A 144179-nucleotide genomic window follows, 5' to 3' on the forward strand; every position below is an offset into this window, starting at 1 on the left:
TAAGGCCTTCATAGGGGTCAAGGGTCCTTTCTTCCTAGGGTCATTCTTTTCTTGAAACCCTTGAATGGGATTCCCAATGAGACATATGCTTTGACCTAGTTTGACATTTTTGTCCTTCTTAAGCTTAGGGGAATTCCTTTTGTAGTGTTCATATTCTTGGCATCCAAAGCATTGGATCTTGGACATGTCTTTGAAGGTTTTCCCTTACTCAGGAAGAGCATTGAGTACTACAGTGTTCATTTCTTTGTCAAACATGACTTCCCCAAGCTCTTGAAGTTGATCTCTCTTCCTTGGATCTTGATGTTCTTCAAGTTGCCTTCTCCAAGTGGATTTGCTTGATGAGTGTTCTCGAGTTGCCCTTTCCTTGATGTGTCACCTTAGTTCTGATACCATGTTGAAGAATCTAGGGCAAAGTAGTGTAAAATGATTCTTCGTTACTAGATAACAATAACAATTTGTGATGCACTTTGAAAATTTATCTTTTCTTCTTGTTAATGTGTGTGTTTCATCAACCTCTACCAAAACAAAATAACAAGAACACAAAGTCCTCTCCACTCTTAAGAGGAAAACCCTTTTGTAAGTTTTCTCTTATTGACGCTTTTTATTTGAACAACTGCCAAACCCTAGACCCTTGACACTAATTTCAGAGCTCAATGATGCGTTGTATGAGGACTGAGCAGCATCTATAAATATAAATATAAATATAAATAGAGGTTTGTCTCCTTTTATAGATGTTTGTCTCCTCTTTAGGCCGACTTGACAGTGATCATATTTCATCTTTTCTTCATTATTTGGCTGCTAGTAGACTTCATCATATTTCATCTTTTATTCATTATTTAGCTGCTAGGGGGCTTCGTTATATTCATTATTTAGCTGCTAGGGGGCTTCGTTGAGGGTAGGAGAGGATTTGACTTGTGTTGGAAGTGTTTCCATGACCTTGTATGATGAACCTGTTGTGTCACCTTACATTTTGACTTTGACTCTTTAGAAACACTTCAAAGAGTCCAAGTCAAAATAATAATAGGAAGAGACATGGCAGCCAAGGATAATAGGAATGTTTTATGGTTTGATAAATTACTTTAAAGACTTCACATCGAGTCAAAACTCTTAATTCAATTTCTTATATAGTTTTGTAACTTCTTTCGACAACTCTCTATTCAATTTCTTATATAGTTTTGTAACCTCTTGTAACTCTTTATTCAATTTCTTGTAATTTCTTATATATAGTTTTGTAACCTCCTGTGTAATACTCTATTCAATTTCTTATTTGTAACCTCTTGTAACTCTATTCAATTTCTTATATAGTTTTGTAACCTCCTGTGTAATACTATTCCGGTTAGATATTCTCCCTAAAATATATATTCCTATCACAGTGGAGTAATATTCCGGTTAGATATTCTCCCTAAAATATATATTCCTATCACAGTGGAGTAATTTGGTAATCAAATGCACACGGATATTTCGTGAGCTTTTGTAGTTTACAGCGTTAAAAGATACATAAAAATTTGTCCACTGAAATATACGGAGAATTAACGCTGAAAGCTGACAAAGAATATCTATTTCTTTCTGTGAAGCGTTAACCATATTAAAAAGCGCAGACAGATACGACGCATGAGCACTGATCGAAATCTCTGGGTGTGTGGGCATAACCATCGCTGTCTGTCTTCACTTATCCAGCCGCTTTATCAGGGGTTCCACGTGTTGCCAAGTGGTGCCCATCAAGGCCTGTTTGGTTCCAGTATTGGAGCCATGGTTCCGTTGAAACCATAAATTCCGCTTCCTGTTGGCTCAGCAGCAAAACCAGCGAATACACAGGCATAGGTTGAAGCAGATGTGTAGCTGTTTGATCCGATGGTCCAGCGTTGCCACGTGGTGCCCATCGCGCCCATCCAACGGCCTGATCTGTGGTCCGCGGGCTGCCAAGTGGTGACCATCCAACGCCCTGATCTGAGGGTCCACGGGCTGCCAAGTGGCGACCATCCAACGCCTTGATCTGAGGGTCCACGGGCTGCCAAGTGGTGCCCAACAAACGGCCTGATCTGAGGGTCCACGTGGTGCCAAGTGGTGCCCATCAAACGGCCTGATCTGAGGGTCCACGTGGTGCCAAGTGGCGCCCATCCAACGGCCTGATCTGAGGGTCCACGTGGTGCCAAGTGGCGCCCATCCAACGGCCTGATCTGAGGGTCCACGTGGTGCCAAGTGGCGCCCATCCAACGGCCTGATGTGAGGGTCCACGTGCTGCCAAGTGGCGCCCATCCAACGGCCTGATCTGAGGGTCCACGGGCCGCCAAGTGGCGCCCATCCAATGGCTTGATCTGAGGGTCCACGGGCTGCCAAGTGGTGCCCATCCCACGGTCTGATCTGAGGGTCCACGTGGTGCCAAGTGGCGCCCATCCAACGGCTCTATCTGAGGGTCCACGGGCTGCCAAGTGGCGCCCATCCACTGGCCTGATCTGAGGGTCCACGGGCTGCCAAGTGGCGCCCATCCACTGGCCTGATCTGAGGGTCCACGGGCTGCCAAGTGGCGCCCATCCACTGGCCTGATTTGAGGGTCCACGTGCTGCCAAGTGGTGCCCATCCAATGGCCTGATCTGAGGGTCCACGTGCTGCCAAGTGGCGCCCATCCAACGGCTTGATCTGAGGGTCCACGGGCTGCCAAGTGGCGCCCATCCCACGGCCTGATCTGAGGGTCCAAGTGCTGCGAAGTGGCGCCCATCCCACGGCCTGATCTGAGGGTCCAAGTGCTGCGAAGTGGCGCCCATCCTACGGCTTGATCTGAGGGTCCACGTGCTGCCAAGTGGCGCCCATTCGACGGGTCTATCTGAGGGTCCACGTGGTGCCAAGTGGCGCCCATTCGACGGGTCTATCTGAGGGTCCACGTGGTGCCAAGTGGCGCCCATCCAACGGCCTGATCTGAGGGTCGAGGGGCTGCCAAGTGGCGCCCATCCAACGGCCTGATCTGAGGGTCCACGGGCTGCCAAGTGGCGCCCATCCAACAGCCTGATCTGAGAGTCCACTGGCTGCCAAGTGGCGCCCAGCCACTGGCCTGATCTGAGGGGGCTGACAAGTACCGCCCATCCACTGGCCTGATCTGAGCGTCCACGGGCTGCCAAGTGGTGTCCATCCAACGGCCTGATCTGAGGGTCCACGGGCTGCCAAGTGGCGCCCATCCCACGGCCTGATCTGAGGGTCCAAGTGCTGCCAAGTGGCGCCCATCCCACGGCCTGATCTGAGGGTCCACGGGCTGCCAAGTGGCGCCCATCCGACGGCTCTATCTGAGGGTCCACGGGCTGCCAAGTGGCGCCCATCCAACGGCTCGATCTGAGGGTCCACGTGCTGCCAAGTGGCGCCCATCCAACGGCCTGATCTGAGGGTCCACGGGCTGCCAAGTGGCGCCCATCCAACGGCCTGATCTGAGGGTCCACTGGCTGCCAAGTGGCGCCCATCCAACGGCCTGATCTGAGGGTCCACTGGCTGCCAAGTGGCGCCCATCCACTGGCCTGATCTGAGGGGGCTGCCAAGTGGCGCCCATCCACTGGCCTGATCTGAGGGGGCTGCCAAGTGGCGCCCATCCACTGGCCTGATCTGAGCGTCCACGGGCTGCCAAGTGGCGTCCATCCAACGGCCTGATTTGAGGGTCCACGGGCTGCCAAGTGGCGCCCATCCCACGGCCTGATCTGAGGGTCCAAGTGCTGCCAAGTGGCGCCCATCCCACGGCCTGATCTGAGGGTCCACGTGCTGCCAAGTGGCGCCGATCCGACGGCTCTATCCGAGGGTCCACGTGCTGCCAAGTGGCGCCGATCCGACGGCTCTATCCGAGGGTCCACGTGCTGCCAAGTGGCGCCCATCCAACGGCTCTATCTGAGGGTACACGGGCTGCCAAGTGGCGCCCATCCAACGGCCTGATCTGAGGGTCCACGGGCTGCCAAGTGGCGCCCATCTAACGGCCTGATCTGAGGGTCCACGGGCTGCCAAGTGGCGCCTATCCAATGGCCTGATCTGAGGGTCCACTGGCTGCCAAGTGGCGCCCATCCACTGGCCTGATCTGAGGGGGCTGCCAAGTGGCGCCCATCCACTGGCCTGATCTGAGGGTCCACGTGCTGCCAAGTGGCGATTATCCACTGGCTCGATCTGACGGTCGACGGGCTGCCAAGTGGCGCTCATCCAACGGCCTGATCTGAGGGTCCACGTGCTGCCAAGTGGCGCCCATCGTGTGGCCTTATCTGAGGGTCCACGGGCTGCCAAGTGGCGCCCATTGTGTGGCCTGATCTGAGGGTCCACGTGCTGCCAAGTGGCGCACATCCTACGGCATGATCTGAGGGTCCACGGGCTGCCATGTGGCGCCCATCCAATGGCGTGATCTGAGGGTCCATGGGCTGCCAAGTGGCGCCCATCCACTGGCCTGATCTGAGGGTCCACGGACTGCCAAGTGGCGGCCATCCAACGGCATGATCTGAGGGACCACGGGCTGCCAAGTGGCGGCCATCCACTGGCCTGATCTGAGGGTCCACCGGCTGCCAAGTGGCGGCCATCCACTGGTCTCGATCTGAGGGTCCACGTGATGCCAGGTGGCGCCCATCCAAGGGCCTGATCTGAGGGTCCACCGGCTGCCAAGTGGCGCCTATCCAACGGCATGATCTGAGGGTCCAGGGCTGCCAAGTGGCGACCATCCAATGGCCTGATCTGAGGGTCCATATTGTGCATAACGTACGGTCCAGAGCCCCCTGATCGGACGGTTGAGAGAAAAGTGATCTAACGGCTGACATCGCCCGGATTGGACGGTCTAGATCGAGCCCACTCACAGCCCAGATTGGACGGTCCAGATCGCACAAATCTGATGGTCCAGATTATTCAGAGCTAACGTTGATCGGACGGTCCATATTGTGCATATCGTACGGTCCAGAGCCGGCTTATCGGACGGTTGAGAGAAAAATGATCTAACGGCGGACATCGCCGGGATTGGACGGTCTAGATCGATCAGACTCACAGCCCAGATTGGACCGTCCAGATCGCACAGATCTGATGGTCTAGATTGAGAAGATCTAACGGTTAAAATCGAACAGATCTGACGGTTGAGATAGTTGAGATCCAATGGTCCAGATCGGGTTGATCGGACGGTTCATATTGTGCATATCGTACGGTCCATAGCCCCCTGATCCAACGGATGAGATCAAAATTGTCTAACGGCTGACATCGAGCAGACTCACAGCCCAGATTGGACGGTCCAGATCACACAATCTGATGGTCCAGATTATTCAGGACCGTCCGATGTGTTTGATCTGATGTTCGACAACTTAAATCCCAAGAACTTATCTATTGATAACTACTGATAATAAGTTGCCCCTGTTTATCTACGGATAACTGATCAGAACATAAGTTATAGTAAGAGAACTTATACAATAATAGCTTAAATACGAATACTAATAGCTTCATAAGTTATCGGTCGATAACTTCTTGATAGATAATTATCACCAATAAGTTATATTTGATAACTTATGGGCAGATAGGTTATCCAATCGCTTATTAGTAGATAACTTATCATACATAGTTATCAGTAGATAAGTTATCATACTTAAAAACTTGATACGTTATCAAAATTACTTATCAGTAATAACTTATCATATATAACTTGATAAGTTATCGTAAATAGCTTGATAAGTTATCAAAATATACTTATCAGCAGATAAGTTATTGTAAATAGCTTGATAAGTTATGAAAATGGACTTATCAGCAGATAAGTTATTGCAAATAGCTTGATAAGTTATCAAAGTTATCGTAAATAGCTTGATAAGTTATCAAAATAGACTTATCAGCAGATAAGTTATTGCAAATAGCTTGATAAGTAATCAAAATGGACTTATCAATAGATAAGTTATCAAAGATACGTAGATAAGTTACCATAGGTATAAGTTATCACCAATATCATTAAGTTATCAAAAATAACGAATGAAAACTTATCGGTGAAGAACTGTTTCTTCCGATAAATTATCTGTTGGAGAACATGAAGGGGTTGAAGAGCTTCCCGCTTGCGCAGAGATCCGGTGACCCTGAATTTATTGGCTGAAACATCAAGCTGTTTGAGCTTACGGTTTTTGTTGAGGGTCGGAGGCAGAATTCCGCTCAAAGAATTCTTTCAAATCTGGGTAATCTCCAGGTTAGGGAAATCGCCGATTTTATTGGTTTACTTATGTAGGGTGGTTTGTTTTGTTTTTTATTTTATTCTTTTAATCAAATTTTTATTATATTATTTTTAAGAATGTTTATTATCTATTTTTTTAAAAGCATATTTTCCTTTTAATTTTTACATCTTATTTTTCATTATCAAAGTTTTTAATTCAAAGTTTTTAATATAATAATATTGAGATTAATATAAGTAAAAACATTTGCAAAATTCTCCAAACAAATAAATGACACGGGCATTCTAGTGAGGTTTAGATTTGGATTGCGAGATCTTCTAAGTAAAGAACATGCTTTACTTAGAAGATCAATCAAAATAAACATGAAAGCCATGCTTTTAAAATTAATAAAGTGTTCCATATACTCTCTCCATCCATGAGCCAAGCTTACAAAACTACAGTGCAATTAATTATTACTTAAAAGCCAGGATTATAAAGCTAAAAAAAATTACAAGACCCCTAGACACTAATAAAGTGTTCCATATACTCTTTCTATCAATGAGCTAAGCTTACAAAACTACAAAGCAATGAATTATCACTTAAAAGCGAGCTAAGCTTACAAAACTACAAAGCAATGAATTATCACTTAGAAGCTAAGCTTACAAAGTAGAAAAAAAATTGCCAAGATGATTGCACATTAATTAAGTGTTCCATATCACATTAATTAAGTGTTCCATATACTCTATAATTATAATTTTTTATACAAAAATTGAATTTGCAAATCTGCGAACTTTATTTTATAAATTGAATATTTGGACAAGCTGTAATAAGTTTTGGATAGGTGGTAAAAATTTTATTCTAATCAAACAAATATTTTTTATTTTGTAAAAACTATTCATTGCACCATATAAAATTTTAAAAAATTTTATTTATATATCTATATAATTTGTTTTCTTCTTTAAATCACGAAAAATAATATTATAAATATAAGATGATTTGTTTTATTATGTAAAGTATGAAAAGAAATATTATTAATAATTATAATGTTTCAAACCTATATTTAGATTTTTAAAATTATATGAACTTATTATATATTTATTTTTATAAATATCCACTAAAACATCCACTTATGTATCTAGAGGTGGAGACATCCCCTCAAGGGTGATTAGGGCATCTTTTCATCTTTTCTCTACTATATTGGAGAAACATTAACCCACAAATATATTCATTCATACCAAGTTGAGTAGTTTTGACACTAACATAGGTGATCTAATAGGTTCCCTCGAGGTTTTATCTAGAGGTGGAGACATCCACTCAAGGGTGATTAGGGCATCTTTTCATCTTTTCTCTACTATATTGGAGAAGCATTAACCCACAAGTATATTCATTCATACCAAGTTGAGTAGTTTTGACACTAACATAGGTGATCTAATAGGTTCCCTCGAGGTTTTATCTAGAGGTGGAGACATCCACTCAAGGGTGATTAGGGCATCTTTTCATCTTTTCTCTACTATATTGGAGAAGCATTAACCCACAAGTATATTCATTCATACCAAGTTGAGTAGTTTTGACACTAGCATAGGTGATCTAATAGGTTCCCTCTAGGTTTTTTTAATCTTTTATTTAAGGTTTTTCATTCCGATGTATCGTATTACCTAAAGGGTTTTTTAATCTTGAGGTTGACCTAATAGGTTCCCTCTAGGTTTTTTTAAATAAAATTAATCTTTTATTTAAGGTTTTTCTTTCCGATGTATTGTATTACCTAAAGGGTTTTTTAATCTTTTATTCAACCTCAAGGTTATTCTTTTGGATGTAACCCTTTAATCTTTTATTCAACCTCAAGGTTATTCTTTTGGATGTATCGTATTTACATTTAGAGTTAGAGTTAACTCAACCTATGGCATATTTTATCTTATAACCATATTTTATCTTTTATTCCACCACAACTTTTGAGCCATACACTTTTCACACAAAGTCTTATTTATTTATGCACAACGTTTCAAACACAAACACAACACAAAGTCTTATTTATTTATGCACAACGTTCCAAACACAAACACAAGGTCTTATTTATGCACAATGATCCAAACATTTTTATTCCACCACAACTTTTGAGCCATACACTTTTCACACAAAGTCTTATTTATTTATGCATAACGTTCCAAACACAAACACAAGGTCTTATTTATGCACAATGATCCAAACACAAAACAAAGTCTTATTTATTTATGCACAACGTTCCAAACACAAACACAAGGTCTTATTTATGCACAATGATCCAAACACAAAACAAGATAGGACATGACTAACATGACACACATGATTGACATTGATGAAAAAGAAAAGAAGAAAAGGACAAATTGTATAAGAAGCACAACTTGTAGATATTGTAAGTCGAGGAGATACAGGTTTGGGGCAAGATAGTGTACAGTGTGTTAGTGTCCTATATTTCATAAGAGTGAGGAGTTGTGAGTTGTTTTTTCCTGATTGTGTTTTTATCATATATTGTGTTTTTTTTTTTTTTTTTTAAATCTTATATGGTGTTTTTTATCCTATATTTCATAGGAGTGAGGAAAATCATTAAAAATATACTAATGCAGCGTGGAATGGTTTTGAACCTTACTCTTCCTATTAATACAAACCAACAAACCAAATCTTATTACATTGTCGATAAACTCTCCGAAAGTCATAACCTCAACCTTGAAAACCCTAGCCTATAAATGAGTGTTTATCTATGTATATTTATCTCTTCCGCAAGTCCATAAAAGCAAAACACATCTCTTCCCTTGGCAGGTCCATAAAAGCAAACCACATCTCTTCCCTTAGAGAATCCATAAAAACAAAACACAATAGTCACAACAATGAAATATGACCTTGGCAGGTCCATAAAAGCAAACCACATCTCTTCCCTTAGAGAATCCATAAAAACAAAACACAATAGTCACAACAATGAAATATGAGGAATATAAACATTATCCCATAGCAAGTCCATAAAAACAAAAAAATCTCTTCCATTAGAAAATCCATAAAAACAAAACACAATAGCTACATCAATGAAATATGAACATTACGGAAATATATGAACATTTCTCATAAAAAAACAAAACACAATAGCTACATCAATGAAATATGAACATTACGGAAATATATGAACATTTCTCATTAAAAAAACAAAACACAATAACTACAACAATGAAATAATGAAATATGAACATTACCGAAATATACATTACGGAAATATGAACCTTATCTCATAGCAAATCTATAAAAACATATGACCATTATCTATGAAATCTATAAAAACATATGAACATTATGGGATAATGAACATTATGGGAATATAAACATTATCCCATAGCAAGTCTCCATAAAACAAAACACATATCCATTATCCCATAGCAAGTCTCCATAAAACAAAACACATATCCATAACAAAAAGAAAAAAACATTACAAATTCCACTCACCCTTTCACTCTTGAAATTACCACTTAAAGGCCACGTTCGCAATGGGGGAATGAACCAGCTACTCGAGATAAGGCCAGGTTCGTAATGTCAATATTCCAGACATAAGGCAAGCTCTATAAAGTGAAATCTTCTACACGTTAGGCTAGGTTCACAGGTTTCAATTTACCAGTCGTTGACCTTGATCTCCTGTAGTCAATCGAGCGGCTCCGCTGGTGTAGATAATATCTCCGCTTAGACCTCACAGACCACGGACGAAACAGACTTCACTAACAAGGATATAGGGCTCCCCATACATAACAAAAAGAAAAAAACATTACAAATTCCATAAAACAATGATATTCATAAAAAGACATCACAAATTCCTTAACAATGATATTCATAAAAAGACATTACAAATTCCAAATTCCAAAGGAGAGAGAAAAATATGAACATCCTTATTAACTGAAACTTTTTGGCATTACAAATTCCAAAGGAGAGAAAAACATGAACATTGTCTTATTAACTGAAACTTTTTGGCTTTCCATAAGAAGCATTATCTTTAACTGAAATTTTTTGCTTTCCGTTTGAACATTATCCCATATGCCTCTTGTTACCCTGATATCCATCAGAAAGGCACGCACATTACAAATTGCAAAGGAAGAGAAACGTATGAACATTATTTCATTAACTGGAATTTTCGCTTCAGTATGAACATTATACAATAAACAATATGAAGCCTCTTCTTACACTGATATCCATCAAATATGAACGAACATTATTTCATTAACTGGAATTTTTGCTTCAGTATGAACATTATCCCATAAAGGCCTCTTGTTACACTGATATCCATCAAATATGAACGTCATGTCATTAATTGAAAGATGATTTTTATTTGATCGTCATGTCATTAATTGAAAGATGATTTTTGCTTTACGTATGAACATATCCCATTAAAAATATGAGGCCTAATATGAGGTCTCTTGTTACACTGATATCCATCAAATATATGAGGCCTCTTGTTACACTGATATCCATCAAATATGAACGTCATGTCATTAATTGAAAGATGATTTTTGCTTTTGCCTCTTGTTACACTGATATCCATCAAATATGAACGTCATGTCATTAATTGAAATTGATGAACGTCATGTCATTAATTGAAAGATGATTTTTGCTTTACGTATGAACATATCCCATTAAAAATATGAGGCCTCTTGTTAGAGTGATATCCATAAAAAGACACATTACAAACTGAAAGGTTATCTCATTAATTGAAAAGATTTATTTTTGCTTTACGTATGAACAATTTTTAATATAACATATCCCATTAAAAATATGAGGCCTCTTGTTAGAGTGATATCCATAAAAAGACACATTACAAAATGAAGGATTATCTCATTAACTGAAAGATTTTTGCTTTCAGTAGATATATCTCGATATGTTCAAAAAAAAAGTCTCAATATGTTTAAACAATACGAGGCCTCCTGTTAAAATGATATCCAAAATGTAAGATATTACACGACACATTACAACTTCCAAAGGAATGATCTCCCCTTCAAAAAGGGAACACGAAACACATGCTGAGCAACGAAAAGTGCTCCAATGACCAATTTTCAATTTTTACGCGACCCAGAAAAAGTGTCTAGGATTGCACAGAGGTGCTCATTTATAGCTATCATTTAGCGTGCTGAACGATATCCGATGAAAATTACAATCTTGATAGAATGCCTCAAAAATAGACACTGAAACCTGCTGAACAATATCTGATGAAAATTCTTGATAGAATGCCTCAAAAATAGACACTGAAACCTGCTGAACAATATCCGATGAAAATTACAATCTTGATAGAATGCCTCAAAATAGACACTGAAACCGCTGAACAATATCTGATGAAAATTACAATTACAATCTTGATAGAATGCCTCAAAAATAGAGGCTGAAACCTGCTGAACAATCCGATGAAAATTACAATGCCTCAAAAACAGAGGCTGAAACCCTCGGAAAGAACATTCATGAATTATGCTCCAATGACAAACTTTCAATTTTTACACGACCCAGAAAGAATATAGTGACTGGGATTGCACCGAGATACTCATTTAGGTATCATTTACAGTTGCTTAACCTCCATCTACAGTGCTGAACAATATCTGATGAAAATTACTATCTTGATAGAATGCCCTCGACAACTGGAACCAAGTGAGGCATTTCACTCACTCACAAAACGCTACCATTATTCATGGTATTCTTGAATAATGGTATTCTTGTAAATAAAGAGTCGGTTGATACAAAGTAAGCTCCTCCATCTCTTATTTTAAGAGAGAATTGAAAATCCAAATCTAAAAAATAGATGTATCAACTATACGGAATCATGAGAAGAACAGTGCAATGACAGTTCCATTATCTGGGGTGGTCCAACACCCCATTTCCCTTCTACACTGGAGGCTCAATAACGTGAGCTCCTCCATCTCTTATTTTAAGAGAGAATTGAAAATCCAAATCTAAAAAATAGATGTACCAACTATACGGAATCATGAGAAGAACACTGCAATGCAACCATGTAACATGGTCATCCAATCACTCCAACTGCACCATCACAGAAGCTCGCATAAACTAGGACGTTGTCCCATGAGTATATAGCACTTGAAATAGGAGCAGATATGGAATCATGAGGAGGCCACTTGAGAAAGTAAGTGACATTACATAACTGTCTGTGTTTGACTTCAACACTTATTTACGTAGAGCAAACGCTCTAACTTGGAAGCATCATATATAGTAAGCTGGCTCTCATACACAACCAAGGTCATCAAATCAGATACAGAACTTCAACACTTATTTACGTAGAGCAAACGCTCTAACTTGGAAGCATCATATATAGCAAGCTGGCTCTCATACACAACCAAGGTCATCAAATCAGATACAGAAAGTGTCATTACATAACTGTCTATGTTTGAATTGATCATTATGAAACTGTATTCTTGTATCCCCACTGGTGGTGATGATGTGCTGTACCGGTACAACTTTTTACTTTCGCTCGTCCCACCTATCTATGCCCCAGAGACAACTGCCAAAAAAACGTGGAAAGCCAGAAATGCGGCTTCAGGAAGTTGTATGAAAGTTGTCACTAATGAACATTAATTGGGAGCCTTTGAATTCTTAGCCTATAGTGAGGAACATTACACAGAACCTAGAGTGATCCTGAAGTGAACCCCATTACGCTCATAATTTGAAAATTGAAGATGAGACGTTACAGAATAAACCCTAAGCAGACACATTAAAATGAAACTGGTCTTATGGTAAAAGGCTTCTCTTACCTTAAATGTCATCATATTGAATAAGGAGACCTTGCCACGGGACGCAGACGTCACATAGGAATCATTCTCAGTAAGCTATACGAGCAGCGGCTTCTTCTGGATTTGTATCACCAATGTCATTATTCATAATAATCCCACTAGCTGGCTGCCACATCTGTGGTGGAATACTCGCTATAGATGGTGGAACAAAATACTAATTCTTAGTTACTCGTCAATCATTACTAAAATAAAAAGGAAACAAACAACTACTACTAAAGAACCCCACCTTTACGGATGGATTCCTGGCCTTTGAACTTTATTTTTACCTGTAAAACCTGTATAAATTGCAGCAAGTTCAGAGCATGCCACAATGAAGGAAAAAGATATATTCGCATGCAGCACTTTATGAACTCGAGAGCATTGTATTTTTGAATTGATGAATCCTCCATCCCAATTGCTATCAACTCGAACATTGTATTTTTGAATTGATGAATCCTCCATCCCAATTGTTATCAACTCGAACATTGTATTTTTGAATTGATGAATCCTCCATGCCAATTGTAATGATGTTATTGCCCTGAGGGTGGAAAGCCAGAAATGTGGCTGTACGAAGTGGCATGAAAGTTGCCATGCCTTTGAATTCTTAGCCTATAGTGAGGAACATTAGGCAAGAACCTAGGGTGATCCTGAAATGAACCCACTACGCTCATAATTTGAAAGTTGAAGGTGAGACAGTACAGAATAAACCCTAAGCAGAACAATGTACTAAAAACTGAAATTATATAATCATCGGAAACATCAAAATGAAACAGGTCTTTAGGTAAAAGGCTCTGTTACCTCAAATGTCATCATATTGAATAAGGAGACCTTGCCACCTGATGTCATCATGCAAGCAGCGTCGTCTTCTGGATTTGTATCACCAATGTCATTATTCATAACAGTCCCACTAGCTGGCTGCCACATCGTGGAATACTCGCTGTAGACAATAAACAAAACACTAACTCTTAGTTACTTATCAATCATTATTACATAAAATACGGCTGCAAATTATATATCCAAAATTATAACTATCAAAAAATAAATAAAACAAGCTAAAAAAAACAAACCACTACTACTAAAGAACCCCACCTTTCCGGATGGATTCGGGTCACTCCCCGGCCATTCCATAGCTTATGGAGAGCATTGGATGTCAGTGCTAAAACAACAACACCGGAATTGGTGTATATCAGTTTTACCACCTTCAAGGAGCACATAAAATTGTAATGTCAGCCTTTAGTGTTTTTTTTGTAATAGAAGGACGATTGCATACGTTGCTCGCATGCATTGTGTTAGGCAACCTGAAAGACCTACGCTCACCCGAATCGGTGATCTCAGTCAATTTCCAATTCTTACTCTTGTCTGTGACCTCGTCTAAAAGCATTGGTTTGCTGCTGTCTATACTCTACTCTGCACACATGTTGTCTCCAGTGTCAGACAATCATATCATCCTATTCCTATAAAATATATGCCAAAATAATGGCTAACAGAGCATTTGAAAAGAGCCTAATAAAAATTGCAAATGATTATATACTTCGAAAAGGAAGTAGTCTTGACAAAAATCAGATCAGATCCACATGAAGAGACTTTACAAACTAAACACCATTAACATTTTACATTGTTCCATCAGTACAACACCATTAACATTTTACATTGTTCCACCAGTACTATAAGTTATTGTAGTGCACCAGAACCCTGGAGCATTATAGTCCACCCTAGATCCCCCAAGATCATACAACCAGGCTTTGATATTTCCATCAGTAGGTGTACAAAACATAAATTGCTTTCAAACAAAGAATCATAATCCATCTATCTTTAGTGCAATAAAGTATTTGTCATGTGGCCAAAGATTCACATGAAGCCAAATATCAAACAAAAATGGAATATGCAATGTAGCTTCAAAACAACTAGAATTAATACATAAAATTTTCAGGTTTCAATGAAAAAAGCACCTGAAAATTTTCTTCCTGGTGAGGTTTAACCGAACATATGGCTGCTTCATGACCTTCCCAATGGAATATGCAATGTAACTTCAAAACAACTAGAATTAATACATAAAATTTTCAGGTTTCAATGAACAAAGTACCTGAATATTTTCTTACTGGTGAGGCATATGGCTGCTTCATGACGTTCCCAATGGAATATGCAATGTAACTTCAAAACAACTAGAATTAATACATAAAATTTTCAGGTTTCAATGAACAAAGTACCTGAATATTTTCTTACTGGTGAGGTTTAATCGAACATATGGCTGCTTCATGACCTTCAAATGTGTACTGCACAGACAAAAAAATTCTTTCTTTTTTAAATTTTCATATACAGATAAATAAGCGACAACTATTAGAATGAGTCTTGACACATGATAAAGCGGATTACCTTGATGGTTTTATCATCTCCGCATGTAATTATGAAGCGCTGGTAGGTAGGGTGTGAAAAAACAATATCATTCACACCACCAACATGCGTCAATCTGTTTAAATTATATCAATATTAATAAATATACTTTCAATACAAATTTAATTTTACAGACCTACAAGAATATATAGGTTGGCCTTTAAGCATGCAAGCAAACCTTTAGATGTTGTCTCAAATCTCCTACCACAGAATAAGAATATATGTGAACTATATGCTTGGAAAACGCAACTCCTATAACACAAAAGCAGCCATGTCAATATCTGAATACAGTGGTGCGCAACCAAGAAAAAATAAAAAATAAACACTAGAGGAATTCGTAGATGGCATTATTACAAATCACTCACGGTGTTGTATAAAGAAGGAAATGATATCAAAACATCTTATTAGTGAATAGAGTATATATTAAGTTACCAAGGCCTGCCCCATATATAGCTAGATTTTTCACGAGAGCAATCTAAGAAAACATAATAAAACATTTATAAGAGTTTACACAAGGCCGAAGCGAATGATCAACCCAGTAAGGAACCCTAAAATCTTTTCAAAATCAATTCATACATGTACATTTTTCTAATTTAAATTAGATAAGTATTATATAAAAAATTCTACGTGGATGGGAATCGAACGGGCAGAAATTTCCCAAATCTTAAAGTTCCTGCAAGCTCATTTTTGTCGAGATGCCACTTCCCAAATTGCAATATTTCCCAAATCTTAAAGGTCCTGCAAGCTAATTTTTGTCGAGATGCCACACTCCAAATTGCAATGTCACCAACATTTGTTCCAACCGATCGAACCACTGGCCAGTGTTGTTCCAACTGATTGAACCACTAGCCAGTGTGAACACATTTATAAAGATAAAAAAACACATCTTCCGAATTAACTTAAGGAATTTATCTAAATGAAGAATTGTATTGAATGGAATTTGAAATCACATCACCTAGCAGAATTGTTTGCTGCAGAGGATGGAAATCCATGCTCATAACATTTGAACCCTGATTAAGAGTTCTTGCCTCGTTCGAAAATGAAAAGAGCAATATGTAACAATGCCAACTAATAATAATACTACACCTAAAAACATTAAACATTCCCAGCTACTCGAAGGTACGGCCTGTTGATTTTCTTTGATCATATAATATTTACTCAAGTGGCCCAAGGTTATAATGTTGACGTCAATTAGCAAATTACTTTGTATCATTATGAGATGGAAAAGTATCAATTACTAATTATGATGGGCGTTCAATGCTAGATGATCAAACTTAATTGCTTAGGGCATCTGAGCACCAACAATGCCTTTATCAACATTTTCTAGGTCGGCTTTGATTTTGGCACATTTTTGCTTGGTCTTTGAAAATTTTTCTTTCCACTTCAACACTTATGCCTCCAAAAAGACTATCAGCGCATTCAGCCCTCCTTTGGGAGGATGTCCAAGACCTGAGAGACACTTATGCCTCCAAAAAGACTATCAGCACATTCAACCCTCCATTGGGAGGATGTCCAATACCTCAAGACTTGAGAGTTGTGGAAGATTTATGGGTCTACTTGGATGCTAACATAGCGAGTAGAAGGGAAATTGAATAACACTATTAAAGAAACTCGACATTGAACATGTCTTGGGGGTTGTAGAAGATTTATGGGTCCACTTGGATGCTAACATAGAGAGTACTAGAAGGGTATTTAATAAATTGAATAACACTACTAAAGAAAATCGACATTGAACATGATCGACTTCGCTAAAACTAAAAAATTGAAGAAAATACAATTTCTAGCAGCATCCACCACACCACGAAAATGCAATTTTTAGCAGCATCCACCACAATCGTGGACCGAGTAAATCAAGCATAAAATAGATGGACAAAGAGATGGAAAGGGTGAAGCAAAATGTATTTCTAGCAGCATCCACCACCAATCGTTGACCGAGTAAATCAAGCATAAAATAGATGGACAAATTGATGGAAAGGGTGAAGCAAAATGTTGAAAGAGACTTGGGAAAACTAAAAAATTGAGGAAAATGCAACTGCAACATCCACCACGAAATGTAACTGCTAGCACCAATCCACCACCGATCGCTGACCGAGTAAATCAAGCAAGACAAAATGATGGAAAGGGTGAAACAAAATGTTGAAAGAGAATTGGGATCCTCCCAAGACTGGCTAGAAGTTTCCCAACATTTTAGTTTCATTTTTGCATGAAGCTATAATTGTGGAAGCTCTCAAGGAGGGGTTGCCAAAAAGAATTCATTTCTGTTTCAAGTTCGTAGCATTAAGTATGTCCAATATGTATGTTAGACTTGATATGTTGTAACACAAATTGCAAGGGGAAATTTTGTCCAAAGATGGAATTTACTCTTGTCATGGTTATGCGCAAAATGACCCTCATAAGCTCTGGTCGATCGAGCGCCGAAGGATACAGTAGGCACCATAGAGGGATTCTCACAATCTGATCCATCTGAAGGAAAGGCCCTAAACATTCAAGGCTCTAGATGGACTTGGTCTTGAAATTGCAGGTCGGTTGAGCACCGAAGGATACAATAGGCACCATAGAGAGATTCTCACAATCTATCCATCTGAAGGGAGGGCCCTAAACATTCAAGGCTCTAGATGGACTTGGTCTTGATGTTAATTAAGCAATCATAAGCTACTCAATGGATTTGCACGAGGTGTATTTTGAGTTACAAGGGACGATGTTACAACCAAAGAAATGAAACCATTGTTGCTTCAAATGGAAGACAATCAAGATGGATTGTCACCATAGAGAGATTCTCACAATCTGATCAGAACACATTGAATTCAACAAATGCCCTTAAATAATTTTAGTCAGAATTTAAACCATAACACATTGAAATAGAAAATCAAGCAGACTTACTCTAGGAACTTGTGACAAGACTTACTCTAGGAACTTGTGACAAGGGTTAGCTGAGATAGCCTTGAAGCTATCCACATATCAAATTGTTTAGAGTAATTCAATATAGTCATGTCATAGTAATTTGAATGAATAATCTTTTGTGTACTCATGTGAAGACCAACATTTTGGTAGTTTGTTTCAGAGATTCAAAGTGAGAAGACAATTCGTTATTGCAGTGCCTGCCAAACCCAATTCAATACCTTCTAGGTGATCTCAGGGCTTCTTCAATTGCCTATCATATGTCAAGGGGAAAGGGTTCAAAGTGAGGAGACAATTTGTTATTGCAGTGCCTGCCAAACCCAATTCAATACCTTCTTCAATTGCCTATCATATGTCAAGGGGAAAGGGTTCAAAGTGAGGAGACAATTTGTTATTGCAGTGCCTGCCAAACCCAATTCAATACCTTCTAGGTGATCTCAGGGCTTCTTCAATTGCCTATCATATGTCAAGGGGAAAGGGTTCAAAGTGAGGAGACAATTTGTTATTGCAGTGAAAGGGTTCAAAGTGAGGAGACAATTTGTTATTGCAGTGCCTGCCAAACCCAATTCAATACCTTCTAGGTGATCTCAGGGCTTCTTCAATTGCCTATCACATGTCAAGGGGAAAGGTTACTGGTTTCAAGCTAGAACTTCTGGGGGAAAGAGTTACTGGTTTCAAACTAGAACTTTTGAGAGAGACAACGGTTCAACAACTTCTTATGTAGATAGAAGATTTGTGTACATAAGGTCGAGCTATGGAGATTTATAACTTATTAAATTGCTGCATCAACAACTATTTGTTTCAAGCTCACATGTAGAAGTTTTGGAAAGATATGTAAATATCGATCTTATAACAAACTAAAATATTTGAGATCAAAGTCAAGCATAAGGTCAAATTGTTCCCTGTTTTGGAACATTTAAAGAGGGTTTTCATTTATAATCCGTAGTTGTGAGCACGCATCAACAAAGCTACAGGACAAAAAAGAGATTTGGAAAAAGAGATTTGGTAATATTCGATAATACCGGTTGGGTTTTCTATAATTGTAATCACAATGTTTTTAAAGTTCTTTTGGCCACTAAAGGGGTAATATTGTTCTTCAAGTTCTTTTGGCCACTAAGGGGGTAATATTGTCTATCTGGTTGGGTTTTCTATAATTGTAATCACAATGTTTTTAAAGTTCTTTTGGCCACTAAAGGGGTAATATTGTTCTTCAAGTTCTTTTGGCCACTAAGGGGGTAATATTGTCTATCTGAAAATTGGAGAAACATTTGGTCCTTGAGTTTGATATAAATCTCATGGGTGATGATCCTATGTGGATCGGATGGGCATATATATAACTTTATATTTAATATGAGCAGAGTAGGGAAATTATCTGATAAGAAAAAGATTATGTTGGGTATGAAAGCTATCAGTTGGATGGGCATATATATAACTTTATATTTAATATGAGCAGAGTAGGGAAATTATCTGATAAGAAAGAGATTATGTTGGGTATGAAAGCTATCAGTGTTCACACTTTTCGATCTAGGAATTCAACACATATTTCTGTAGTGTCACAGGAGTGACAAGCTGACAATTATATACAATAGCCAATCATGGCAGCGTACGATTTGTTGTGTTTGATGAAAACAAAAAGGCCATGGAGCAGTGCGCAGGCTAGGTGGTGATATCAACAATGTTTGGAGCCTACATATTAGGCCACCCATGTATGTGACGAGAATCCCTGCAAGAAATGTTGGTTTCTTTACGTTTGTGGGCAATATAACTCTTGTACACCTTGCTAACCTTGCTAGTTACCAAATCAAACAAAATGAATCTCATAAAATAGGACTTTGGCGGTTTTTGTCAGCTGTTATCTTCTTCACAAGTTTTTCCCGACGCTGATGTCACTCCAATACAACAGTGGTCTTCTCATACCTATTGTGACTTCTTTCTTTGTTCATTCCACGACTATAAAAATCATTTTGTTTTATATTTGTATGCAAACATTGACCTCCCATATCTTCCATTCTACTAGAAAGCATAAGCGATTGAAAGACCCAACGATGTATAAAGTCGCACAATTGTTTGGCCACAACATCATGTTTACGTCTGCACAACACAAAATTAAAGGTGTTGCGCTTATATAGAAAAATGTTTGGGATTTAAATGATTTCAGTGTAGACATCAGAGACAATCTCAAAGAGTTCTTTAGCAGAAAGATATCATTGAAACTTCTCAGCATATCTCAGATCGATTCCAACTGATTTCACTCCAATACAACAGTGGTCTTCTCATATTTATCGTGACTTCTTTCTTTGTTCGTTCCACGACTATAAAAATCATTTTGTTTTATATTTGTATGCAAACATTGACCTCCCATATCTTCCATTCCACTAGAAAGCATAAGCGATTGAAAGACCCAACGATGTATAAAGTCACACAATTGTTTGGCCACAACATCATGTTTACGTCTGCACAACACAAAATTAAAGGGGTTGCGCTTATATAGAAAAATGTTTGGGATTTAAATGATTTCAGTGTAGACATCAGAGACAATCTCAGAGAGTTCTTTGGCAGAAAAATATCATTGAAACTTCTCAGCGTATCTCAAATCGATTCCAACTTATGTCACTCCAATACAACAGTGGTCTTCCCATACCTATTGTGACTTCTTTCTTTGTTCGTTCCACGACTATAAAAATCATTTTGTTTTATATTTGTATGCAAACATTGACCTCCCATATCTTCCATTCTACTAGCAAGCATAAGTGATTGAAAGACCCAACGATGTATAAAGTCGCACAATTGTTTGGCCACAACAAAATCATTTTGTTTTATATTTGTATGCAAACATTGACCTCCCATATCTTCCATTCTACTAGAAAGCATAAGCGATTGAAAGACCCAACGATGTATAAAGTCACACAATTGTTTGGCCACAACATCATGATGTTGTTTACGTCTGCACAACACAAAATTAAAGGGGTTGTGCTTATATAGAAAAATGTTTGGGCTTTAAATGACTTCAGTGTAGACATCAGATACAATCTCAGAGAGTTCTTTGGCAGAAAAATATCATTGAAACTTCTCAGCATATCTCAGATCGATTCCAACTTATGTCACTCCAATACAACAGTGGTCTTCTCATACCTATCGTGACTTCTTTCTTTGTTTGTTCCACGACTATAAAAATCATTTTGTTTTATATTTGTATGCAAACATTGACCTCCCATATCTTCCATTCTACTAGCAAGCATAAGTGATTGAAAGACTCAACGATGGATAAAGTCGCACAATTGTTTTGCCACAACATCATGTTTACATCTGCACAACACAAAATTAAAGCGGTTGCGCTTATATAGAAAAATGTTTGGGATTTAAATGATTTTAGTGTAGACATCAGAGACAATCTCAGAGAGTTCTTTAGCAGAAAAATATCCTTGAAACTTCTCAGCATATCTCAGATCGATTCCAACAATGGAAGTGCAAAGTTAAGTGAAATGCGCTTCTACAGGACTAGATTTCTACTAATGAAGGAGTCATCACTGTCATACCACCTATGCTATCAAATTTCATTGTGACTTCAACTTTGGAACCCCTGAGTATGCCGAGAAAGGTGCATATTGTTTGAAGTTTAGCTTTGTTATATTGTGTAGCTTGGGAGGTACTCCACAGCGTTTGGCACTAGGTTTGTGTGAGTTTGCACCGCAAAAGGGTTTTCCCTTTTGCGAGCGAAGAACCCAAAAAATTGTGGTTTTCTACCCAAGGTGTGGGTGTGAAATCAAGCATAGGAATTATTATTTATTCATTGTTGCAAGTGGAGAACCCTTAAAGGAGCAAGGGTCTTGATCAAATGAAGAAATTAAATTTCCTTAAGTTAGTTGGGGTTTGTCTAAAACTTCAAGTCAACCTAGGATTGAAAATACACCCTTTGAGGGCAATGTCTACCCTCATGAGAAAAATATAAGAAGGAAAGTTGTGAGACTCATTTGATTATCCAACAAGTGCAATTCTTCTGAAGTGAGAACTGATCCTAGGAGGTTGAATACCTAAGGAAGACAAGCTAGATAAGAAGCAAAAATAAGGGTTTTGTGTTTGTCTTTTTGTCTCATGTTCTAGTTCAAGTTCAAGGAGGATGTTGGTCGATTTTGGTGAGGGTTTCAGTGGGCAAGTCTATGCATCCAAGTAGTGGAAGAGACCTATGGAAAAGGGTCGAAAGTTGTTGACTAATAGCAATGGTACTTTTGTGATCTAGCCGCAGACTCTTGTACCTTATTGGAGGGTCGAAACACCTAGAATAAGGTTGTTTTGGTATGTTGTGAGGATTAGAGGAAAGTTGAAGTAACGACACATGCCTTAGAGGATCAGCAAAGCAAGTATAGGGCTACAAGTGTAGGTCTGAGGTAACCCTAGATTTGAGGCCACAAAGATTTGTAGCAAGGCCTAGGATATCAGTCAAGAAAATACCTAGAACCATGGTTGCTTGGAGGTTAAGTGGCAACATCCTCAAGGAGATAGATTGCTAAGGTTGGAGGGTTGTCCATGAGGTTTTGGACAACAATTTTGATGCCATAGTTAGGGCTTCTTCCTATGTAGAAATCCATCCTATGGTCTTTCGAAATCTTAGTGAAAGAATAGTTGAGATTTGTGATGAATGACGAGGGTTGAGACCCTGGAAAGGGAGGCATATGACTCTTTGTTGTGGGTAGCAGTTTGAGATGAAAGGACAACGAGAAGGGTGACGTAGTAAAGGAAGAGAGGGTTTGTTCAAAGGTTTGAACAACAGTTGTAATCAACCCTATGAAAGGATATAAAAGGCACCTTATCATTGTTGGTGGGTTGTTTAGAATAGCCCTAGATATGGACAGTTTAAGACAATATGCAAAAGAAAGGGCAACCTTGGAAGCTCTAGATTAGTCATGGTGTTGACTGTGTATGGGAAATTTTGGAAGCCCTAAGGGTAGACCTTTGAAGGATGAAAGGGCGAGCAACCAAGAGGGCTAGATCTTGTGTGCCCTATGTTGAAAATTGGCAGCTAGGGGATGAATTTCCTTGAATAAAATTTCATTTCCAACTATTCTAGAGTGACTTTCTAAAAATAGAAAGCCATGTCTATCCTTGCAACAATGGCTTTCCAAAATTAGTAAGACACCATGTTTCAATTAGTAATCACTTAACTTACCATTAATCAATCTCGATTGTTTAATTTTAATTTTAATCATCAATATATATATATAATATTATTTTTATCCTTGTGACACTATAATATTATTATTAAAATGAAATTCCATGTCACCCTCTCCTACTTGGCACTTAATCATGCCAACTCCACATCTCTCTCTCTCTCTCCTTGATAGAGAATCGAACTCTCTCATTCAATGATATGTTACTCTCTTCCTCTCTCTCTTTAATGCTCTTACGCACCTCTTACTCTCTTACACACTTTAATGACACGTCATAAAAAATTCCTTACACCTCTTTAATGCATATGTTACACTTCTCCTTAATGGCTCAAATTACTAAGGCATGCATACTCCCTCTTTATGGCCTGAGTTACTAATGCAAACGTACCTCCTTTTATGGCATAAGTTACACTCTTATTTTGTCATATGTATGTAACTCTTCCTCAAGGCATGGGAGTTACTCCATGAATTCAACCTCCTTGCTCTTCCTATATATTTGTGCCTCTCATCCTCTCTATTACTCACTTATGCATTGTGAAAAGAGAGTACGACCCTGAGAAAAAGAGAATTAGAGAGACTAGAGAAGAATTGTGTGTTAGAGAGAGAGAGAGACTTGAAGAGTAAGAGCGAAGAGTAGATATTGATGAACCATAGTAATTTAGTGTTTGCATCAACTACAACTATCAAATATCTTTAGATTTGGGTGAACTTCTTCTTTCTCTCATTGTATTTTGTATCTTTGTTGAACATTTGATTTCTAATAGAAGAAGAATCTAGTTGGGTTTTCCCCTTATGGGTTTTGCCTCGGTCATTGGAACTAAATTCTCTGTGTTTCATTGTGTTCTTGGATGTGTGTTTCATTGTGTTCTTGGATGTCTTCTATTTTGCATATGGTTTATATGGTGTATGTTCTATCTACAGTTATTTAACAACTAATGTTGCAGAAAATAGATGTTTTGGAATAAATAATTGTTGCAGCATAGAACTTCAGAATTTCAACATGGTATCAGAGCTTTGGTGAAGACAAGCTCTATTTACAACTCGTTTTTTGCTGAAATATCTCTTGTTGTGCAGCTCCATTCCCAGCTCTCTTTCTGCGAAAATATCTCTTGTTGTCCACTCTATTTGCAACTCTCTTTCTACTGAAATATCTCTCGTTGTCCACTCCATTTGCAACTCTCTTTCTGCTGAAATATCTCTTCTTGTTCTTTCTACTTGCTGCTCATTTTACGCTGAAATTGTTGTTGAAATATCTCATTTACTACTAAAATATTTTTTGTTGTTGACATATCTCATTTATTGCTTAAATATCTCTGGTTGTCTCTTTCTATTTGCTGCTGAAATTTTTTAGCAGATCAAAATGTCTTCTTCTTATTTTAAGACTGAAGCGAAGTTGGTTGATGCTTCAAACTTCTTCCCTTGGAAAACCAGATTGGATATTACTCTTGAGGAACATGATCTTCTGGAGTATGTTGAAGGAGAGGTCGTTGAACGAGCTGAAAATTCCAATGTTGCTATCAAGGCCATATACAAGAAAGGAGAAGTCAAAGCTAAAAAGATTATCCTTATGTCTCCAATTTGAAGAAAGCCAAAGAAATGTATGACAAGATGATTGGAATGTACTAAGTGAACAACTTGAGTCAAATTCTTGCTCTAAAAAATTAGCTCAAGGATATTAAGATGAACAAAGGAAAAACTATTCAAGTATATTTCATAAGGATATCAAAAATCAAAGATCAGTTGTCAACTACAACTTCTTCTTGTGATGTTGTTTCTAATAAAGAGTTGGTGCTGATTACGCTTGGAGGTCTTCCTTCTTCTTAAGAAACTTTTATTACTACCATTAGTAATAAAGACAAGTTTCCTACATTTGATGAGCTTTTGGGAAAGTGTAGTCAGGAATAGGCCAAAATGATTTCCGAAGGAAGAATTCCCAAGCATGAGGAGAGATAACCTACTATGCTTAGAGGTCTTCCTTCTTAAGAAACTTCTATTACTGCCATCAGTAATAATGACATGTTTCTTACAAGTTTCTCGCATTTGATGAGATTCTGGGAAAGTGCAGTCAAGAAGAGCACAGAATGATTTTTGGAGGAAGAATTCCCAAGCATGAGGAGTCTAGGAGTCTTTGTGCAAACAACAAATATTTTAGGATATTAAAGCACAACAGTGTTTTGTACAAGATAAGTACGACTCACCCATTCTCTATGCCACATTTGTAGAATGTCTAATGCATATTCACCAATTCACCTTCGTAGACTGTACAATTGTAGTTCTTCAATACATAAAGAAGATCAATACCAATTCACCTTCGTAGACTGTACAATTGTACTTATTCGATACATAAAGAACATCAATATAGTTGATTATGAGCATAGATAACACATAATAAATTGAATAACAAACAAATGGAGCCACAAATTAGCAAAAAATACTTTTAAGTGAAATGCATTGCTTTAGGTATGTTAACTTACCTTCATTCACGAAGAATAACCTTCCATTCTTCTTCCTTCATTTCCTTTTCCACACCCAAAAAATTGAAACCAAGACCAAACTACAAAAAACATTAAAAAAAAATAAAATAAAAGGAAAACAAGTACAACACACCCAACAAATGAAGGCAAGTCCAACCACAAAAAAAGATCACCAAAAAAAAAAACCGAAAGAAAAAGAGTACAACGCCAAGCATGGCCATGCTCAAACTCAGAAAACAAAACATGCAGACAAGAACAAAGAAAAATTGCAAATATCCCCGTTATACATCATCTCTCCTACAATGTGCTCTCCTCTGCAGGAAGGAAAAAAAAAAGTGGGTTGAATAAGGTTAAAATATACACACAATTAGTAATGGTAAGAATATTTCAAAACCAATAATTATTCATAATAGGAAACAAACCTCCCCTAGAGTTTGATTTATAACGTTGAACCTCTTGCTTGTGCTCATCAAAACCATCTACAACAAATACAAAATAAGATATTAGAACGGTTATATAAGTTAAACTAAAAAGTCGAACACAATAATTAAGCATAGTAAGAAACACACGTGTTTAAGATTATTATATAGAACGAAAGAGTCCATTTTCTGTTTCATGTATTCATGTTCAATGCAACAAGCCATTTGCACTATTAAGTGTTATATCTAAAAAATATATAAATTTTCTAAACTAGATGTACTTCTACTACGAGTAATAGAAACAATGTTTTCATAAGTTGTAACTTTTTCAAAAATAAAACTAAGCATATCTAAACATATTGAACACCCAAAATCCTAGGGTCCACAAGGCAATAGTGTTGTAAATTAACACGATCGTTGATTGGTTGATTGGGTCAGTATGCTTGTCTACTCAACCTTACCCACCTCCTCTACAAGCCACAATGTGTGGGGGTGTCCATGTGAAGTGGAGCAATTAAACATGCACTGCACCATCCCAGACACTGCAACTATAGTAACTCACTGCACAAAGTAATATTACATATGAGACCACAAATAAACCACGAGAGAAAATGAATAACAAATATACAAAGCAACAAATTAATCATTAACACACCTATTCACCCTTAGCTAATGTTATAGCAGCACCCTCCATGTAAAATAAGCCCTGAAAATGTCAACCTCAATATCACATTTCCCTTTATTTCGTATAAAAGTTCTTGGAAAATCTCAATTCTCACACCCATTAACAAGATCATAGTATCTTGAAGCCATGACAAAAAGATAAAATGATTCGCAAAGAACAAATATTTCAAATGATTAAAAGACAACATTCTTATGTAAGAAAAAATATGGCTCACTAATCGCCCAAGTTGTGTTGCTAGAATGTCTATGGTATCTTCACCTTGACCTTCATAAGCTATACGATTGTGGTTGCTCACGACACAACGTAGATCAATATAGTTGAGTGTGAAACCATATATAAAACATATAATAAACTGAAAAGTAAGCAGAAAGATTAATAAATAAGCAAAAAGTAATTGTGAGTGAAATGCATTGCATATAGGTAAGGTGATTCACCTTCATTTATGAATGATAACCTCAAACTTATCTCTTTCAGTTTCTCTCCTTGCTGCATTCCTTTCCTATATCACATCCAATAAACAAAACCAAGACCAAACTACAAGAAATGAGAAAATGGTGTAAAACAAAGCGAAACGAGTACAACAACAAACATGACTATGCTCAAACTCAACAAAAACAAAACATGTAGACAACAACAAACAGAAAATTGCAAAGTCCCCCTTTGCACATTATTGCTACTACAGTTTCTTCTCCTCAGCTGAAAGGAAAAGAGTGGGGTAAATAAGATTAGAATACAAACACAAATAGTAATGGTAATGGTAAGCGTATTTCAAAACCAATAATTATTCATAATAGCAAACATACCTCCTCTAGAGTTTGTTATATAACGATAGACACTCCATTTTGTATTTCACTTACTCACGCTCGCTGGAATAAGGCATCTACAATAGATATATAATCAGATATTAGAATAAAAAATGTTGAACTCGAGAATTGAATGTAAAAATTTATCATAATATGAAACATACTTGTCTTTGAGTTTTAATATAAAGAGGGATGATCCATTTTGCATTTCATGTATACATCTTCTAGAGTACAAAAAAAAATATTAAAATTCTAAAAAAAAAAAAACTAAAGAGTTGAAGGCATGAACTTGTCATGCAACTTGATTCCAGAACATTTATATTCCATGCTACATCCAAAAATATATAAATTTTTGAAACTACATGTTACTCTTCTAGGAATAATGCAACCAATGTTATCATAAGAGAAAAAATTAGTTTTCTAAGAGAGATCTAAGCATATTTTAAATTTATTGAACACCCAAAATCATAGGGTCCACAAGGCAATAGTGTTGTCCATTAACAATGTGGCCATTAACAATGTGGTCGATTAGTTGAAGGGTCGTGTGGGGATGTGTGTGTGATGTGGGACAAGAAAGCACATAAATTTAAACATACCATTTGATGTATATGTCAAACCACTAATTGAGTGGTACTACTCGAGAACCATGCTAGAAGGAGAAAACGTCAAGCAAACAAATAATAATAACACTAATTTGTTCGAAAACAACATGACTCACCCATCTTTTGTGTGGCATCTACATTGCCCAAAGTATATTCTCCACTCGACCCTCCCACACTACAGATTACGAATAAACCATGAGAGCTCAAATAACAAATACACAGAGCAATGAATCAACTATACACATACCTACCCTCCCTTAGCTAATATTATAGAAATGGCAATCATGAACAATAAACCCTGAACATGGGAACCCCAGTATAAGTTTTCCATTTATTTCATATCAAAGTTCTAGGAAAAATCTTGAATCTCGCACCCATGAACCATATAATACTACCTCAAAACTAGGACAAAATGATAAAACTTTGTGCAAACAACAAACATTTCAGGATATTAAAGCACAACAGTGTTTTGTAGAAGATAGGTACAACTCACCCATCCTCTATGCCACATTTGTAGAATGTCTAATGCATATTCACCAATTCACCTTTGTACACTATACAATTGTAGTTCTTCAATACATAAAAAAGATCAATATAGTTGATTATGAGCATAGATAACACATAATATTCCATTTATTTCATATCAAAGTTCTAGGAAAAATCTTGAATCTCGCACCCATGAACCATATAATACTACCTCAAAACTAGGACAAAATGATAAAACTTTGTGCAAACAACAAACGTTTCAGGATATTAAAGCACAACAGTGTTTTGTAGAAGATAGGTACGACTCACCCATCCTCTATGCCACATTTGTAGAATGTCTAATGCATATTCACCAATTCACCTTCGTAAACTGTACAATTGTAGTTCTTCAATACATAAAAAAGATCAATATAGTTGATTATGAGCATAGATAACACATAATAAATTGAATAACAAACAAATAGAGCCACAAATTAGCCAAAAATACTTTTGATTAGCAAAAATTACTTTTAAGTGAAATGCATTGCTTTAGGTATGTTGACTTACCTTCATTTATGAAGAATAACCTTCCATTCTTCTTCCTTCATTTCCTTTTCCACACACAACTAATGTAACCAAGACCAAACTACAAAAAACATTAAAAATAAAAAATAAAAGGAAAACAAGTACAACACACCCAACAAATGAAGCCAAGTCCAACCACACAAAATGATCACCAAAAAAAACCAAAAGAAAAAGAGTACAATGCAAAGCATGGCCATGCTCAAACTCAGAAAACAAAACATACAGACAAGAACAAAGAAAAATTGCAAATATCCCAGTTACACATCATCTCTCCTGCAATGTGCTCTCCTCTCCTGAAAGAAAAAAAAATTGGGTTGAATAAGGTTAAAATATACACACAATTAGTAATGGTAAGCCTATTTCAAAACCAATAATTATTCGTAATAGGAAACGAACCTACGAAACGAACCTCCCCTAGAGTTTGATTTATAACGTTGAACACTTTATTGTCTATTCCTCTTGCTTGTGCTAATCAAAACAAACCATCTAAAACAAATACAAAATAAGATATTAGAATGGTTATATAAGTTAAACTAAACAGTCGAACACAATAATTAAGCATAATAAGAAACACACATTTGTTTAAGATAATTATATAAAACGAAAGAGTCCAAATTCTGTTTCATGTATTCATGTTCAATGCAACAAGCCATTTGCACTAGATACACAATAAAACATTGGATTTCTAAGAAAATTTGAACTAGAGTGTTTGAACGTATGAACTTGTCATGCAACTTAGTTCGAGTCCAATTATATTAAGTGTTATATCTAAAAAATATATAAATTTTCAAAACTAGATGTACTTCTACTACGAGTAATAGAAACAATGTTTTCATAAGCTGTAACTTTTTCATAAAATAAAACTAAGCATATCTAAAAATATTGAACATCCAAAATCCTAGGGTCCACAAGGCAATAGTGTTGTAATTTAGCACGATCGTTGATTGGTTGATTGGGTCAGTATGCTTCTCTACTCAACCTTACCCACCTCCTCTACAAGCCACAATGTGTGGGGGTGTCCATGTGATGTGGAGCAGGTAAACATGCACTGCACCATCCCAAACACTGCAACAAAGTAATATTATATATGAAACCACAAATAAACCACTAGAGAAAATGAATAACAAATATAAAGAGCAACAAATTAATCATTAACACACCTATTCACCCTTGGCTAATGTTATAGCAGCACCCTCCATGTACAATAAGCCCTGAAAATGTCAACCTCAATATAACATTTCCCTTTCTTTCGTATAAAAGTTCTTGGAAAATCTCAATTCTCACACCTATTAACAAGATCATACTATCTTGAAGCCATGACAAAAAGATAAAATGATTCGCAAAGAACAAATATTTTAGTCAATTATAAGAACAATATTCTTATTAGGAAAAAATACGGCTCACCAATCGCCCAAGTTGTGTTGCTAAAATGTCTATGGTATCTTCACCTTGACCTTCATAAGCTATGCGATTCTGGTTGCTCACGACACAACGTAGATCAATATAGTTGAGTGCGAAACCACATATAAAACATATAATAAATTGAAAATCAAGTTGAAATGCATTGCATATACTTAAGGTGATTCACCTTCATTTATGAATGATAACCTCAAACTTATCTCTTTCAGTTTCTCTCCTTGCTGCCTTCCTTTCCTATATCACATCCAATAAACAAAACCAAGACCAAACTAGAAGAAATGAGAAAATGGTGTAAAACAAAGCGAAATGAGTACAACAACAAACATGACTATGCTCAAACTCGACAAAAACAAAACATGTAGACAACAACAAACAGAAAATTGCAAACTCCCCCTTTGCACATTATCGCTACTACAGTTTCTTCTCCTCGACTAAAAAGAAAAGAGTGGGGTGAATAAGATTAAAATACAAACACAGATAGTAATGGTAATGGTAAGCGTATTTCAAAACCAATAATTATTCATAATAGCAAACATACCTCCTCTAGAGTTTGTTATCTAACGATAGACACTCCATTTTGTATTTCACTTACTCATGCTTGCTGGAACAAGGCATCTACAATAGATATATAATCAGATATTAGAATAAAAAATGTTGAACTGGAGAATTGAATGTAAAAATTTATCATAATATGAAACATACTTGTCTTTGAGTTTTAATATAAAGAGGGATGATCCATTTTACATTTCATGTATCCATCTTTTAGAGTACAAAACAAAATATTAAAATTCTAACAAAAAATAAACTAAAGAGTTGAAGGCATGAACTTGTCATCCAACTTGATTCCAGACCATTTATATTCCATGCTACATCCAAAAATATATAAATTTCGAAACTACATGTTACTCTTCTAAGAATAATGCAACCAATGTTATCATAAGAAAAATAATTAGTTTTGTAAGAGAGATCTACGCATATTTTAAATTTATTGAACACCCAAAATCATAGGGACCACAAGGCAATAGTGTTGTCCATTAACAATGTGGTCGATTAGTTGAAGGGTCGTGTGAGGATGTGTGTGTGATGTGGGACAAGAAAGCATATAAATTTAAACATACCATTTGGTGTATATGTCAAACCACTAATTGAGTGGTACTACTCGAGAACCATGCTAGAAGGAGAAAATGTCAAGCAAACAAATAATAATAACACTATTTTGTTGGAAAACAACATGACTCACCCATCATTTGTGTGGCATCTACATTGCCTAAAGTATCTTCTCCACTCGACCCTCCCACACCACAGATGTAGTCACTCCCACACCACAGATGTAGTCACTGCACAAAGTAAAATTTATATATTAGATCACGAATAAACCATGAGAGCTCAAATAACAAATACACAGAGCGATGAATCAAATATACACATACCTACCCTCCCTTAGCTAATATTATAGCAATGGCAATCATGAACAATAAACCCTGAACATGGGAACCCCAGTATAAGTTTTCCATTTATTTCATATCAAAGTTCTAGGAAAAATCTTGAATCTCGCACTCATGAACCATATAATACTACCTCAAAACTAGGACAAAATGATAAAACTTTCTGCAAACAACAAATATTTCAGGATATTAAACCACAACAGTGTTTTGTAGAAGATATGTACGACTCACCCATCCGCTATGCCACATTTGTAGAATGTCTAATGCATATTCACCAATTCACCTTCGTAGACTATACAATTGTAGTTCTTCAATACATAAAGAAGATCAATATAGTTCATTATGAGCATAGATAACACATAATAAATTGCATAACAAACAAATGGAGCCACAAATTAGCAAAAAATACTTTTAAGTGAAACGCATTGCTTTAGGTATGTTGACTTACCTTCATTTATGAAGAATAACCTTCCATTCTTCTTCCTTCATTTCCTTTTCCACACCCAACAAATGAAACCAAGACCAAACTACAAAAAACATAAAAAATAAAATAAAACGAAAACAAGTACAACACACCCAACAAATGAAGCCAAGTCCAACCACAAAAAATGATCACAAAAAAAAAAAAAAACCGAAAGAAAAAGAGTACAACGCAAAGCATGGCCATGCTCAAACTCAGAAAACAAAACATGCGGACAAGAACAAATAAAAATTGCAAATATCCCCGTTACACATCATCTCTCCTACAATGTGCTCTCCTCTCCTGAAAGGAAAAAAAAATTGGTTAAATAATGTTAAAATATACACACAATTAGTAATGGTAAGCATATTTAAAAACCAATAATTATTCATAATAGGAAACAAACCTCCCCTAGAGTTGATTTATAACGTTGAACACTCTATTGTCTATTCCTCTTGCTTGTGCTCATCAAAACAAACCATCTACAACAAATACAAAATAATTAGAATGGTTATATAAGTTAAACTAAACAGTCGAACACAATAATTAAGCATAGTAAGAAACACACATTTGTTTAAGATCATTATATAAAACGAAAGAGACCGAGACCATTTTCTGTTTCATGTATTCATGTTCAATGCAACAAGCCATTTGCACTAGATACACAATAAAACATTAGATTTCTAAGAAAATTTGAACTAGAGTGTTTGAAGGTATGAACTTGTCATGCAACTTAGTTCGAGTCCAATTATATGAAGTGTTATATCTAAAAAAATATATAAATTTTCTAAACTAGATGTACTTCTACTAAGAGTAATAAAAACAATGTTTTAATAAGCTGGAACTTTTTCAGAAAATAAAACTAAGCATATCTAAACATATTGAACACACAAAATCCTAGGGTCCACAAGGCAATAGTGTTGTAAATTAGCACGATCGTTGATTGGTTGATTGGGTCAGTATGCTTGTCTACTCAACCTTACCCACCTCCTCTACAAGCCACAATGTGTGGGGGTGTCCATATGATGTGGAGCAAGTAAACATGCACTGCACCATCCCAGACACTGCAACTATAGTAACTCACTGCACAAAGTAATATTATATATGAGACCACAAATAAACCACGAGAGAAAATGAATAACAAATATACAAAGCAACAAATTAATCATTAACACACCTATTCACCCTTGGCTAATGTTATAGCAGCACCCTCCATGTAAAATAAGCCCTGAAAATGTCAACCTCAATATAACATTTCCCTTTATTTCGTATAAAAGTTCTTGGAAAATCTCAATTCTCACACCCATTAACAAGATCATACTATCTTAAGCCATGACAAAAAGATAAAATGATTCGCAAAGAACAAATATTTCAGTCGATTAAAGGACAATATTCTTATGTAGGAAAAAATATGGCTCACCAATCGCCCAAGTTGTGTTGCTAGAATGTCTATGGTATCTTCACCTTGACCTTCATAAGCTATAAGATTGTGGTTGCTCACGACACAACGTAGATCAATATAGTTGAGTGTGAAACCATATATAAAACATATAATAAATTGGAAAGCAAGCAGAAAGATTCACAAATAAGCGCAAAGTAATTGTGAGTGAAATGCATTGCATATAGTTAAGGTGATTCAACTTCATTTATGAATGATAACCTTAAACTTATCTCTTCAGTTTCTCTCCTTGCTGCCTTCCTTTCCTATATCACATCCAATAAAAAAAACCAAGACCAAACTACAAGAAATGAGAAAATGGCGTAAAACATATCAAAACGAGTACAACAACAAACATGACTATGCTCAAACTCAACAAAAACAAAACATGTACACAACAACAAACAGAAAATTGCAAACTCCCCCTTTGCACATTATCGCTACTACAGTTTCTTCTCCTCAACTGAAAGGAAAAGAGTGGGGTGAATAAGATTAAAATACAAACACAGATAGTAATGGTAATAGTAAGCGTATTTCAAAAACAATAATTATTAATAATAGCAAACATACCTCCTCTAGAGTTTGTTATATAACGATAGACACTCCATTTTGCATTTCACTTACTCATGCTCGCTGGAACAAGACATCTACAATAGATATATAGTCAGATATTAGAATAAAAAATGTTGAACTGGATGAATTGAATGTAAAAATTTATCATAATATGAAACATACTTGTCTTTGAGTTTTAATATAAAGAGAGATGATCCATTTTTCATTTCATGTATCCATCTTTTAGAGTACAAAATAAAATATTAAAATTCTAAAAAAAAAAAACCTAAAGAGTTGAAGGCATGAACTTGTCATCCAACTTGAGTTTGTTATATAACGATAGACACTCCATTTTGCATTTCACTTACTCATGCTCGCTGGAACAAGACATCTACAATAGATATATATCATATATTAGAATAAAAAATGTTGAACTGGATGAACTGAATGTAAAAATTTATCATAATATGAAACATACTTGTCTTTGAGTTTTAATATAAAGAGAGATGATCCATTTTTCATTTCATGTATCCATCTTTTAGAGTACAAAATAAAATATTAAAATTCTAAAAAAAAACTAAAGAGTTGAAGGCATGAACTTGTCATCCAACTTGATTCCAAACCATTTATATTCCATGCTACATCAAAAAATATATAAATTTTCGAAACTACATGTTACTCTTCTAGGAATAATGCAACCAATGTTATCATAAGAGAAAAATTAGTTTTCTAAGAGAGATCTAAGCATATTTTAAATTTATTGAACACCCAAATTCATAGGGGCCACAAGGCAATAGTGTTGTCCATTAACAATGTGGTCGATTAGTTGAAGGGTCGTGTGGGGATGTGTGTGTGATGTGGGACAAGAAAGCACATAAATTTAAACATACCATTTGATGTATATGTCAAACCACTAATTGAGTGGTACTACTCGAGAACCATGCTAGAAGAAGAAAACGTCAAGCAAACAAATAATAATAACACTAATTTGTTATAAAACAACATGACTCACCCATCTTTTGTGTGGCATCTACATTGCCCAAAGTATCTTCTCCACTCGACCCTCCCACACTACAGATCACGAATAAACCATGAGAGCTCAAATAACAAATACACAGAGCAATGAATCAACTATACACATACCTACCCTCCCTTAGCTAATATTATAGCAATGGCAATCATGAACAATAAACCCTGAACATGGGAACCCCAGTATAAGTTTTCCATTTATTTCATATCAAAGTTCTAGGAAAAATCTTGAATCTCGCACCCATGAACCATATAATACTACCTCAAAACTAGGACAAAATGATAAAACTTTGTGCAAACAACAAACATTTCAGGATATTAAAGCACAACAGTATTTTGTAGAAGATAGGTACGACTCACCCATCCTCTATGCCACATTTGTAGAATGTCTAATGCATATTCACCAATTCACCTTCATAAACTGTACAATTGTAGTTCTTCAATACATAAAAAAGATCAATATAGTTGATTATGAGCATAGATAACACATAATAAATTGAATAACAAACAAATGGAGCCACAAATTAGCTAAAAATACTTTTAATTAGCAAAAATTACTTTTAAGTGAAATGCATTGCTTTAGGGACGTTGACTTACCTTCATTTATGAAGAATAACCTTCCATTCTTCTTCCTTCATTTCCTTTTCCACACCCAACTAATATAACCAAGACCAAACTACAAAAAACATTAAAAATAAAAATAAAAGGAAAACAAGTACAACACACCCAACAAATGAAGCCAAGTCCAACCACAAAAAATGATCACCCAAAAAAAAAAACCCAAAAGAAAAAGAGTACAATGCAAAGCATGGCCATGCTCAAACTCAGAAAACAAAACATACAGACAAGAACAAAGAAAAATTGCAAATATCCCGGTTACACATCATCTCTCCTGCAATGTGCTCTCCTCTCCTGAAAGGAAAAAAAATTGTGTTGAATAAGGTTAAAATATACACACAATTAGTAATGGTAAGCATATTTCAAAACCAATAATTATTCATAATAGGAAACGAACCTCCCCTAGAGTTTGATTTATAACGTTGAACACTTTATTGTCTATTCCTCTTGCTTGTGCTCATCAAAACAAACCATCTAAAACAAATACAAAATAAGATATTAGAATGGTTATATAAGTTAAACTAAACAGTCGAACACAATAATTAAGCATAATAAGAAACACACATTTGTTTAAGACAATTATATAAAACGAAAGAGTCCATTTTCTGTTTCTTGTATTCATGTTCAATGCAACAAGCCATTTGCACTAGATACACAATAAAACATTAGATTTCTAAGAAAATTTGAACTAGAGTGTTTGAACGTATGAACTTGTCATGCAACTTAGTTCGAGTCCAATTATATTAAGTGTTATATCCAAAAATATATAAATTTTCTAAACTAGATGTACTTCTACTACGAGTAATAGAAACAATGTTTTCATAAGCTGTAACTTTTTCAGAAAATAAAACTAAGCATATCTAAACATATTGAACACCCAAAATCCTAGGGTCCACAAGGCAATAGTGTTGTAATTTAGCACGATCGTTGATTGGTTGATTGGGTCAGTATGCTTGTCTACTCAACCTTACCCACCTCCTCTACAAGCCACAATGTGTGGGGGTGTCCATGTGATGTGGAGCAAGTAAACATGCACTGCAACATCCCAGACACTGCAACTATCGTAACTCACTGCACAAAGTAATATTATATATGAGACCACAAATAAACCACGAGAGAAAATGAATAACAAATATAAAGAGCAACAAATTAATCATTAACACACCTATTCACCCTTGGCTAATGTTATAGCAGCACCCTCCATGTACAATAATCCCTGAAAATGTCAACCTCAATATAACATTTCCCTTTCTTTCGTATAAAAGTTCTTGGAAAATCTCAATTCTCACACCCATTAACAAGATCATACTATCTTGAAGCCATGACAAAAAGATAAAATGATTCGCAAAGAACAAATATTTCAGTCGATTATAAGAACAATATTCTTATTAGGAAAAAATATGGCTCACCAATCGCCCAAGTTGTGTTGCTAAAATGTCATGTATCTTCACCTTGACCTTCATAAGCTATGTGATTCTGGTTGCTCACGACACAACGTAGATCAATATAGTTGAGTGTGAAACCACATATAAAACATATAATAAATTAAAAAGCAAGCAAAAAGATTCACAAATAAGCGAAAAGTAATTGTGAGTGAAATGCATTGCATATAGTTAAGGTGATTCACCTTCATTTATGAATGATAACCTCAAACTTATCTCTTTCAGTTTCTCTCCTTGTTGCCTTCCTTTCCTATATCGCATCCAATAAACAAAACCAAGACCATACTACAAGAAATGAGAAAATGGTGTAAAACAAAGCAAAACGAGTACAACAACAAACATGACTATGCTAAAACTCAACAAAAACAAAACATGTAGACAACAACAAACAGAAAATTGCAAACTCCCCCTTTGCACATTATCACTACTACAGTTTCTTCTCCTCGATTGAAAGGAAAAGAGTGGGGTGAATAAGATTAAAATACAAACATAGATAGTAATGGTAATGGTAAGCGTATTTCAAAACCAATAATTATTCATAATAGCAAACATACCTCCTCTAGAGTTTTTTATCTAACGATAAACACTCCATTTTGTATTTCACTTACTCATGCTCGCTGGAACAAGGCATCTACAATAGATATACAATCAGATATTAGAATAAAAAATGTTGAACTGGAGAATTGAATGTAAAAATTTATCATAATATGAAACATACTTGTCTTTGAGTTTTAATATAAAGAGGGATGATCCATTTTGCATTTCATGTATCCATCTTTTAGAGTACAAAATAAAATATTAAAATTCTAACAAAAAAATAAACTAAAGAGTTGAAGGCATGAACTTGTCATCCAACTTGATTCCAAACCATTTATATTCCATGCTACATCCAAAAATATATAAATTTTCGAAACTACATGTTACTCTTCTAATAATAATGCAACCAATGTTATCATAAGAGAAATAATTAGTTTTGTAAGAGAGATCTACGCATATTTTAAATTTATTGAACACCCAAAATCATAGGGGCCACAAGGCAATAGTGTTGTCCATTAACAATGTGGTCGATTAGTTAAAGGGTCGTGTGAGGATGTGTGTGTGATGTGGGACAAGAAAGCATATAAATTTAAACATACCATTTGATGTATATGCCAAACCACTAATTGAGTGGTACTACTCGAGACCATGCTAGAAGGAGAAAACGTCAAGCAAACAAATAATAATAACACTATTTTGTTGGAAAACAACATGACTCACCCATCTTTTGTGTGGCATCTACATTGCCTAAAGTATCTTCTCCACTCGACCCTCCCACACTACAGATGTAGTCACTGCACAAAGTAAAATTTATATATTAGATCACGAATAAACCATGAGAGCTCAAATAACAAATACACAGAGCGATGAATCAACTATACACATACCTACCCTCCCTTAGCTAATATTATAGCAATGGCAATCATGAACAATAAGCCCTGAACATGGGAACCCCAGTATAAGTTTTCCATTTATTTCATATCAAAGTTCTAGGAAAAATCTTGAATCTTGCACCCATGAACCATATAATACTACCTCAAAACTAGGACAAAATGATAAAACTTTGTGCAAACAACAAATATTTCAGGGTATTAAAGCACAATAGTATTTTGTAGAAGATAAGTACGGCTCACCCATCCTCTATGCCACATTTGCAGAATGTCTAATGCATATTCACCACTTCACCTTTGTAGATTGTACGATTGTAGTTGTTCAATACATAAAGAAGATCAATATAGTTGATTATGAGCATAGATAACACATAATAAATTGAATAACAAACAAATGGAGCCACAAATTAGCAAAAAATACTTTTAAGTGAAATGCATTGCTTAGGTATGTTGACTTACCTTCATTTATGAAGAATAACCTTCCATTCTTCTTCCTTCATTTCCTTTTCCACACCCAACAAATGAAACCAAGACCAAACTACAAAAAACATAAAAAATAAAATAAAATAAAAGGAAAACAAGTACAACACACCCAACAAATGAAGCCAAATCCAACCACAAAAAATGATCACAAAAAAAAACCGAAAGAAAAAGAGTACAACGCAAAGCATGGCCATGCTCAAACTCAGAAAACAAAACATGCAGACAAGAACAAAGAAAAATTGCAAATATCCCCGTTACACATCATCTCTCCTACAATGTGCTCCCCTCTCCTGAAAGGAAAAAAAAAGATTGGTTGAATAAGGTTAAAATATACACACAATTAGTAATGGTAAGCATATTATAAAACCAATAATTATTCATAATAGGAAACAAACCTCCCCTAGAGTTTGATTTATAACGTTGAACACTCTATTGTCTATTCCTCTTGCTTGTGCTCATCAAAACAAACCATCTACAACAAATACAAAATAAGATATTAGAATGGTTATATAAGTTAAACTAAATAGTCGAACACAATAATTAAGCATAGTAAGAAACACACATTTGTTTAAGATTATTATATAAAACGATTAAGCATAGTAAGAAACACACATTTGTTTAAGATTATTATATAAAACGAGAGAGTCCATTTTCTGTTTCATGTATTCATGTTCAATGCAACAAGCCATTTGCACTAGATACACAATAAAACATTAGATTTCTAAGAAAATTTGAACTAGAGTGTTTGAAGGTATGAACTTGTCATGCAACTTAGTTCGAGTCCAATTATATTAAGTGTTATATCTAAAAAATATATAAATTTTCTAAACTAGATGTACTTCTACTACGAGTAATAGAAACAATGTTTTCATAAGCTGTAACTTTTTCAGAAAATAAAACTAAGCATATCTAAACATATTGAACACCCAAAATCCTAGGGTCCACAAGGCAATAGTGTTGTAAATTAACACAATCGTTGATTGGTTGATTGGGTCAGTATGCTTGTCTACTCAACCTTACCCACCTCCTCTACAAGCCACAATGTGTGGGGGTGTCCATGTGATGTGGAGCAAGTAAACATGCACTGCACCATCCCAGACACTGCAACTATAGTAACTCACTGCACAAAGTAATATTATATATGAGACCACAAATAAAACACGAGAGAAAATGAATAACAAATATACAAAGCAACAAATTAATCATTAACACACCTATTCACCCTTGGCTAATGTTATAGCAGCACCCTCCATGTAAAATAAGCTCCATGTAAAATAAGCCCTGAAAATATCAACCTCAATATAACATTTCCCTTTATTTCGTATAAAAGTTCTTGGAAAATCTCAATTCTCACACCCATTAACAAGATCATACTATCTTAAGCCATGACAAAAAGATAAAATGATTCACAAAGAACAAATATTTCAGTCGATTAAAGGACAATATTCTTATGGATCACCAATCGCCCAAGTTGTGTTGCTCGAATGCCTATGGTATCTTCACCTTGACCTTCATAAGCTATACGATTGTGGTTGCTCACGACACAACGTAGATCAATATAGTTGATGTGAAACCATATATAAAACATATAATAAATTGAAAAGCAAGCAGAAAGATTCACAAATAAGCGAAAAGTAATTGTGAGTGAAATGCATTGCACATAGTTAAGGTGATTCACCTTCATTTATGAATGATAACCTCAAACTTATCTCTTTCAGTTTCTCTCCTTGCTGCCTTCCTTTCCTATATCACATCCAATAAACAAAACCAAGACCAAACTACAAGAAATGAGAAAATGGTGTAAAACAGATCGAAACGAGTACAACAACAAACATGACTATGCTCAAACTCAACAAAAACAAAACATGTACACAACAACAAACAGAAAATTGCAAACTCCCCCTTTGCACATTACCGCTACTACAGTTTCTTCTCCTCAACTGAAAGGAAAAGAGTGGGGTGAATAAGATTAAAATACAAACACAGATAGTAATGGTAATGGTAAGCGTATTTCAAAACCAATAATTATTCATAATAGCAAACATACCTCTTCTAGAGTTTGTTATATAACGATAGACACTCCATTTTGTATATTACTTACTCATGCTCGTTGGAACAAGGCATCTACAATAGATATATAATGAGATATTAGAATAAAAAATGTTGAACTGGATGAATTGAATGTAAAAATTTATCATAATATGAAACATACTTGTCTTTGAGTTTTAATATAAAAAGGGCTGATCCATTTTGCATTTCATGTATCCATCTTTTAGAGTACAAAATAAAATATTAAAATTCTAACAAAAACAAACTACAGAATTGAAGGCATGAACTTGTCATCCAACTTGATTCCAGAGCATTTATATTCCATGCTACATCCAAAAATATATAAATTTTCGAAACTACATGTTACTCTTCTAGGAATAATGCAACCAATGTTACCATAAGAGAAATAATTAGTTTTCTAAGAGAGATCTAAGCTTATTTTAAATTTATTGAACACCCAAAATCATAGGGGCCACAAGGCAATAGTGTTGTCAATTAACAATGTGGTCGATTAGTTGAAGGGTCGTGTGGGGATGTGTGTGTGATGTGGGACAAGAAAGCACATAAATTTAAACATACCATTTGATGTATATGTCAAACCACTAATTGAGTGGTACTACTCGAGAACCATGCTAGAAGGAGAAAACATCAAGCAAACAAATAATAATAACACTAATTTGTTGAAAAACAACATGACTCACCCATCTTTTGTGTGGCATCTACATTGCCCAAAGTATCTTCTCCACTCGACCCTCCCACACTACAGATCACGAATAAACCATGAGAGCTCAAATAACAAATACACAGAGCGATGAATCAACTATACACATACCTACCCTCCCTTAGCTAATATTATAGAAATGGCAATCATGAACAATAAACCCTGAACATGGCAACCCCAGTATAAGTTTTCCATTTATTTCATATCAAAGTTCTAGGAAAAATCTTGAATCTTGCACCCATGAACCATATAATACTACCTCAAAACTAGGACAAAATGATAAAACTTTGTGCAAACAACAAATATTTCAGGATATTAAAGCACAACAGTATTTTGTACAAGATAGGTACGACTCACCCATCCTCTATGCCACATTTGTAGAATGTCTAATGCATATTCACCAATTCACCTTCGTAGACTGTACAATTGTAGTTCTTCAATACATAAAATAGATCAATATAGTTGATTATGAGCATAGATAACACATAATAAATTGAATAACAAACAAATGGAGCCACAAATTAGCCAAAAATACTTTTAATTAGCAAAAATTACTTTTAAGTGAAACGCATTGCTTTAGGTAGGTTGACTTACCTTCATTTATGAAGAATAACCTTCCATTCTTCTTCCTTCATTTCCTTTTCCACACCCAACTAATGAAACCAAGACCAAACTAAAAAAACATAAAAAATAATAAAAAATAAAAAGAAAACAAGTACAACACACCCAACAAATGAAGCCAAATCCAACCACAAAAAAAAAAAGAAAAAAAGAGTACAATGCAAAGCATGGCCATGCTCAAACTCAGAAAACAAAACATACAGACAAGAACAAAGAAAAATTGCAAATACCCCCGTTACACATCATCTCTCCTCCAATGTGCTCTCCTCTCCTGAAAGGAAAAAAAAAATGGGTTGAATAAGGTTAAAATATACACACAATTAGTAATGGTAAGCATATTTCAAAACCAATAATTATTCATAATAGGAAACGAACCTCCCCTAGAGTTTGATTTATAACGTTGAACACTCTATTGTCTATTCCTCTTGCTTGTGCTCATCAAAACAAACCATCTACAACAAATACAAAATAAGATATTAGAATGGTTATATAAGTTAAACTAAACAGTCGAACACAATAATTAAGCATAATAAGAAACACACATTTGTTTAAGATAATTATATAAAACGAAAGAGTCCATTTTCTGTTTCATGTATTCATGTTCAATGCAACAAGCCATTTGCACTAGATACACAATAAAACATAGAAATCTGGACTAGAGTGTTTGAACGTATGAACTTGTCATGCAACTTAGTTCGAGTCCAATTATATTAAGTGTTATATCTAAAAAATATATAAATTTTCTAAACTAGATGTACTTCTACTACGAGTAATAAAACCAATGTTTTCATAAGCTGTAACTTCTTCAGAAAATAAAACTAAGCATATCTAAACATATTGAACACCCAAAATCCTAGGGTCCACAAGGCAATAGTGTTGTAAATTAGCACGATCGTTGATTGGTTGATTGGGTCAGTATACTTGTCTACTCAACCTTACCCACCTCCTCTACAAGCCACAATGTGTGGGGGTGTCCATGTGATGTGGAGCAAGTAAACATGCACTGCACCATCCCAGACACTGCAACTATCGTAACTCACTGCACAAAGTAATATTATATATGAGACCACAAATAAACCACGAGAGAAAATGAATAACAAATATAAAGAGCAACAAATTAATCATTAACACACCTATTTTATAGCAACACCCTCCATGTACAATAAGCCCTGAAAATGTCAACCTCAATATAACATTTCCCTTTATTTCGTATAAAAGTTCTTGGAAAATCTCAATTCTCACACCCATTAACAAGATCATACTATCTTGAAGCCATGACAAAAAGATAAAATGATTCGCAAAGAACAAATATTTCAGTCGATTATAAGAACAATATTCTTATTAGGAAAAAATATGGCTCACCAATCGCCCAAGTTGTGTTGCTAAAATGTCTATGGTATCTTCACCTTGACCTTCATAAGCTATGTGATTCTGGTTGCTCACGACACAACGTAGATCAATATAGTTGAGTGTGAAACCACATATAAAACATATAATAAATTGAAAAGCAAGCAAAAAGATTCACAAATAAGCAAAAAGTAATTGTGAGTGAAATGCATTGCATATAGTTAAGGTGATTCACCTTCATTTATGAATGATAACCTCAAACTTATCTCTTTCAGTTTCTCTCCTTGCTGCCTTCCTTTCCTATATCGCATCCAATAAACAAAACCAAGACCAAACTAGAAGAAATGAGAAAATGGTGTAAAACAAAGCGAAACGAGTACAACAACAAACATGACTATGCTCAAACTCAACAAAAACAAAACATGTAGACAACAACAAACAGAAAATTGCAAACTCCCCCTTTGCACATTATCGCTACTACAGTTTCTTCTCCTAAAAGAGTGGGGTGAATAAGATTAAAATACAAACACAGATAGTAATGGTAATGGTAAGCGTATTTCAAAACCAATAATTATTCATAATAGCAAACATACCTCCTCTAGAGTTTGTTATATAACGATAGACACTCCATTTTGTATTTCACTTACTCATGCTCGCTGGAACAAGGCATCTACAATAGATATATAATCAGATATTAGAATAAAAAATGTTGAACTGGAGAATTGAATGAATTGAATGTAAAAGTTTATCATAATATGAAACATACTTGTCTTTGAGTTTTAATATAAAGAGGGATGATCCATTTTGCATTTCATGTATCCATCTTTTAGAGTAAAAATAAAATATTAAAATTCTAACAAAAAATAAACTAAAGAGTTGAAGGCATGAACTTGTCATCCAACTTGATTCCAGACCATTTATATTCCATGCTACATCCAAAAATATATAAATTTTCGAAACTACATGTTACTCTTCTAATAATAATGCAACCAATGTTATCATAAGAGAAATAATTAGTTTTCTAAGAGAGATCTACGCATATTTTAAAGTTATTGAACACCCAAAATCATAGGGGCCACAAGGCAATAGTGTTGTCCAATAACAATGTGGTCGATTAGTTAAAGGGTCGTGTGAGGATGTGCGTGTGATGTGGGACAAGAAAGCATATAAATTCAAATGGTTGTGCGTGTGATGTGGGACAAGAAAGCATATAAATTTAAACATACCATTTGATGTATATGCCAAACCACTAATTGAGTGGTACTACTCGACACCATGCTAGAAGGAGAAAACGTCAAGCAAACAAATAATAATAACACTATTTTGTTGGAAAACAAAATGACTCACCCATCTTTTGTGTGGCATCTACATTGCTTAAAGTATCTTCTCCACTCGACCCTCCCACACAACAGATGTAGTCACTGCACAAAGTAAAATTTATATATTAGATCACGAATAAACCATGAGAGCTCAAATAACAAATACACAGAGCGATGAATCAACTATACACATACCTACCCTCCCTTAGCTAATATTATAGCAATGGCACTCATGAACAATAAACCCTAAACATGGGAACCCCAGTGTAAGTTTTCCATTTATTTCATATCAAAGTTCTAGGAAAAATCTTGAATCTCGCACCCATGAACCATATAATACTACCTCAAAACTAGGACAAAATGATAAAACTTTCTGCAAACAACAAATATTTCAGGATATTAAAGCACAACAGTGTTTTGTAGAAGATAGGTACGACTCACCCATCCGCTATGCCACATTTGTAGAATGTCTAATGCATATTCACCAATTCACCTTCATAGACTATACAATTGTAGTTCTTCAATACATAAAGAAGATCAATATAGTTGATTATGAGCATAGATAACACATAATAAATTGCATAACAAACAAATGGAGCCACAAATTAGCAAAAAATACTTTAACAAACAAATGGAGCCACAAATTAGCAAAAAATACTTTTAAGTGAAATGCATTGCTTCAGGTATGTTGACTTACCTTCATTTATGAAGAATAACCTTCCATTCTTCTTCCTTCATTTCCTTTTCCACACCCAACAAATGAAACCAAGACCAAACTACAAAAAACATAAAAAAATAAAATAAAATAAAAGGAAAACAAGTACAACACACCCAACAAATGAAGCCAAATCCAACCACAAAAAATGATCACAAAAAAAACCGAAAGAAAAAGAGTACAACGCAAAGCATGGCCATGCTCAAACTCAGAAAACAAAACATGCAGACAAGAACAAAGAAAAATTGCAAATATCCCCATTACACATCATCTCTCCTACAATGTGCTCCCCTCTCCTGAAAGGAAAAAAAAAGTTGGTTGAATAAGGTTAAAATATACACACAATTAGTAATGGTAAGCATATTATAAAAACAATAATTATTCATAATAGGAAACAAACCTCCCCTAGAGTTTGATTTATAACGTTGAACCTCTTGCTTGTGCTCATCAAAACAAACCATCTACAACAAATACAAAATAAGATATTAGAATGGTTATATAAGTTAAACTAAACAGTCGAACACAATAATTAAGCATAATAAGAAACACACATTTGTTTAAGATTATTATATAAAACGAAAGAGTCCATTTTCTGTTTCATGTATTCATGTTCAATGCAACAAGCCATTTGCACTAGATACACAATAAAACATTAGATTTCTAAGAAAATTTGAACTAGAGTGTTTGAAGGTATGAACTTGTCATGCAACTTAGTTCGAGTCCAATTATATTAAGTGTTATATCTAAAAAATATATAAATTTTCTAAACTAGATGTACTTCTACTACGAGTAATAGAAACAATGTTTTCATAAGCTGTAACTTTTTCAGAAAATAAAACTAAGCATATCTAAACATATTGAACACCCAAAATCCTAGGGTCCACAAGGCAATAGTGTTGTAAATTAGCATGATCGTTGATTGGTTGATTGGGTCAGTATGCTTGTCTACTCAACCTTACCCACCTCCTCTACAAGCCACAATGTGTGGGGGTGTCCATGTGATGTGGAGCAAGTAAACATGCACTGCACCATCCCAGACACTGCAACTATAGTAACTCACTGCACAAAGTAATATTATATATGAGACCACAAATAAACCACGAGAGAAAATGAATAACAAATATACAAAGCAGCAAATTAATCATTAACACACCTATTCACCCTTGGCTAATGTTATAGCAGCACCCTCCATGTAAAATAAGCCCTGAAAATATCAACCTCAATATAACATTTCCCTTTATTTCGTATAAAAGTTCTTGGAAAATCTCAATTCTCACACTCATTAACAAGATCATACTATCTTAAGCCATGACAAAAAGATAAAATGATTCGCAAAGAACAAATATTTCAGTCGATTAAAGGACAATATTCTTATGGCTCACCAATCGCCCAAGTTGTGTTGCTCGAATGTCTATGGTATCTTCACCTTGACCTTCATAAGCTATACGATTGTGGTTGCTCACGACACAACGTAGATCAATATAGTTGAGTGTGAAACCATATATAAAACATATAATAAATTGAAAAGCAAGCAGAAAGATTCACAAATAAGCGAAAAGTAATTGTGAGTGAAATGCATTGCACATAGTTAAGGTGATTCACCTTCATTTATGAATGATAACCTCAAACTTATCTCTTTCAGTTTCTCTCCTTGCTGCCTTCCTTTACTATATCACATCCAATAAACAAAACCAAGACCAAACTACAAGAAATCATAAAATGGTGTAAAACAGATCAAAACGAGTACAACAACAAACATGACTATGCTAAAACTCAACAAAAACAAAACATGTACACAACAACAAACAAAAAATTGCAAACTCCCCCTTTGCACATTACCGCTACTACAGTTTCTTCTCCTCAACTGAAATGAAAAGAGTGGGGTGAATAAGATTAAAATACAAACACAGATAGTAATGGTAATGGTAAGCGTATTTCAAAACCAATAATTATTCATAATAGCAAACATACCTCCTCTAGAGTTTGTTATATAACGATAGACACTCCATTTTGTATATCACTTACTCATGCTCGCTAGAACAAGGCATCTACAATAGATATATAATCAAAAAATTGCAAACTCCCCCTTTGCACATTACCGCTACTACAGTTTCTTCTCCTCAACTGAAATGAAAAGAGGGGTGAATAAGATTAAAATACAAACACAGATAGTAATGGTAATGGTAAGCGTATTTCAAAACCAATAATTATTCATAATAGCAAACATACCTCCTCTAGAGTTTGTTATATAACGATAGACACTCCATTTTGTATATCACTTACTCATGCTCGCTGGAACAAGGCATCTACAATAGATATATAATCAGATATTAGAATAAAAAATGTTGAACTGGATGAATTGAATGTAAAAATTTATCATAATATGAAACATACTTGTCTTTGAGTTTTAATATAAAGAGGGATGATCCATTTTGCATTTCATGTATCCATCTTTTAGAGTACAAAATAAAATATTAAAATTCTAACAAAAAATAAACTAAAGAATTGAAGGCATGAACTTGTCATCCAACTTGATTCCAGACCATTTATATTCCATGCTACATCCAAAAATATATAAATTTTCGAAACTACATGTTACTCTTCTAGGAATAATGCAACCAATGTTATCATAAGACAAATAATTAGTTTTCTAAGAGAGATCTAAGCTTATTTTAAATTTATTGAACACCCAAAATCATAGGGGCCACAAGGCAATAGTGTTGTCAATTAACAATGTGGTCGATTAGTTGAAGGGTCGTGTGGGGATGTGTGTGTGATGTGGGACAAGAAAGCACATAAATTTAAACATACCATTTGATGTATATGTCAAACCACTAATTGAGTGGTACTACTCGAGAACCATGCTAGAAGGAGAAAACATCAAGCAAACAAATAATAATAACACTAATTTGTTGAAAAACAACATGACTCACCCATCTTTTGTGTGGCATCTACATTGCCCAAAGTATCTTCTCCACTCGACCCTCCCACACTACAGATCACGAGTAAACCATGAGAGCTCAAATAACAAATACACAGAGCGATGAATCAACTATACACATACCTACCCTCCCTTAGCTAATATTATAGAAATGGCAATCATGAACAATAAACCCTGAACATGGCAACCCCAGTATAAGTTTTCCATTTATTTCATATCAAAGTTCTAGGAAAAATCTTGAATCTTGCACCCATGAACCATATAATACTACCTCAAAACTAGGACAAAATGATAAAACTTTGTGCAAACAACAAATATATTTCAGGATATTAAAGCACAACAGTATTTTGTACATGATAGGTACGACTCACCCATCCTCTATACCACATTTGTAGAATGTCTAATGCATATTCACCAATTCACCTTCGTAGACTGTACAATTGTAGTTCTTCAATACATAAAATAGATCAATATAGTTGATTATGAGCATAGATAACACATAATAAATTGAATAACAAACAAATGGAGCCACAAATTAGCCAAAAATACTTTTAATTAGCAAAAATTACTTTTAAGTGAAACGCATTGCTTTAGGTATGTTGACTTACCTTCATTTATGAAGAGTAACCTTCCATTCTTCTTCCTTCATTTCCTTTTCCACACCCAACTAATGAAACCAAGACCAAACTACAAAAAACATAAAAAAATAAAAAATAAAAAGAAAACAAGTACAACACACCCAACAAATGAAGCCAAGTCCAACCACAAAAAAAAGGAAAAAAAGAGTACAATGCAAAGCATGGCCATGCTCAAACTCAGAAAATAAAACATACAGACAAGAACAAAGAAAAATTGCAAATACCCCCGTTACACATCATCTCTCCTCCAATGTGCTCTCCTCTCCTGAAAGAAAAAAAAATGGGTTGAATAAGGTTAAAATATACACACAATTAGTAATCGTAAGCATATTTCAAAACCAATAATTATTCATAATAGGAAACGAACCTCCCCTAGAGTTTGATTTATAACGTTGAACACTCTATTGTCTATTCCTCTTGCTTGTGCTCATCAAAACAAACCATCTACAACAAATACAAAATAAGATATTAGAATGGTTATATAAGTTAAACTAAACAGTCGAACACAATAATTACGCATAATAAGAAACACACATTTGTTTAAGATAATTATATAAAACGAAAGAGTCCATTTTCTGTTTCATGTATTCATGTTCAATGCAACAAGCCATTTGCACTAGATACACAATAAAACATTAGATTTCTAAGAAAATCTGGACTAGAGTGTTTGAACGTATGAACTTGTCATGCAACTTAGTTCTAGTCCAATTATATTAAGTGTTATATCTAAAAAATATATAAATTTTCTAAACTAGATGTACTTCTACTACGAGTAATAAAACCGATGTTTTCATAAGCTGTAACTTCTTCAGAAAATAAATCTAAGCATATCTAAACATATTGAACACCCAAAATCCTAGGGTCCACAAGGCAATAGTGTTGTAAATTAGCACGATCGTTGATTGGTTGATTGGATCAGTATACTTGTCTACTCAACCTTACCCACCTCCTCTACAAGCCACAATGTGTGGGGGTGTCCATGTGATGTGGAGCAAGTAAACATGCACTGCACCATCCCAGACACTACAACTATCGTAACTCACTGCACAAAGTAATATTATACATGAGACCACAAATAAACCACGAGAGAAAATGAATAACAAATATAAAGAGCAACATATTAATCATTAACACACCTATTCACCCTTGGCTAATGTTATAGCAACACCCTCCATGTACAATAAGCCCTGAAAATGTCAACCTCAATATAACATTTCCCTTTATTTCATATAAAAGTTCTTGGAAAATCTCAATTCTCACACCCATTAACAAGATCATACTATCTTGAAGCCATGACAAAAAGATAAAATGATTCGCAAAGAACAAATATTTCAGTCGATTATAAGAACAATATTCTTATTAGGAAAAAATATGGCTCACCAATCGCCCAAGTTGTGTTGCTAAAATGTCTATGGTATCTTCACCTTGACCTTCATAAGCTATGTGATTCTGGTTGCTCACGACACAACGTAGATCAATATAATTGAGTGTGAAACCACATAAAACATATAATAAATTGAAAAGCAAGCAGAAAGATTCACAAATAAGCGAAAAGTAATTGTGAGTGAAATGCATTGCATATAGTTAAGGTGATTCACCTTCATTTATGAATGATAACCTCAAACTTATCTCTTTCAGTTTCTCTCCTTGCTGCCTTCCTTTCCTATATCGCATCCAATAAACAAAACCAAGACCAAACTAGAAGAAATGAGAAAATGGTGTAAAACAAAGCGAAACGAGTACAACAACAAACATGACTATGCTCAAACTCAACAAAAACAAAACATGTAGACAACAACAAACAGAAAATTGCAAACTCCCCCTTTGCACATTATCGCTACTACAGTTTCTTCTCCTCGACTGAAAGGAAAAGAGTGGGGTGAATAAGATTAAAATACAAACACAGATAGTAATGGTAATGGTAAGCGTATTTCAAAACCAATAATTATTCATAATAGCAAACATACCTCCTCTAGAGTTTGTTATATAACGATAGACACTCCATTTTGTATTTCACTTACTCATGCTCGCTGGAACAAGGCATCTACAATAGATATATAATCAGATATTAGAATAAAAAATGTTGAACTGGATGAATTGAATGTAAAAATTTATCATAATATGAAACATACTTGTCTTTGAATTTTAATATAAAGAGGGTTGATCCATTTTGCATTTCATGTATCCATCTTTTAGAGTACAAAATAAAATATTAAAATTATAACAAAAAATAAACTAAAGAGTTGAAGGCATGAACTTGTCATCCAACTTGATTCCAGACCATTTATATTCCATGCTACGTCCAAAAATATATAAATTTTCAAAACTACATGTTACTCTTCTAGGAATAATGCAACCAATGTTATCATAAGAGAAATAATTAGTTTTGTAAGAGAGATCTAAGCATATTTTAAATTTATTGAACACCCAAAATCATAGGGGCCACAAGGCAATAGTGTTGTCCATTAACAATGTGGTCGATTAGTTGAAGGGTCGTGTGGGGATGTGCGTGTGATGTGTGACAAGAAAGCATATAAATTTAAACATACCATTTGATGTTTATGTCACACCACTTATTGAGTGGTACTACTCGAGAACCATGCTAGAAGGAGAAAATGTCAAGCAAACAAATAATAATAACACTAATTTGTTGGAAAACAACATGACTCACCCATCGTTTGTGTGGCATCTACATTGCCTAAAGTATCTTCTCCACTCGACCCTCCCACACTACAGATTTAGTCACTGCACAAAGTAAACTTTATATATTAGATCACGAATAAACCATGAGAGCTCAAATAACAAATACACAGTGCAAAGTAAAATTTATATATTAGATCACGAATAAACCATGAGAGCTCAAATAACAAATACACAGAGCGATGAATCAACTATACACATACCTACCCTCCCTTAGCTAATATTATAGCAATGGCAATCATGAACAATAAACCCTGAACATGGGAACCTCGATATAAGTTTTCCATTTATTTCATATCAAAGTTCTAGGAAAAATCTTGAATCTCACACCCATGAACCATATAATACTACCTCAAAACTAGGACAAAATGATAAAACTTTGTGCTAACAACAAATATTTCAGGATATTAAAGCACAATAGTATTTTGTAGAATATAAGTACATCTCACCCATCCTCTGTGCCACATTTGTAGAATGTAAAATGCATATTCACCACTTCACCTTCGTAGACTGTACAATTGTAGTTCTTGAATACATAAACAATATCAATATAGTTGATTATGAGAGCATAGATAACACATAATAAATTGAATAACAAACAAATGGAGCCACAATTTAAAAAAAAAAGATACTTTTAAGTGAAATGCAGTGCATAGTGCATATAGGTATGTTCATATAGGTATGTTGACTCACCTTCATTTATGAAGAATAACCTTCCCATTTCGCTGTCTTCTTCCTTCATTTCCTTTTCCACACCCAACAAATGAAGCCAAGACCAAACTACAAAAAACATGAAAAAAAGGAAAACAAGTACAACACACCCAACAAATGAAGTCAAGTCCAACTACAAAAATTGATCCAAACAAAAAAACCAAAAGAAAAAGAGTGCAACTCAAAGCATGGCCATGCTCAAACCCAGAAAAACAAAACATGCAGACAAGAACAAAGAAAAATTGCAAATATCCCCGTTACACATCATCTCTCCTACAATGTGCTCTCCTCTACTGAAAGGAAAAAAATGGGTTGAATAAGGTTAAAATATACACACAATTAGTAATGGTAAGCATATTTCAAAACCAATAATTATTCATAATAGGAATCACACCTACCCTAGATTTTGTTTTATAACATTGGACACTCTCTTTTGTGTTCCTCTTGCTTGTGCTCATCAAAACAAGCCATCTACAACAAACACACAATAAGATATTAGAATGGTTATATAAGTTAAACTAAACAGTGGAACACAATAATTAATCATAATAAGAAACATGCATTTCTTTAAGATTATTATATAAAACGAGAGTCCATTTTCTGTTTCATGTATTCATGTTCAATGGAACAAACCATTTGCACTAGATACACAATAAAATATTAGATTTCTATGAAAATTTAAACTAGAGGGTTTGAAGGTATGAACTTGTCATGCAACTTAGTTCGAGTCCAATTATATTGAGTGTTATATCTAAAAAAAATATAAATTTTCTAAACTAGATGTACTTCTACTACGAGTAATGCAAGCAATGTTTTCATAAGCTGTAAATTTTTCGGAAAATGAAACTAAGCATATCTAAACATATTGAACATCGAAAATCCTAGGGTCCACCAGGCAATAGTGTTGTATCTTAGCACGATCGTTGATTGGTTGAAGGGTCAGTATGCTTGTCTACTAAACCTTACCCACCTCCTCTACAAGGCACAATGTGTGGGGGTGTCCATGTGATGTCGAGCAAGAAAAATGCACTGCACCATCCCAGACACTGCAGCTATAGTCACTCACTGCACAAAGTAATGTTATATATAAGATCACAAATAAACCACAAGAGAAAAAGAATAACAAATATACAGAGCAATAAATTTATCATACACACACCTATTCCATAGTCACTCACTGCACAAAGTAGTATTATATATTAGATCACAAATAAACCACCAGAGAAAATGAATAACAAATATACATAGCAATAAATTAATCACACACACCTGTTCACCCTTCGCTAATGTTATATTAGCAACAACAATGAACAATAAGCCCGGAAAATGTCAACCTCGATATAACATTTCCCTTTATTTCGTATAAAAGTTCTTGGAAAATCTCAATTCTCACACCCATTAGCAAGATCATACTATCTTGAAGCCATGACAAGAAGATAATATGATTCGCAAAGAATAAATATTTCAGTCAATTAAAGGACAATATTCTTATGTAGGAAAAAATATGGCTCACCAATCGTCCAATTTGTGTTGCTAGAATGTCTATGGTATCTTCACCTTGACCTTCATAAGTTATACAATTGTGGCCGCTCACGACACAAAGAAGATCAATATAGTTGAGTGTGAAAACACATATAAAACATATAATATATTGAAAAGCAAGCAAAAATATTCACAAATAAGCAAAAAGTAATTGTGAGTGAAATGCATTGCATACAGTTAAGGTGATTCACCTTCATTTATGAATGATAACCTCAAACTTATCTCTTTCAGTTTCTCTCATTGCTGCCTTCCTTTCCTATGGCACATCCAATAAACAAAACCAAGACCAAACTACAAGAAATGAGAAAATGGTGTAAAACAAAGCTAAACAAGTACAACAACAAACATGACCATTCTCAAACTCAACAAAAACAAAACATGTAGACAACAACAAACAAAAAATTGCAAACTCCCCCTTTGCACATTATCTCTATTGCAGTGTCCTCTCCTCGACTGAAAGGAAAAAAAGTGGGGTGAATAAGATTAAAATACAAACACAGATAGTAATGGTAAGCATATTTCAAAACCAATAATTATTCATAATAGCAAACATACCTCCTCTAGAGTTTGTTATATAACGATAGACACTCCATTTTGTATTTCACTTACTCGTGCTCACCGGAACAAGACATCTACAATAGATACATAATAATATATTAGAATAAAAAATGGAGAATTGAATGTAGAAATGACTATTCTCAAACTCAACAAAAACTGTAGACAACAACAAACAAAAAATTGCAAACTCCCCCTTTCCACATTATCTCTATTGCAATGACTATTCTCAAACTCAACAAAACCAAAACATGTAGACAACAACAAACAAAAAATTGCAAACTCCCCCTTTCCACATTATCTCTATTGCAGTGTCCTCTCTTTGGCTGAAAGGAAAAAAAGTGGGGTGAATAAGATTAAAATACAAACATAGATAGTAATGGTAAGCATATTTCAAAACTGATAATTATTCCTAATAGCAAACATACCTCCTTTAGAGTTTGTTATATAACGATAGACACTCCATTTTTTATTTCACTTAATCGTGCTCACCACAACAAGACATCTACAATAGATACATAATAAGATATTAGAATAAAAAATGTTGAACTAGAGAATTGAATGTAAAAATTAATCATAATATGAAACATACTTGTCTTTGAGTTTTAATATAAAGAGGGATGATCCATTTTGTATTTCATGTATCCATCTTCTATAGTACGAAATAAAATATTAAAATTCTAACAGAAGTTAAACTAGAGAGTTGAAGGCATGAACTTGTCATCCAACTTGATTCGAGACCATTTATATTCGATGCTACATCCAAAAATATATAAATTTTCGAAACTACATGTTACTCGTCTAGGAATAATGCAACATTTTATATTCCATGCTACATCCAAAAATATATAAATTTTCAAAACTAGATGTTACTCTTCTAGGAATAATGCAAACAATGTTATCATGAGAGAAATAGTTCTTTTTGTAAGAGAGATCTAAGCATATTTTAAATTTATTGAACACGCAAAATCATAGGGGCCACAAGGTAATAGTATTGTCTATTAACATAGTGGTCGATTAGTTGAAGGGTCAGTGTCACTGCTTGCTCGACCTTACCATTCTCCTCTCCAAGGCACGTTGTGTAGGGGTGTGTGTGTGAAGTGGAACAAGAAAGCATATAATTTAAACATACCATTTGATGTATATGTCAAACCAGTAATTGAGTGGTACTACTCGAGAACCATGCTAGAAGGAGAAAAAGTCAAACAAGCAAATAATAATAACACTATTTTGTTGGAAAACAACATGACTCACCCATCCTCTGTGTTGCATCTACATTGCCTAAAGTATCTTCACTCGACCCTCCCAAACACTACAAATGTAGTCACTGCACAAAGTAAGATTTATATATTAGATCACGAATAAACTATGAGAGCTCAAATAACAAATACACAAAGCGATGAATCAACAATACACATACCTACCCTCCCTTAGCTAATATTATAACAATGGCAATCATGAACAATAAGCCCTGAACATGGGAACACCAGTATAAGTTTTCCATTTATTTCAGTGTCTTCACTCGACCCTCCCAAACACTACAAATGTAGTCACTGCACAAAGTAAGATTTATATATTAGATCACGAATAAACTATGAGAGCTCAAATAACAAATACACAAAGCGATGAATCAACAATACACATACCTACCCTCCCTTAGCTAATATTATAACAATGGCAATCATGAACAATAAGCCCTGAACATGGGAACACCAGTATAAGTTTTCCATTTATTTCATATCAAAGTTCTAGGAAAAATCTTGACTCCGGCACCCATGAACCATATAATACTACCTCAAAACTAGGACAAAATGATAAAAGTCTACGTCGACAGCGTAGTAGCTGAGGCCACAGATCCGGATCAGCTCAAGAAGTACAAGGGAGAAATGGCGAAGACAAAAAGAATCATCCTCAACGTAGTGAAGGATCATATAGTCTATCGCATAGCTGGCAGAAACACTGCCAAGGAGATGTGGGATGCATTGTCGACGTTGTATCAAGGATCTTCCAAGCAGCGGAAGATGTACTTGGAGCAAAAGATGAGATCTACACAGATGCAGAAGGGGGAACCTTCAAGAGACCCAAGATGAATTGGCAGTTGTGGGGTCAACACCTCAAGGTTCCGAGATGGTAAGACTAGCCTTAAATTCAGTATCTGAGGAGTGGCAAGTCTTTGTCCAGAGCATCCTGGGCAGGGCGGCTTTGCCAAACTGGGATGAGATGTGGGAAGCTCTTAAGCAAGCGGAGCTCAGGAGGGACTTGGTAAAGTGTAAACTTGACGGAAGCAACAACAGTGAGTCGAAGCCCAAGGAGGAGGATGAGAATGCAGCCCATCCAAGGGGCAACAGGAGCAACGAAAGAAGAAGAAAGATGTTTCAAAGATCAAATGCTTCAAGTGGGCTGAATTCAGTCACTACGCAACACAGTGTCCTCTGAGGAAGAAGGACAAAGATGAGAAGCATGATCTGAAGATTGCAGCCGCGAAGATCGAGGAGGATGAGTTTGCCATGACAGCCGAGATACCTCCAGGAGGGAGGTGGGCTGATTTAATGTTGTAGTTTGAAAGAGCTACAGATGGGCAAGATCCTTGAGGAGCCCATCTCTTGGATCAATTCCTTGCTACAGGAGCCCAGGTCAGAAGTAGCAGGATGGACCAGTGTCAGTTGGTGCAGAGGAGCGTTGAAGTGATAATTGCAAAGGCTAGTAGCGCCAGAGACTGAGCAGCGCAGAGCAGAGTTGGCAGCAGTGCAAATGGCATAGAGCAGAGGTCAGCAGCAGCACAGAGGCTTTAGAGGGTTAGCATAGAGACTAGCAGCAATAAGACTCCAGCAACGAGATACATCATACTGAACACAAGTTCAGTAATTTAGGATGTTTTTTCCTTTGTTGATGCAATAGCAGTAGTAGTTGGAGAAGGTTGCAGTGCAGATGCAGTTTATTGAAGAATCTAGGGCAAATGTAGTTATTGTGATTCTTCTTAGCATGATAACTATTTGTGAGGTATTTTAACTTTTTACTTATTAGCACAATCTGATCTTGATATCATTAGTGTGTGTATTTCTTACTTCATCAAACAGTTACCAAAATACAAGAGACAAGAACAGAAGGTGTTGGCTTTCTGCCAGGGCCAAAACCTCTCCCTTTTGGAGAGGAGAACCCGCACAAAATCTTCTTATAGAGATTCTACTTGATGAATACCAAGACCATGACCCTTGACTTACTATGCCACTCCAAGACCAAGACACCAATCCTTTTCTTCGTCGTTGTTGAGTTCATCATCACTGCATTACGGAGATTTTCCTTGCTATTGTCATCACTGAGAACATTATTGTGCTTCTACTGAGATACTCATTATGACAATGAGATCATTGCTTCTGCACCATTACTCCATCTTCACATCATCTCAAGTGCACCATCATTACTGTATCATCTTGTTGCACTACTACAGAGATATGAGATCATAGTTGTGACTATACTTAGATCATTATTGTGTTTTGATGTTGTGTTGAGACTGTATGATCCTCTCCATTGTAAATACATCAAGATTGTGACTGCGTATATATACAAGCTGAGACAGAGTATGACTGTGGTTCTTTATATGCATGCCGACACTGTAACATTTGAGACAGTAGTCATTGAAAACTAGAAGAGATCATGGTCATGAGACTGATATATTTACTGTGATCATCACCGAGGATAATAGAGGTATCTGAAGTCCCTTTTCCCACACAACATCACAGAGAGACCCGAGATTATATATTACTGTGCTTGCCACCGAGATCTTGTCACTGTGCTTGCCCGAGGTTATGTATCACCGAAATTTCAGAGTGATCCGTAGTTTTGTAATCCGCACCTCCGTAATCCGCACTTCTGTAAAACTGCAGTTTTGTGATGACCCTAGTTGCCTATTTATAGGTGTTGTGCCTCCATAATAAGCTGACATTACCAGGTGAACCAACATGACTTTAAATTCATTTTTGTGGCCGATGTGACTGTGTTTTTCAATGTTTTGCTTGCTTGTCTTCAAGAGGATTGTGTTGGTCTTGGGGGGCTATTCTTAGACATCCGATTGCCCATATATATTACATGAAGGCTCAAGAAGAGCTCCTTACATATGACTTTGACTCTTTGACTTTTCTAGACCTATGAAATGAGCAAGAAACTCATTCATTTAATTTACAAAAATAATATTCTTTTTCTTGAAAAGTACAAAGATCAAAGTTACATTTGTAAATACCGAACCTAGTTATACTTTCTTCAACACAATTGGAAGTGGCAATGCCAATAGCAGCACAGATGCAGTGTTGACAGTGGCAGGGTCAGCAGCAGTACAGATGCAACATTTGCACAATACTTGGTGGACAGGATGTCAGACATCAGCAACGCAGAAGGAGATGTTACAGGACAGAGTGATGCTTCAGCAGGTTGCATTGCTAGAGCACATTCCTCGCTAAGAGGGAGTGTTGATTTCTGGTAGCACCAGATGTGCTCTAATTCTCCAATACCCATAATCATTTTGGGAAATTCCACCCAGAAACAGTTTTAATAAATAATTAATTATTTTTAATGGGACCCTAAGTCTAAACTTAGGAAATTAAAATAATTAATGGGTAATAATCTAAACTGTGAGTGTAACTTGTAGAAGAAGACGAGGATCAAGCCAAAATGATCTAAGCCATTGATTAAAAGGTAATCTGGATCGTTGGTTGTCCAACAGAAAGATATAAGAAGAGGCTTGATAGAGAACACACACACACAGTTCAGAAGATCGAATTTCTGAAGCAGAGCAGTTGCCAATGACAAATTCAAAGTGAGCTTTTGCAATGAGGGGCAGGGATAGTTGCAGTTGGAGACTTCTCCTGATCTAGGAATACTCAACAAAGGAGGCAGAGAGAGATCCGAGAGAGGCAACGCTAAGCCAGAAGAGGCTGACGCAGAGATATGCAAGGCCACGCAAAGGCAGCGCAAAAGCCTTGAGAGAGTCCGAAATTTGTTGGAAGGTTCGATTTCTATAGCTGGACGCTGAGGTGTGAGACCGGGAGAGTAGAAATCTGAATCTTAAAGGCAAATCGATAAGCCAGGAAGAGTAACGCAGATTTTAGATAGTGTGATGTTGGGTTGATGCAGAGGCAGCCAAGGGTTGTTCCTTCAAGGACTGGATCAGCCAGGACTTCCAGTGAGTGTGACGTAATCTCACAAATTTCTTTGTCAATGATATTCTCTGTAACTGGATTGTCGAGAAGGCATCCAGAAGTTGTATTCAAAAATTACTAGCATAATAATAAAACCCTCAGAGTTGTTGCACTGGTTTTCCCGCATTGGGTTTTTCTGGGGACATTTGTCCAAAAGCAACTATGTCACTTGTGTTGTATCTTTTTCCTGTTCAGTTTCTTGTTTCGGCATATTATTTTAAATCATGGATGTTGCAGTTGTATTTACTACAATATTTACCGTAGAACACAGTAAATAACTTGTATGGATTAACAAGTAGGAGAAGTAACATCAGTTTGTTGTAGTAGGGATTCCAGGTTTACGAATTTTCACACATAGGGTCGGAGAATGTTGCTCCCCTGTCTAGTCTTTGCACAGTATATCCCAGTTGGCATCATACCCACAAGCAGGGCTTGTCAAGAATACCGCTCCTCGTTTGACCAACAAGTTGAGAGTGTACTTGGGGTGTACAACCCAAGTCAATTATGATGCAAGTGTTCTAACACATGACTATTCAGGGTCATCGATGGGAAGATCAGTAAGCAATAGGATGGGTTTAGATAACCCTATGCGGTTTTGGGTTGAGATTGAGCTCCCCAATGATCCCAGGGTCAAGATGTGCTCCCCTGTGTGTTTGGATATCCTATTGCTCGATATGGGGTGGTAGATGTAAGCTCCCCCATGAGATTTCATGGTTGAGATTAAGCTCCCCAATGTGGTTCAAGGTCGAGATATGCTCCCTTAATGGTATGCTCTCTGATGATGATATAGATTGCAAATTTAGCTCCCCGCCGAGATTCAGGGTAGTAGACCGATGGACAAAGGGTGGTGGATTGGGTCCCCTCCAATGTCAAAATTCTTCTTCTTTTACATTCAAGAATGTTCAACATATGAGCAAGAACAATCAAGAGATAAGTAGGAATAAGCAAGGGATAGCTCGAGATGTACATTGATGATTTGTGATGATGTGATACTTGAGATGGTCATGGCATGACGCCTACATGACAGAGATGTTCAGTGACAATACGTGATGACACTTGAATGCCATATTGATCAATAGACAAATATCAGCAGGTGGAATTCTCCCTAGTTGAGAGGAAGCGTTAAATCTATGCAACTATGGTCAAATTCCACTTTGGACCGCTCATATGATGAAGATAATAATTGCAATAGATTCCTCATTTTGAGAGGACCAAAATCGACCTAAAATAACTTCATTTGAACAAGCAAAAGTTGGTTTTGAATTTATGTTCCCACTCATGTATATTGGATCAAGTCGGCCCTATGCATATGTACAATTGGACAGGTCGGCCTCAACATCAAGTGGACCCTCATGGAAGCCTATAAATAGAAGAGACATCAAGCTCATTTGGACACATTGATCAAGCCATCTTCTCCTCTTCTATTGTCTTGGTTAGCACTCCTCTTCTATTGTCTTAGTTAGCACAGGTCTAACAGAGAGTTAGCACAAGGGTACGAAACTACAGGGTTGAAGCTTGCACAGATCTAGGGTTTCTGTTTCTCGGTCACACGTACATAACTGAGTATTTTCGTCCACAGACTCACACGCAGAGTTGTCAAGGGTGTGTTTAGGAAGTCTCAGACACTCGCACATAAGCCTGAAGGGAGTGTCTAGGGTTTCTAAAGTAGATCAGAGAGTGTTGGTCCCCAAACGCTCACACAATGAGGTCAAGGGTGTGACTGAGCAGTCCCAGTCGCTTGCACAGTAGCAAGAAGGGAGCAACTGGGGGTTTGGAGCAGTTTTGGTGTGTTTGTCCCCAAACGCATGCATACAGTCTTCTAGTGAATGTTTAGGCCAAACACAGATGCTCACACACAGTGGCTAAGGGGGCATCCAGGAAGTTTCAGTCGCTTGTAGTCTGCCTTGTTGGGAGCGTCCAGGGTTTTGATCTAGTGTTTGACAGTTGCCTTCAGCTGGCTTCAGTAGTCTAATGGATAAAGGGTTTCTCTTTGTTGTTCTGCAGTCTGCTTCTATTCTGTAAATATCTACTGCAAGTTTATGTATTGAGCTCATTCTACTCTATGCTGAAACATTTTATGACGATTTAAGAAGAAGAAGAATTTGCAAGGGTTTTCCCCATAGTGGGTTTTGCCTTAGTCTTGGACCAATCTTGGTGTCTCTATGTGTGCATGCTCTTCTTCTCTAGTTCTTTTATGTTCCGTTGCATTGATGATCATGATGTTGTTCTTTCCTCTAGAGTTTGTTATATTACCATAGAGACTCCATTTTGTATTTCGCTTACTCGTGCTCACCAAAACAAGACATCTACAATAGATACATAATAAGGTATTAGAATCAATAAAGTTGAAGAGGAGAATTGAATGCAATAATTAATCATAATATGAAACATACTTGTCTTTGACTTTTGTTATAAAAAGAGGGATAATCCGTTTTGTATTTCATGTATCCATATTCTATATTACAAAATAAAATATCATAATTCTAACAAAAGTTAAACTAGAGAGTTGAAGGCATGAACTTGTCATCCAAATTCCAGACCATTTATATCCATGCCATATCTAAAAATACATATTTTCTAAACTAGATGTTATTCTTCTAGGAATAATGCAACTAGTGTTATCATAAGAGAAATAATTCTTTTTTTAAAGATCTAAGCATATTTTAAATTTATTGAACACCAAAAATCATAGGGGTCATAAGGCAGTTGTGTTGTCCATTAACACAATGGCCGATTAGTTGAAGGGTCAATATGCATGCTTGCTCAAACTTACCAGCCTCCTCTCTAGGACACGTTGTGTGGGGGTGTGCGTGTGATGTGGAGCAAGAAAACATATAAATTTAAACATACCATTTGATGTATACGTCAAACCACTAATTGAGTGGTACTACTCGAGAACCATGCTAGAAAGAGAAAATGTCAAGCAAACAAATAATAATAACACTATTTTGTTGGAAAACATCATGAGTCACACATCCCCTGTGCTGCATCTACATTGCCTAAAGTATCTTCTCCACTCGACCCTCCCAAACACTACAAATGTAGTCATTGCACAAAGTAAGATTTATATATTAGATCACAAATAAACCATGAGAGATCAAATAACAAATACACAAAGCAATGAATTAACCATGCACATACCTACACTCTCTTAAGATAATATTATATCATTTGCAATCATGAACAATAAGCCCTAAACATGGGAAAACTAGTATGAATTAACCATACACATACCCACCCTCTCCTAAACTAATATCATAGCATTTGCAATTATGAACAATAAGCCCTAAACATGGAAACACTAGTATAACTTTTCCATTTCTTTCATGTCAAAGTTGCGAGCAAAAATCTTGAATCTCGCACCCATGAACCATATCATACTACCACAAAACTAGGACAGAATGATAAATCTTTGTGCAAACAACAAATATTTCAGGGTATTAAAGGACAATAGTATTTTGTAGAAGAAAAGTATGGCTCACCCATCCTTTGTGCCACATTTGTAGAATGTCTAATGCATATTCACCACTTCACCTTCGTAGATTGTACGATTGTAGTTGTTCAATACATAAAGAAGATCAATATAGTTGATTATGAGAGCATAGATAACACATAATAAATTGAATAACAAACAAGTGGAGCCACAAATTAGCAAAAGATACTTTTAATTAAAATGCATTGCATATAGGTATGTTGACTCACCTTCATTTATGAGCAATAACCTCCATTTTCTCTATCTGATTCCTTCATTTATTTCTTTGTCTGCTTCTTTCATTTCCTTTTCCACACCCAACAAATGAAACCAAGACCAAACTACAAAAAACGTGCAAACAAAGGAAAACGAGTACAACATACCCAACAAATGAAGCCAAGACCAAACTACAAAAAATGAGCCAAAAAAAAAGAAAAAGAGTACAACAAAAAGCATGGCCATGCTCAAACTCAAAAAATAAAACATGCAGACAAGTACAAAGAAAAATTGCAAATATCCCCTCTGCACATCATTTCTCCTACAATATGCTCTCCTCTGCTGAAAGAAAAAAAATGGGTTGAATAAGGTTAAAATATAAACACAATTAATAATGGTAAGCATATTTCAAAACCAATAATTATTCATAATAGGAAACACACCTCCCCTAGAGTTTGTTTTATAACAATGGACACTCGCTTTTTTATTCCACTTGCTTGTGCTCATCAAAACAAGCCATCTATAACAGATACAAAATAAGATATTAGAATAGTTATATAAGTTAAACAAGAGAGTCATACACAATAATTAATTGTAATAAGAAGCACACATTTCTTTAAGATTGTTATATAAAAGGGGAGAGTCCATTTTGTATTTCGTGTATTCATGCTCAATGGAACAAGCCATTTGCATTAGATATACAATAAAATATTAGATTTCTAATCAAATTTAAACTAAAGAGTTTGAAGGTATGAATAACAAATATACGAAGTGATAAATATATAGCACAAATAAACCACAAGGGAAAAAATATAAATATATTTTGTGCTATATTTTGTGCTATATTCAGTCCAAATATATTTTGTGCTATATTTCAAAAAAATATAAATTTTCTAAACTAGATGTACTTCTATTACAAGTAATAGAAACAATGTTTTCATAAGATGTAAACTTTTCGGAAAAGGAATCTAAGCATATCTAAATATATTGAATAAGGAATCTAAACATATCTAAACATATTGAACATCTTTAGCATGATGGTTGATTGTTTGAAGGGTTAGTATGCTTGCCTGGTTGACCTTACCCACCTCCTCTACAAGGCACGTTGTGTTGAAGTGTACATGTGATGTGGAGCAAGAAAACATACACTACACCATTCCAAACATTGCAACTATAGTCACTCACTGCACAGTAATATTTGATATGAGATCACAAATAAACCACAAGGGAAAATGAATAACAAATATACGAAGTGATAAATTAATCATACACATGCTTGTTCACCCTTGGCTAATGTTATAGCAACAACAACCATGAACAATAAGCCCTGAAAATGTGAACCTCAATGTGAATAAAAGTTCCTGGAAAATCTCAAACCTCACACCCATTAACAAGATCATACTATCTTGAAGTCATGACAAAAGGATAAATTGATTCGCAAAAAACAAATATTTCAATCGATTAAAGGACAATATTCTTATGTAGGAAAAAATATGTCTCAACAATCATCCAAGTTGTGTTGGTAGAATGTCTAGGGTACCTTCACCTTGACCTTCATAGTATACAATTGTGGTCACTCACTACACAAAGAAATATCAATATAGTTGAGTGTGAAACCACATATAAAACATATAATAAATTGAAAAGCAAGCAAAAGGCGAAAAGTACTTGTGAGTGAAATGCATTGCATATAGTTAAGGTGATTCACCTTCATTTATGAATGATAACCTCCAACTTATCCATTTCATTTTCTCTCCTTGTTGCCTTCCTTTCTTATTGCACATCCAATAAACAAAACCAAGACCAACCTGCAAGAAATAAGAAAAAGATGTAAAACAAAACTAAAGAGTACAACAAGAAACATGACTATGCTCAAACTCAACAGAAACAAAACATGTAGACAACAAAGTACTTCCCCTTTGCACATTATCTCTACTACGGTGTCCTCTCCTTAGCTGAAAGGAAAAAAAGTGTGGTTAATAAGATTAAAATACAAACAGAGATAGTAATGGTAAACATATTTCAAAACCAATAATTATTCATAATTGCAAACAAACCTCCTCTAGAGTAACGATAGACACTCCATTTTGTATTTCGCTTACTCGTGCTCACGAGAACAAGACATCTACAATAGATACATAACAAGATATTAGAATCAATAAAGTTGAACTGGAGAATTGAATGCAATAATTAATCATAATGTGAAACATAATTGAATGCAATAATTAATCATAATGTGAAACATAATTGAATGCAATAATTAATCATAATATGAAACATGCTTGTCTTTGAGCTTTGTTATATAAAGAGGGATAATACATTTTGTATTCATGTATCCATCTTCTATAGTAAAAAATAAAATATTAGAATTCTAACAAAAGTTGAAGGCATGAACTTAACACCCAACTTGATTCTAGACCATTTATATTCCATGTTATATCTAAAAATATATAAATTCTCAAAACTAGATGTTATTCTTCATGGAATAATGCAACCATTGTTATCATAAGAGAAATATTTTTTTGTAAGAGAGATCTAAGCATATTTTAAACTTATTGAACACCCAAAATCATGGGGGTTACAAGGCAATAGTGTTGTCCATTATCACAGTGGTCGATTAGTTGAAGGGTCAGTATGCTTGCTTGCTCGACCTTACCATCCTCCTCTCTAGGGCACATTGTGTGGGGGTGTGTGTGTGATGTGGAGCAAGAAAGCATATAAATTTAAACATACCATTTGATGTAATTATCAAACCACTAAGAGAGTGGTACTATTCGAGAACCATGCTAGAAGGAGCAAACGTCAAGCAAACAAATAATAATAACAATATTTTGTTGGAAAACCACATGACTCACTCATCCTCTGTGTTGCATCTACATTGCCTAAAGTATCTTCTCCACTCGACCCTCCCAAACACTACAAATGTAGTCACTGCACAAAGTAAGATTTATATATTAGATCATGAATAAACCATGAGAGCTCAAATAACAAATACACAGAGCAATGAATTAACCATACACATACCTACCCTCCCTTAGCTAATATTATAGCAATGGCAATCATGAACAATAAGCCCTGAACATGGGAACCCCAGTATAACTTTTCCATTTCTTTCATATCAAAGTTCTAGGAAAAATCTTGAATCTCGCACCCATGAACCATATCATACTACCTCAAAACCAAGACAAAATGATAAATCTTTGTGCAAACAACAAATATTTCAGGGTATTAAAGGACAATAGTATCTTGTAAAAGAAAAGTATGGCCCACCCATCCTCAGTGCCACATTTGTAGAATGTCTAATGCATATTCACCAATTCACCTTCATAGATTGTATGATTGTAGTTGTTCACTACATAAATAAGATTAATTCACCTTCGTAGATTGTATGATTGTAGTTGTTCACTACATAAATAAGATCAATGTAGTTGATTATGAGAGCATAGATAAAACATATAATAAATTGAATAACAAACAAATGGAGCCACAAATTAGCAAAAGATACTTTTAAGTGAAGTGCACTGCATATAAGTATGTTGACTCACCTTAATTTATGAACAATAACCTTCATTTTATCTGTCTACTTCATTTCCTTTTCTACACCCAATAAACAAAACCAAAAACAAACTATAAAAAATATGGAAAAAAACAAAGGAAAACGAGTACAAACACCCAAAAAAAGAAACCAAGACCAAACTAAAAAAACAAGAAAAAAAGAACCAAAACATGGAAAAATGAGCACAACACAAAGCATGGTCATGCTCAAACTCAACAAAATACATAGACAAGAACAAAGAAAAAATTGCAAACATCCCCTTCGCACATCATCTCTCCTTCAATGTGCTCTCTACATCTGAAAGGGAAAAAATTGGCTAAACAAAGTTAAAATACACACACAATTAGTAATGGTAAGCATATTTTAAAACCAATAATTATTCATAATAGGAAATGCAACTCCCCTTAAAGTTTGTGTTATAACAAAGAAGACTTTATTTTACATTCCACTTTCTTGTGTTCATTGGAATAAGCCATCTACATCATAGACAATATAAGATATTAGAATCGTTATATAAGTTAAACTAGAGAGTTGAATGCAATAATTAATCGTAATAAGAAACACACCTATTTTTGAGAGTTCTATATAAAAGGGGAGAGTCCATTTTATATTTTACATATTCATGCTCATTGGAACAAGCCATGTGCATTAGATACATGGTAAAATATTAGATTTCTTATAATAGTTACACTAGAGAGTTTGAAGGCATGAACTTAGTTAAATTTCAATTATATTCCATGTTATATTTTAAAAAAATATAAATTTCATAAACTAGATGTACTACTAGGAATAATACAAACAATGATTTTTTTTTGGAAAATGAACCTAAGCATATCTCAACATATTGAAAAAATCCTAAGGTCCGCAAGGTGGTACTATTGTTTGTTAACACCATGGTTGATTGGTTGAAGGCTTCATACGTGTGATTGCCCGACCTTACCCTCCTCAATAGGGCATGTTGTGTGGGAGTGTGTGCGATGTCGAGCAAGAAAGCATGCAATTTTAAAGATATCATTTGATATATATCTCAAACCACTAATTGAGTAGTACTACCTGAGAACCATGCTAGAAGGAAAAATAGTAGTGCAAACAAATAAATATAATATTATTTCCTTGAAAAACCACATGACTCACCCATCCTCTATGTTTCATCTGCATTGCCTAAAGTATGTTCTCCACTAACCAATCCCAAACATTGCCACTATAGTCATTCACTACACAAAATAATATTATATATGAGATCACGAATAAACCAGGAAAGAGTGAATAACAACTATACATAAAAATAAATTAATCATACACACACATTCTCGCCCTAAGCTAATGTCATAACAGCAACAACCATGAACAATAAGCCTTAAAAATGTGAACCCCAGTATAACTTTTCCCTTTGTTTTGTATCAAAGTTCTCGAACAATTTCAAACCTCACACTCATTAACAAGATCATACTACCCTGAAGCCATGACAAAAGAATATATCGTTGCCACTATACAACAACTGTAGTCGCTCACTACACAAAGTGAGATTAATATAGTTGAATATGAGACCACATATAAAACATATAATAAATTGAAAAAGAAGCAAATGGAGTCAAAAAGGAACAAAACATATTTGTGAGTGAAGTGCATTGTGTATAGTTAAGGTGATTCACTTTCATTTATGAATGATAATCTGCATCTCTTCTCTTTCATTTCCTCTCCCGGTTGCATTTCTATCCTTTCGCACACCCAATAAACAAAACCAAGACCAATGTTACTTGGGAGCGGGAGCAGGAGCGGGAACGGGAGCGGGAGCGACCATTTTCAGAAGCTCCCGGTTTGGGAGCAAATCCGGGAGCGATTTTTTAAAAATATATATATATTTTATATTTTTTAATTTTTGAAACATATATGTCAACAAAAACATGTAGAATGATGAAATAGACATAAAAAACATAAAAAAAAAAACATAAATTGATCATTGAACCATATCACATCAATCATCTAGAAATTATAATCGTCATCAACCATGTCCACAAGTTAGTAAAATACATATTACAACTGCAACATATTGAGTCTTATAAATCATGATTCATCAAATTCAATATTAAAGTTTCAACTTCAAGCTTTCAAAATTGAAAATTCAATAACATTTATCATCATTGATCACCAAAGTTGTACTTGTAAGCCAAGTTTAACCATTACAAGAAGTAATATCGAAGATATTTCTAAGTCCTAACTTCTAATTGTTAACATGATATGAAATGTTAAAAATTTATAAAATGAAACATGAATAATGAGATGAAATGAAACAACTTTAGTCTTTCACAAAGCATCATATTCATAATTCACAATCATTACCAATGAGTTATAATTGCCAAGGCCCAACTTCAAACTTCAAATTTTCATTGTCACAGTGATATAATGTTTACAAAAAATATCATAATGATATGAAAGAGTCAAGAGTCAAGAGTCAAGGACTCAAAACTCAACAGTTATGAAAACTAAAGTCTAATAGAAACTAAAAAAGACAAGTAAACTGTAAATCTACATGTGGCCCTTGCCACGAGAGTCTCCAGGAGTATAAGCAGGTCGTGGTGGTCTTCTAGGAGTCTCCCGCACAGACCGACGACCAGAACTAGAACCTCCACGCAAGAGTGTAGATGGAGGTGGCGACAGCAAAGGAACAAGACTCGGACCTCGAGCACTGCTACTGGATGGTGGAGGTGGAGGTGGAGGTGGCATGGCTGCTGCTTCATTTTCATCCCTTACAAGTTCCTCTTCTAGTTCTTCAATATGTACAATGCCATCCTCCAAATCGTCATCCTCTGGATGATTGTCCCAAATTTTATATGTGGGATCCTCATTAGCCCGATCACAATAATGACTCAACAAGCTCAAGTTGTAGTGCACATAAACCAAGCTTTCTACTCGGTTTTCATTGAGTCTGTTTCTTTTCACATTATGTATATAACTGTAGGTGCTCCAACACCTCTCTGCAGAAGAAGAATTTACAACCTGTGAAAGAACTTTTTTTGCCAATTTTGGCAAAAGTCCGTGGCCGCCATATGTTTCCCACCATGTGAGAGAATCAAATTTATCTTTGTCGTCCATTGCATGGAAGTTACCATACAAACCAGTGCCACTGAAGTATCTGCCTATTTCAAGGCGCACAGCTGCACATTCCTCCCTGTCAGGCACCAACTTTTCTAATGCTTCCAGATATCCTTTAGTTACCTCTTGATCTAAATGGGGTTTGGTCCTAACCCCACCCCCTGCTGCAGGTTGGCCCAACCAAGATGTAGAGTAGTATTTTGGCATAAGGATATACGCCAAGCAATGTAGTGGAAGGTTAAGCCTATTCCACCATTCACACACACAATCATGAATCAGTTTGTACAAGTTGGGATCTCTATTATGAACAATGTCTTTTATTTCCCCCAACATGGTATCCATTTGCTCATACACCTCGCTAATCACTGGTTTGTCTGTATCTGCAAACCGAATCATGTGATAAATTGGCTTGGTGAAATCCCATACCTGCCTCACAGTTGTCCAAAACTACCCATCAAGAGCGGCCTCCTCCACCATTTCAAAACCTGCCATGTCAGCTACTTTTGTAGCCCTTTCCTTTAACACCTGCCAATGTGGACTTGATACCATGCTAGCTAATGCCTCTCTTACCTTCAAAAGGCGCCTGAAGGTGAGGTAATAGCTACCAAATCTAGTCCTCGCAATCTTCAGCAACTCCAATCTCGAGTGACTGCGAAAAAGGCCATGGGTATTGCTATGATTTGTAATAAATTTTATCATTTGTTTTCTTTTCTTGTACAAATTACCAATCCATTGGTATTGTTCATTTTTGTTTTTGACAATATCATGCAACAGAAGGTTCAATGTGTGAACCAAACATCCAGACCAAAATATGTTCGGGTATTTATCCTCAATAATTGCTCCCACTGCCTTACAATTAGGAGCGTTATCAGTGATGACTTGGATGACATTCTATGGGCCAATACGCTCAATTGTTTCAAGTAATGCTTCTGCAATGTTGATGGCGGTCTTGAACTTGTCTGAGTAATCATGTGCAGCTAGAAAGATGGGACCACTAACAGACACAGCAAGAACACTTATCAATGGCTTGCCTTTTACATTTGTCCATCCATCAGATACAATGGACACCCCATTGTCAATCCAAGAACTTGTCATTTTATTCAAAGAATGTGATATTTTTGCTTTTTCATGATCAAGGCCAACAGTGCTTGCCTTGTCATACCCAGGGCTCTTGTATCCTTTAGGGGCATCATTTATGGCAGAAACCATTTCGTGCCAATAAGGTGAGCGTAGAACATTGAATGGTATCCCACATGCATAGAGAAACCTGTAAACTTTTGAATCCACATCATTCCTACACCCCTCATCAAGGAAATCTGATACGGTTCTACGCCTTAAAGATGATGACCCTGTGCCTCCATGTCCATATCCACTACCTTGGGAGGATGCTGAAGGAGTTCTTTGTGATTGTGAGTTTGGTTCAAAGAAACCCCTTGATCTTTTTGTTCTGTATTGGGCATCCTCCTCTTCCTTTATGTATTTGGCTCTATCTGCCGTTGACACCGCTGCACAAGTTTTGATTCCTATTTGTTTCTCTCCATCCCATGGCCTTTTCTCGCAGAGGTGTCTTCTAACACGGGTGTATGAACCTGTGTAATCAGTGTTGCAATGGGGGCAATGAAATTTAGTGGTTCCACCCCCTCTCCCTGTTTCAGCCCTGTGAACATATTTCCACAATGGAGTTTGGTCTTGTTTAGTTTTTTGAGAGTCATGTTCACCCTCCTCCACCTCCTCCTCACTGGGGTTTTCACCCATTTGACTTTCTCCGGCTTCTTCATCCCCCTCTTCAATTTGGGGCCCCCTCCGTTTCCTACTCTCCAGCACCATAATAACCATAAAAGGGACCAGGAAGAGGAAAATGCCAATAAATATCGCCAGGTCCATGGTGTTTGATGTTTGTAGGGTTTTGATTCTTGAATCTGCAAATTAATTTAATTTATTGGGATTAATTAATTTAATTTAAATACATGATCTTTAAACAGTTAAACTCAAACAACTAAATTAAATCAACTAAATTAACTACCTAACCAGCTAAACTAACTAGATTACTAAGTTACTTCTGCAGGCTTGCTCCTCGCTCCTTGGCACTTGCTCCTCGCTCCTCAGCACTTGCTCTTCGCTCCTTTGCTCTTGCTCCAGCTCCAAACCTTGCTCAATGAAGTTATAATGAATGTTTTTTGGCCCATTGGGCTTATAAAACAAAAAAAAAATCTAATTTTTTTTATTTTTTTGGGTCCGGCGGATTTTTTTTCCGCCGAGCCGCTCCCGGCCCGACTCAAATCGCTCCCGGAGCGATTTTTAATGTCCGGGAGCGATCAGGGAACGATCGCTCCCCGATTGCTCCCGGGCATTAAAAATCGCTCTAGGAGCGCGGGAGCGATCGCTCCCTGTGTCGCTCCCTAACAGACCAGGGAGCGCAAATTTTTTTAAGGGAGCGCGCTCCCGAGCCGCTCCCGCCCGGAGCGCGCTTCAGGAGCGGGTTCGAAGGGGGGGGCGCTCCCCCGCAACATGGACCAAGACCAAACTATAAGAAATCAGAAAAAATGCAAAACAAAAGAAACAAGTACAACATAAACCATGGCCATGTTCAAACTAGAATAATAAATAAACAAAAAAATAAAAATAAAACATGTAAACAATGGCAAACAAAAAAATTGAAAAATTGCAAGCTTCCCCTTCGATTAGCTCTTGGTACACAAGAACACAATATGAAGGCCTCATTTCATCAAATTTTCACACTGGACCCATCAGAAACTTTGAAGCTCAAACTCTATAATAATAACTACATCAACCAACAATCAGTCAATCTGAACAGTTAGACTACTATCACCAGAACACTGTGTTGAAAACAGAAACCTGCATCATCATTCAGAACCGACTGCAACCTCAAAAACCATACATCAGAATGCATACGATATTTTAATGAACCCAACCTACGTGTATATGCCACTTCCAAGTTTATGATGGGTCCAGTGTGAAAAATTGATGAAACGAGGCCTTCATATTGTGTTGTAGTGTCCTCTCTTCTGCTGAAAGGAAAAAACGTGGGTTGACTAAGGTTAAAATAAAGACAGATAGTAATGGTAAGCATAATTCAGAATGAATAATTATTCTTAATACTAAAAAAAACTCGTCTAGAGTTTGTTATATAAAGATAAACACTCCATTTTGTATTCCACTTAATTGTGTTCACCAGAAGGTGTGGGTATGTGATAAATGATAAGTGATAATTCTGGCAAAGATGAACCAGACTTCATCTTGATTGGAACTGGATCAGAGCTCTGCCTCTGTGAAGCTGCTGTAAGAAACTAAACAAAAAGAGAAAGGAAGCTAAGAGTGGCCTCCTTAGTTTGTTGGGAATTGTTGACAAACAACAGCAAGTATATAGGGATGTCATTCTTCTTCCAAGTGTTGAGAAGAGACTGAATGCTGAAGTTGGTTCTCCTCTGGGATGGAGAGAATAGGTGGGCTCTAAGGGGCTAATATAGGCTATAAGAGATTTTGGAGCTAGTTGAGCTTTTGAGAAAATGGGATTTACAGAAGAAAATGTAGCAGAACTGGCTAAGTCTCTCTCATGCAGCTAGCTGTATTCTAAGCTTCTATATTCTTCCCACCCAAAACAGGTTTAGAATCAGCAGCGCCATAGTTTACTATATGAGAATAAATGATGGTTATATATATATATATATATATATATATATATACAGAATTATCACTCCCACAACCATTATGCAGATGTCTAGCTATGGCATTCAATCCTGTTGAATGCATGTTTTTGCTTTTCAATTGTCTGTATCCTACACCTACTCGGTCAATTATCTCCTTTAGGGTCAGCATGAGTGTCACTGACAAGCCGCTAATTGCATTCTGTGCTATTTTAAGGGCACCATTCTCATGGGCATACCTCCTTGAAACATACATCTAAATTTTTATTTTTATTTTTATGTTTGTTTTTTTTGTCTTCCAGAAGTGTCCAGGATGTTTCCTCACTGCTACCTAGTGTTCTTCTCTCACAAGAGCTAAAAGAACAATGCTTTCTGATCCTTTAGGGTTTGTCACAATCACAGTTTCCTTGCCTCCTTTAGGATCAAATACTATCTATGGTGGAACTTTGAACTGCTCCAAGACATAGTATCCCAGGACAGGAAGATATGGTGATGAAGAGTGTCAAGAAAAGGAGCATGTCCAACGTGCTACTCGTCTCTAAGATAATATGGTCAAAACGATGTATAAGCGGGCTCTCTCGTTCCTCTATTTATATAAGAGGACAAGAAAGCCAACGACATAAGGTGAGGCTAAGCCTCTGCAGGCAGCCCAGTTTTGTACAGTTTTGTACAAGAACATACGCCCTCAATTAAAATCAGGGATGCAGGTTTCCAGGATAAATAAGGAGAATATTACAGTACTGAACAGCAGCACCCCAATCTCTGAGTAGCCATGACTCATGATAGCCACTTGTCCTCACTCTAGATTCATTTTGTAATAGTTTGTTCTATACAATCTTTGAATTTTGCACATATTCCAGGGGAATCCATTATTTGTGGTTGTTAATTATGTTTGAGTAGCCCTTCCCTAAGAAGTGAATGACAGTTGCTAAAGAGACTTGCTGCAGTAGGAAAAGGTCCATTCTAGGCACTTTTCTTGGCAGCAGACAGCCTGGAGATGAAACTATTTGTCAAGATATTCCCTCGTTGTATTAATTAATATGGGATCATGCTTTGAGTATGGGGCATCCACTTCTCTTTAAGGGCATTCATTTGTTTTCATGTTAAAAGAATGATGATTGGGAGTTCTTTGGCAAAGGATCCTGGCGTCATTACTGCTCCAGGAATTCAGTTGGATTGTTATGGAACACAAGCACTTGAATTGCAAAATGGTACAATATGTGTCCTTGGCTTGGGATCACCTGTATACATTTTGGAAGCCACTGAGGTAACTTCAGGAAAAGAAGTCTTTCCTGTAGAGCACACCTTTATTTCTCTGGGTATCCAGAGTAAATCAAGCATTGTTTGCAACCCTTCACTCAGCACCAGGCAGCCATTGTCCCTGTTAGAATTGAGCATTCAGGATTCCTGTCTACAGTTGGCCTCTCAAAGCTTATATAACTACTGCTACATGAGCTAGATTTGGCAACATCATCATGAAAATCACTCTTGTTACAGCTCCAATCAATGTAGTAGATTTCACGTAATCACTACGGCAGGAAACCTGTTTATTAACCAAAGATATATACATTATTTTGTTCAATTCTGCTTTACAATCTAGGTAACAGAGGGAACAACGACTTGTTTTCCTTATCTTCACATTAGGATTAAGTTACCGATGCCTTTCACATAGCACCCAGTTTTTGTATCACAGATACAATGGACTTGAAACTTAATTTGGGCACTAGAAATATCTCTGCACTTTTGATGCTAATGTCAAACCCATTTGGAGGTTCTTCTAAGAAAATTGCATCCATCTTTAGGATAAGATCCAGTTGAAGCGTTAATTCTTGTTGGAGGTAAGAAATTTGGAGATGTATTCTTGTTCTCGGGCCTAAGTATCACCCTTACATAGTGTATTGGTTATGGAAATTCTTCATGCTGGAATTTTGTATTGTAGGTTTGGCACAAGTTTGTAGTTGTCTCGGGTTCTACTCCTTGCTAAGAATCTGTTCTAGTCCTTACTAAGAATCTGTTCGATTTGATCTAGAAGCATGTGCTCCTGATTCCATTCTGGAATCCTTCGTAGAAATAGAACAAATTGATGTGATACATGAATTGGAAAGCCATCCATGGAGTGCTATATTAAAATTGGGATTCACAAATATATTTCCTACTATACCAAATGGCATATCCTGTTGCCACCCTCATTCTTAAGTATGGTCACAGTCCTATTATGAACTCCGTTAATCATAATACCAAGACCAAGTAAAGGTCCTTCCAAGTTGAATAGTTCTGCATGGCAAGCTCTTTGTTGAAAAAACCCCACATGTGTATGATTATTTTAACATATTAATTATCTTCACCCCGAGGCCCAGTGTTGAAACGTGGGCTCTGATACCACTTGTAACAATCCTCCTTCGAGAGTCAAGGAGTGACAATCATTTTTTTTTAAATAATAAAATTGGATTCTCATAAATTCATGTCTAAATTCAAATTTTCAAATGCATTCAACATAATAATTTAATATCTGGTCGGCTGCACAGATCTAGATCCCATTGTATTAAAGCTCTTACCTTTTATCCAGCTCTGCATTTGTTTGAACTTTGATCAGAACAAAAGGCAGATCCTTCTGCCATCGTCTCCCTGCTTCTGATTTGATGAAAAACAGTGAAAGTTTCACCTTAAAAGCAGATTCTCCTAACACTATCTTACTGCTTTTGATTTGATGGAAAATACTGAAAGCTACAGCTAAAACATCCCTGGACTAAGAGTAAGATATGGGATCTAACCAGCAAATGTTGATTAAGTTACAGCCAGGGCTTGTTTCTGAGGTCACCAAAACCAGAAGAACACTCGTTGGATCCATTCCAACACAATTTCCTTTAAATCCAACATAAATAAAAAGCTCGGGTTATTTAAATTTGCAATGTTTAATGGGGAGGATATTTGTAGCTAGTTTAAGAATGAATACAAGGCCAATAATTTATGTCTAAAAGGCTCAAAAGAAAGGGGGCATATTTAATATGGTGCACCAGAAACAATAGATTGATATGGTGAACCTCACCAACTCTCTCAACCAGTGGATAACTGTAAGGAAGAGTCCACCATAACTTATGGCTGATACACATACTTTGTTGGGGTAGACTTTAAACAAATGGAGCGAGGTAAGGTAGGCCCTTTTACTATTGGTGCCAAGGCAGCGTTTGCTTGAAGGGAAAATTTTCAATAGTGGAAAGAGAGTGCAAGACCCAATTCACATGTTACTACACATTATATCAAGCTACACAACGGTTTGTTGTCAGTGGTGGAACAAGAGGGCTGTGTGTTACAACATGCCCTGTGTTTAAGTAATGATTACATGCACACATTATCCAACCACAATAAGCAGTATGTATTTGTGACAATGCCTTTTCCCTGTGATTATGTACTCATAACATTTTTCTGTTAACCCACCACATTCTACCCATTAACGTGACCAAGGTTGCACCCTATCTCATGCCCAATATTGAAATAAATGACTACACATATCCCCATGCCTAACCATAAACATTCAGTGACCATACGTTGTGCCTACATGTAAGTGTATGTAGCAACTTGATATTATAAAGATGTATTTTGCTTAATGAGGACACAAGGGCTGCATAATTCAGGTGACCACGTGTCAAACTCAATGTGGAGTTGATTGGATCCACATGACACCAAGAATAATGACAGCGTGTTATGTAACCATATAGTTAAACTAACCCTATCATGGTCAGCAAATTCATATCAGCAATTGGCACTTTTTGCAACTAATAAAAATTGCTATGGTGGCAGCATACATAACATTGCAACACCTTATGAATGCACGGGATAATAGTGTAATTAGCAAAGGAAGCCAGCAACGAAATTATTACCAGCTTCTCATCTTTACTATGTGCATGTGAGGGCTACTATATTAATCGAATGCAATGCTGAGCTTATACCAATCAGACTTATGCATAGAGCCATAGTGCCAACAACGAAATTATTACCAGCTTCTCATCTTTACTATGTGCATGTGAGGGCTACTATATTAATCGAATGCAATGCTGAGCTTGTACCAATCAGAGCTTATGAATAGAGACATAGTGACCTCAGTTAATAAGCTAGTCAAAAGGTTGATATAGCAGAGGTGATATGACACAGGATTTCATGGCTTCCAGTATTATGCAACTAGGCCATAAATCCTTTAGGAAAGAACAACGCATAACCCACTTCTACTTGTCATCCATGCCATCCTGTAACTTGGTGCAGATAGGTAAGTTGGAACCCTTTAGATGTGTTGAACAACCTTGGTGATTAAAACACTCAACAATGTGTGACCTGGGATGGGCAGGGGACCGGGCTCATAACTCTCCTCCCAACCATTGACAGTCTGCCAGTAATGCAGCTGTCACCCCCTAGCATATTAAGTCTGTCCCATTGGCCAGTCCACCAAACACACTGGGGAGTCCAGAGGTGGTCCACACCTCCACCCCTCTTGCCTATGAATAATCAGTTACAAGCTTGTTCAGGGGTTCCAGAAGTAATCTTCCTCCACCCAATAGCCATGAGAGATTCCAGAGACCATTCTCCACCCTCACTTGTCCCAGGGATTCCAGAGATGTACCTCCACCCAATAGCCATGAGGGACTCCAGAGACCATTCTCCACCCTCACTTGTCCCAGGGATTCCAGAGGCGTACCTCCACCCAATAGCCATGAGGGATTCCAGAGGCCAACTCTCCACCCTCATGGTATTAAAGCACACAGATTCAAGCCAGTCCAGGGACTCCAGAGGTGGGTCACCTCCACCCACCAGCCAATGAGGGAATCCAGAAGTGAATACTTCCACCCTCGTACAATTCAGGGAATCCAAAGATTTTCCTCCACCCCTACATCTGCTGTTATAGCAACTCTACTGCAATCTGAGTACTTTGGTCAAGGGAGGCTAGTCCAAGGCAGCCACTGACTCCACCGGTTAGCCACTGAGGGACTTCAGAGGTTAGAGCCTCCACCGTCAGTTAATTTATAGATTTTAGAGACTGGTTTCCATGACTATGTGTATCACAACATTATCCCCAAACTGTGATTGCCCTAGCGTGCCTATTTCAATATAAGAGTGCCACAACTCTTTAGGTCAAATGCTAGTGGAATACAGACCATAGAAATGCAATTTGTAGCATTCTCCACAGGCCTTCATAAAGAAGCCATCCCCAACATGTACGTGGGCTACCACAAGGTTTGCAAGGTGAGGAGCTGGCAAACAGAGTCTTATTGACAATAGTTTTCTCTTTTCTTTATTTTTATTTTATTTTTTGTTTTAACCACCAAAGCAATGCTCAGCAAACGCAATTATGAACATGTGCAACTACATAGTGATAAGCTGAAACACACAGCCTTACTAATAGTCGTTTTTCCAACCAAAATCGCAAGTAATTGCAGCAATGAAAATAAATAGAAATAAAAATGGACACAGTGACCGTATAAACGAAACAAGGGATCAAAGTCACTGCAAATTCGGCTTACAGGTAGCTTCACCCAAGCACACCTCCTTAAGAAAACATGGCACAGGGAGTAGCGAAATTATTTGTTGATTACCTGGCTATCGTTTTTTTCCTTTGGGTTGCAGTCCTCCTTGGCTTTAACCCCCAGGCGCAGGGACTGTGTCTCGGCCTCTATATCCCAATCATTGCCCACCGTCGTTCTTCCCTCCCCCTCCTTTCTTTTCCTTTTCGCTCTTTTCTACTATTCGGTCTTTGTCAGTGGTTGCTTAGGGTCCCTCTCCCTCTGGACCAACCAGAGATACCCCCTTATCCTCGTCACTACCGATTTGTTTTGCTGGCCAATCCATTTTTCTGCCATTTGGCACCTCCTTTCCTCCTTGGCTGCGATCTGCCCTTGATCCAGAGCTTGCTCTAGAATCGACAAGTTGCGCCCAAAAGGTCATGTGCCAGAATTTCTGCAAATATCTGTGGGTTCTCCATTCTTCAGTGTTTGTGCAACGTCCTTGGAAATATCATCCTAACATAACCCATGATTTGAAAGTAATATCATCCATATAACATAAATGTAATATTAATGTAATCCATCGTTTGAGTGCTTAGGAGAAGTCGACAATGTTTGTGTTATACAAAGACTTCACTAGCGTCCACCCCTACCAATGGGAGGAATTATCTTGTACAAATTTCGTAAACCTATCCACAAACCTTATAAATAAACTTTAGAACATACGATAAGATGCCCATACAAACATAAGTACATTTATTATTTTCAATATGTATATATATATATGGTAAATAAGTAAATATTTACAATAACCATACAAGTACAGGGTGACCGAGACAACCTTTACATTATATACATGAATGTATCTTGACCAAGACCATCTACATGTTATGCAAGGTGACTAGGGTCATTACACAACCTGTGGCCCAGGTAAAAAAAAACCTACCACTCTCCCCCCCCCTTCACAAACTTATTTAAACACACCCACCCCCTCTATTTCATTCACACTATTCATTCGAGCCTGCTTCTTAATGTTTTGCACTAAGTGCTTTTGGTTATATGCACTATTACTTGTTATATAAACTAGAAATTTTGCATATTTGTGTATAAATGGTTTGGATTCATATGGATGCACATGCATGTATATGTTCTTCTTTAAAATATGAATATTTTATGTGTTTTTGGTCAACAGGTTTTTTTTCGATTCCCGGTCCACAGGGTTTTCCAGTTCAATCACCGGTTCGGTTCTGATAACATTGTGCTCAATACAGGTTTTGGTCATAGTGTCTCTCTCAATGCCAAACTTGTAAGCATCTATACCCATATATGGCAGATTGGAGGATGCACAACAAGTGCTCAACAAAATCTATGAGCCAGATGCATGACAAATGTTCAACAAAATTTGTTAGCCAAATGCATAAGTGCCTGGAAAATTTTTTTGCATGTGGCATTAATACTTTTCAACTTGAAAATAGATTCACTATTGAATATTGACAAATTATCAATGGCCTAGAAAGAAAGCACACACTTTTGGTGTTGATCTTCATGTGGACATGTTGGATAGAAGACAATACTTTACTTCCGAAATATTGGTTGTTTGCTTTGCCTTCTCTTCATAAGGGCACTAATAAAATTTGATTTCAGGATTGAGTTTTTTGTCAGAGAGAGTTATCATTTAACGGATTAGGGCTTTGTTCCTCTTTCCAATATGCATAGTGGGATACTGTTTGTTCCCATATGGCCAAACCGCTACGGTGAGCGTGATTTGGACATCCTATACACCCTCGGGCTTATGTCCCTTGGTCATATTTTGAGTCCTAAAGAAGCAGGTATTATATACCAATTCTACCAGCTTGTTGATTGAGGTGACTACCATGTATCCCAAGATTACCCTTCTTGCCCACAATGACTGAGGTTCTTACACATCTATAGCTTTTGATATTCATGCATGCAAGCAGTGAAAGATAAGCAGATGAGACATCTCAGATGTACATAAAGTAAGTTGCTAGAACCATAAAATTTATATTATAACCATCAACCTGTACATGGAAAGAAAGTTATTCATCGTATTGTCTTTATATTATCTTTAGGTAGTATAGTTCTTATAAGAGTAAATGACATACAAATATTAGGCTAGTTCTCCAAAATGGTTGAAATCAAAAAGAAATTAGTTATTCATGGAATTCTAAGTCAAAAGATGTTGTCTTGATATTAGTTGTATCAGAAATATGAATCTTACTATTTTTGAATTATAGAATATCACTGTTGGGACCGAAGTTGATATTTTTTTTGATCCCTCTCATCGAGAGGTGTAGGATTGATATAAAGATCATCCGATTCCAATAAGTATTCATGGAGATATGAATTTATTTGTGTTATGGGACAATTCGTCAAAGTCGGCCAGCAACCAAATAAACCCCACTTGTGCTCGACATTTTAGTATAAATAGAGGTGGCCTTCAAGTCATTTCAACACACTTGGGATCTCTTCCTCTTTACTTGTCTTTGGGTTTTAGTAGGAGGAGTGATCCTAAGGGATAACGCTGCACTAATCTAGAGGGCAGAAGCCGGAACTGCCGAGAACTGCCAAAACAGCCAGGAAAGCTAACGCAGAGGGCAGAAGCCGGAACTGCCGGGAACTATTGGAACAGCCAAGAAAGCTGACACAAAAGACAAAAGCCGGAACTGCAGGGAACTGTCGGAACTACCAAGAAAGCTGACGCAGAGGGCAGAACCTGGAACTGCAAGGAACTGCCGAAACAGCCAAGAAAGTTGACGTAGAGGGCAGAAGCCGGAACTGTCGGAAACAACTGGAACTGTCGGGAACTACCGGAATAGCCAGGAAAGCTGACGCAAAGGGTAGAAGCTAGAACTGCCAAGAAAGCTAATGCAGAGGGTAGACGCCGAAACTGCCGCGAATAACCGAAACTGTCGGGAACTGCCGGGGAAGCTGACGCAACGGGCAGAAAAGGCTAACGTAGTCCCTAGAGGTTGACGTTGGGGTTTTTCATGGGGCAGATTGGAGCTAAGGAGCTGTCGGAGTGTTTATCCGGGGTAGATTGGAGCTAAGGAGTTGTCGGAGTGTTTATCCGGGGTTTTAGCCGGAGCATCTGCCTCGGAAGAGAACAACATGCAAGGGACAACTAACTAACATCGAGACAGTTGTATGCCCTTAGCAACAAGTACACCAAGCATGCAAGGGACAACAAACTAATATTGGGATAGCAACATGATACTTAGTGCAGCAAGCATGTATTGGTACAGCTAGCATGGAAGGGACAGCTAACAAGCATGCTAAGGACAACAAGCAAGCAAGGTGCAACCAGCACATAGGTCAGTATGGCAACATGGTGCAGCAATGGCACATAATGCAGTACAGTGATGGGTACAATCATGATTAATGAAGCATGATGAGATGCAGCATAGTGATGATGGGTGCAGCATGGTGCAGCACGGTGAGGTGCAACATGATGACAAAATGCAGCATAACAATAGGTGAAGGAGTCACCTTGGAGAATCAGTTGAAGCAGCATGTCTTCAACTGATCTCATGTATCATCTTCTTAGAGATGATTTATGCTCTTATCTAGATAAGTCAAAGTACCATCTCTCTCTCTCTCTCTGTTGAACTATTGAAGAACATATAAGAAGAATTGATCAAGGGTTTCCCCACATTGGGGTTTGTCCCTGGCTAGCGCCACATCTTGTGTCCTCTTGTCTTGTGATGCAGGAGCATGTGACTTAGAGGGAAAAATCTTCACACATATTCTAAAAATCCAAAAAAAAATCTACAGGCAAGGGAGTGGGGTCCTTTAGCCAGCAAATTTTCATACTTTTCTAGCTTAGGATAATGATAAAATTAAGAATAAAGATCAAGTTGTAATAAGTCGCTTTATAAAAGATGTAGTAGCTTTATTGCTTTAAATCACTTATGTAAAAGCCATGTTTTTGTAAAGGATAATGGCCGAGAAGGCTATATCTATTAATTATAAATAAAATAACAGGACACTCTAGAGCGAGCGGACCGGAAGCATTATCATTTGAAGAAAAAAAAATCTCTCTCTGCATCTGATTATTAACTCTCTGTTAATTGGTATTTTATACACGTATCAGTCCTGGTTCTGTGTGATTATGTGTGTATTAATGGAGATTCAATTGTTGTTTTTCAATTAACTCTTAATATAAGACCTATTGGGGAGTTTTCCCTTCATATCGGCGACCGCAAGCTTCTTAAATGCATTGTTAATTCCTGCAGATAAAACTTTGTTTTACTCAGAGAAATCGAAAAATTCACTTAGCCAAAGTATAGTTTTGGACTTGAAATTCTATTAGATTTGGTTCATACGCATATCGGGGCCGAACCAATATTGGACTTGAAATTCTATTAGATTTGGTTCATACGCATATCGGGGCCGAACCAATATTGCATCGCAGGACCTCAAGTGGAGCGAAAGACCATTTAAAGCATCGAACTCCGATAGCGCGACACTACCTGAGCCAAAACGCTATAGGGAGACTTTAATAAGTTATTGGGTCCGCAATTGTTATTGCCTCGCAAGGTGGGAGCAGAAAGAGTCAGGCCTTTGGAACAATGGAGTCACCGATTGCGATCTCCGATAACACCATGTGTTATCGCATCGGAGAATGAGCATTGAAAGGGGCCGATAATGTATATTGCATATAATGCAATACTTTAACTATTACCATGCCGATAGTGTAATTCTTCGGAATTTACACAAAGCCTGTTTATAAGCCGTGACTGTGATTAAAAGCATCGATAGTGTATTTTGTTCCTTTGGAACAAAATCCCCGCCAATAGTGTATTTTGTTCCTTTGGAACAAAATCCCCGCCGATAGTGTATTTTGCGTTGAAAACATAGTTTCTCCATTTATTAAAGCGTCGACAGTATTTTTGTGTAAATCCTATGGATTTATAGTTCCGATAGGAACAAAGAACAGTTTATTAATTGTGAACCATAACCAAGATAGGGGTGATTGGGGAAAAACCCATGTGGTCGTCAGTTTTACTGTTAGATGACTGATACGCAATCAGAAGAAGAAAGGGAGATTCAGCCTGAAATTGAAGAATTTATAGCCAGATTTGAGAGGTTGTCCATATCGCCTGCACCCAGGCCACCATTAGTGGTATCAGAGTAGTCAGCTGACATTGGATTGAATCTCAGAAGCAGGAGAAGGAAAGTTACTATGGCTTTCAGATTTGGAAGAGGACGAGGACGTGGTGGAAGAGGACAGCCTGTTGCAAACACTGAAGTAATGGAAGTTGTGCAACAAATGCAAGCTAGATTGGATGCATTAACAACAGGCAGGAACACAGATGATGGAGATGTTAGTGAACCTAAAGTTGAAGCTGCAGAGGAGGAAGCTGTAACAGTTACTCCTGAGATGAGGTTCTTTCAGTCAATGTTGAGATCCACAGCCAGGCCAAAGACAGAGGTATCAATATATGAAGGAGGACTGAATCCAAAAGAATTGATAGACTGGATTAATGGCATGGAGAAATTCTTTGATTATGAAGAAACAGAAGATGAGAAGAGAGTGAAGTTTGTTGGCACCAAGCTAAAAGGCCATGCAGCGCTTTGGTGGGATGGTGTACAGGCAGAAAGGAAGAGACTTGGCAAGCAACCAATCAAGAATTGGAGCAAGATAGTAGCAAAACTAAGAAGTAAGTTTCTCCCGAGTAATTATCAGCCAACCTTGTTCAGAAAAATGCAAAATCTTAGACAGAGATCTTTGACAGTGAAAGAATACACAGAGGAGTTCTACAAGGTAAGCATAAGAGCTGGAGAAGCCCAGGATACAGATGAGAAGGTGGCTAGATATATGAATGGTCTTAGGATGGGCATTCAAGATGAGATAAGTCTACTGTCTCCTAAAACAGTAGAGGAAGCTTATCAGATAGCACTAAAAGCTGAAGAAAAACTCATGAGGAAGCAGTCTGCTAGAGGGAGAGGTACTTTCCGAGGAAGGGGAAGTCAAGGTGGTAGAGGAAGATCTACAGCACCTAAAGATGGAGCTAGTAGCAGCTCAACCCGGCATGCACCCACATGAGGTGGTGCAAGAGGCAGAGGGAGTTTTTCTAGAGGAAGAGGCAGAAAAATAAGATGTTACAGATGTAACAAACTGGGACACAAAGCTTTTGAGTGCCCAGAGAATGCAAAAACAAATCAGAGGAATGTCATTGTTGCTCAAGCTGAGGGAGAAGCACCAGCAGCAATAGTGACAGAAGAAGAAAATATACCAGAGAGAGGAGAATCTTTGGTAATTAATAAAGTTTTTCTCAAGCCAGCAAAGGAGGTGGTTGAACCATCACAAAGAAAGACTTTATTTAGGACAGTGTGTAAAGTCCAAGGGAAATGTTGCCAAATGATCATTGATAGTGGCAGCACTGATAATTTGGTCTCTACAGAAGTGGTGGAGAAATTGAACTTGAAAACAATGAAACATCCAACACCTTACAAGGTGTCATGGTTGCCAAAGGGACATCAATTGTTGGTAAATGAATAGTGTGAAGTGGAATTTCAGGTGGGCAAGTATAAAGATAAAATTGTATGTGATGTGATGCCAATGGATGTGTGTCACATATTGCTTGGAAGACCTTGGCAATATGACAGAGGAGCCATGCATGATGGAAAAAGAAACACCTACAAGTTTGGAAAGGATGGTGTCAATCATACGTTGCTGCCTCTGCAAGAAGAAGATGTACCAGGGAAGAAGACTGATCCAAAAACTCTGTTACTTGGAGAAAAGGAATACTTGAAGCAAATTGAAGAAAATGAGGTAAATTTTGTTGTAATTTTCCAGCCCAAGGTAATAATGACTTCTACTAAAGTTTCTGATTTACCCATTGAAATTCAAGAAATGTTGGAGAAATATTGTGACATTATTGTTGATGATTTGCCAAATGAGTTGCCACCCATTGGAAGAATTAGCCATCATATAGATTTGATTCCTGGAGCAAGTCTACCTAACAAAGCAGCTTACAGAATGACTCCTACAGAAAATGAAGAAGTTAGAAAGCAAGTGCAAGAATTGTTTGACAAAGGGCTGATTAGAGAAAGCTTGAGTCCTTGCACAGTACCAATGGTGCCAAGTCCAAAGAAAGATGGAGGCTAGGGAATGTGTACAAATTCAAGAGCCATTAATAAAATCACAATCAGGTACAGATTTCCTTTGCCTAGAATTGAAGATTTAATGGATTGCTTGAGTGGAGCAAAGTATTTTTCAAAACTATATCTTAAAAGTGGGTATCATCAGATAAGAATAAGAGAAGGTGATGAGTGGAAAACTACTTTTAAGACAAATGAGGATTGTATGAGTGGAGAGTAATGCCTTTTGGGTTGTCAAATGCATTAAGTACATTTATGAGACTAATGAATAAAGTTCTTAAAGAGTTCATTGGTAAGTTTGTAATAGTATATTTGGACGATATGTTAGTTTACAGCAGGTCTAAGGAGGAGCATGTAAGAAATCTAAATTATGTTTTGCAAAGGCTGCAGCAAGAGAAATTATTGCTGAATTTGAAGAAGTGAAAGAAGAGCTAGTGTACTTGGGTTTTGTTATTTCTAGTGAAGGGCTGAAGATGGATCCAGAGAAGATCAAAGCAATTATGGAGTGGCCTTCACCCAAGAGTGTTTTTGAGGTAAGGAGTTTTCATGGTCTTGCTAGCTTTTATAGAAAATTCATCAAGAATTTTAGTAAGATAGATGCACCTATTATTGAGACCATAAAGAAGGACAAACAGCCATTTAGATGGACTGCTGAAGCAAAGAAGAATTTTCAGCTGTTAAAGAAGAAAATTACTAAAAACCCTATTTTGGTTCTACCTGATTTTAACAAACCTTTTCAAGTGAAGTGTGATGCCAGTGGAGAAGCAATTGGAGGTGTTTTAAGCCAGGAAGATAGACCAATAGCCTATTTTAGTGAAAAGTTGAATGATTCAAAGAGGAAGTATTCTTCTTATGACAAGGAGTTCTACACAGTTGTGTAGTCATTAAAATAATGGAGGCATTATTTAATGTCAAAAGAATTTATCCTTTATTTAGATAACCATGCACCACAGTTTATAATGCAGTAGCCAAAGCTCAGCCAGAAACATGCTAAATGGATAGAGTATCTCCAAGGTTTCCATTTTGTTTTGAAGCATATAAATGGCCAATCAAATAAATTTGGAGATGTCTTAAGTAGGAGGAATGTATTATTTCAAGAGAGTCAAATCCAAGTGTTGGGTTTTGATTTTCTTAAAGAATTGTATGAGACTGATTCAGATTTTAAAGAGGCATTTGAGGCTTGTAAAAATCTTGTTTTGACGGATAGGAGTAGATGGTTGGATTACTTCTTACAAGATGGACTGTTGTTTAAGAAAAATCAGCTGTGCATACCAAAATGTTCAATGAGGGAGAATGTAATTAAAGAAAAGCATAGTGGAGGACTTGCAGGACATTTTGGCATAGAGAAGACCTATGAACAGCTAAACAGATTTTATTTCTGGCCAAAAATGAAATCTACAGTGGAGAAGTATGTGAAAACTTGCAAAATTTGTCAATATGCAAAGGGAAGGAGCCAAAACACAGGTTTGTATATCCAATTACCAATTCCAGATAGGCCTTGGGATATGGTAAGTATGGATTTTGTGTTGGGCTTACCAAAGACTCAAAGAGGTAATGATTCAATTTTTGTTGTAGTGGACAGATTTTCAAAAATGGCACACTTTATTGCATGTTATAAAACTAGTGATGCTTCTCACATTGCTAATTTGTTTTCTAAGGAGATTGTAAGATTGCATGGGTTGCCCAAAAGTATTGTCTCAGACAGGGATTCCAAATTTGTTGGACATTTCTGGAGGACATTATGGAAGAAGCTGGGAACTAAATTAAGTTTCAGTTCTGCCTATCATCCACAAACTGATGGACAGACTGAAGTGGTGAACAGGAGTTTAGGCAATTTTTTAAGGAGCCTTACTACAGAATATCCAAAGCAATGGGATCAAGTGTTAGCACAAGCTGAGTATGCATATAATGACTCAGCTAACAGGAGTAGAGTCCATTCCATATTGTTTATGGAATGCATCCAAGAGGAATATCTGAATTAAGAAATTTGGGAAAAGAAGAGATGAGAAGTGCAGAGGATGAAGATTTTGTTTCAGAAATGCAAGCAATACATGAACAAGTGAAGCAGAAACTGCAGGATAGCAACATCAAGTATAAAACCAGAGCAGGCATAAGAAGAAGAGAGGTGAACTTTGAAGTTGGCGATTTGGTTTTAGCACATCTCAGAAAGGAGAGGTTTCCAAAGAGGGAGTATAACAAACTGAAATTCAAGAAAATTGGACCATACAGAGTGTTAAGAAAGTTTTCTGCAAATGCATATGAGATTGAGTTACCCCATGATGTTGGAATATCACCATTTTTTAATGTTACAGACCTGTACAAGTATGAAGGTGAAAATGCAGATGATACAGCACCAGATCAAGAGAACCAAGAGATTGACTGGGTAAAACAGTTACCCACAGCAAAGGAGTTGCAGCCAGAAAGAATTCTAGACAAGAAGGTGTTTAAGAAGACAAGGGGACGAGAGTACTTCCAGTATTTGGTAAAATGGAAGGGACAGCCAACTACTGAAGCTACTTGGGTTACAGAAGATATGCTACAAAAACTAGGCAGTTTTGTAGATGAAGTCATGGACAGGAGCCCATGAAGAATTTTGTCCTCGAGAGTCTGATGCAGAAGCATGTGACTTAGAGGGAAAAATCTTCAAACATATTCCAAAAATCCAAAAAAAATCTACAGGCAAGGGAGTGGGGTCCTTTAGCCAACAAATTTTCATGCTTTTCTAGCTTAGGATAATGATAAAATTAGAACAAAGATCAAGTTGTAATAAGTCGCTTTATAAAAGTTGTAGTAGCTTTATTGCTTTAAATCACTTATGTAAAAGCCATGTTTTTGTAAAGGATAATGGTCGAGAAGGCTCTATCTATTAATTATAAATAAAATAACAGGACGCTCTACAGCGAGAGGGCCAGAAGCATTATCATTTGAAGAAAAAAAATATCTCTCTGCGTTTGATTATTGACTGTTAATTGGTATTTTATACACGTATCAGTCCTCTGGTTGTGTGATTCCGCGTGTATTAATGGAGATTCAATTGTTGTTTTTCAATTAACTCTTAATATTAGACTCGTTGGGGAGTTTTCCCTTCATATCGGCGAGCGCAAGCTTCTTAAATGCATTGTTAAGTCTCGTAGATAAAACTCTGTTTTACACAGAGAAATCGAAAAATTCACTTAGCCAGAGTATAGTTTTGGACCTGAAATTCTATTAGATTTGTTTCATACCCATATCGAGTCCGAACCAATATCGCATCGCAGGACCTCAAGTGGAGCGAAAGACCATTTAAAGCACCGAACTCCTATAGCGTGACACTACTAGAGCCCAAATGCTATAGGGAGACTTTAATAAGTTATCGAGTCTACAATTGTTATCACATCGCAAGGTGGGAGCGAAAAGAGTCAGGCCTTTGGAACAGTGGAGTCACCGATTGCGATCTCCGATAACACCATGTGTTATCGCATCGGAGGAAGAGCATTGAAAGGGGCCAATAGTGTATATTGCGTATAATGCAATACTTTGACTATTACCGTGCTGATGGTGTAATTCTTCGGAATTTACACAAAGCATTTTTGTAAGCCGTGACAATGATTATAAGTGTCAATAGTGTATTTTGTTCCTTTGGAACAAAATCCCCGCCGATAGTATATTTTGAGTTGAAAACACAGTTTCCCCATTTACTAAAGTGCCAATAGTATTTTTGTGTAAATCCTATGGATTTACAATTCCGATAGGAACAGAGGCCAGTTTGTTAATTGTGAACCATAACCAAGATAAGGGTGATTGGGGAAAAACCCATGTGGCCATCAGTTTTACTCTAAGTTGCAGGAAACGTGGCCCTAGGGGGCGTTTCGCCAGGGGAAACGAAACGAAACGCGTTTCCTCATACCGTACGGCCTGGAAACGCGTTTCCGGCCGTACGGGCCACATTTCCCCCAAAAAAACATTTGTTTTTTAATTTTTTTTTTCTAATGTAGATCTCTTACATTTGTTTGCCCTAGTGTTGATATGCAGTTCATGGTAATGTTAAACTCTTAAAGTAAAAGTGATATTCTCCTTTATTTTTCATTTTTATCCTTTTACTTAAATTTTTAACATTACCATGAAATGACTCAGGATGTTTGAGAGTGGTTTCGCCGTCATTGGATTTCATATGGAGAAAGTAGAATTTTAGATCTTACTCAAAATCCAGCAGACTTATCTGTTTTTCAGGATTTCAGGATTGGGGGATTTCAATGTTTCCATTGGATTTTATCATGTACTAGGGTATGGAACTTGTATTTAATCGAGAGAACAAAGCCCTCTATGCAGGGAGACTCCCAATAATCAAGAGAATGTAGGGTACTAGGGTATGAAACTTGTATTTAATCAAGAGCACTAAGGTCATTCGACTATGTAGGAGGAGACTCCCAATCAACCACGAGACAAAAAATTAGAAATTTCTCGTGGCTGATTTTGGATATTTCTATTTTCATTATGTGATTATTCATGAGTAAATGTGATGTAAATTTAGATACTTATAGTCTATGCATTGACAATTGACAATTTTATCATAATGTAATAAATTAGAATGTATCATATATGCTTTATGATTGCACATATTCTTAAATTCCTATATATATATATATATATTCGCGTTTCCCTGTTTCCAAAATTTGGGGAGGTCGCGTTTCGTATCGCTTCCCGTTTCGGAAACTCGTACCTGTTTCCCCGTTTCATGCAACCTTGGTTTTACTGTTAGATGACTGATACGCTATCAGAAGAAGAAAGGGAGATTCAACATGAAATCGAAGAATTTATAGCCATATTTGAGAGGTTGTCCATATCGCCTGCACCCAAGCCACCATCTTGGCTTGTCTTTTGCGATTTATATTTATGTTCTATCTGCAATTTACTTTAATGATGATGTGATTGCTAATCTAGAAAAGATATTGAGCTAACTGTGAAAATTGAAATAAATTGCTCTAGCATAGAACATATCTAAAATTAACATGGTATCAGAGCTGAGGTGAAGACAAAGCCCAAGCAAGAGTGAAAGAGCAATCACCGAAGACAGCTGGGAAAAGACAAAAGGATCAATGGGTTCCTCATCCCTCTTCAAATTCACCAAGGGTGAAGTCGAAGCAAAGAATATTATCAGGATGGCACAGCGGAAGTTTCTAATGGCCTACCTAAAGATCACTTCATTGGGAAGTCTGGATCTAAGGGTGGAAGGAAAGGCAAATGCCTTGGTTGCCATAAGTTCGGCCATTATGCGAAGGAGTGTCTGAATCACTGTTGATAATATCGGCGATATATCGGCGATATTCAGAAATATCGCGATATTTTCGGCAAAACGATATATCGCCGAGAAAATATCGCGATATTTTCAAAATATCGGCAAATATCGGAAAATATCGGCAAAATATCGCGATATTTTGAAAATATCGGCTATATTTAAAAATTTGAAAAAATTATTTTTTATGCTTGTCGATATTTGCCGATATTTTCGCCGATATTGCCGATAAGATATTTTCTGGACCCTCGCCGATATTTTGCCGATACCGATATTTTCAACACTGGTCTGAATGGTAGAGACGCGTCTCTTGATGAAGATAACAATCATTCCAGGGACATCTTCAATGATGAAAGGAATGACAAGTAATGCAGGTCATCAAGGAAATGGCCGACTCTTCAAAGAAAGCAAGGAACCCCAGGTATGAAGAATCAAATGTTGTCTTTGATAAGATAAAGAAGCGTTATCTTGTATTGGCCCTCTCCTTCAGATTCTTTGGGAATCTGGCTTATTGATTGTAGTGCTTCAAGGCACTTCATCGGATAGAAGAGTGCACTCTCTAATTTGGTAGAGATGGAAACACTTGCAGGATTATACTTGGAGTCGATGCCACCTATCCCGGAAAGGGTGTAGAGAATGTTACCCCTCAATTGTATGAGGGTAACTCAATTCATTTACAGAATCTCTTTTATGCACCTGATCGCAAGAAGAACCTGGTGTCCATTTCGGCAATGGAAGTCAAAGGTTACAAGGTGGCACTCATCGATGGAAAGGTACATGTTTGAAAATAGAATTTTCAAAGATGTTTTTGAGTTCAGGATTGTATCAAGTTGCAGGAATTCCACTGGGGACCATGTCCATTAACACATAGCACCGGAGGTTTGTGAGTCAGATGGTGACAGGGATGCCTGAATTCAAAAAGAGCATGAAAGTACATGTCTGATATGTATCGAAGGAAAATCTTACAAGGGAACCATTCCCCTCATGTAGCAGGTCCATAGGTTTGGAACAACCCAAGGGATTTGAGATTCATGATCAGGAATCTCACGTATGTAGGTGGAAGAAAGCCCTCTATGGCTTGAAGCAAAACTCCCCGGGCGTAGTATGAGAGGATTGATAACTGTCAGATGAAGTTGAGATTCACTAAGAGTGAAGCCGATCCAAACCATTGTTTAAAGGTTGTGGATGATAGACCTCTCATACCAACACCTTCTGAGGACGACCTATTTCAAACAGGTGCAAACCCTCTCACTTGCAGAAGTAAGAGGGAGTTGGATTCCGAATGTGGAATGGTAAACTCCAAGCCTGTGACTACCTTGAGGATCTTAACTTTCAGAAGTTATTTGGTGATGATGCTCGACCAGATTTGGGAAATGCCTCTGAGTTTCATAAACTCATTTGCATTGATGTTCTTGGAGAACTTTCATCTGGACATGTTTTCCAGTTAGCATGGTGAGCTCATATTTGGTTGAACCTCACTAGATTGGTGCCAAGAATCTTTTGAGATATCTTCGGGGCACAATCTCTCACAGATTGAGATACACTGCTGGAAATATGAAGCTGCATGATTATTCGAATGTTGACTGGGCAGGCAGTGTGGAGGATCACTAGAGCACTTCTACGTGTTGGTTCTCTTTGGATTCTACTTCGATATCATGGATGAGCAAGAAGCGGAAGTCGGTTGTTATAAGCACCACTGAGACCGAATACATAGCTACGAGTATAATCTCCTGTGAAGCTGCCTGGTTGTGGAAGCTCTTCAGTGAGCTGTTTGTACACATGATGAATACCACTATGATTCTCTGTGACAACCAGGGGAGGATTCGATTGTTGAGGAATCTCGTATTCGATGATTGCTCCAACAGATAGACATCAGATACTGCCTTATCTGGGATATGGTAAGTCGATGAGCGAGAAGGCTCCATCGCATTGAGACTGATGTACAGGTTGCAAACATTTTGTTGAAGCCCCGGGGAAAGGTCAAATTTGTGACTTTCCCGAACAATTTGGAATCGTTGAGAGACCTCCTTATAAGGGTCCTACATGTTGCATGCATTGAGCTCTGGGGGGTTGGGGTACTTACTAGAGCAACATACGACCACAGGGCGACTCACCCTCCCCTAGTGGTGCGCTATGTACAGGATGACAAGTTCAACCTTCCCCTATGATACCCCATGGCAACTATGGAACAGGATGATTAGTTCTCCTGTGGGCCTGGATGATTAGTTCTCTCGTGGAAACTATGGAACAGGATGATTAGTTCTCTCGTGGCAACTGTGAAACAGGATGATTAGTTCTCCCGTGGCAACAGTGAAACAGGATGATTAGTTCTCCCGTGGCGACTGTGGGGCAGGATGATTCATTCTCCTGTGGACAGGATGATTAGTTCTCCTGTCGAGGCATCCTACCCATGCACTCTGGAAATCATGGGAAGTACCTCTCATCTGATCAATGAGCAGGGAAATGGGGTTACGAACCATAGTAGTACTATCGATGAACGCATCGTTGTATCTATCGTACTCCCTATGCTAGGATGACCTCCATTGATCTGGGATCAATAAAATTGATCTGGAATCAATAAAATTGATCTGGGATCAATAAAACTGACTTCGGGTCAATAAGAGTGATATGACACGCTCTCTTCATATGGAACTGACTTCGAGTCAGTAGAGAATGGTATGAGACATTCTCGATCAATTATTCTTCATGGTTCAGCAGAGCAAAGTAGAGCAATGCAAGGCACTGATGGCAAAGATAGTACAATCAAACATATGGATCAGCGGATGGAGTTCTCCCTAGTTGAGAGGGAGTATTAAAATTGGAAACTAGGGCCAAACTCCATGTGGGTCATCTTATTAATGGAAGCTGATATTTTTCTTAGATCCCTCTCATCGAGAGGTGTAGGATTGATCTAAAGATCATCCGATTCCGATAAGTATTCATGGAGATATGAATTTATTCGTGTTATGAGACAATTCGTCAAGGTCGGACAGCAACCAAATAAACCCCACTTGTGCTCAACATTTTAGTATAAATAGAGGTGGCCTTCAAGTCATTTCAACACACTCGGGATCTCTTCCGCTCTACTTGCCTTTGGGTTTTAGTAGGAGAAGAGATCCTAAGGGATAACGCTACCCTAATCTAGAGGGCAGAATCCAGAACTGCCAGGAACTCCCGGAACTGCCGGGAACTGCCAGAACAGTCAGGAAAGCTAATGCAGAGGGCAGAAGCCGGAACTGCCGGGAACTGCCAGAACAGCTAGTTAAGCTGACGCAGAGGACAGAAGCCGGAACTGCCAAGAACTCCCGGAATAGCCAAGAAAGCTGACGCAGAGGGCAGAAGTTGGAACTATCGAGAACTGCCAGAACAGCCAGGAAAGTTGACGCAAACGGCAAAGGTCGAAACTATCGGGAATAGCCGGAACTGTTGGGAACTGTCGAAACAGCCGAGAAAGCTGGCGCAAAGGGCAGAGACCAGAACTGCCGAGAAAGCTGACGCAGAGGGCAAAAGCCGGAACTGCTGGGAATAGTCAAAACTATCGAGAACTGCCGAAACTACTAGGAAAGCTGACGCAGAGGGAAGAAAAGGCTGACGCAGTCCCTAGAGGCTGACGTTGGGGTTTTTCGTGAGGCAGATTGGAGCTAAGGAGTTGTCGGAGTGTTTATCTGGGGTTTCAGCCAAAGCATCTGTCTCCGAAGGAGAATAGCATGCAAGGGACAACTAACTTAACATTGGGACAGTTGTATGGTACTTAGCAGCAAATACACCAAGCATGCAATGTTACAGCAAGCATGCAAGGGACAACAAACTAATATTGGGACAGCAGCATGATACTTAGTGCAGCAAGCATGTATTGGTACAGCTAGCATGCAAGGGATAGCTAGCATGCAACAAGCATGCTAGGGACAACAAGCAAGCAAGGCGCAACCAGCACATAGGCCAGTATGGCAACATGGTGCAACAATGGCACATAGCAGCATAGTGATGATGGGTGCAGCATGGTGCAGCACGGTGAGGTGCAGCATGATGACGAAATGCAACACAACGGTAGGTGAAGGAGTCACCTTGGAGAATCAGTTGATCTCATGTATCATCTTCTTAGAGATGATCTATGCTCTTATCTAGATAAGTCAAAGTGTTGACTTCAGTTGTAAACGTACTATCTCTCTCTCTGCTAAACTATTAAAGAACATATAAGAAGAATTGATCAAGGGTTTCCCCACATTGGGGTTTGTCCCTGGCTAGCGCCACATCTTGTGTCCTCTTGTCTTGGCTTGTCTTCTACAATTTATATTTATGTTCTATTTGCAGTTTACTTTAATGATGATGTGATTGCTAATCTAGAAAAGATATTGAGCTAATTGTGAAAATTGAAATAAATTTCTCTAGCATAGAACATACCTAAAATTAACAAACTTGAATTTGGGACTTTGGAGTATGTGAGAGAGAAAAAATTTGGAGTTGTGCATAGGCACCAAGAACAACAAATTCCAACTGCTGAAACTAAGCTGAGACACCCAATTTTTGTGAATTTTGTTGAGACACCCAATTTTTGTGAATTTTGTTGATTTTGGGAGTTGTTGCCCAAAAAGCCTTTTGAAATTTGTATTATGTGGTTTCCCAGGCCTTTCAAAAGTAGGTGACTTTATATAATAGAAACATGTATGCCACCAAACAAAACACACAAAATTTTCCACATAGGAGGCCCCAGTACCAAAATGACGGCGGTTCCCTTTCATAGAAAATACTTAGTAGGATTAGGCCTAAAGCCAGCGAAAATTCACATATGATTTGCAATGGCCACACTTGGAGAATAAGTTAATATAACTCTAGATGTAGAGAATCCTATATTAATGAATAAATGCAAATAACTGCAGACAGCAGGAGAGAGAATGAAATAATATGAAGAATTTGGAGGTTTATCTATACTAGCGAATTGTTTGGTTACACCATAAGTCAGGGTGTCCAAGATCTGCTTAGGTGGGCTGACTGTGGCCAAGCCATCCTTCTTTGAATCTCTAATGTCTAATCAGCCATACATTTTTTTTCCTGTTAATGCTGGCCAATCCCTAATTCTTCTCATATGTGAAGCAGCTTCCCTTAAAAGGGAGTTGCCGCCTTACCTTGTTTCCCCTCAATTAAACAGTCATTAATCACCTCTAATATCACACTCACTTCATATTCATTAAGTATGCATTCTTCTTTCTTTTCCTGCATCAGAACTAGTGTCATAACAGTTCGGAGCAAAAGCAAGGGATGACTTACGAAATTATTTATTGATGATTGAGTTTCTCTGTAAGGAACTTCTCAAAAGACCTAGGATAAAAAAAAAAAAAACTTGAGAATAGTCTTTGGGCCCATAAAGCCACAAAAATGACAATATCCTATAGCCTATAAGGCTCAAAGACCATCTTTATAATGTTGAAAGCAATGTTGCATTAATCATTATCGGGATAATATCGGTGCGAGGAAAAAATCGGAAAAAATCGTAATTATCGGGAAATGATTGGAAACAATCGGGAAAAAATCGTTTGATACAAAAATATTCAATTTTTTTAATATCTAAACCATCTAAAACATAAAATAAATACATTGACACATAAATATGATAAAATAACTAATACATAAGATGTTTAATATCATTTCTAGTGCTAAAATCACATATAACATTGAATCATGTCCTGAATAGTAAGTCCTGACTCCTGAGTCCCAACTCAGCCTCAAAATATCAACAAAAAATATAATAATGTATCTCATCATGTCATAATGTCATATACAATAAAATGAAGAAAATAACTAAAGTCTAATCCTATTGATTTCCTCTGCCCCTCTTGCGAGAAAATGCCACAGCTTTCCCTTTCCCTCTAGATGTAGATGTTGATGCTGGTGGAGTTGGCAGTGGAGTCTGCTATGCTCTAGAAGTTGAAGAACTAGAAGTAGGAGCTATAGGAGGTAGACCACATCCTCTACTAGTGGCAGGGGTAGCTCGGGCAGGTGATGTCACCTGGAAACATTACAATCTCCCAATCCTGAAATCCTGAAAAGCTGACAAGTCTGCTGTATTTTGAATGAAATCTAAAATTCTACTTTCTCCATATGAAATCCAATGAGGCCGGAACCACTCTCAAACATCCTGAGTCATTTCATGGTAATGTTAAAAATTTAAGTAAAAGGATGAAAATCATCCTTTTACTTTAAGAATTTAACATTACCATGAATAGCATATCAATACTAGGGCCTAGACTTGATCATTAATCTGCCCCACTCAAAAATTATTTGTTTCTTTAAAAAAAAAATTGCATTTCGAACATTTAGCATCCCTTATAAAACCTCGCTGCCCTGACTGTGCAAATGATTTCATAAAAAAACCAAAAAAAAACATTATAAAACCTCGCTGCCGGAGACCCCCACAATAATTTCAATTGTTATCGCGATAAATTCGAATTTATCGCAATAATTTCATAAAAATCAGCCAAAAAAAATTACCCGCGATAATTTCGCATAAAAAGCGCAATAAAATCGTTGTATCAAAAAAATTGCGATAATTTGAATTTATCACGATTTTATCGCGATTTTCACAACACTGGTTGAAAGACAACCCTCGACAGGGAAGAATGTACTAATTTTCTTGAGACTTGATTTGATATGTTCAATTCTAAATTTTGCAGCAGAGATTAATCAAAAAGAGAAGCAAATATGAAAGGAAGACTATAAATGTTGGATTTTGATGTCACTACTGTTTACATATTTGAGAGGTTCTGCACTTTGATGTGCCTTGACGCTTAAAAAGATTAGATTGAAATCTTTGGCAACAATTTGACTCTAAAATATTTCCAATCTTCGAACTTATAAATTTCACTACTGTGCTATTTATTTTAAATTTGACAATAGCCAAGGAGACGAAATAAGTTCTTGGAGGAAGAATGTTGTTTCTATGCTTATTTTCTGTTAAGTTTTCTCTTCTTCACCTTGCCTGCAGGTTAGGCTCTTATTAAATTGATGTCATTTTGTGGTATGAGAGCAACCAAGCTTTGATACCACAGGTTTTTTTTTCAAATTCCCTAAATTCCAAGTGCAATGATTCCTCTGTTCATTAGTGTGAATTCTTGTTGCACAAACCACATTTTACAACTTAATTCCAATTTGTCAGAGTCTTTGGTGGAATCAACAGCCAAATTGGCTCTTGCCCTCTTCACTTATACACTGCATTGGCTTGAGTTCTGTGTAAACCACCTACAACCAACATTTTAGTGTCTCCAAGCCTGTGTGTTTTACCCATCACTTACAAGTATTCACATATAAACAAATATATAAATTGTTTTGAAATGCTTATGCTGATTGCTGGGTTGCTGTTGAAATTTCAACTACCAAAAATAAAAGAGCTTGGTCGTGGAAGAAATCAATTAAATGATGAAATCCTTAGCTTTTATTAACAGATTGCCAGATCATTATATATTGAGGTGAACAAAAGTATGTCTGGCATATGATGTGTAATTTGGAAAGGAAAGAACAGCAGCTATAATATCTGTGTGCTTGCCTTCATTCCCTATAGCAGAAGAAGCATTTAAACTGCAGTTTGACTAAACAGCAAAATGTCACTTAGGATCAGTGCGTCGAACCTTTATTCTGGGCAGTTTGACTCCAGAGTTTAGTGACATCTGAGAATTAGGATGAGTGGTAGCAACTAGAGGAGGTCGGTACTACCTTTGAAATACAGTTCTGAGATTATTTCAAGTGTTATCTCTGTAGATAAACTGCAGAGTCCTTTTCCAAAGCTATGTCAGTTGAAACTAGAGATTTTCTTGTGTCAAGCATTGTACGACACATGTTCTTTTGGATTTGAAGACTATAGAAGATGCTAAAGAAGGGACAGAAGTGGAAGGGTGCATTCTGTCAGCTTGCAAACAAGCGGACAAGAACATTGCCCTTACCCTTGTCATTAGGTCTATTCCAAAGGATTGGCCTTATCTAAAATCATCCTCAGATTTTGTTGGTATATTTGTCACAGAAAAGATTTTTTTAAATCAGCTGGAAATTACTAGCTGCTTCTGATTTTTCACGTATTATTCTTGGACACAATTACAGTAAATATTATGCTAGCTAATGCATTTTGGCATGGGCATAACTACTATGGCGATGCTTGGTATTGTAGCAAAAGTTTTGACAATGGATGTCTTCATGCCAAAGCTGATAATTTTAGGGGCATAATGAGATTCGGAGGAATGTCATTTGCCTAACACTTAGAGGGGATTCTTCTTTGGCAAACTTTGGTGGAACAGAGAACATGGATCTTGACTGCTTCATATAAATTCCAAATTCAATAAGATAAGTAGCACTGTGAGAGTGTTCTTCAGGCCTGTTCTGGAGTGTCCAAAACAACCATATAAGGGGGTGGACATTGCAAGCAAGAGGCAATTCAGGAATGCCTACAGCTGGGACCATGAGGATGTATCAAAGTCCCAATACTTCCCACAGGCAGCTTGGTGAAGCACTGTACAACCATACACATAAGTATTGGTTTTTGAATGTAAATTTATTTCCGAGTAACAATTACATTTTGAAATCGAAAACTCCTGAGAATAAGGTAAATATTATATAGTAAAGACTCTAACATATCTATTTTCCTGATGGCTAAATAGGAACAGCTAACAAACAAGGCGTGCAGTGAGTACCTGACACAAAGCAAAGTTCAAGGCTAAAGAATTTGATTTTACATGGGTATATCATGCACTGAGGACAGTGCAAAAATAAGGGGGAGGGGAATGTAACACCCCCACGATGACCCCTATATGTACTTGTACACATTATTATGAGGTTGGCGAGCCAGGTTATGTTGGGCCTATGTGCTTACGTTTTCTATGTTATGAGGCATGCATGCCTGCATATATAAATGTGTTAGATTGATGAGCCAGTGTACAAACGTGTTTTAAGGCTAGGGTGTATGTGTGGTGAGACCAGAGAACCTGTGCATTGAAAGGCTAGCAAGCTTAGTAGACATAACAAGCTAAATTAATAAAATAACACCACGACTACAAACCATGGGATAAAAAGAGTATGGTGGGTAGGACTCCACAAAAAGATAAAGGTGAGGTGGCGAAACTAGACATGGTTCCTAAGCAAAATAATTATTTGGTTATAATATTCCTAAAATTAATTTTAGGAATAATATTAAAATAGTATAATCCTGAACTATAACTATAAATAAAAGGTAAAGGGAGGGGAATAGGAAACATACAACTTTCTTTTCCATCAAAGACTGCCAAGGGATGATTGTGGACTTGGTTATGGGGAGAACCAGAGGATCGCTAGCTATTGTACCCCGAGGATCCTAGGCAGATCTGAGTATGAGTGCAGTTCTCCTTGAGCTACCTCGGGGAAGGCTTAAGCCCTAGAGGGAGGACTGTAGGGACAAGTGTCCTTGTATGGGAATGGAAGGTACTTGGAGACCCCCCAAGGCAACAAGAACTCCTAAAAGCCACAAAGATTTGAGACATCCCTGGCCAACCAAGCTGGAAACACTAGGGGGTATTGGCACAGCCCATTAGCTACAAGCGCGGAGAAGGGGGTGCACTACCTTGGTAATGTGTGATGATGGGGGGATGTAAGCTTGTTGGTTGGATGTTGTTGTGGTTTGACACCTTGGCCCCATTCATATTGTGAACATATACCTAGCTTGAGTAGTTGTTGGCATTGTGGAGTCATGGCCCTAGCGCGAGGATGGCCCACTACTAAGAGAGTTAGAGTAGCACGGTCTATGGTTGGGTCGTACATCTGAGGTATGTAGCTAGTCAATGGCTTTATCAAATCGGTATTGAATATACTTTGTTGTTTATGTTTTATGACTTTTTATGCACATTATTAACTATTTCAGTGATGTTATACATGTCTTTTCATTATGTTATGACCATATAGATATTAGTAAGAGTCGCATCACCCTAGCGGGATGGTTTGGGGGTATTAGAATGGATTTGCAAATTGGAGATAGATTGGTCAATGTTTTCTTGACCATATTGGGTGTTTTTTTGGCATTCTTCCATAGGATGTTGAAGTTCTCTTAATAGCTTGGGGCCACCCTTCAACATGGCCTAATGGCAGTGTCTACTTACTTGGAAAACACCCTATTTAGGAGGAGTGTTGTGCATCTTGGAGGAGGGCAAGGCCTCTATAGCATGGGGTAGCTGGGATTCTTAGCTAGGAGCTTGGAGTAGTAATATCCCTGACTTGACCCCCCTAGATTGCAATGTACTTGTACACACAAAACTTAGGCTGGTGAGTCGTGATATGTTAATTAGGCTCGTGAGTTGGGTTCTATTGGGCTCTACATACCGTTGTTTGTACAGATATGTTTTAAGGCCAATGTGTCCATGTAATTGGGTCAGAGAACCTATATTCTTAGGCTGGTGAACCAAGTTCCATTGAGACCTACATGCCTATGTATGTATAATGTGTCAAGCTAGTGGGCTAGAGTACTTATGAGTTTTAAGGCCAAAGTGCCTGTGTGATCAAACCAAAGATCCTATGTGGTAAAAGGCCAATGGGCCTAACAGACATATTATTACTATAATCATATAATACTATAATATTATAATATAATCATATAATATTATAATATATTACTATAATAAAAAGTAAGGGTACACCATACTTGCAAAAAGTAATAATAATCATATAATACCATAATATTATAATATAATCATATAATATTATAATATATTACTATAATAAAAAGTAAGGGTACACCATACTAACAAAAAGTGGTTCCTCTATTCAATTGATCATGAATCAGTGAAGGGACAGGTGTCCCTGAGTAAGTCTAGAGTGTACCTGGAGACCCGTGAGGGCAGCAAGAACTCATGGAGCCATAGGGCTCTGGACATCCCTGGTCGGCCAAGATAAGGGTAGTTGGGGGATGTGAGTTTGTTGGTTGGAAGCTATTAGGTTTTGTATCTTCGCTATGTGAGGGTCTAGAGGGTATCTGGAGACCCGTGAGGGTAGAGGAAACTCCTGGAGCCATGAGAATCTAGACAACCCTAGTTGGCCAACATAGACACCCTAGAGGTGGTGGCACAGCGCGATGGACTACAAGTGCAGTGAAGGGATGCAATGCTTGGATGTGGCGCTGATGGAGGATGTGAGCCTGCGGGTTGAAGGCTATCGAGTTTGGTACCATGGCTCTATTATGTTTGGTATGAGGCGTGTTCCTGGCTCGAGAAGTCGACACCAAGTGAAGTCATGGCCCCAGCGCGAGGGCGATCGATTACTAAGAGAATTGGACCAAGACGGTCTACGGTTGGGAGGAATGTCTGAGGTCAACAAGCAGCCAGGAAATTTAACAAATAAGTGCTTGAAACCCATTATGTGCTCGTTTTAAGAATTATTGTGGCATGTCTTTTGCTATGTTATATGATTTTTGTTATTATGGCTTCACCATGCACATGGTGAAATGTTCTAGTTAAACTATGCAACTATTTTTGAGATATGTCTTGGTAATGTCGATACATGTGTGAGCAACGTCGCCCAACGGGAAGGATGGGGATGTCACAAGTGGTCTCAGAGCGCAGGTATCAACATTGAGCCTACATGGGCTGGCAACAGAGCACAAAAGTAAATTCCACATAGCACTCTGCAAGCTATTCGACATAACACATAAACAAAATGCATTTTCATGGACGATTTCTAACATTGGTGCGTTCATTCTGAAAGGCTATGACATAGGGCAAGGGAGTCCATGACTACGTAGTGATATGTTTGACAATATTTCTACATAAAATATACTTGTACGCACTGCAATGATTGGGGATATGCAAAACATGAGCCTGTGTTGAACATGAATGTCTCTTATACAAACCAAATTTGTAATCAAATATGCCATATATGGTAGCTTGGATTGTGCACATCAATTGCTTGAAAAAATATGCAAGCCAAATGCATTTCTGTGGAATATTACAAATTTGAAAAGCAAATATAATTCTAGGCATCTTCGCTTATTCTTTTGAAGTGGAGGCATGTTATGGTATATCAACTCAACAAGAGGGCATGTAGATGGATAGAGATGTAGATGGATAGAGTCAAATTGTAATTGTGTAACAAAATTCCTACCGAGTTAGGAAACAGGGTTTTGTTGATTAAAGGATAGGATTTATGGGGTTTTTCTATGCATTTTAGCAAGGAAATTATTGGGAAATAGATACAATCTTGGCATCATAATTGCCTGATACAATGGATGCCAAGTCGTCTAATGACACCTCCCATGGCAAGTACCACTGGCATTAACCGATTTCTGGCTCATCATTGCCCTCCTCTAGTCGTGGCCTTAAACGTGATGGAAGTATGAGTCCAAATGCTTCTTGTGGGGAGGGTGCAAAAATTGTTGAAAGTTCAAAGAGAGCCATGAGGAATGATTGGGGAAGGGATTCATTCAGGGACTATGATCATGTTCATGATAAGAGAGGACCTCATACACGTGAGATGATTGAGAGACATTCTTTTAGTTGCAGCCATGATTACCATAGTAGATCAAATGATCACAACTATAATCATAGGCATAAAGGTGTCGGTGATAGGGACTGCCACAGGTATTCTCCTTATTTAGGACGTGACTCTAGGAGCATTATACGATTTGAACTTTTAACATATATTCTGGTACTATTTTTCTATGCCATCAACTCTTGTGTAGTCATGCTTGGAGATTTCATAACAATCAAACTAGTTGGAAAGTAACTTGTTATAACGAATGTTTTCTTCCAGTTTCTTGTTTATTCATATTTCATATAAAAACATTTTATTATATATGTAGTGTTGGCACAAAGAAGACAATTCAAGCCAACTGTGTTTAGGTCATTGTATTTCTTGCGTAATTGCAATATCACCCCCACCTTTAATTCATATAAACCCATGCTCTTATTGTGTCGTCATTGTTATCAACACAGCTGATGGAGGATCCAGAATCTGCATTTACATAGACTTGGATCCAAACCTATTAGAGGACCCACTCAAGAACCTTTGTTTCAAACTTGTTGAAAATGTCAAGCCAGGGGATTCTCGATTTGGCAAAGATATATCCAAATATCTTAATTTTTTATTTTTATGGTCCATGACATTTTTTAATGATACATTTGTGTAAGTGCACTCTTTCCATGTATTCAAATCTCGAATTTATATAAATAAATCCATTTCCATGTAACTTATACTCTCATCCATGGATGCACCAAAGCCATTTTCAGATTTGGAACAACTATTTCACTCAAATTGCAATTTAAATTTCATTCCCTATTTAGTTGGGGATGAAACAGTTAAATTATTATTCTTTATTGTTTTAATTCTAAAATGGTTTTAATTAATTTTGAAGTGAGTCTAGTGTTGGGATCACATTAGGCTACTCAAATGGGGGCTAAGTTTTTATAAACATTATATAGCAAGTCATATATTGTACACAAAATGGAATCTTCCACAAGAAAATAGGAGAGCAAGATAATTTTGCAATAGTAAGTAATTCCAGAGGGGACTCTAGGGCTCTGTGAGAGAAGTTTTCCTGTTGTATATGGAGATAACTAAGATAACCTCCATTATTTTTTACTCGGGACTACAACAAATGTCATGGAGGTTTACCTACAAATATATCAATTTTCTCTTACGTCACTGACTCGAGTGCCATGCAACATAATATCAAAGCAGTGAAGTATAGATCCAATCCCAGGAAATTGTACAGGTAGTGCACATTACTAACCAAATGATGTCCAGTAGGACTATTTGATATGTGCTTTCCTTTTTCTTCATATAGTCATCCCTTAAGGTTTATATTCAAATGCTCAAATATTTTCTCTTGTACTTCTTCTAAACTATTCTTAAAGTGGTTTTAATGTATGTGCACCCATAATATGTGCAATGTCCTCTTCTAATTAATTGCCCAAGGGAGGACGAAGTAGCCTATCCAACCCCATAGGCTATAGTCAATTATAAAGTGGGAAACCCATTATTCAATGTTTTGGGGTAACATTGGGTAAATTGGGGTCATTAGAGGAAAACTTGTGGGAGAAGCCAAAATTGGGGCTAAGTGGAGGGAAACTTGTAGCCCTTCAAATTAAATTAGGGAAGAAGACCCCAGAGGAAATCTATAAATAAGATGAGAATCATTCTTCTCGTCATGGATTATTAATCTTTCTGATTTGTGAACTGAGGCTCTGAGGGTTTTAAGACCCCTTTTTATTTGATTGATTTCGATGGTGAAAGATCCCACCCTAGCCAATCCCTTCTCTCTCTCTATTATGTTTGGCCTAATCCTTTGAGGCATCTTTCATCTAATTTTTGGCAAGCAAGCGGAGATTTTTTGTGGGATATTTGGCTTTAGAAGATACTATGTAGCATATTTCATCTATTCTGGGGTTTTTGTGGCTAAAATCTAAGGTGCCAAGGCAGACTAAGGCTTCTATGGAGCAACAAATTAGAGCATAAAACCTCCATCTGAGCCAACAAAACCCTTCTAGGGCCTGGCTAAGACCATTATATGGTAGCTAAGCCCTCATCTAATCAACAGACACTCATTCTATGGCATTGAGGCTTGGCTAAGACAATTCTAGCATAGCAAGGCCCTCATCTGAGACACAGACAGCTTATTCGATAGCATCAAGGTCTGTCTAAGACAACTAAGGGGAGCAAGACTCTTATTCTGGGCCACAGACATCTCTTTGTGGAAGCACAAGTATGTTCACACAAATATCAGGCAACAGAAGTCTATCGACAGTGAATCAAGCACACTTTTGTGACAATGCAGAGATTTGAAGTCAATTGTGACCTAGCTGCAATAGTGAGTAAACACTTGAAGTTCTATTTGGATAGTGACTCCTTTCTAAGGTCTAGGCGACTAACACTGGATAGCATAAGGCCTGAACCCTGATTGTTTAAGAGCTAATACCCTAATGTGACAGCAGTTATCCCTGGAGGGTTGGTTGAAGCAGTCACAACCTTCTCTAGGGCAAGTCACTGGCAACTTTTTGAGCCTAGGGCGAGACTGTGGCAGCGGGACATTCGTGAGGCAACTCTGTGGCATGATCCATAGCAAACAAACCTAACTAATTCTACTGTGGCAAAGAAAAGGAAGCAAGAGTTAGCAAAGTCTAGCTAATACTAGGGTTGAATGAAGGTCAGACCAATAGTACTAGGGCAACAAGGACGTCAACAATTATTGTGGATATGAATCTTAGTAGCACTGGGGGTTTATAACCTAGTAAGCATTACATGAACTAATAGCATATTCATGAACTGTTGATGGACTTAAATCATCGGTTACATTGTTTACTAAAATCAATATTATTTCTATTTGCAAGAATTGAAAATAGTACTATGATACTAATAAAATACAATTTTTTTCATGTACTATATCCAACCCTGGCAATTTTACCCTAAGGAATATTATAATATGCTAGTCACATATGTTCATTGACAGTATAATCCACCAACCGACTTTTTATTGATAGAAGAAACATCCCATTGTTGTTTTCTTGTTCAAAAAAACTCTTCCCAAATCTTTGACCATTCTTTAAAAAATGTCTCAACAGTTTTCATGATGTGCATTGTTAGCTAGGCTTGTTGAAGAGGGATTATGAAATGTGTCAATAATTTCTATTTGAAGAAAACAACATATTGGGATTCTTTTGACAATTGACTTCATTGATCCTTTTGTTTCCTGAATAAAAATAAGTGACCAAAAGCATAATTAATGTAACTTCTTAATGTTGTGGCTCCTTGCATTGGTGTATGTTTCCAATTTGTTTCCCTTCTTTCATGACAACATTAGACACACACACAAATAGACATAGAGATCTAGAGATAGAAGAAGAGATGTTAACCTATAACCTAACTTACGCTGATTCTGAGTAATTAGTCATTATAGCGGATACCTTGATTGAGGGGATAGAGTATGGCCATTAGTATCTCCCCCATGCAATTGAAACTGACATCGTCATTTCCAGTTAATGTTCATTGCCATTCTTCATGTGGTCAAAACACACATGGTCGTGGATAACCACTCATTTTCTTGTGAATGTCACCTTTTGGTTTGATATAATAACATCATACTAAGGGGAAGATATATACATCATTTCATATGGTATTCTGATTTCAGTAAAGGAACACAATTTGCATTGTGTCAAAAATATTACAGACAATGATTTCATAATTTTAAACTCTTCAAGAAAAATAAATTATACAGAGTGATAGCAAACCAGAAAACAAGGTTGATTTCTCATTTACAAATGACCACTTTATTGATCTAGAAATTAGACATGGCCACGTAATTGAAAGGACCAAGGCATTAAAGCTTGTTGTATAGGAAACACTAAAAGAAATAAAAAACAGAATAAAATAAAAAGACTTTGTTCCTTGGGAAAAAAAATTTATCAATCTCTTGGCAACCAAAATGTAGAAGTCAAAGCAGATTGCATAAAAGGCCTGGGAAAAGTTTGCTTGTTGAGTTGGTTGATTAAAGTGTTCAACTTCTTCAACCTTCTATTATTTTTCAAATTTGTAGCACAAAATTCCTTATTCTACCTAGCAGAAGCTGTAAAAGAGGAGGCAAAAAAGGTGCTTTCTGGCAACACCAAATTTCAGGATTCCTTATTGGCATTGGCTGAAAGACAGGAATAGCATGATTGTGTTGAAAAGTGACTTACTGCAACAATGCAGAATTTTCTGGGAATACTGATGTACAAAAGTTGCAACTAGAGGCAATTGTCCCAGTGTTGCAACATTACAGCATCTCTCTTGTTTCTACTAAAAGTAGGTTGGTGCAACCATTTTGTGCTTGTTTATATAAAAGATTGGTGGGGGCCTATTTTATATTCATGCATACAATTCCTTTGGATTAATCCACTATGGGGATAAATAATTTGATAAACAAAAGAAGTAAGCAACCCCAGTCAAAAGATGAGGGCCTGTCCAAAGAGCGCAGAAATTCTTCTGTTACTAACGATTGCAGTGTAGAAGGTGAAAAGACATCTAAGCAAGATCTAGAGAAAAAACTTCCTATAGCAGCAATGGAGGAGAAGCCAAAAGATGAAACAAATAAGGAAGAAGTTGAGCAAAATGGGAATAAAGACAGGATGCTCAAAAAAAACTGACAAGCTATTACGTTTTCCTTCTTGTGATAGTTCAGGCACCAAGTTCTACTGTCAGAATAATTACAACGTGAATGCCTATGCATTTCTGCAAAGCTTGCCAAAGATACTAGACTGTTGGAGGAACAATGAGAAACATTCTTGTAGGTACTAGACAATGTAAGAACAAGCATTCAAGTACACATTATTGGCATACAATGAAGTTTATTGGCCTTACACCTGCTAAAATTGGTGCCTCTAATGCTGCCCACCATTCAGAGAACTAGGTTATTTGCCTGCCATTACCTATTTTTCTATGGAGTTTTTTTTTTCACCTGGTTCTTCTAGTGTACTGAAATTTCTATCTTAATTAGGCTTACTCCCCCCCAATTGATCTTGTTTTTCATGGGCTCATCCTTTCCCTTCCTTGCACTTTCTGTGAGGGACGGATGCAAAGTCCCATATAGAACGTGACCTTTCTCCTGCTTCACTTTAAACCACCAAGTGACCCCTCTACTTGACTGACAAGTTGAATATATATTAAGTTTTTCAGTTGGTAGTTTTCCAAAAACTATCTTAGTTTACTAGCAATTTGTTCTGTGTCATTTTGTATCATATATACCAGAGCATTAATGTTTTTATCTAGGTGCATCGCAAGGGAGTTCTCTTAATTTTTTTAGAGTCATCTAGATTTTATCTATAGAATTAAACAGAATCAATCCTTTCAGAATATATTCTCTAGAAAGTTGGAGGATGCAGATGGCTGCATTTCTCATTATATCAATCTGGTTTGGAGGAGCAAATTTTCAACATCAATTTTAACCTGGAGATTCTGGTTCAGAGTTGAAACTCTTATTGTACTTATATCCTTAACCATTCATTCTGCATCCAATCACTTATGTCATGCTCTAAATCGTGTTTTCTTTGCCACTTCCATACTTTTGAGGTTTTTAATTGAATGAATGTGAAAATTTGATTAACACAATGGTACAAAACCCAAACTTCTATTTTCTTTTCAAGGAAACAATATATATTTGGTCTTTGTACCTTTTGCTGAGCACAAATGATTCAGTTATGCTCGTAATTCTTGAGGGGCTTTATAGCATCATTATCTGAGCAGTTTGGAAGAGTAAAATCCTACAAGAATTCAGTCCAGATTGTTCTTTAGTTAAATAGAATTGAACTTCATTTTCTTGGTTGCTGCTAAAAATTGCATATACAAAAGGTCTTAAAGAGCCTTCATACTTTGGGGAACCCAAGAACAATGTGAAATAGGAAAAAGGAATTACAATCTAGAAAACGTATTACTGCTCTTGATTATGGAAAGAATTACAGAGGTGAGCTTTAAATCTGCAAGTCTCATTTCTGCATGTTCATAGGGTATTGAGCTCTCAAAAGAAAACTGTCATTGCAAGCACCGATGATGAAACTAGTCAAAATCACTTTTGACTAATTTGCAAATCTGGTGAAAGAATTTATGTGTGAAGAAAAAAATTCTAGGATTTTGACTAGTTTGCAAATCTGGTGGAAGAATTTATTGTATGAAGAAATAGTTTTCTTAAGTAAGTTCAAACTTCCTAGAAGAAGATGTGTAAGTTTAGTTGTTTTGGTAAAATTTGAGGAAAGAGCAAAAGTGGCAAAAGCCTACTTGGAGTGGTAAAATTTGAGAAAGTAGCATAAAGTGATGAAAGGAATCTATATATCTATATTCCATTTCTTTCTAAAATATCAAATATGCACTTGTCTTCATGGAATATATATAGAGAAAGAAAGAGAGTCCAAAGACTTTTAAGTAGAAATAAGTACATTTTGCAAAGACCACAAAGCATAAACCCTTAATAGCCCCTCCGAATTTCAAAAAACACATATCATATAATTATGTTGCATAAAATTGATAAATTAAACCACACATACCTGCTCTCTAGACTTTGCTGCACCGACTACACCCATGGAACTTTGGAACTTTCATTAGTTGAATTGTTTGGGTTAGCCTTAATTTCTTGGCCCATTGAACACAACAAAAACAAAACCATAAAATATAATGAGAAATATTTTTTAAAAAACGAAGAAAAAACAAAAAAAACACTCATGAGAAATTGAGAGCTTACCCTTCCTTCGTTGCTTTCAGGATTGATGTGTTGGAATGTGTTTCCGTTGATCGATAGATGGTGTTCTTTCCTTACTAATGTGTTCCCTCCGATACTCGTGTGTTTCCCTGATCAATTATTAATGCCGAATGTGTCCTCTAAGATAGCGGATTTACTCGATCTACATCCACCGATCAAATAGCTTTTGCTCCTACCACGCGGAAGGAGTTGAGGGCCTAAAAGAAATTTTCTGAAATGAGAGATAAGAGATATTAACCATAACTGTAAATTACAAAAAATATTTAACACAAATTATATGCAGAAGTCTATCCTATGCAAAAACATAAGATCTTACACTCTACACATGTCAGGAGAAAATTGCATTTGAAATGAAGAAGACTCCACCCTCTGTCTCTGTCTCTCTCACACGGAGATATTCAACCGTTCACATCCACCTTTCTGTACCTAAAGTACAAGGCACGTGATATAAATTCTTAAAAAAACTTAATTTAACCTTATATATCTCCTCTTGGAGTAGAATAATGTAACAGAATATGAGTTAAATTTAACCTTATATATCTCCTCTTGGAGTAGAATAATGTAGCAGAATATGCTACAAATTTAAGCTTACATATCTCCTCCTCGACCTTCCCCTGCTCCCACTATACCTCCTCCTTCACCTTTCTTTACCTACATTACAAGGGACATGATATAAATTCTTAAATTCTTAAAAATGTTTCTAATATAACTATGCAGCAAAATAGGAGTTAAATTTAACTGAAAATACCTCATCCTTCGCCTTCCCCTGCCCCACTGTACCTCCTCTTTCTTCCCCTGCCCCACTGTACCTCCTCCTTCGCCTTCCCTGCCCCCACTGGACTTGTGACTTGTGAAATCTTCATCAGCTTTTGCTATGGCTAGAGATAATTTTCCAGCGCATTGAACCTAACGAAAAATAAAACCAAAAAATCTAGAAAAAATATTTTAAAATTTCAAAAATTCTCTTGAACCAAAACAGGACCGACCTTCTGTCTCAAAAGAGGACAAAAATATTGAACAGCTCCTTCCTCCTTCACCTTCCTTGTTCTAAACTTTAAAACAAATCCCATGATAATGCAAGCATACCTTAGCCATCTCGATAGGCTCCGAAAGCAGGAGGAGATGGATACCTTCCCCCAATCTCTACAGAAGGGAATAACATAAGACGTCTCCTGCGACGGATCTCTTTCTAGCTTTGATAAATATCTAAGAGATAACTTCCCCTGAAACGGAAGAGGCAAAAGTTGGCCCATCCTCCTCTCTCCTTTTTCCATGCAAACACCGGACCCTTCTCTATTCGACTGCGCATTTGAGTGGTTTTAAACGGATGTTGTACTAACGACATTGTGCGAAAACGGTGGATAGGTCTGCAAGGCCCTCGCCTTCGCCTCTTGCATCAGTGTAATCTGCATACGTTTCAAACTTTAAAACAAAACACATTACAATTTGTATTTAAAATGAGACAAATGAAGCAATCATACCTGCCAATTGCATCGGTAGAATCAGTAGAGCCTGTATCAGCTAGGTTATTTGGACCGCTTTCATTTTCCATCCATTAACCCCAAAGGATAAAAACTATGAAAACAATAGATAACAGAAAAGACAAAAGGAGAAAGCAAACAGAAACAACAAGATATCAAACCAAAAATCGGCATGGCCATGCTTAGAATTCAGAACAAAATAACCAGAGGGCCCGCAACACCAAAATCCTTGGAAACAGAAAGCCAAAAATAAAATTAAAAGAAACACAACAACACAGCAGACACCATAAACAACCAAGAAATGCCGCCATCATATTGCAGGAACTTTTGTGGTTTGTCAGCGGAACAGCACTCCATTCTTCGACCTCCTTGCCGGCTATATGAACCAGAAAAATGACCCGTCACAGGATAAAATGGATGGAGTAGGTTCAGGAGCATTTTATTCTTTTGATCGGAGGAGGTAGAATTATCTGTGAACAAGACCATTTATTCCCTGCAGCATCGTCAGAGATACGATTCAAGCAGTAGGCAGAGCCATTTCATTGAGTATGTAACTTCTAAGTCTAACTTCTTAGTCTAGATGGTAGAGCCCTCTATATACCTGTTGTAAACCTGATGTTAGAAGCAAGATCAGCCTTCTGTTTCAAGCTGATTGCCCCAGTGAGTGCACCAAAGAAATTGACCTCGGGAGCTCAAGACTCGTATTGGAAATATCATTTTTCTTGCAACTGAGGCGAATTTTGTTTCATTCATTTCCCCATCCAAACTTAGGAGCATCGTATGCCGGAGTAGCTATAGCGCTTCTCTCTGCATCGTGTCCCGGCTGACCTTGGACACATCGCTGCATCGTATGCCGGAGTAGCCAGAGCGCTTCTCTCTGCATTGTGTCCCGGCCGACCATGGACACATCGCTCCTCGCCCGACAAACGTCCAAACCTACCCGAATCGCATTTAAGGAAATATGTTTTTTTATTTGCTTTTCCAATTTATGCTTTTCTTTCAAAATAACCGTTTCGCTTTTCTAACAGGCGCGGCCGCGCCTTCCAGATTTTCTAACAATAATATGAATTCAAATTAAGAGGATGACACCATTCATTTCACAATTCTTATTTTTCCGCGGGGGCAATGAAAAACATAATTTATTTTAAGATTAATAAATAATTAAAAACTAAAAACACATCTAGTGGATAAAAATTATTATACCTGCCGTATTTAATTTTGCATTTGATTATTTAGTTTGTTTTTACAAAAAAAAAAATTAAATTGATAAGATAAGGTTTTATAATAAGCTTTTTAGCAACTTCTTATAAGGGTTTATAGTAAGCTTTTTAGTAACTTCTTATCTTAATAGTTGTTAATTTATTTTTGCAATTTTATTTCTATTTTATTTAATTTTATGAATTTTATTTTTTTTATAAGCAAAAAGAAATAAAGGAGTCTAAAATTTTTTAATGATTTTTAAAAAATAGTGAGGAAAAATTATAAAAAATCAATATTAATTTTGTTTTTATAAATGATTTGTCATCTAATCAATTTTATTAGAAAATTGTTAATTTTTATATTAAAACATAATATATAAAATCTATATCAATATAATAAAATAATTCATTCAAAGGCGGATATGAAATTTTAATATTACTTTCATATAAATGAGATGTTTTTTTCTTTTTGGTAAACTGTTTCTTTCTTTTTTTGTTTTATAATAGAAATATTAGGCTAAGTGGAAGTGGAAGAGAACTCGAATTGGTTTGAAGATTATGGATTTAGCTCCCTTGGATAATGTCATTGCCAACATTTGGATAGAATACTATATTTTTAATGAATTACCTAAAAACATATGTAACTTCCAAATCACCATTCTTATTCACACCCTAGTTTTTAATCATAAAATCCAATATAAATTGGCCAAGTTGTTAAGAGATTGGGATTTGTGGTTGTATCAAAGTTGAATTCGGGATTGTTGATATTTTATGAATAATATTGAGCGCAAGTGTCCAAAAGAACTTGCTTCAAATTCTCAATTGGGCTTCCTCATCCATTAGTATGCTCCTATATCTGGAGTCAAGTATTACAATATTTGCTATTCTTAGAATTTAATTTGACGTAGATGAATCTGAGAGATATAAAATGTGCAATTATTCTTGTACTAATTGTTGCACTACGAACAGATGCAAATACTCTCTTTTGTGGGTAATTCGTGGGAAAAGAAGAGTTGTCACTTATTGATTCGTCCATTCCAGTGAAAGCTCTCAAGTTTGGCTGGCCACTTTTAACACCGCCAAAGATGCCTTTCTCTCTCGCATGTGACACGTTCAAGATCAGAGGATCGAGGATCGGCTTAATTCCCCCCTCTCTGGCCTCTAATTCAGAGATAATTTTTTAACTTATTTTTTTCGAAGGATAATTTTAAAGGGAAGTTTTGTTATTTGGAATACAAATTGGTATTTTTTTATTTTTTACCAAAGATAATTTTAAAGGAGTGTTTTGTTATTGGAATACAAATTAGTTTTATACAACTTAAACATGAGGTTCACAACGAATAACTAATTTGTAAAAATTTTGAAAATTTATATATTTACCTAATTTTATTAAAAAAAAAATCATTCGATTGAAGTAATTCCACATATTTTTTATTCACATGCTTTATTAAATTCAAATATCTTTTATTTATCTTAGCCCAATTACATTTGATTATCTTATTACATTATATTTTGTTTATAGTTTACAGTATAATATTTCTTTTTTTAAGTGTGAATATATGAAGATTGTATGTGAAGATTTTTATTAAATTTAAATTTAATAATAAAATATTAAAATAATTTTGTAACTGTTGAAATTGTATAAGTTAAGTGGTTTGAGATTTTTAAATATATTGAATAGATTTATTTAAATAATAATGATTTTAACTCAAAATTAAAACATAAATTATTCAATAAACATTAGCATTGCTACTCTCTTTTTTTTAATATTATTACTAAATTATTATTTTTAAATTGTAGAGAATTAATAAATTTAGAATCTCAACAAAATTCATAAAGATTTTGATTTTTGCTCTATTTCTATTAATTACAACAGTGAGCATAAAACAAACTCTCCAAGATTGCCATAATTTCAATGTTAATGAATCTATTTTGCAATAGTCAAAAATTATGCTTTTTTGCCCTGAAAGTTATGGAAATTCCGGCTATATTTTGAAAAATTCCAGTAGGGATTTTTGTAAATCCAAGTAAAAGTTGTCAAAATTCATAATTTTAGGTGCTCTAGACATTTTTTATGGTGTTGAATCCATTTCCACCATCAAAAACATGATTCAAACGCTACATCTACAAGATTTTTTGAAAAAAAATTGCACAAGTTTATTTTTTCCCAAAAATTGGGTCAATGGATATATTAATTTAGTTGTTGGTAAAAAATTGATTCCCTAACTTAAACCTATCACTAAATAAAGTTATATAGTTTCATAACAGTTTCACCTTTCAACAATCCAAATTTCAATTTCCCTATATTTAAACTGAGCCACAAGTACTAGCTACTAGGTAGTACTTGATTGAATTATTTTCTCACTTATTACACATTATAATTTATGGAATTAAATAGATATTTCATGTAATGAAACATTTATTAATTAAATTTGTGTAGAAAATATTAGTGAGTTTATAATTCTAATATATTAATTTATTAGTTAATATGTTTATATTGGAATTGGGTTTGAAGAATTTTAATTCTTTAAATTATGAATGGCCAAGATTTAATAATCTTGGAATTTTTTTTTGAAATGAAATGATATTTTAAGGTCCACGAGACTAAAAATAGTCTATGAGACAATTAATTCCCTGTTTTTCGCTTTTTGCAATTCAATCATTTTCCGATTCAAATTGATGATGAGTTGACCCAACCTTCCAACAATCCCCTAGCTAAAAAGACAATGCCAAGAAACTGATGCTAACATGTTCTCATAACTTTCTCGTCTTTGAATGCATCACATTCCAAAATGGAATGTTTTTCCGATTCCACAACCCCAAACATACAAAATGTACACACTCGTTCTTCCCAAGCTTCTTTAGGCCTTTTCCACCGTCCTGTTTCACACTGAAGTTGATGTGAGTTGGTCCTTAATTGAGCAATAAGAAACTTTGCCCTCCACGAAATGCTAACTCCAATGAACTCTTTTTGTTGTAGATCACACGTAGGGTTGAATTCCTAAATGTAATATTTCTTCTTTCTACCCAACTTTTTTCCCTATACCTCTTTATGAAACTTCTCCATAACAAAATCCTTTAGCTCCTTGCTATTTGTGGGACAGGCATTGAGGTAGATATTCCATTTTTGCATCCATGTGTAGTTTTTTTTCATCCATGTTTTCTTTCTTTCGCTCATGCCTTCATTGAATATAACATTAGGCCATCTACCTACTCTCATTTGTTCAATTCTTTTTAGATATCTTATGAGCTGCACCATAGCAATTGCTTCAATGGAAGTTGCTCCTGTTTCACTCAACATTATCTCATAAGGTATTGAACTTTTTATTTTGAACTTGCTCATGATCAATCGTTTTTGGTTTTTCTCAATTTGTTTCCATTTTGAGACAGGAGTGTTGCTAGCCCACAATTCACACCCATATAGCATCACTGGACAAACTAAGAGTCCATAAAGCACTTTAATCTTTTTCCAATCCCATTCTGTTTTGAAGAGCATATAATGTTTTCCACCCTCCTAAAATTCTCTTCTTTCTGCAGTCCTCCCAATTGAGTTTGTTGTTGAAATCAATCCCAAGGTACTTGTACTCATTTACTTCAAGAATGTTGTCTTCAAAGGAGAAAGTATGTTGGCTATGCTCCCTTTTATTAGAAAAAATCATTATTTTGGTCTTGCTAGTATTGACTTGCATCCCCACTGCTCTACAAAAATGCTCAAGGGCATATAAGTGCATTTGCAATCCATGGGCTGATTTAGAAATCAATACAATATCATCAGTATATAAAAGAAGCTTTATCACAAACTCCCCCAACCGAACACCATCTCCACCTTGCAGATTTAGCCACTCTTCCAATTTATCAATATATAGACCAAAAAGAGTAGGGGATAGAGGGCAACCTTACTTGACTCCAATGTCACTTCTAAAGCTTTATGAAATACCTGCTGAGGTTCTAATTTTGACTTTCACTTCTTCATAAAGTCTATGGATAGCGGCTCTATAATGCACAAGAATTTCAAGTTCTTCCATTCTACGCCACAACTTATCCCTAGGGACTATGTCAAATGCTTTTTTGAAGTCAACAAAGCAACAAAATACTTCTTCTTTGTCCTCCCAAACCTTTTCAATAATGTGTCTCAACGTGATGCCATGATCCATTGTAGAATATTTCAGCTTAAAACCCGCTTGTCCTCTTGCCCTCTTTTCTTTTACTTCTGCCCACTTGCTAATTCTGTCTTCTACCATGCTGTCGAAAAGCTTTGCAAACAAAGGATTGATCATAATTGTTCTATAGTTGGATGGATTATTAATGTCTCTACTTTTAAAAAGGGGTATTGCTAGCCTAGTTGTCCAGTCTCTTGGGAATCCTTGTTGAATGATGTTGTTGAATATTTCCATGATGTGCGGTGCAAGATCGTTCATTCCCCATTTTAGATACTCTGCTTGAAGTTCAACCAAGTCCTTTGCCTTTCCTGTTTTCAGCTTCCTAATTCCATTCTCCACCTCTTGTAATGTGAAGAGCTTTGAATTTGTGTTGATCCTACGGGGGACTCCGCCTCAGATTCTTTCTCATAGAGTTGTCTTGCATATTCAAACCATTGATTGGCTGTAATATTGTTTTCAATTTGCTTCTTCCTTGGTTGCAGTTCCTGCCAGAAAAGATTTGGATTATTCTTGCTTAAATATATTAACATTTCTCTCCTTGTTTACATGAACTCATCTTTTTTCCTTTTTAGTATATGCTTATATAACTTTACATTCATATTCTCCTTTCTTACCTTTTTCAAGGTTCTCCTTGCCTTTTGCATTCCTCATCAAACCAAGCATTTACAGGAAAACAATTTGATTCTGATTTCCTGATTTTTGCTCTTTTGCACTTCTCAAGTGCACTTTGAATTATATTTGTTAACTCATGACTGTTGAAGCGTTTGAAACCAGTTTTCTCCTTCTGAATTAATCCCTTTAACATTGTCTTGGGGATAGTACCATTTTCTTGTGTTAGAAGAATTTTGCCCCTTGATAGTGATTGTCGAGAGCATTGGGTTTTCCTCCTATGTTGCCTTTCTTATAACCATGATAACCTTATATAAATTGGGTTATGGTCTGATTTTAAGTCCCAAATATGCTCTCCAATACTAACTTCATGTGTCTTTTCTATTAAGCTTTGTGAACACATCATATAGTCAACGACACTTTCCCCATTGTATGTGTTGCAAGTGGAGTTCCCAAACCTTTTCCATCTATCTAGACCATTGTAAATAATTAAGTTGAAAGCCCCACATAGTGTAAGCAACTCCTCTCCAAAATGATTGCTAACTTTGTCATCTTCTGAACACCTCACCCATTGGGGATTCTCCTCTTCAATTAGCCAAATAGGATTGTTATCCTCTTTGCAACAAAGAATGCTAGCTTAATTATTTATTGTTCTAACAATGAAATCTCCCAATAAAAGAACTTCTCCCTACTGAGAATACACGACAATATCTTGTTTTACAGCTGCATATGGATTCTTGTTGTCAAGCCCCTTATTTTTGTAAGTTTTTGAGACTTGAGGGGCAAAATAACACGCTGAAATTTGTATGTGATTCTCATTTTGTGGTATTTTCAACCATAAATATTGTTTATTTGCATCTTCTTTAATTAACTGAATGTGACGGCCTTCTTTTTCTTTCACTAAAAATAGTATTCCCCCATACCCTTTGCCATTTTCTACTACATTTTTCCAAACTGCCAACTTCAAATAACTGTCAAACACAGGAGTTTTGCAACCATCATGCTCATGAGTTTCCGTGAGACAAGTTATGTCTCTACCTTCCGCAATAGGCCCTCACCCATGTCCCCTCCTCCAAGGGTAACCTCTACAATTCCAACAAACTAAACTTAGGTAGACCTGGGTAGGATTTGACTGTTATGCAGTTTGGCACATAAGACTCAAATTTGAGTCTTCACCCCTATTTGTACATGTTGCTCTTGTTGTTTTCGTCTCTATTATTGAATTCTCTATTTTTTCTTTACTTCCAGCTTGCTGCCCTGATTTGCCTGGAGGCCCAAACACTGCAATAAACGGCTTTCCCATTGTACAACCATGCCCTTTTCCCTTCATTTCTTGCTGTTCTATTTTTCTCCACTTCATCCCTTCTCTCATCTTGTTGTTTTTTGGTTAAATCTTCATCGAGGAAGAATTATGAGCCTTTCAAGAGTTTCTTTTTGCCCAAAAGTTATCATTTGTCTTGTATGCTTGCCATGGTGACTTTTATGGGTCGAGGCCTCTCTTCACATATCCTCCCAACCCTTTTTGCTTGGAAAATTTGCCCTTTCTAATGTAGTTTATCTTTCAGAAAGTCTCTTTTCAAATTGAGAGTACTTTCATTCTTCCCATAATCCCTTATTCCCCTGATAAAAAAGTTTGTTTTCTTGTCATGTCTTTCTTTATGTTCTATTTCATGTGCTCTACGAGCTCTTGCATCTTCTTCTTCCTCTGTCCTTATGTAACCATTAGCGTCTTCAGCTCTAGCTTTGATTTCTCTTGGACTATATTTCCCGCTGTTCATTTTTGCCTTCTCTTTGATGTCTGTTTGCTGAGATACTTGTGTATCTACCTGAGTTTGTTTAGAAATTATCATATATATGTTTTTTGTTATTAATCCTTTCATGCTTTGCCACACTATCTTCATGATTTGTCATTCTTTTTTTCCTGTCTCTAGAGCCTCTTGTAACATTGTTACCTGTTTTTTCAAAATTCTATTAGCTTCTATTAGACATCGGTTTGCAACTATGATCTCTAAAATTTTGTGGTCCCTTTCCTGTTCTCTAGCTTCCAAAATCTCCAGCCTTGTCCTAGCCTTCATCAGTTCTTGGAAATATAGATTTGATGACCAAGTAAGAGGTGTAGATGTGGGACTGTAAATGATTGATTCTTCTTTATTTTTGTTTCTCTTATTTATTTTCTTTCTCTTGATCGAATTTCTTCTCATTTATCCCCATTTAAGGCGAGCAACCTTACGCCTTAAAATGCCCTAATATTGCTTTGTGTTTACCCAAATCCACTTTCTTGTTTTGTTTGTTGAAGCAATTTTGACTTGACCCAAATGATTTGTTTCCACAAAATCTAAAATTTCCTTGCTCTTTACGCCTTGGCTCTTCTGAGCGTTTTCGTGTTGTGAACGTTTACCTATTTAGAAGTTAACTGCCTCACAGTGCTCTGTGTTCATGCTGCTTCTGCCTCTGTGCTCATGAAACCCTATTCACGTTGCCTCACGCTGCCTGTTCATGCTTCCTGTCCTCTGTGCTCACGAAACCCTGTCCTCTGTGCTCTCGAAACACCAAAATGGTAATTTTGTCTTTGGGGGATAAAATTCCGTTAAAAACAAATAAAGGAATGTTTGAAATGCAGAGTATTTGGAGATATGGAGACTTGCTTGCCTTGCCCGGTGACAACTTAATTCAAACAAATCTCTACCCACCATTCTTAGAACGTCAAAACACGAATATGTGTATATCTATGATTGTTGATGTCATTGGTCCACCACACGTGCATTAGTTTGTTGACATTATCCAATGCACACTATGAAAGGTTAGTGAATAGTTTTTCAATTTCTTAAGTCTGTTTCTAGCTTTAATTTATTAAAAAAAATTATGAAATGTGGTTTCACTAGCATGGCTAAGGGCTATTAATAATATGAAATTTTTATTTAAAATGTTTTCCCTCTTCAAACCTGCACGAGTTGTCCTTCTAATGAAACTTTTGTTTGAAACATTTGCCCTCCACAAACATCTACCCTCATCTAATAAAATATGGCTTGGGGGTTATGAAATGTCTATAGTCATGGTCATGGTCATGCCACATTTTTATATCATAAGTTTTTATGTTTCTCATAATTAACTCAATCCTCATTTATTTCGTTAGTGAGTTTTTATTTAAGATTTCTTCCCTACATTCCATTTGAATGTTAAGTATTTGACAGTGCGGGATTAGATATTTGACGGTGCGAGATAAGGTGTTTTAATTAGTTGATCTGAGTGCGCTTATTCCTATTATGAAGGTTCAAGTATGTGCCATTTTAGGTTTCAATAGCTACATTAATTTTATGGAGTTTCCATTTAATCTCTGTTGGTTTTGTGACCATATATTTTATGGTGTTTCCATTTAATCTATGTTAATTTTGTGACCATATATTTGTGCGAGGTTGATTTGTGCTTTTATTTGGTCAAGTGCCATTGTTCCATTGCTAAGGTTTCAGAGTTTTGAAATATTAATTGTACCCTTATGAATGGTGCATCAGATTAGGTATTTTGTTTGGGAGATGGTGTAGGGCTTCTACCCATAAACTGTACATATGACAGCATGTTAATGCAAGGAATTCACTTGATAGGGTGATCCCATTGACAAAACGTGTTAGAAAAGGCTTCTTTAACCAAATCCAATGAATTGAGGTTAAGTACGATTATATATAAATATATCCTCCTCAAATAAATATTAAGGATTCAACCAATATCGTAAATAATGTACACTCAAGTTCTTCTTTTCATTACCATACTTGGGTAAAATTAACGTATATTCACTCTATCATGACAATGAGCCTATATATATAATATTTGTTTTTATAAAAGCCTTCGAAACAATATATTCATGCTAATAAGAAATAATACAATGGTTTCTTGGTTCATTATTATATAGCGATAATCAAGGTATAGTGTGTTGATTAATTATTTCCTTCAACCTTTCACCAAAAATCTAGTAACCATCACTTAGCATCTCTTACAAGATTTTAAATGATATTACTTTTAATTTGATACAAGAGTAAGCAATCCCTTGAAGATTGTCTTTTCTATTTACAAGATTTTTAGATTAAGGTTTTAAGTTAATGATAAGTTTTTGTATCATCATTTAAACATCAAATATGATATCAAGTTAACGTTGTTGTGCATGTGATTGATATAATCTTATCCATGTATATCAACCATATTTATTAATGTGGTTGTGTTAGTTTAAAGATATGTGCGAATTCTCAAAGGTTTTGGCTCTGCAATATGAACTAGGGTTTTGTCGCTGGTCACCATGGCGGGACGCAAAGGAGGGAGTTCTGCTCCCTCCTACAGTCAAGTAGCTGTGGATAGAAGCAAGGGAGCTAGATCACATCGCTTCAAGAAACCAATGGAGGTGGAAATAGAGGCTATTAACACAGAAAAATCGGAAAATATTAGACCTTATGGAATGAGGAAGCTAGTAGGGAGAGAAGGACAGGGGGTAGTAGTCAGAAAGTTGCTCCTATGAGCACAACAGGGGTCTATAAACCCAAGTCGACCATTATTCCTCTGGTCGTTTTAAGTGACCTAGCGCTTCAGGTGCATAGAGATCACATGGCAGAATACATGGTTATATGCAAATTTATGGGGATTTAGCCGACGGAGAAGGCTTTTCAAGCATGGATAAGGAACCATTGAAAACCAAAGGGGGAATAAACCTTCACCTTGGGTCCAAGGGCTTCTTTACAGTGGTGTTCACAAGCTTAGAGGATAAAGACAGAGTGTTCAAGGGAGGACCCTATTTTTACACTGGTGCTGGCCTTTACATGTGACCATGGATGATGAACTTTGTCCCAGAATGAGAAACTTTCACATCAGTACCAGTATGGATAAGACTTTACTCCCTTCCTTTAGATTATTGGCTGTCAGAGTCTCTAAAGGCTATTGGCAACAAGCTAGGGCATTTTATAAAGATCTCAAATGTGACTCTAAAAGGCAAATACACATCCTTCGCCTGGATATGTGTGGAAATGGACTTATCTAGGGCACTTCCGGATGCGATCATTTTAGAAGTGTGTGACGAAGAATGGGTGTAGGCAGTGGACTATGAACATGTCCCTTTAGGTGTTGCAAGTGCCATGAACACGGGCACCTATACAGAGACTGCCCATTAAACAAAATGGAGAGCAACACAAAAAACACCACAGATAAAGATCCTGAGGGTTTCACTAAGGATGGGGGCAAAGGGAAAGCAGGAAAGCGATACCAAAAGAAGATTAATGAGGATGGAAAACCAAGCCACAACGGTTTCAAGATCTTAGAAGAAGAAGTTGAAAACAACGGGACAAACCAGGAATCAGAGAATAACCCCACTAAGAAGGAAGGGGATGCTAGCATGGAGGATATACCAGAGAACAACCAACAAAAGGATGACCTGCCAATCATTATGGAGCTTAGTACGGACCATGAGATCACCCCAAGTGAGGCTGGAATGGAGGACCATGAACTGTAGGAGATTCTAGAAAGGGAGAATTTAGATCTAGAAAAGTTTATGGAGCAAGGAATAGCCAAAGGGGTAGACTCCTACCAAAAGAGGAGTTTGATAGGGTTCAACAGCTTTTCCTCTGGAGATCACAATCGAAGGGCTCCGGAGTCAAAAGAAACCTTGATAGCCAGGAGAATAGAGGGGTGAAAACGATGGAGGATACACCGATGCATTCTTCCAAGAACCCAGGTAGGAAAAGAGGAAGAAAAGATAGAATGAGCTGTTGACCGAATGTGGGAAACTCATGATTAACTCAGGAAAGATGAGAGATCTTACTAGTTACTCCTTTACAAACCTTTCTTAATGAAGATTACAACCTGGAACATTAGGGGTCTAGGAAGTAAAAGGAAACAAATAAATCTTAGCAGAAGAATAAAAGAAGAAAAACCAGATATGGTTTTTATTCAGAAAACAAAGTGTTTGATGGATAAGATCAGAGAGATACACAGCAAGTGGTTAATCAAGTATGAGTATCTAGAGGTTAAAGCAGACAAATCGGCAGGGGGGATTCTTACGCCTTGGGACCCCCAAAAACTTGGAATCCTGGATGCTGAAGCGTACAGGAACTATCTATCATTGGTGATTCAACCTTTGGGTGATAAGGAGATATACATGATCACAAATGTCTATGGTCCTCAAAAACAAGAAGACAAACTCAAGCTTCTCACCTCCCTTGAGGAGCTAAGAGAGATATATCCTTATGTGCCCTGGATTCTGGTGGGGGATTTCAATATGGTCAGATCTCTTATAGAGAAACAAGGCGGTACCAGAAAACTAGGCAGAGACTCCATTGCCTTCCAGAACTTCATAAATAACATGGGGCTAGTGGACATTGAAACAATAAATGGCACTTTTACCTGGAAAAATAAGAGGGGAGGAGCTGCTCAAGTCGCCTCTAAACTAGATAGATTCATAATCTCATAGGACCTCCTTCTCACAGGCCTTGACATGTCAGCTTTAATCCTTCCCTTTGGAGGCTCGGACCACTGGCCTGTCCGGCTTGAAGCTACTTTTATGGGCACACCGAGGAACACACCTTTTAGGTTTGAAAATGTTTGGCTCTCTCACCCTGACTTCACCAGCAATATTTACAAATGGTGGATGGAAGATATGCCCGTTCAAGGCACTAAAATGTTCATGCTACAACAGAGACTTAAACACATCAAATCCAGGCTTAAAGATTGGAACAAAAAGGAGTTTGGTAATATTTTTAAAGCCAAAAGAGAAGTTGAGCAGAAACTCTAGGGGATTAATCAGATCATCATCACAGATGGTTTTACCGAGGAACGGAAAAATCAAGCTGACTCTCTTTAGAATGAATGGGAAGATCGGTGCATGCAAGAGGAGATTTTCTGGAGACAGAAATTGAGGGTGCAGTGGATTAGAGAAGGAGAAAGAAACACGAAGTTTTTTCATAAATCAACCCTGGATCACAAGTCACATAACATAATTACAAAACTCAAAGATTCTCAAGGGAAAGAGCTCGTCTCTCACAAAAAAATGGAATCTGTCCTAGTTCAACACTTCCTTAGCATAGCAGAGGAGCCTCTCATTGACAGATCTCGATTCATTAACAATTTCACAAATCACATTCCGAAGCTTGTAACCAGGGAAGACAACCACAATCTTAACAAGCCAGTGTCTGAAGAGGAGGTCAGTGAAGTTATCAATGAAATGCAAAATGGGAAAGCTCCGGGCTTGGATGGGTTCAATGTGGACTTCTTAAAAGCTTGCTGGAAAACGGTCAAACAAGATATCCTTGAGGTTGTGGAAGACTCAAGAAAATCCAAAATGGTTTTGAAGGCTCTTAATGCCTCTTTCATAGCTTTGATCCAAAAGCAGGAAAAAGCTATGGCACCAGACCGATTCAGACCCATAGCTTTATGTAATGTGGTGTACAAAATTATTTCCAAAGTGATCGCTAACAGACTCAAGCCCCTGCTTCCAGCTCTTGTCTTAGAGGAGCAAAATGGTTATGTGGTAGGAAGATAGGTTCTCAATAACATCATCCAAGCTCACGAGGTGGTACACTCTCTTAAGAGTAATAAGCAAGCTGGTATGATCATACAGCTTGACCCAACGAAAGCTTATGATAAGCTAAGCTGGTCTTACATCAGGGCAGTGCTAAGAGCTTATGGCTTCAACCACAACCGGATAAGATGGGTTTTGGCCCTTATATCCACGGCTAGTTTTTCCATCCTACTTAACGACTCTCCCTCCAGAAACTTTATGCCTTCTAGGGGTCTCAGACAAGGGGATCCGCTCTCCCCCTTCCTCTTTGTTCTCATGATGGAAGGGCTAGGCAGAGCGATCAAAACGGAAAATGCTGAAGGAAGAATTTGGGGTCTGAAACTTACCCTGGATGGTGTTGCTTTTACTCATCAACAATTTGTGGATGACACAATGCTGCAGGGTATTCCCACGGTCACGGAAGCCAGAGCTTTCAAACAAATCCTGAACGACTTCGCTATGGCCGCTGGTACAGAGGTAAGCCTTGACAAATCAAAAGTTTTCTTTTTAACACTGACATTGCTATTCAGAGGAACCTCACTAGAATTCTCAGGTTTCAAAGGGATCAGTTACCTTCCAAGTACCTTGGAATGCCTCTTACGAACAAACCTCTAAGCAAGGGAGTGTGGGAGCCGATAACGAATAAACTTCAGGACAAGGTCAGGAAATGGACATGTAGGTCTTTAAATTTGGCAGGGCGTCTTGTGCTTACGAAGGCGGTCCTGCAGGCTATTCCCATTTTCATGTTTTCAGCTCTTCCTACTCCTAAAGGAGTTATGCAACAGATCAAGAGTATTCAACGAGATTTAATTTGGGGTAGAGGGGAAGCGAAAAAGAAGTGGGATTTGGTAGCTTGGCATAAGCTCTGCAAACCTAAGGACCATGGTGGTTTGGGGATTCATGACCTGAAACCCTCAGCAGATTTTCGGGAGCAAAACTTTGGTGGAGGTGGTTTAAGGAATCGACAACCCCTTGGGCCAAGCTTTGGAAACATAAATATGCAAATAATTGGTAGGAGAGGGATCATATCCGAATGTCAGGGCTCATCAAGGGCTCCCATATTTGGAACCTTGCTTGGGAGAATAGAGCCATTGTCCAGCAGCATAGTTTCTGGGAGATCCGAGTTGGGAACCTAGCACGGTTTTGGGAGGATAATTGGTAGCAGGAACCAAATTTTTTTAAGGAAGAATTAACCGCACTCAAGAATGACACTGACAACAAAGGTTTACTTATGGTAAGTGACTTATGGGATTAGGTAAGGAACAATGTTAAATGGATAATATGGAAGGATCAGGGTTATAATGAAGAAAGCCCTTTCAAGGCCCAGGCAGTTTCTCTTGCTCTGGACTTGGAATAGAGGAAGATTTTGGTGTCATCTTTGTCTGACCAACTGAGATGGGGAAGAAACACCAAAGGAAACTTTAACCTCAAAGAAGCTAAACGAATGGCCCTAGGGTTTGATTATAAAAACCCTGATCAGGTATGGAAGAACCTTTGGCAAAACCCGCATTGGATGAAAATAAAGTTGTTTATGTGGTTGGTTCAACAAAAGAAAATTCTAACTTGGGAGAATCTTCTGAAAAGGGGTTTTGTTGGCCCATCCAAATGCCATATATGTGGCTTACAAGAGGATATGATGGGACACTTACTCAACCTCTGCCCATTCACCTCTACCTTGTAAGATTGGGTGGCCTCAGTCTTTAGGCAAACTGACAAGGACAGACTCAGCATCACCAACACTTTGAAGAATTGGAGGAAAAACTTCTCAGGCAATGAAATCATCAATAAAGCTTGGACTCTAGTTCCAGGCTTTATTATCTGGGATGTATGGAAAGAACGTAATGGTAGGATTTTCAAGAACAAAACTAGCTCGACCCAGTACATCATTGCACAAATATTACAACAGCTCAAAGACACAGTTGGAGCCCTTTTATGGAAACTTCCTGAGAACCCTCCTTTGCCCCAGTATGCTCGCATACTGCTGCAGTTGGGTCTCCATGTGCTAGTTCCACAGGGCATAAACAAGGGTGTGAGACAAACAACTGCTGCTAAAGACATCTGGCAACCTCCTCCTCATGGTTTTTAGAAAATCAATATAGACGAAGCCTCTAAGGGCAACCCTGGGATGGCTGGATTTGGTGGGGTTATAAGAGATGAGCAGGGGCGCATAAAGGAAATCTTTCATAGTCATTTGGGGACTGCCACCAATAACATGGCGGAGCTCATGGCCTTAGAGCAGTGCCTAGAAATCTTGATCGAGTCAAATTTATACAACGCCATCATTGAAGCAGACTCTGAATTGGTCATCAATGCGACCAAGAAGATATGTAATGGAACAACACCGGGAAAAGTTTCGAAACATTGGAGGCTATCACAGGTCTTTCAACGTATTTCTTCCCACTTGCGAACCCTGAGAACTGTTAGCTTCGTCCATGTGCGAGGAAAAGCCAATATGCTAACTGATTGTCTGGCGAATGAAGGAGTGCTTCGCAAGGAAAGTTATAGCAGGTACACTTGGGATTCAACACCCTCAGGGAAATCGCGTGATGATTGTCAAAGACAGGCAACCAAAGACATGGAGCACTTTCAGGCCATGAGAAATGAGCAGAAGAAAGGCCAGTGGAAGCATGAGAGAGCGGAAGTAGGAGTCAATTCTACAGCGGAGGAATACATGGTAAATAGCGAGCTCATATAAAGGCCGCCACCAAAGGTTTTGATGGCCTTCATTATCGAATGGCTATCGGGTTGAAAAATGACTGAAAGTTAAGTCTACAAGAGGACCTGAAGATTTATAGATTAGCGTTTTATAATCTTTATCGGCTCCGTAAAGCGGGTAAAGGTCGTGCTAGTTTCCGATCCGATATCTCTGATGACCATCAGATCAACAGGGGCTTGATCGTATGGATATCGGGTTTTAAAAGTGACCGGAGGTTAAGACTTAGACCGGACACGAATTTTCAGCGGGAGAGGAAGGAATGACATAGACCCGAAGTGAAGAGAATGATGCACATGAATCATTTGATCATGGCGGATCAACGAACATATTTGGTGGAAAAGTTTCGCGGGAGTAGGAGAGAACATAAGTTCTTGAGTTGAGCTGAAGTGACACAGTAAATCCTGATTGTCGATCCTTTTTCCACTCTCCAATGTCATATTCCATTACGGGGGTTCAACCACTGGTAACTCGCGTGCTATTTTGAATAGTCGCAGACTGTTGGATCTAAGTATGCCGTCTTTGAATGGATATCGGGTTTTAAGATGGGGGGTAGTTAAGCCGAAGAGCAGACCTGATCTTTTATAGATCACAGGTTCTTTTTCTTTATCGGGTCCAGAAAGTGGTTAATGGGCGCGCAAGTTCCTGAAGCGATGTTGCATCAACCATCGGATCAAGAACCAGATCGATGGCGGAGATTCAATCGCATTTTGTCTTTCGGTAAAAGTGTATGGCTAGCAATAAACTTAGTTTTGCGATATTGCGATGTGCTGGACTGTGGACTATTAAATCAATAGTTACTTCGCATTTTGCAGTTTCAAGGGTTGGCGGCGTGCAGTCACTGCGATGTGCGATAAGCCGAAATGTGCGATAAGCCGAGATGTGTGATAAGCCGAGATGTGTCGAGGTTTGCGAGGTTGCGATGGACTCTCGCATTTTGCAGTTTCAAGTGTTGGCGGCTTGCAGTCAATGCGAGGTGCGATAAGCCGAGATTAGGAGGAAGAGTATTCTTTTTTTTTGTTTTTATGTGTGATGTTTGGGGTATTGTTGACCCTGTTGCTTGTTTTCATCAACGGGTCTATCTTTTGTTGGTCTTTACACTTGTAAAGACATTGTACCATATGTAATCTTATTTTTGAAGTTAATTGAAGGCTCCACTCTTACTTGACCAAAAAAAATAAAATATGTGCGAATTAGTATAATAGATAATTTATTTATATAAAGTAGGTTTATCTAATTTTGTAATACATTTTTTTATGATTTTCCATCGATTTAAAATTTTGAAAGATTCAATCAAATTAAACTTGGACAAAATTCCCAAGGACATTGTTCCACCATGTAAAGATCTTGGATTATTGGATACTTACACTTGAAATTTCTACTAGATTCCTATAAAATTTATGATAAGAAATAAAGTCTCTTCACTATAAGATTAGCTTACTCTTACAAAATCTTTTACAATCCTTAAACATCAAACAAACTTTCTTATATCTTAACACTTGCCCAAGAGCTTGTACATATGTCATTAACCATACTAAGAGATGGAGGGGTTAAAGATGCAAGAGGGATCATTATTGATGTTGGAGGAAACCGAGAAACAAAATTTGCATGGAGTCTTGGAGAATTTTCAAATAACCAAACTAAAGCTTACACTTTTCTTTAGGGCCTACTCCCTGCATCTGAATTGGGAATAAGAAGTTTAATAATTATCTAGGGTTCAAGTTTTATAATAATGCAATGGTTTCAAAATCCCTCCCTTCTAATAATGGGATTGTCTCCATTATAGCTTGATCTCACAAGGAAGCTAGACATCTCCAAAAGATCCCATTATGTCAGGTTCCTTGAGATCAAAATTTGCCAAGTAGATAATCAAGCTAATCATGCCTCTCAACTTTGAGAAAGGATGTTAAAGAAAAAAGGGATGTTATATTATCACCTCATCGCTTAGTCTATCTCATCATCAAATCATCATTGGTACCCTCACATTAAATAGTCACATGGCACACATCCAAGATAGATAGATTGCATTTGAGGTGAAGGGGTTGAACAAGACTTGTGTATAACCCTTTCACATGCATGCTCTTTACTCTAGCCTACTCTTTGAATGTTGTGCACAAAATTATTTTAATGGTATGGGATAATGAAATCAATCATGGATGTGCATTCTATAGGTAGGAGTAATGGAAACAATCTAGTAAGAACCTTCCCATATATATGGATAGCCTTTGGAACTGAAGCTTGGAGGATTCTAACTTAGGGTTACATGTTTTGGTTATTGGATATAAGCTCTTGTGTGTTGAATTATCTTATTGGATTCTGAGAGTTGCTTGAATCTTTGAGGTTAAAGGTCCACTCTATTCATGTATCATCAATAATGTGGATGATTTTCTTATTTGTAAGTGGTATTTCTTTTTCGGGGGTTCTAGTGCCTTTATTTTTCTCGTGGGTCCTTCGGTACAGGTTTTCCCCTAACTGACTGGACAAGCAACAATGTGTTTCTTGTGTCTGGGTCTAACTGCTTTTCTAAGAAAATTTGGAAGGCCCACTCATTTATTAGTTTTATTGACTATAAGGAGGCTTGAGACGTCTGGAGAGCCCTTCATAGAGACAAATAGTCCATCCATTATAACAAGACCTTTGTTTTCTCATTCACCACAAAGCTTCATGAGAATGAATATTAGTGTTTAGCTTAGAATTCATAATTATGACAACATTCATGCAACATAAATTGCAAATCAACTCTCTTTGAAGTAGAGTGTAAGATGCTCAACAACCTGGTCCACAATTTGAGCAAAAGCAATCAATCAGCAACCTCAAGTTTGAAGATGTCCACCAATTCTATACATCTATGTATTAAGAGGAACACTATACACCATATGCTTGATGAAATGGACATTGGCAACTAGGAACCAAAACCAACCTGTTTAGGGCAGAAGAGGCACAACATTATCATTTTTCTCATGAAAATATTATATATTGCAAAGTAGTTTGTATATTAGAAGTTTTTAAAGAAAATATACTAGTGAGAATATCTAGGATGTAATTCCTAAAGAACTTTATAAATGTGGTAGATAATGAGCTAGCTATTTTTGTTTTTGTTTTTTGTTTTGTTTTGTTTTGTTTTTTTGTTTGTTTGTTGTTGTTGTTGTTGTTTTTTTTGTTTTGTTTTTTTTTGTTTTTTGTTTTTTGTTTTTTGTTTTTTGTTTTTTGTTTTTTGTTTTTTTTTTTAAGTCAAGGCTATCAAATTTTGTAACCTTGTTGCCTAACATCGTCTACAATCTTTTATGAAATATTTTTTCTGCCATTTTTATTTAAAAACAAAATATATCATAAGAGATAGATTATAAAAAATAATTTGAGCAAATTTGATGAACACGTGAAGTAATTGGAGAAAAAACTACCTTCAAGTCATTAAGGTTATGTGGACTCGTAGTGTGAAGAGAGGATGAAGACATTGTTTGTGCATGAAAAATAGAGGTTATAACCATAAAAATTGTGCCCCACGTGGAGGACAAGAAGCTAGAGACATGCATAAAGATGAAAATATTGGAAATTAATAACCTTGCCACAATTCAACAATAATATCCACGCCCATATGCAACTGAATAGTTACTTAAATAAGAATATGTAGTTGAAGATGACACTTTGCAACTTAAAATGTGAAGTTGTGAGTGAGAATTAGCTACCAGTTTCATTGTCTTACCTCATCCCACTATTAGTGTAACCACAAAGATCATCACATTACATGAACTCTTGTATGCATCCTGACGAAATAAACCTCTACTGTGTGTCTAGACCAAGCAGGGACACATCACTTCTCTCCCGCCAAGCGTTTAAATTTGAGCTATGTTGTGATTTGCGTCCATGGTCGATTGTAAAGACCATCACATTACATCAACTCTTGTATGCATCCCGACGAAATCAACCTTTACTTTGTGTTTAGGCCAACTAGGGACACATCACTCCTCTCCCGCCAAGTGTTTAAAGTCGAACTTTGTTGTGCTTTGCATTCACGACCAACCGCAAATACCATCACATTACCTCAATTCGCGTATGTGTCTCGACGAAATCAACCTTTACTTCATGTACAGGCCAACAAAGGAAACATCACTCCTCTCTCGCCAAGCGTCCTAGTGTCCAAACTTACCTGAATCACATTTAATGAAGGGCAATGATTATATTTGTTTCATTATTTTTATTTTTATTTTAATTTATGTTGTTTGTGATTTATGCCCCTTTTTTTTCAAAATAGTCGTTTGGCTTTTCTAACCCATGGCTTCTAATAACAACATGAATTCAAATTATGAGAATGGCACGAACGACCATTCACTTCTCACTAACACGAAAAACATAATTTATTTCCATATGAATAATTAACCCAAAATAAATAAATAAACAAGAATAATAGTTGCAATGCAACATAGTCCCTACCTATCGTTATCACTAATTAATTGATTAAATGCCTGCATTTCTATATTGACAGATGCTTCCTTTGCACAACCACCTACACAAAGATTTCTGCATAGTGAAAGCTCTTCGCACACGTTGCCTCTGCACAGTCACCTCCTTACAACTTCCTTCGCACACACCTCTATTGCACAACTACTTCCGTACTCAATAGTGCATTTTGGTCAATCATTGACATTCGAAGATGTTATTAATTGATGTGAGTCCCAGATGTCGTGGGGAGGAAGCATTCCTTGCGAAATACGTTCCTAAATATTAATTAAAGAAAAGATTTGTATATTTATTATTTTAACATTCATTACATTTAACATTATTAAATAATCATTGTACGCTTTTAAATATGTGCAGAAAGATGGTGTGTGCAGAAGGATGGTGTGTGTAGAAGGAACATAAACCTTTGCACTTCGATGAAGCATGATCACTCATACAGTTTATGAATCTCCACTCGCGTAGTTTATAGCCTAAATGTCCTGGCCAACTGGAACTCTCAAAAAAATAAAATAAGCTCTTGCAACCCTTAGATCACTTTACCGAGCCTTCATATTTTAGAAAATGAAATCTTCATTATTTGAACCCATGACCACGATAAAGGCAACGACTGTATAATAATAACAACCTTGTCGAGGCCTTCAAACACAAGCTATGGAGATGATGGGTTTTTTGAGCTTTGAACAATATGAAGATGACAGATGTTGGAGTTTAATTGTTGTGTGTATTTTTTAACATTTTACATATTTTGATACACATTCAAGTAAATTTCATTAATGATCTGGTAGAGTTATTGCTCGACGCTTTATCAATTATACAAATAGCTACTTAGGCACACATTATATATACATATATATGTGTATATATATAATGGGGTCAGCGAGGGCACTGTTGGCACACATTTGCAGAGATGTTAAGAGAGAAAATGCAAGAAATTAACGCGTAGAGAATTGCTAAGACAATACAGAAAATAGAGAACGATATCACGATGAGAATTTTATGGAGCAAAGAAAAATAGATTCCTTCGTAGCTTTAAAAATAAACGTTAGATTCCAATTTGCAGATAAGAGGGGGAATGGTGAACATGTGCTATCACCTTACATCTCTAGAGATTTTTTTGATAAAATAATTGTTAAAAGTGGTCCTGAGCATCAATTTATGTGATATTAATGCCAAATTTGTGAGACGTTTTAGTTGAATATTCCCAAAGAATAATACGGCAAGAAGATAAGTGAGGCTTCTAGGTTCCTTCAGAGATTTAGTAAGGCTTAAATATCTCGATCTAAATGGTTGCTTTAATTTAAGCATGCGAGTGAAAGTTTTGGAAACATCAATGCGCTTGAGTACATAGATCTCACTAGTTGTGACAAAATTGAAGTATTTCCTTCTCAAAGTGCACATTAAACGTCCCTAGAAAAGTTATATTTGGAGATTAGAAACTTAAAAGAATGACCAAGTTCCATTGGACAACCTAGCGGTTTGGAAGAGCTCATATTGAAAACCTCTTTCCTGGAGACATTGCCGACTTTGCTCAGGTGTGAGCTAGGAGTTTGAAGTATTTGATGCTGACGAGCTGCACGAAATTGAAACATTTGTTGGAGTTCGTTGGAATTTTGAAGTAGTGTGTGAAGCTTTGCTTGTGTGGAGGAATGCTCTACACAATGAACTTCCTCTACACAATTAGAGCAGCTTGAAACGAGTGCGGAGTGTGGAAGTGTGTACACATTTCTCGAAATGTGGCCCCCTCTTGAGTTTGTCTCGCTTGCAACTAGAGTAAACTCAATAGAGGTACTAAAGGCAACAAAAAATGCAGTAAATACAATAATGGAAGACATTTAGACGATAAATGGTTGTAGTTGTATTTTCCCTGTATAATTTGACGAGATGTCGCTCGTCTTTTGCTCAAGTTCCTCTAGCTCTCCAGATAGGCTTTGGGATCTTGTAAATATAGAGCTTATAGTCTGAAATATGCATGTTGATGTGTTCTAGTTGGAGTGTGGATGAGTCATTTCTTGCTTTGCAGATTTTTGTGGTGGTTTTTATTTTGAAAACGGGTGCTCCTTTCTTACTCGTTCCTTGATTGATTTTTTCGTATCACGATTTGTGGTCGTCTAAAAAAGACAACGATAGTTGTTTTTCTATAGGCATCATAGTTACCGAATTCGAATTGGAAAAGGTTCCAATTCGAGGTGCTACGTACTTTTTTGTGCCGACGAATGAATGGGACTCCATGGTTCCTTCAACTTCCCCATCAATACTAGTGGGCTTGAACGACCTCTCCTCATCTGAACAGGAGTTGTAACTATATTTAGACTCATGTTTGATATGGTTTGATTAACATTGGGGAATAGACAAAGCAAGAGATCAAAATCAGTTAGCATAATGTGGCCATTGTCTTGGACCAATATGTTGTTTGGATTTAGATCTTTATACATTATTCCTCGCTCATGCAAATACTCAAGTGTGAGAACCACTTCTACCGCATAAAACCTGCAACATATCACCTATATTTGAGATTGTAGCGTATCTAGATATAATAGAATTCATATATGTCTGAACATCTATTGAAATTATCAAAACATATCAACAAATATATTTTTCTTTTTGTTGCATAATATATTTGTTCCTTCGATTAGAAAGCAATAATACATTGGGACATTAATCAGAGCCAAAACAATTTTCTGCATGTCATGCTAATTTGACAATATTAATATATTTATAAATGTAAAATGTCAAATAGTTAGCATCAATGATTGTATCTACACTCAAATGCACAAATGAATCTCATTTACTATCTTCAAGATCTGCAATTTTAGTATGATGTCCACATACATAGCACCTGAGGTTTTGTGTCAACAAATGAATGGATAAGCTTACAGAGCAAAAGCAAGCAAGGTAAAGCTTATGCCATCAATTACATTTGTTACAAGTTGAAATCTGGAAGCCAGATAGTGTCATTGTTACCGAACAATACAGATGATGTGCAACAACACTGTCATTGGGTCCACGGATAGTTCCTAATTGCCTAGCGCTCGACAGGTTCATTTTTCCTAGCTCAAGCATCCATCCCAGCTAGTCCCCTTTAAGCCATGATCTAAGTAGGCGTAGCTCAAGCATCAGTGGTTCACTGCATGATCTCTCATGAGTTTCTTAATGATTTGGTATTGTGTATTGTGGGCTCGTTTTTTTTTCAACGACTTATAAAAAATAATATTAATGATAAAAATTATATAGTTATATCTCTCCGCAGGGTCATTCCTCCTTCCAACAGTTTACATTCATCACTACCACTAAGTTATGTTTATTGTGCGGAAGTTCATTATGCAAAGGAACAAAGTTTCTAGTTGTAGGGACCACCACAAATTGTGGGGAAGTTCATTATGCGGAGGACCTCTACACAATGAACTTCCCCACAATTTGTTGTGGTCCCTACAACTGACAACTTTGTTTGTGCAGAGTTTTGCTTGTGCGGAACTTTCCATGTGCGGAGAGCTCCACATACTTGAAACAAACTCCCATATAATCCGAAAATGTATGAACCCACAAGATCTTGGATTTGGAGATATGCATACACATGCCTTGCACAACCTGATGCTCCATCTTAGTGATTCTCGTGATGGCATTTAAAGTTAATGGGATGGAAAGTAGAACACAATGAAAATGATGTTCTCATAAGTGAGCTACAAAAAATCTTTCTCCAATTTAGGTATATGTACATCGAAATCGATGCTGAATTTAGAAATTAGATGTTACTTAAATTAGCTTGCCCCCTAACCAAGTCTTTGTAAATCTTCCATACCTTTGATATCTAGTTCTATATATACAATATCGCATCACACTCCAGAATAATCACCTTGCCTTTTACTTTCTTACCATTGTTATATTTTTCTAGCTTTAATTAACTGTTTGCGTTGTGAATTCTTTCCTCGACCTATGCTTTGACAAAGAAATGGTATTAGATTACTATGCTCATTGAGATTTTGTATAGGACATTAACTTTTCTTATGATGTTACCGAGTTATGACTTTTCGTCTAAATGGGAAGAAAGTTGAGGAGAGTTTATTGCCTTTCCAACATATGCCATTGAAAATACATTATTCAAAACAATTGTTCGTGTTGAACTCAACTAGTGGATAAAATGAATACACTTGTTAGACATGGTTCACTTTTATCTGCAACAATCCACCGCCATTGCCAGAACTCGGTCCTCCGCACAAGGAAGTTGTGTGGAACGAATTTGTGCAGAAAATGGTAATGTGCAGGTGTGAAACTACTTTGTGCAAAGCTCTGTACTCTCACACAATGAGCTAGTTCATTGTGCGGAAGAGCGGAGCTCCGCACCATGTGCTGGAATTCCAATCCGTGATTAATTCAAATTAAGTGTGTTGGAATTTGGTTAAGCAATTCTTATAAGAGAGGAAGAGGTAGTTGCTTACATTAAACCAGTTAATCTCTTTACCATCATCATCAGAATTGAGTTGCTCTGCTGCCGACTTTGAATTCCAATATTAAATGTAAATGCATTCCTTACATTTTGCAGACCTTTGGATTTGATAACACTAGTGGATTCATTTTATATTAAAGAATTTTCTGTGCAGATAAAAGAAAAATAGTAAAGTTAATAATATTGGATTCATTTTGTATTAATGAATTTTCTATGCAGATAAAAGAAAAATAGTAAAGTTAATAATTATGTGAAATGCAAAATTTCTCATTGCGATGACTTATGAAATAAGTCCCAATAGGTGGGGAGGAGAAAAATAAGTGATGACAAACTTTTCACGAAGGACCTTCGCACAATTGTAATTGGTTCAATGTGTGGGATACAACAATTTGAGAATGATAGGTGTGACCCTTCCCCTGGCCACACCACCATGCACATTATGGTGTCATCTTAACTACCAAGCTTCTAGTTTATTGTAAGAGCATCGACCCGGATTAACCATCACAGTCGAAACCCTAATCGACATCACAATGATATCAACAGTCTAGAACATGACGAGTATATTGACAGTCAAGGCATCAATATTTTAATAATCAAAGCACTTATATATATATATATATATATATATATATATATATATATATATATATATATATATATATATATATATATATATATATATATATATATATATATATATATATATATATATAGGGGAGGTTTGAGAATAAGTCTGTTAAAAGCATGGTTTGATTCCATCGGCTTGGTCTCTGCAACAACACCCCTTTGTTACTCCATTTCGTCTTGACATGAGAGGTTTGAGAATAAATAAATCTGTTAAAGACATGCTTTGAGTCCATTGGCTTGGTATTTGTGATAACATTTATAAATAAATTCATTCCTTGTTTCGAGTAGCTATTTCATAAAGAATTATCGCATGGCTTTTTCATGCAAACTTCGTGAGTCATTGTGCGGTGCTTCCTTCGCGTAGTGAAAGCTCCGCACAATGAAAAGCCCCCCTCGCCTATGTAAAGTACCTACAACAAGTTCTTCCACACAATGAAAAGCCTCCCACCTACAACAACTTCTTCCACACAATGAAAAGCCTCCCACCTACGTAAAGGACCTACAACTGACCCATTTATGGTATCATTGACATTGTCAGAGACTTCACCAAGGGAATGACCACTCACATAATTAGTTTATTTATTTATTTTAATTTTATAATGAATTGTCAGGTATTGACAAATAGTGAAAATAAAATTCCCTCCAACAAGTGATTTATGTCCCATCAGAGTTCACCCAGCTAATCGAAAATTAGAAATATGATTTCTAGAAAAGTAGAAAATTATTTCTTAAATTTAGGGAAAATATAAATAGTGAGCATTTTCCCAAAACTTTTGTTAAAATTACAAAAAACACACCCAAATAATTAGAGTCAACGCACTTTGACCACAAGGCGAATGTTATAATCCCTACATGCAGGGATTAATAAAAATAAAAATACATTCGGTGAATAAAAATTATGGCATTTTTATTTTTTTTTAATGTTTTTCCCACTTATTACACATTAGAAATTATGGGATTGAATAGATGTTTCACTCAATGACACCTATTTATCAATTAAATTTGTGTAAAAAGGATCAGTGTTATTATAATTCTAACATGTTAATTTATTTAAAATTACGTGAGAATTAATATTAAATAGAAATTGTTTTTATAAATTAGGTTTCTCTAATATTGTAATACATTTTTTTAGTTGCTATATATGATAATAAAAAGGTCAATGTTTCTAACGATATTAAATTTTGATAATTTCAATCAATTTAAGATCGGGCAAAATTCTCAAGGACATTGTTCCACCATGTAAAGATCTTGGATTATTGGTAGGACTTTATTTATACTTGATTATTGGTAAGAAATAAAGTCTCTTCACTACAATATTAGCTTACTCTTACAAAAGCTTTGGCAATCCTTAAACACCAAACAAACTTGCTTAGATATTAACACTTTCCTAAAAGCTTGTACATATGTCATTAACCATACTAAGAGATGGAGGGGTCATAGATTCAAGAGGGATCATTATTGTTGCCAGAGGAAACCAAGAAACAAACTTTGCATGGAGTCTTGGAGAATCTTCAAATAACCAAACTAAAGCCTGCACTCTTCTTTAGGGCCCACTCGCATCTGAATTGGGAATAAGAAGTTTAATAGTTATCTAGGATTCGAGTTTAATAACCATATAATGGTTTCGAAAGCCCTCCCTTCTAATAATAGGATTGTCTCCATTATAGCTTGGTCTCGCGAGGAAGCTAGTCATCTCCAAAATATCCCATTCTTTCAAGTTCCTTGAGATCAAAAATTTGTCAAGTAGATAATCAAGCTAACCAAGCCTCACAACTTTGAGAAACGAAGCTAAAGAAAAGAGTGATGTTTTATTATCACCCCATCCCTTAGTCTGTCTCATTATCAAATCATGACTGGTACCCTCGCTTTAAGTAACCACATGACGCACAATCAAGATAAATGGATTGCATTTGAGGTGAAGGGATTGAACAAGACTTGTGTATAACCCTTTCATATGCATGCTCTTAACTCTAGCCTACTCTTTGAATGTTGTGCATGAATCTATTTTAATGGTGGCGGGATGATGAAATCAGATGTGCACTCTATATGCAGGACCAAGGGTAACAATCTAGTAAGAACCTTCCCCTATCTATGGATATTCTTTGGACCTTAGGGTCAAAGGATTATGACTTAGGGTTACATGTTTTGGTTATCGGATATTAGCTCATGTGTTGAATTCCCCTATTGTATTCTGAGGGTTGGTTGCATTTTGAGGTTAAAGGTCCAATCTATTCATGTGTGACCAATAGTGTGGATGACATTATTATTTGTAAGTGGCATTTCTTTTTTGGGGGTTATAGTGCGTCTATTTTTCTTTAGGTCCTTCGATCTAGGTTTTCCCATAATTGATTGGGCAAGCAACAAGGTGTTTCGTGTGTTTAGGTATAACTACTTTTCTAAGAAATATTGGAAGGCCCACTCATTTACCAGTTTTATTGATTATAGGGATGCCTAAAACGTCTGGAGAGCCCTTCATAGGGACAAACAATACATCCATTGTAACAAGACCTCCATTTTCTCATTCACCACAAAGCTTCAAGAGAATGAACATTAGTATTCAACTTAGAATTCATAATTATGACAACCTTGGCACAACATAAATTGGAAATCAACTCTCTTGAAGTAGAGTGTAAGATGCTCAACAACTTGGTCCATAATTTGAGCAAAAGTAATCAATCAACAACCTCAATTTTGAAGATGTCCATCAATTCTGTACATTGATATATTAAGAGATGAATATTATACAACTTATGCTTGATGACATGGACATTAGCAACCAAGAACCAAAACCAACCAATCTAGGGTTGGAAGAGGCACAACATTATCAGTTTTCTCATGAAAATATTATACAATACAAATTAGTTTGTATATTAGTATTTTTTTAAGAGAATATCTAAGATGTAATTCCTATAGAACTTTATAAATGTTGCAGATAATGAGGTGGCATTTTTATTTGAAAGTTAGGGCTATTTAATTTTGTAACTCTGTTGTTTAGCCTCATCTACAACCTTTTATCAAATATTTTTTCTACCATTTTTTATTTGAAAAAAATATATCCAAAGAGATGGATTGCAAAAAATTATCTGAGCAAATTTTTTTATTTTTATTTTTATTTTTTGAATAAGATCAAATATATTACTGAAGGAACTCGCAAATTACATTGTTTGGGTTGTGTGGGAGAGAGAGCCCGACACAATACCCAACAAAAATGCATGAAATGGCCATGGTATTATCTTTTTTACAATGCAACCTTGGGAAAAATGGGTTATGAGTCCTTAGTTTGAAACAATGTAGAACCGACTTTACAAAATTCTCAAAATAGAGAGTATAGAAACAGAGAATGTAGAAAAAAGCCATAGCGAAGCAGACAAGGCCTGAGTCATTTTCCTCCGCTACAGACAATCCTCCGCAAACAAGGAGAGACAAAAAGGAGGTTTTCAAAGTCATTCTTGGTTGGTGGTTACCAGATCTTCATCCAAACTAATGGGATTCTCTTGGGTGCTCCCCTCCTGCTGCGCGGTGGTGTTCAGATGACTGGTAGAGGCCCCAAAGACCTCTTTCTTGATGTTTGGAGAGCCTTCAACAACATATTGGACCTTCGCCATCGACTTCTTCCTGATAACAGTGTATTGCGGTGCGTCTTGAGTTATAAAATGGCAGTGGTGGATGGCTTCGACATAAATTACAAACTTCTCAGTCAGATTGTCAATCTTTGTTTCGAGTGCCTTGGTGCGCTCCCCCTGCTCCTGCATCGCTAGCCCCATTATGGTTTTCATTTGTGATCTAGGTGGCTCCAGAGACACACACAAGACAAAGAGGGCTTAGGGAAGCTCAAATATCAAAGTGATCAAAATGCTTTCGAACCAGGACCAAAGCGCAGATCTTGTCGTCTTGATCGTAACGGTGTGAATGGTTCGTCAATCTGAGCTCGTATGAGGGAGAACGAGCCAGTCAAAGTTTTGGTCAAAGTTGGGCTATGGGCCAGGTTTAAGTGTCCTACAATTTGATTGACCCCGCGGCATGGAACCTAGCTCCCGAAAGCAAGCGAATTTTTTGGATTGTTAATTTGTCTAATATCCCCTATATTAGACAAATTCAAAAAAATGTGTTTTGTTCTAGAAAAACTATATATATATATATATATATATATATATATATATATATATATATATATATATATATATATATATATATATATATATATATATATATATATATAATATATATATATATATATATATATATATATATATATGAGGTGGCGGGCCACCACCCCCCCGAAAATACATACCAAAAATTATATTAAAAAAGGACCAATGGGCCATGACCCCCACTGGTCCAACCGCACCCTCCAACCAAAATTTTGTATTAAATTTGGGTCGGCGGCCATTACCCCGCCAAACCCTCCCACACTCCAACCGCAACCATATAACAACGTTAAACTATATTAAGGGGGTGGGCGGGCCACCTCCAATGGACCCGGCCCACACCCCATTACCACAACCATATGCCACATGATTAATGTGGGGCTAATGGGGATTGAACCTGCCCGACCCACGTGGGCCGACCCCCACCAGGCGGCCCCATGTACCAACACCCCATTACCACACAACGCCACCGTTAAACGCGCCAACGGCCCAATCCAAAACAATGCACCATACACCCAGCCATCATATCCGCTGGGGTTAAGGGGCGGGCCACCCAATGCGGACTCGACCCCCAAAAATACATTAATGCTGTTTGTCAAAACTAAAGGCCATGTAAATATGGAGGGGTCGGGGTTTGACCACCCAACCTCCTCATTATAATTTAGAATTTTACCGTTGGGCCAATGGCCATTTCATTGTAATATCCGCCCGAAAAAGTTTATATAAACTCATTTGTCAGTGTGCCTAGGGGATGGAGAAGCCAAGAGTGCGCACATAAATCAAGAAATAATTTTTTAATTAATTTATTGCAGGTGGAACCATGAGCCCAACCAAGAGGCAGTCAGAACCATGATTGGGGGAAATTCTAAGGAGGGTGAAATTTTTCCAATGTCCAAATCGGACAAATTTTATGTCGATCTTACACCTCTCATCGACATGAACCTAATGGAATAGTCAGTTTCCTGATCTAA

The 144179-nt window shown here is 36.8% G+C and overlaps 1 protein-coding gene and 6 long non-coding RNA genes across 23 annotated transcripts; all 7 read right to left on the reverse strand.

Annotated features, from left to right (window-relative positions):
- Positions 1-11161: 11161 nt before the first annotated feature.
- LOC149236775 (topless-related protein 1-like) lies at positions 11162-25894 on the reverse strand. Of its 13 annotated transcripts, none has more exons than XM_089372496.1 (12): positions 15713-16719; positions 15459-15532; positions 15263-15356; positions 15097-15162; positions 14839-14916; positions 14160-14296; positions 13979-14045; positions 13688-13826; positions 13309-13498; positions 13137-13187; positions 12872-13042; positions 11162-11369 (listed from the first exon to the last, which is right to left on the reverse strand). In XM_089372496.1, exons 8-11 carry the CDS (start codon positions 13811-13813, stop codon positions 12939-12941), a joined length of 471 nt encoding a protein of 156 aa, XP_089228622.1. In that variant the 5' UTR covers positions 13814-13826; positions 13979-14045; positions 14160-14296; positions 14839-14916; positions 15097-15162; positions 15263-15356; positions 15459-15532; positions 15713-16719; the 3' UTR covers positions 11162-11369; positions 12872-12938. The 13 variants fall into 13 exon arrangements, 8 of the variants coding, with proteins under 8 accessions (XP_089228622.1, XP_089228624.1, XP_089228625.1 ...); XM_089372498.1 differs by having other exon boundaries at positions 11162-11372; XR_016246246.1 differs by lacking the exon at positions 11162-11369 and adding an exon at positions 12368-12654 and having other exon boundaries at positions 13137-13536; positions 15713-16113; positions 16236-16718.
- Positions 25895-26896: 1002 nt separating this feature from the next.
- LOC149236776 (uncharacterized) lies at positions 26897-27803 on the reverse strand. Of its 2 annotated transcripts, none has more exons than XR_016268437.1 (3): positions 27725-27803; positions 27356-27617; positions 26897-26942 (listed from the first exon to the last, which is right to left on the reverse strand). It is a non-coding gene; the product is annotated as an uncharacterized LOC149236776 (long non-coding RNA). The 2 variants fall into 2 exon arrangements; XR_016268436.1 differs by having other exon boundaries at positions 27356-27420; positions 27725-27802.
- Positions 27804-28375: 572 nt separating this feature from the next.
- On the reverse strand, positions 28376-30448 carry LOC149236777 (uncharacterized). Its single transcript, XR_016268438.1, has 5 exons — positions 30365-30448; positions 29786-29862; positions 29359-29669; positions 29122-29198; positions 28376-28501 (listed from the first exon to the last, which is right to left on the reverse strand). It is a non-coding gene; the product is annotated as an uncharacterized LOC149236777 (long non-coding RNA).
- Positions 30449-39670: 9222 nt separating this feature from the next.
- On the reverse strand, positions 39671-40958 carry LOC149236778 (uncharacterized). Of its 2 annotated transcripts, none has more exons than XR_016268440.1 (4): positions 40904-40958; positions 40714-40809; positions 40085-40161; positions 39671-39976 (listed from the first exon to the last, which is right to left on the reverse strand). It is a non-coding gene; the product is annotated as an uncharacterized LOC149236778 (long non-coding RNA). The 2 variants fall into 2 exon arrangements; XR_016268439.1 differs by having other exon boundaries at positions 39671-39979.
- A 4983-nt stretch (positions 40959-45941) lies between these two features.
- On the reverse strand, positions 45942-56880 carry LOC149236779 (uncharacterized). Of its 2 annotated transcripts, XR_016246252.1 has the most exons (28): positions 56803-56880; positions 55977-56053; positions 55549-55625; positions 54965-55446; positions 54422-54516; positions 53850-53922; positions 53434-53744; positions 53190-53266; positions 52712-52785; positions 52008-52084; positions 51639-51900; positions 51421-51489; positions 51177-51227; positions 50987-51082; positions 50408-50484; positions 50011-50305; positions 49774-49850; positions 49395-49453; positions 48691-48767; positions 48433-48585; positions 48064-48128; positions 47844-47902; positions 47615-47665; positions 47425-47520; positions 46862-46922; positions 46444-46757; positions 46188-46264; positions 45942-45992 (listed from the first exon to the last, which is right to left on the reverse strand). It is a non-coding gene; the product is annotated as an uncharacterized LOC149236779 (long non-coding RNA). The 2 variants fall into 2 exon arrangements; XR_016246251.1 differs by lacking the exons at positions 45942-45992; positions 48433-48585 and having other exon boundaries at positions 46191-46264; positions 48745-48767.
- Positions 56881-56979: 99 nt separating this feature from the next.
- On the reverse strand, positions 56980-64950 carry LOC149236780 (uncharacterized). Its single transcript, XR_016268441.1, has 3 exons — positions 64872-64950; positions 64443-64770; positions 56980-57101 (listed from the first exon to the last, which is right to left on the reverse strand). It is a non-coding gene; the product is annotated as an uncharacterized LOC149236780 (long non-coding RNA).
- Positions 64951-65478: 528 nt separating this feature from the next.
- Positions 65479-112491, reverse strand: LOC149236781 (uncharacterized). 2 transcript variants are annotated; one of them, XR_016268442.1, is made up of 8 exons: positions 112376-112491; positions 112161-112270; positions 111827-112055; positions 111633-111717; positions 67284-67359; positions 66486-66553; positions 66137-66383; positions 65505-65755 (listed from the first exon to the last, which is right to left on the reverse strand). It is a non-coding gene; the product is annotated as an uncharacterized LOC149236781 (long non-coding RNA). The 2 variants fall into 2 exon arrangements; XR_016268443.1 differs by having other exon boundaries at positions 65479-65576; positions 111633-112055.
- Positions 112492-144179: the final 31688 nt, after the last annotated feature.

This window comes from Pinus tabuliformis, chromosome 8, assembly GCF_031772625.1.
Source record: "Pinus tabuliformis cultivar Carrire ecotype Pingquan chromosome 8, CPIR1, whole genome shotgun sequence".
Classification (NCBI taxonomy): domain Eukaryota; kingdom Viridiplantae; phylum Streptophyta; class Pinopsida; order Pinales; family Pinaceae; genus Pinus; species Pinus tabuliformis.

What these genes read in the sequence shown, in the direction of transcription:
- LOC149236775 (XM_089372496.1), bottom strand. Translation starts at nt 13,813, where the DNA reads ATGTGGCAGCCAGCTAGTGGGACTGTTATGAATAATGACATTGGTGAT. An exon ending in TCAATATGATGACATTTGAG is followed by an intron (nt 13,499 to 13,687) that starts GTAACAGAGCCT and finishes TCCTCACTATAG; the next exon opens with GCTAAGAATTCAAAGGCATG. An exon ending in ATACAATGTTCGAGTTGATA is followed by an intron (nt 13,188 to 13,308) that starts GCAATTGGGATG and finishes TGCAATTTATAC; the next exon opens with AGGTTTTACAGGTAAAAATA.